This window comes from Maniola jurtina, chromosome 4 (genome assembly GCF_905333055.1).
Source record: "Maniola jurtina chromosome 4, ilManJurt1.1, whole genome shotgun sequence".
Taxonomy (NCBI): Eukaryota; Metazoa; Arthropoda; class Insecta; order Lepidoptera; family Nymphalidae; genus Maniola; species Maniola jurtina.
In genome coordinates this window covers 3761226-3905404 of record NC_060032.1, presented here as the reverse complement: position 1 = coordinate 3905404, position 144179 = coordinate 3761226, and the positions used below count along the sequence as shown (strand labels likewise).

The window sequence follows — 144179 nt, the reverse complement described above, 5'->3', positions numbered from 1 at the left end:
TCATAATGATCTCAAAGGTGTGTGAAGTCTGCCAATTCACACTTGGTCAGCGTGGTTGCCTAACCAAACCGTTCTTATTTTGCGAGGAGACCCGTGCTCGGTAGTGAGCCGGCGATGTTTTGATGATGATGATGACGAGCAGTAATAGCTTATATCAAGCTTTTTGCAGACTGCTCGATTAACGACACGTAATAAGTAACGGTTGCCTTCATTTCCAGTTCTGTCATCGCTCAGTGGGAACTTGTTTGGAAGGGCAACTCTTGTTGAGCCGATAAGCAACTGATTTGGAAGAACTTTTTAGAATTTATTTTGCACCTTCTCAGTTTTGAAAAATGATCATTTCTGTACACAGACACACAACACGCTTTCGCATTTATAAATAGGTATAATTTTATTTATACGTTAGTTCAAAACGTAGTGACTTATTTATCATGCTCCGATCGTGCATTGGTTGCACTCTCTTGCGATTTTTGGTGTCCTGGTAGGCCAGGACACCAGAAATCGCAAGGATTACGAAAACTTTATTTTAATCCCGATCATACAATATCGATATTCCAAAGAGGGTGCATGATGAAGCGTGGGGTTGATACGTAAAAAAAATCTTTTTCAGTCATCTGAGTAAGTCCATAAGTAAAACCGGTAAGTTCACTGTTCACTCGTGAAATAGTTGGTCTTGGCATCGATTGGACAACTTTACCGGTGATAAGACATGTCTTACTGATTAACGGAACAGCCGTTATCTGTTAGTGTCCGAACAACTAATTAACGGCTCAATGCGTCCTTTCCTACATCGCTTATTCATGATAGGTCAAATCCGCATTGATGACTATCCAATTGCAACATGTCGTTAGATCAAGATTCTAGTCTGTAAGAATGTATTTTTATGCCATCAGTCATGTTAGTTTCAAACTCGACAAAAAATATTCCCTCGACTTTTGGGATTTCAGTCCTTTGATAACTTGACCTATTGATTATTTTAGAGAATGCAATCTAATCTTCAAAAGTTACCTGATGTTTTCCCAAAATCTTAAAAGTTTCCACACACTTTGGTTCTCATTCTAAACTTTTAGCGCTTTTGGTATGTTGACGAATGACGATTATTTATCTACATATATCTACTAAACAAGTTTTAGTAGATACAATGTAGTGAAATCGATTTTTCAAATGAGGATCAATGCTCTAGTTATCAGCTTGTGTCACATTCACTATTAATATCAATCTGTCAATTTATATATTCAATAGGTCAGTCTTTCTTCTCTTATCAGATTATGAATACAGGTTTCTAAACTACTAACCTACATATTTATTAACTTATCTGTAATTTATAGCATTACTACTACTTAATTATTTTTTGTATTGTATTTAAAAAAATATATTAACTAAATATATTAAAAATAAAAACTCCCCTTTCCCCTCCAATTAACTTGGCTTATAAAGCAAAACTGTTTTGTTAGCATAATTAAATCATTTAATATTTGATGTCGAACAACTAGTAGGTACCTACTACCTACCTCTTTATGCTACAACTTTCATTCGAAGCAAAGTTCGGAAAGCTCCGAAAGCATATTCTAGTGAGCTTGCAAGAAAATTAGCAGTTGCTAATTTCAGCTATTTATTTGGCGTAAGAATTTTATTTATACAGTTATCATCAAGTTCTGGCGTTCTCGCCAATAAAGCACTGTAAATGAGATATTAAAATGTTCTTTTGTTTATTGCTTAGTAAATTTTTGTTACGACTTGATTGCTTACATTTCCATGCAATCAACGGTATTTTTTTAAAAATATTTGCATCTTTTATACACCGCAAAATGGCCGTGTAATTCCAAACTAGCGGAAGCCTTTTTTATACTCATACCTACAGAACTAATCTGAGAATGAGTTGGTACCGTTATTTTTATCGCCAAACAAAAGCTTAGACCGTGTCTACGAACATCAACGAAGATTGATGGGAAGAAAGATTTTTTATTGTACCTACCAATCTATAGAAAGGTTCATATTAAGTACCTTAATAAGATTACGGTTCATGAGATACATGAAGAATATACAGACGGACAGACAGATGGACAGCCGGGGCTTAGTAATATGGTTCCGTTGGCACCCTTCGGGTACAGACTACGGAACCCTGAAAACAGAAGTCTGATATTACATCAAATAACTAGCTTGAACGTTTCATCACCATTACGTAGGTGCAGCAACTTACAGTAACAACGCCACAATACAATTGGTCTATCATTACGATGTACGCAGGTGTAAGATAATGATGTATAAGGTTGATGTTCCAGTTTTGCGTTTAGCGCCAGTGTTTGATGGTTTCATGGCACCCAACGGCCTGTAATGGTGGCACCGCTTCTTTAGTAAGATAAAGCAAAGTAGAGTATAAATAGAATACAAAGTAGAAGAGCAAAAAAACTGAAACAAATCTGTTAATTTTCTGTAGTTATGAGGGCTCTCTACGTCACTCGTTTCATACAATTGTAGTTCCAATTTCATTTGAATATTAACCAACCAAAGGCCATGAAAGTTTGCAGACATACTCTAGAAACTAATATCTATGTCTGTGGTTTTCCAGATTTCTGTTAAAATATTCGGTTTCAAAGTTACGCGGTCTTAAAAAATTTCATACAAATTTTTGAGCCCCTGTAATTTTAAAACTACATATTTTTAGAAAAATCTAAAACACCACAGACACACGATTGTATGAAACGAGTGACGGAGAGGCCCTGTTATGCCATTTTGATCGAAATCACGAACTTTGGACTCAATTTTGAGCCACATTCATCTAGGTATTAACATCATAAAACTTGGTATAAACACTTCAACGTAATTCAAGATCGATGGTACGTACCTACTACCTATGGACAGTAACTATAACTGCAGAGTAAATAAAAGTACAGCCAGCATAATTCCAAACTATTGAGTAATATGCCTAAAGGGCAAGCGGTGAGCGTAGATTGTCTAGCGGTAAAGCCTATGTTATCTCCGTATTCAAGCCTTCTCGTGCTTTATAGGTTGATTGAAAGGAAAGGCCCATGGCATTTCCAATGAATTCTCTTTAGAGAGTTCATGTTTAGAGGCTAATAGATTCAATTAAAGATATCCTTGAATCATCTTATACTTATTAATATTATAATATTCCCTAGAGATGTAGAGTATTCATAAAAATTCTCACAACGAATTTATTTTAATGCTTTTATCACAACTCATCGCCAGCCCACTACTTAGTACATACGGATCTCCTCTCAAGGTCATTGTTCACCATGCTGCCCAAATACAGATTGCCAGACTACACACACCTTTGAGAATATTATGGAGAACTCTCGGGCATGCAAGTCTCACGATGTTTTCTTTACTGTCAATTAGGTACTTAAAACACACATTCCGCAAGCTCCGAAGAATTGGAGTTGCGTAGCAGGGGATCGAACCCTGAACCCACAAACTTGGAGGTTATCACGGCTTTTTATGGGTTACATAGTAGACATAGGTATATGTAGTTGCAACTTTATTGATTTTAAGTTTTGATAATAATAATAAATAATAATAATAAATTCTTTATTTGGATAATGTAGCCAAAAGTCTTGAAGTTCAAATACTCTATTGATTTTTTGCTTTCTTTTGTGCATTTAAATTTTAATAAACCTTCATTTTGTGAAGGTCCAGCATCGGTAATTGGTTTTACGTTCTATTCTCGTGTATCAACAGTTTACACGGTCTTTGAGTGTATAATCACAGGTTGTTACGTATTTTGTTCCCTCGCGATATTTTTCACAGCACACATCGTCATATTCAATTTACCGTAAAGTTATTACAAATAACAGTTAACTACAATGTCGTCAATCACAGTGTTAGAGAACGGGAGCTTTGTTAGATGTAGTTTTTAATAACTGCTTATACCTACATACTTGAGAAGGTTGTTTACTTTTAACGGTTAAAGCAAAAAACACGTCTATGATGAATCAATCAACTGTGACTTTCCCATGAAATACATGTTTCAATTATATATATTATGGTAAAAGCCAGCAGGTGGTTGAATATTTGAGAGTTTCTTTGCCTACCATGAACCATCCCTCTAGGTACCTTCATCATCAAGCACTTGTAATCGTGTTTTTTGGAAATCACTCATAACACAGCAAATGAGTCGAATTCGATGGTCATATTATGCCATCATACAGTTCTAAATCTAATAGCCATCTCACACCTATAGCATCAAAGACGCTCAATGATAATATCAGGTTCTGGTAATTGTATAATCATCTACTGTTTGACAGTAGCGTAGTAAGTTATTTAGGTACTATATAGATTCCTCAAGGATTCCTCTATCATGCGTGAGTAATGATCATGCTACCTTCGCAACATATAAATAAATAAATCTAATAAAAAAAGCTTTTAAATTTGACGTCAAACTTTTCAAGCATAAAAAAAGTGTTAAAATTAAACGGTACGCAAATAAAACTTTAGGGAATCCTATTAACGGTTAACGTTTTGCATTTCGAGAAACGTAAAAAGTGACCGAGATTCTTCAATTCAAATAATTAAAGCAGATAAGAACTCACTCGATTTTAAATCAAATTTACATAGCGACAGTTACCAAATAAAAAGTGAGGAAAATGAGAAAAGTAAGTAAATATCAACAATAGGATTTGTACTTTCGTTTGCAGATCTCACGTCCCAATCGTAGAAACGGAAAACACCAGCGAGCACAAATAAACGGTAAAAAGAAGCCGGCCTTAAAGAATTCCTTCGAAATTGCCTCCTCTCTAAAGAATCTGCGGCTATTATAAACGGGGAATCTCAATCGCTGTGTACACACAGACACCGTTCGTTCTTGTAAAGAGTGTACAAAAAAGTAATGCTAGAGCTTTACAGGCTGGCTGTCAATGAATTTATTGAATGAGGACAATAGAAAAGAAGAATGGGCACAAGTCTTAATTGACGTAGGTAGTAGGTACATCCATGTGTGTTTATAAGTTTATTAAAAATCCCGGGGGAGCTTTTTGATTTTCCGCCAATAAAAGTATCGTTATGTACTTTAGTCTGCAGACTACAAGCTATTCATCAAGATTCAATCCGCCTTTGAGCCGTGAAAAAGGAACACACAGACAGATATATTTTTGAATTTATAGTATTTAACAAGCTCTTTTGTATTAGGTATTTCATAATAATTATATTCTCACAAAGGTGTCCGTTGAAGTCAAGTTAGGTATCTGTCAATTTTTAACCGACTTCCAAAAAAGGAGGAGGTTCTCAATTCGTCGGAATCTTTTTTTTTATTTTTTTTATTTTTATTTTTTATGTATGTTCCCCGATTACTCAAAGACCCCTGGACCGATTTGGAAAATTTTTTTTTTGTTTGAAAGAGTATACTGTGCAGTTGGTCCCATATAAATTTGGTGAAGATCTGATGAATATCTTCGGAGATGGAGAACAGAACTCCTCAATAGATAGGAGCAAATTGCTCGCGATCAGTGTAATAGCTTAGTAAACAGTAGGGTTTTAACTGGGCATAGCATATTATAGTACAGTGGGCCACTAAAAATTGTGAAATAAAAAATTTTCAAAAGAAAAATAAAACCGACTTCAAAAACCACAAACACTAAAAAGTAAAAAATAACTTTTATTTAGCTACACGTGTAATGTACCTAGGTATGAAGTCGGGCGAGCTTCACTCTTGGATTTCTAATTTTGTTTTAATATGCTCGCTCGACTTCATACCTAGGTACATTACACGTGTAGCTAAATAAAAGTTATTTTTTACTTTTTAGTGTTTGTGGTTTTTGAAGTCGGTTTTATTTTTCTTTTGAAAATTTTTATTCTCAAAGGTGCGTAGTCGCCAATCCGTACTTGGCTAGCATGGTACGCTATGACCAAACCCTTCTCATTCTAAGAGGAGACCCGTGCTCAGTAGTGAGCCAGCGAAGGATTGATCATGATGATGATGATAAAGTGTATGTAAATGATAAATGGAATGTAAGTGAATGTGAAAGGACTTTAAGTTCTTATTGGACTGTCTTAACAAAAAAAAATTAATGGAAACCCTAGAAGCTTGAAGTGACATCCGTAAATGGAAAAAGTCGTAGCCCGTAAGCACCATTTGTAAAGCATTACGTTTTTACGATATTAGACTAATGATTAAAACAAAATGCGTAGGTATCTAATTACTGATATTATGCCTACCTAGTACCTACATATAATAATCTGGATTCTGAAAGCCACAGATATACCTAAACATATTTGTCTTAGAATCGATTTCTTTCATCAATCGGAGTCCAGGGTTCGATCCCGGGCACCACTAACTTTTAGGAGTTGTATGCGACTTATCACTTGCTTTAAAGATAAAGGAAGGAACATCTTAAGGAAACCTGTAGATATGCTTGAGAGCTGTTCTCCATAGCGTTCTCAAAGGTGTGTGAAGTTTGCTAACCTGCACTTGGCCAGCGTGGTTGACTCAGTAAACCGAGAATAGGCTGTGATGATGATGATTTAAGTATATTTTCTTTCAGGGAGGCTGTACTCAGCGACACACGAAAAACAAAACTTAGTCTATTTATGGCGTATAGGGCAAGACACTCTATACCAGTTAATGTTTACGTTACGATGGAAACACATCAAAGTAAACCTTAAGGTATACCCACATCGTTTCCAGACATCTGTCAAGGCATCATTAATGGCATAACAGGTTACTTAAGGAGGTTACCCACGGCGACTTATTGTAGCGATACAGTCGCAGAAAGGCAGTGGTACAGTCGCGGTAAATAGGCTGCCGCTGGTTAATCAATCAATCATTTATTTGCTGTTAATACAGGTTTACAAAGATCTTAAAATTAATTACAAAGTATCAGCACATTTGCCATGCGTTGGCCAGTGGCGTTGCAAATATATTTTACCCAATACTATAAATAGTAGATACAAACAAAAATGTAATGTATCTACTATAAATAGTAGATACATTACATTGTCGACAACACTACTACCAATAATCATATTATTTCAATGTTGAATCGTTAATATCTATACTGACATACATAATATATTATTAAAGTTTTAATTTAAAGTCTAAAATTACTCAATTTTAGGTCAAAAAATCCTTAAGGTCATAAAAATTGTGCCTATGCCTTCGTCCACGTAACAATTATTTTGTATCGATACATAGTCGTGCGATGTAGTAGGTAGTACAATTGCAAGATGGAGTTTATTGCGTTATCTTTGTTGCTGCTTTAACAGAAGCAGCCACAGCGTAGGCAACGTAGGCAACGATATAGTCTCGGTAGATAGTCGGTTTCATCGATACAGCATCAATGCTGAATCGATACTATGTGATTGTATCACTACTGAATCCGACGCGTTGCATAAGCGACTAACGGCCAGAAGTAGCGATGCAGAATAGATGCGTTAACAAAACGCGCTACCAAATCGCTGCAAAAAGGCGCCGTGGGCGACCTTCCTGAGGTTTATAAGGAAATCTAAGACGGACGGGTATCTATCAACATGCCTATCCTATTGGATCTTAAGTCACTGCGTCGTAAGAGTCAAGTCCTAATGCATGAGTGGAAATACGGCAGACCAAACAAGTTCAGAATTTTTTTTAATGACAGTCTTATGTACATCGTTTTAAGGTTTAGAATACTATCATTATTTTGTGGCGAGGTGTACCATGTGTGTAATTACGAACAGGTTTCCTACTGGATCTTCTTTGAGCTATGTCGTGGTCAACATACCTACTAGGTAAGTGCATTATAAGGTATGGAGCTTTCCGTATGAATGGTTTTACTGTGGTCACGATAAAGTATCTATCTATGGTTTAGGTATCATGATAGGAAGCTACTTGTTGTATGGTGTGTGGTTTTATGAAATTCAGTAACAGTAGATTTTAAACTAACACCATCACCATCTTTGCATTAATCATAATATCATTGAATAGGTATTGTAGGTAAGTACCTATATTTAAGAGAAGTGGTAGCCTAGTGGTTAAAACGTCCGTCTCCTTTCGGACGATTAGGGGTTGGATCCCGGGCACGCACCTCTAACTTTTCGAAGCTACTTAATTATGTGCGACAACAATGAATTACTTGCTTTAAAGGCGAAGGAAAACATCGCGAGGAAATCTGCACGCTTGACACAGCTTGAGATTTCTCCATAGTAGATATTCTCAAAAGTGTGTGAGGTCTGCTAATCCGGACTTGGCCAGCGTGGTGAATTATTTCCGAGCCTCTCTCATTCTGCGAGGATAGCTTTGCTCAGTAGTGAGCCAGCAATGGGTTGATGATAATCGTGTTAATAATCTAATGTTGAAGTTACGGTAAAATAATCTCGGTTACATTACACTGAGGCAGAATTATTATTAGTGCAATGGTTACATAGAGCTTTCCACGGAAGCGGAGAACTTTAAAAAAAACAAATAAATTCAGTAATCAAGTCAACGATAAATGACATATTATCGATTCTACAGATAGGCTAATATCTACAATATGAGTTTTACAAAAAATATGTAAGTAATTGAATCTCATGAGATTTAACTAATTATTCCATTTCAGATATCAATTTAAAGTTAAAACTATAAATGTTTAGAAACCTCGACGAAAGTTAAAAAAAACTTTTAATGGTTTTTGCGAATTCCAACTTTACAAAGTAAACAAATACCTACCATTAGTAACTTATACAAAAGCTCACAAAAGTTTATGTCTGCAGAATACAATAAAATTATAATAATTACATAATAATATATCGGTCTAATCGGTCTTAATTAATCAATTACTACTAATTACTATGGCAAAACGCAAATCATCTTCCAGTAAAAAGTCACAAACCTATCTAGATTATTCTAAATTATTTTCATCTCCGATAAATGTAGGCACATACTTCACATGTTACATAAAAATGGACTCACCGTCAAAGCTGCCGGGTGTAAGGGATACGAAAGCACACGATGCACAGAGCAATGACTCTCGCACTTGACCTTGCACGAACGAGTACCGCGAAACAGCCTCCTCACTCGTTTTATACCCGCTTACTGAGCTATACACGCGGGCCTGCAGAGAGGCGAACACGAGCTTTTACGTCGAGCTTCATTTTTTACCCAACTGCGGCAAAGCCAAAAGGAACGGTTATGATTTTATTTTATTTTTGACGTGCAACCTGTGACCACCGCGGCGCGTGCTGCATCGTTACGTAATTATCTGTAGAGTATGGTACAACCTAATAACTGCGGTTAAAGGCAGTTGTTTGAAGCTACCAGTGTGTGGATATGAATAAACCACGATGCACAAAGCATGAATGACTCTCGCACTTGACCTTGCTCGAATGAGTACCGCGAAACAGCCTCCTCACTCGTTTTATACCCGCTTACTGAGCTACACACGCGGGCCTGAAGAGAGGCGAACACGAGCTTTTATGTCGAGCTTCATTTTTTACCCGACTCCGGCAAAGCCAAAAGGAAGGGTTATGATTTTATTTTATTTTTGACGTGAAACCTGTGACCACCGCGGCGCGTGCGGCGTCTTTACGTAATTATTGGTAGAGTATGGTACAACCTAATAACTGCGGTTAAAGGCAGTTGTTTGAAGCTACCAGTGTGTGGATATGAAAAACACACGATGCACATAGCATAAATGACTCTCGCACTTGACCTTTTAAGTCGAGCTTCATTTTGTTTCATTTGTGATAGGTTTACAACATGGTGTCTACTGCTCCTATTTCGTCGTACGATGCAACGCAAGATCAGCATCATTTTGGAGCACCAAGTTATGGCTTTGGTTTGATGTGATAAGTGATTGGTAGAGTATGGTAGAACCTAATAACCGCGGTTAAAGGCAGATGTTTGAAGCTACCAGTGTGTGGATATGAAAAACACACGATGCACAAAGCATAAATGACTCTCGCACTTGACCTTGCACGAACGAGTACCGCGAAACAGCCTTCTCACTCGTTTTATACCCGCTTGCTGAGCTATACACGCGGCCTGAAGAGAGGCGAACCCGAGCTTTTATGTTGAACTTCAATTTGTTTCATTCGTGACAGGTTTCCAACACGACGTGTACTGCTCCGTGCAAAATGTTGACAGACATACCCGAGTACGGAACCCTCAGTGCGCGAGTCTGACTCGCACTTGGCCGGTTTTTTGTATAACATGACGTTGAAGTTCGTTTATTTATTCGATCAATTGAGCGACTGTGTGTAGATACGGCAAATATAAACTTTATGATGTTAGATCTTGTTATGTTGTAAATAACTAGTAAAAAGTTCTGAAAAATTGCTACTGTAGAAATAGTGCTGTAGTTAGTACCTTCATAAGTCTAGTCTAAGATCTAGATACTAGAAATAAAGCAGCTTGATGAAGTCAAGTGACCTCTTTCGTCCCTTTAGATGTATGAAACGCTGAAAAGGAAATATAGTAGTGTATATGAACCTAAGGTCAGCATTATGTGGAACTTGGTACGCAAGTGACAACCAACTATAATAGTTTTATTTTCAGTACTTAGCCGGCCTCTTTGTAGATAAAGCATCGGCAGTAAAATATCCATTTCCTATGATTTAATAGTTTGTTAAGCACATCTTTTAATACTAAGTAGGAGTTAAGTTTTCCTATTCTTTTCAAATCACCACGCTGATCGTAAATGTACTGTTACTTGATGCAATACGTAGGTACTTACATAGAAAAGTTCATTAACTATGGCAGGTGGTTACAGCGTTTCTTGTTTAATGATTATGACTTTTGTGAATGAGCGTCTTTTCTGAAGATGAAAAGATTCCGACGAATTGAGAATCTCCTCCTTTATTGAAGTCGGTTAAAAAGGTAGTAAATATAAATATAAATAGGAGGCTATGAGTAGTCTAGCGAGATCTATAGAGCGCACTTTTACTTTGCTCAGACTTAAGTCACTGTTAAAACGAGATAGCGTTATACCGCTGGCATAAATCTGTCTCGTTTTAACTGAATCTTAAGTCTAAGCAAAGTCAAAGTGCACTCTATGATTTCAACATAACTTAACGAAGTTATGTGCCTCTCTAAGCATTTAAATATAACTTGCTTTAATGGTGAAGGAAAAGGTCGTGAGGAAACCTGCATGCCTGATAGTTTCCCTTTAATGATCCTAATGATGGGTGAAGTCTGCCAATCCGCACTGTGCCAGCGTGGTGGACTATGACCATTATTATAAACGGCGATAGAGCAGTGGAGACTAGGGGTGGATCTACCCTTCAGATTAGGGTATGGTCACTAATGGTATGGTATCTATTTCCCATGAACTGTTAGAGTTGAAATTTTGACAGATTGTGTATTACCATTGCCACTATAACAACAAATAGCAGAAAAAAATGGCCACCAGGTAAATTAAAAGCGAGTCAAACTTGCAACGGTTTTTTTTATCTAAACAGAATACTTGTATAGTAATATGTCTGGAATGTGGAACTCGGTGACGACTAGAAAGACGTTGAGTGACCAAATTCGGACTTTCAAAGATCGATGACCGATAAAGCTAAATCGACTTGGGTCAGAGGTGCAAGCTGCAACGGCATAAAGCCGAGAGAGAATGCACGCGACTTCGTCCGCGTGGATTTAGGTTTTTAAGAGGGCTCTCTCCGTCACTCGTTTCATACCATTTCATACAATCGTAGTTCCAATTTCATTTGAATACTAAGCAACCAAAGTCCATGAAATTTTGCAGACACATTCTAGAAACTAATATCTATGTCTGTGGTTTTCCAGATTTCTGTTAAAATATTCGGTTTCAAAGTTACGCGGTCTTAAAAATTTCATACAAATCTTTGAGCCCCTGTAATTTTAAAACTACATATTTTTAGAAAAATCTAAAACACCACAGACACAGATATTAGTTTCTAGAATATGTCTGCAAAATTTCATGGACTTTGGTTGCTTAATATTCAAATGAAATTGGAACTACGATTGTATGAAATGGTATGAAACGAGTGACGGAGAGAGCCCTGTTAAAGATCCCGCAAACGTAGAGAGTCGATCCCGGCGCCGCTGCAAGACTGCGACGTGTACTTAGAATTAATAGGGATGATGACTATAACTAACTAGTCAAATCAGTGACTTTTTATCAAACGTCAAAACGCTTACTTAGTAAGAGAGCTTGTATGAAACTCACAAAAGTGACGCCAAAGACATTTAACATAATTTGACGTACCTACTTTTTTTGTTAAATCGATAATTTAAAAAGGTTAGCAAACTTAAAACTAACAGCGGACATGGATTTTACGAATTTTGGAAGACCCTCTATTTAATAATCCCTAAGAAATAATTCATTTTTGACATAGGCATCATCCCAAGTGCAAGAGATCTAAGTCCAGTAGTGGACGGGACGTCTGTTGGTTGACGACAACGATAATGTTTCAACTTTCACTAGACACGGCGACATACTCAAGCGTCTTCACAGTTACACTTCTATATCCATTCTAAATTCTGTGGCTCCAGCGTTTGCTGCCTCATCATTAACCATCAAGACCGCAGCCATGCGTAGGAACAGACATTGATAAAAAACGCTCGCAACCGGGATAATCAAGTTTCCAGCGGAAAATAACTCAGAATGCGATTCCTGTTGCAGGAGTATGTGCTCGTTAGCTATCAATTACAAGATTCTAGAGGCAATGTACGATAATTAAGTGATTATAATGTTAGTTTGCATCAGTTTATTTTTCCTATCCTTCAGTTCCGCGAAGACTTATTCGCTTCTTCCTTTAGGGTGCAATGGTCCTAAAAATAAATTACATTTGAGAGCTGAATAAAATAAATACCTAACTACTTTATTTTTAAATTTTTTCACGAATAACAATGGTAAGCTGTTGTAATTGGTTAAAAACCAGGTAGGTAACCTATCTAACCAATTTATATCATTTTCTGTTGGCCTCACAAATTCAAAAGTTAAGTAACTAAGTGCTTACCTAAGTTCAACAAACTCCTTACAATATTAGTAGGTAAGTAAACCTAACTATGTATTTTAATAATTGAGGTAGGTTATACCTATTATCTAGAGCTAGGTGCGGGTAGGTAATAAATAGGTACAATCTTGAAATTTTCATACCAATTAAACGCAATCAGTATAAGCATCAATTAGATATTCCTCGTTTGTGTGGTGAACGATAAATCTTGAGCCTTGAGTACAACTCAATAATATTTAATTAATGATAAATCTTGAAGCTTGAATACTACCGTATAGATAATTAGCGGCAGATCTGCCATGATCTAGTGCGATAGCGCAAATTGACATTAGATAGTAAATCGAGGATGAACGGTGGGAATCCGAACCGATAAGGCGGAAATCATTTTCATACTAAATTAGCCATGAAACAGGCCCGTATTTGATTAATGATATGTACCTAGGTATCTTTTTTATCGTAGCCCTTATGAAAAATATTGTAAAGTTTAGTGCGTAAGTTTGCAATAAGAATAATTTATCTCTGCGCGAGCTGATCTATCTAACATTATAGTATTTACACATGATAGCCAAACTTATACTAAAAAAAAATTAGATATAGTTAACTATTTGTAGATTATTTTGGGATCCATTATAATGCTATTTTTTAGATTAAACCAAAAGCCTTGCATCCAAAGTAAAAATACCATAGAGACCAAAGATGTAAGTCACATTGACATTGACAGTGACAACTGACAGCGTCTCGAAACTCGTATTTTGGAGTGGAGGTTAAGATTTACAAAACAAACAATCTGGTGATGAACTACTTATTATTTTAGTTATTTTATGTGTTATTATTAGTGTTATATTAATAACTGCGATGACTAGTAAACCTAATTCAAAACGTACAATATACGTAGGCGGCTTGGCCGAAGAGGTAGACGAGAAAGTTTTGAATGCTGCATTCGTTCCTTTCGGAGATCTCGTAGATGTTCAAATACCGCTTGATTATGAGACTGAGAAGCACAGGGGGTTCGCGTTTATTGAGTTTGAGAACGCTGAAGATGCTGCAGCAGCCATTGATAATATGGTAAGAGTTTAAACTCCTAAATCATCATCATCACCCTACTAGCCGGAATTATCTCAAATCGTGAGACTCTTTTAATGTTTAGAGGCATAGAGATCAATTTAGAAGCTTTATGAAATCATATTTTGATTGCTAAAATGATCTTATGATCAAGTCTTACGTTTTATACCAGTCCACAGTTCTCAACTTATGAATTTAGTTGCCACTTTATTCTAAACTTAACTTGGTGACGCCAGTGACTTTGTCTGCGTGCATTTAGGTTTTTGAAAAGTAGCCTACCTTCCTGTACTGCAGGACACAACATTGCAATCTGTACTTACTAAACAGATGGTACCTGTTACGTTGTACATTTGGAGTTAAATTTTTAAAAATCCTGTGTGGATTCTGTTTTCTGTAAGTTATATTGATGATGCCAGTTACTATTCATATGTGTGGATGTACGTTTCTAAAATTCCCTTAAGAACTCTGATTTTCTGAGGAAATAGTAGCCTTATAAATATCTAGAGTATTCTTGAAATTAACTCTCATCAAAATATTACCTTAATTTTCCAGAATGATTCAGAACTTTTTGGTCGGACGATAAGAGTGAACATAGCAGCACCACAGAGGATCAAAGAAGGTTCCACTCGGCCGGTCTGGTCAGAAGACAGCTGGTTACAGAAACATGCGGGAGAGACTTTAAATATTAACAAAGAGGGCGAGCAAAATGGTGCAAAAGAGAAAACAGACACAGAAAGTGTAAGTAATTAAAATATTAGTACAATACAGTACTTAAAGCTTAGGATTTACCTAGACTTAATGGTAAAAGTTCAAACTCTTCTGAACCAGGATGGTAAATCTTAGGTTTTACCTGCAAAATCCTATCCAAGCAGATTGTTTAAGATGTCAAGGGAATCCTTAACTGAATTTTCATAGTTAAAGTTAAATTTGTGATGGTCTGCCATATTTTTTAAATACAGAGGCACTCATCATGATCAACTCAGCCCCAATCTACTACTGAGCGATTGGTGCGCGAGTCTGACTCGCACTTCGCCGGTTTTTGTGTATACCTCTGTTTTATACTTATTAACAACTAGCTGTGCCCGCGACTTTGTTCGCGTGGAATAGTGACTTTTCGGGCAGCATATTTTGAATTACATATACCGTCGTTTGCGCGAGGCGTGTAGTACATACTCTGTACGTTAAAAATGTTCGCCGTGATTCTTTAAATTGACATAACTTTTTTATTTATGAACCGATTGACATGAAATAAACACTAAATGTTAAGTGAAGCTTACTTCAATATATCAGTGAAAACCGTATCTAAATCGAATAAGCCGTTTCTGATATTAGCGTGCACAAACACACAGACAAACAGACAAACTGACAAAAAAAAAATTAATTACAATTTCGGGTTCGGCATCGATATAATAACAACCCCTGCTACTTTTTTTATATATTTCCATTGTACAGACACCACTTTTCTACAATTTTATTATATGTATAGATTTCACATGTTAAAATTTCAGGAGACAACAACAAAACCCACAGAAAAGCGTAATCCGCAAGTTTATTTCGACATCAGTGTGGGCAAACAGGAGATTGGCCGGATCATCATGATGCTGAGAGCAGACATAGTTCCCAAGACTGCGGAAAACTTCAGAGCTCTGTGTACACATGAGAAGGGGTTCGGTTACCAGGGCAGCTGCTTTCACAGGATTATACCAGACTTTGTATCCTTTGACAGTTTTGAATTTTTAATAATAACTGAGTCAGCCAGATTTGCAGGAAACTTGGTGTGAACTGTGATCTACAGGATGTTTATTTTGAGAATAATCAGTGAGGCGAAAACTTAACTTAATTATAGACACTAGATGATACCCGCGCCTTCATCCGCGTGGATTCAGGTCTTTTAAGAATCCCGTGGAAACTCTTTGATTTTCCGGGATAAAAAGTAGCCTCTACACCGGGATGTAAGCTAGCTCTGTACCAAATTTCATCAAAATGGCTTAGACTGTAAAAGGTAGCAGACAGACAGACAGACACACTTTCGCATTTATAATATTAGTATGGATTATAGTGACCACTAGCGGCTTTATATTATCACTAAAGAAGATTTATATTTTCGCTATGCGTAAAGTGATTTGAAAATATAAATATTCTTTGTTCCTTATCCTGTGGAAATTCCGAAAAATAGAAATAAAATCATTTTTTATTAAAATCCAGTCCTTGTCTAGATTATAATAAGGGCAAAATCTAACAAGGACACTGGCCACCACTGGTGTCCTAGTGAGCTCTGTACTTCTGCAATAAATTGGGCTACCAACAAAATGTATACAGCTGTATGGAGGGTGTAAACCTGTTGTCCTCTTGGTTACACCACCAATTTGGTGGCAGCGGCCGGGACCCCTGTTAGTGGCCCAACTACTTATATGTATTATCTGGAAAGTAATCACGACCCTCAGTAATTAGAAATACAACTCAATATAGAGAGAGAGAATTCCTTAGCAATTCCCAGATGTGTCAAGGTGGTGACTTCACAAACCACAACGGGACAGGGGGCAAGTCAATATATGGAAGAAAGTTTGAAGACGAGAACTTTACACTCAAACACACAGGACCTGGTATTCTCAGTATGGCCAATTCGGGACCCAACACAAATGGATCACAGTTCTTCTTGTGTACTGCTAAGTAAGTATATAAGTTCTTTTTCTCTTAGATTTTTTATCTGTCCTAGATCCCAGGACGATGTTACTTATTTTCTGAGAAACAAAATGTATGTACCACATTTTGTTTCTAGTAAAGTAAGGTTTGGCGGTCCTGGCATCTGGTTCTACATATAAGAAACAACTTCATTTTACATTAAAAAACCACCTAAGTGCGGGGCCCACTCACCAAAGCCCAAGGGTTCTTTCTGTACCTTGGAAGGATACATGTAATTATGAAGTTGCTTTTCTCAAGTGAAAAACATAACTCCAGAATGTCTAAAACAAATGTCGTTGATTGTGTTTCTTTGAGGTTTCTGTGATTTGTCCCTAACAAATGGAAACTCAAAAGGAAAAACAGAACCCTTAGAGGATCACTTTGTTGTCTGTCTGTTCGTCTATCCCTCTGTTGTGTCTGTCAAAAAAAATCCGAAAACCGTGAATTTGTGTTTACATCACAAAAATAATAATTAAAATATGTTCATGAACAAATAATAAATAATTAGTATTTTCAATTCTCAAAATTCAAGTGGGATATAATATGAAAGGGCTTTACTTGAATATTCTTAAACAGGTTGTTATTTATTTTTATGCATAATAGTTTTTGATTTATCATGCAAAATGTCGGGAAAATACCCGAATACGGAACCCTCGGTGCGTGAGTCTGAGTCGCACTTGGCCGGTTTTTTGTCTTGTTAGTCAGCTGAGGAAAAGTAAAGTATAGTAAAATTGTTTCTATTTCTGTTTACTGCAAGTACAGCCTCGCAGAATTACATAACTGTATTCAATGTTCAATCACGTACGCAGCTGCGCCCTTTGCGGATTAAATAAAAATAAAAAAGTTATTTGTTACCATTTGGATCTATGCCAGATCCTTGTTTTGCTATCGAATATTTTCGGTTGGTTATGCAAATGGTTTTATTATAATTTTATTTGCAACTAGAGGATGCCCGCGGCTTCATCCGCGTGGATTTCGGTTTTTTTTTAAATCCCATAAGAACTCTTCAATTTTTCGGGATAAAAAGTAGCCTATGTCCTTCCCCGTGATGTATCCCTAGTCTGTACCAAATTTCATTAGAATCAGTTCAGTGGTTGGACCGTGAAAACGTAGCAGACAGACAGACAGACAGACAGACACACTTTCGCATTTATAATATTAGTATGGATGGATATTGCTAATGTTGTACCTCTACCCTCTACCTCTACAATGATATGAGGTTTCGGTAATCTTTATAATTAGTTTTTTGCGAAAGATAATATTATGGCCTGTGTGACTTCTGGATAAAGCAGCTTTCTTATGGTGAAAGAATATTCAAATCGATTCAGTAGTTTCAGAGTTTATCGATTAACCGCCCCAGAGTCCCCCCGACTCATACCGCGATTGCCGTGCCGACCTGCCGCAAATCATGAAGGTCAGGTTCCAATGTCTTGTACCACAAGTAAAGCAATCTGGAAATCTTGAGTTGGTGGTTACATCACAAAAAAAGTGTTAAGTATTTAAATAAATAAATTGTTTATTGCAGCCTATTATAAAATTTACAAAAGTTACAACTTATTCTAGACAAAATTACAAATAAAACAACTAAAATATAATTCAAAAATAATAATTTAGCATAACCTAATAAAACTGACAAAACTAGCACAAATTATATTGTTGATCCACTGTCCCTAAACTCGGTAGAACCTGTATCTTATACGATTCTACTACGGAACTCTTTGTGTGCGAGTCCGACTCGTGCTTGACCGATTGTTTAAAATGGTGTTGTCCTGTTGTTCTCAGGACGGACTGGCTAGACGGCAAGCACGTGGTGTTCGGCCACGTGATATCCGGCCTCGACGTCGTCAAGAAGGTGGAGCGGTACGGCAGCAAGAGCGGGGCGACTTCCGCCAAAGTAGTTATAAGTAACTGTGGAGAATTACAATGATGATTGCCTAACTAAAGAGTTTTATTTATATTCTTTTTTTATAGTCATATCCCTTCATTGCTGAGGGTCGTGACTCCTTTCCATTAATCGCATAATGGCAGGAGTTCTCTTGGGATAATAATGCGGTGGGTTCCCAGATCCTTCTGCATACAACTCACTAAGAGAACGAAATTTCGGTTTTTAGAGTTATTATCAGATGTTAGTGATAAAAACCGGGACCGACGGCCTAACGTGCTCTCCGAACCACGGAGGAAACGAAAACGCCAAATACAATACCTCCAATGTTGGTCATCCATCCAGTTACCGACTTGGGTCAACGTTGCTTAACTTAATTCGCATAATATATCATTTAACGCATATCATTCTACCTTTTGCGCTCATCTTCATCACAGCCTCGTGTACCAACTCATTTGACGTGATGATATTATGAAGAGTGGGCAGTGAAATGGCGCTCCAAGCCGTGACCGCGATCGTGGTGTGTGTTTGTGGGGGCTAGAGCCGCGGCCCGCGGTAGGCCGCCACCGTAGGCCGTGTCTGGGTGTGACAGGCCTTAGAGTTCATTATTGTGTGCCAACATGACCGCAAAATCTGACTAGCTGCAGACTAGGGCTGCAATCAGACCTAGCAAGTGATGATACAGCCTAAGATGGAGCGCGCTTGTCTAGTAGTTGCCTATAAGTAATAATTAAAATCAATTATTTATAGGCATTGTATATATTATGTACATCATAGAGTTAGTACCAAATATGTATTAGTGAAATATTTTTATTTTTTATTTATTTATTTTATTTTACATCTAATTGAACGGCAGTGCCTGAATTAATAGAGTATGTGCTCCGAATTTTAGAAGCAACGTTTCCAAAAGGTTTATAATGTAAATCAAATTCCGTAGAGTCGCCTCTACGGCATTTTCTCATAAAAGCCATTAATCAAAGTTCCCGTGGAATGTCGTGTCGGCAACTCAGTCGTGTAGTGTAAAGCATTCGTCAGCAGCCGTCCATTAATTACCTAATGTTGGGTGTTGATGCGTGTAGTGACATCATAATATTACTATCGGAATTGAAATGTCTGCACTCTGCATTAATTTAATCCGAGTAAATTATGATTTCGTAACTAACGGTGATTGATAGCCCACTGAAACGCTTATAGACTAGTGGTTAAGGTTAAAATCTATAGTGTACACTTTGACTTTGCTCTCACTTAAGTTCCAGTAAAACGAGATGTATGCCAGTGGTATAACGCTGTCTCGTTTTAACAGTGTCTTAAGTCTGAGCAAAGTCAAAGTGCACTCCATAGATCTCAGCCTAAGACGTCATTCGGACGTTCTAACCACTATAGGCTATCAGGGCTACTCTACAATACGAAGTCTAAAATCTAAATGTATTACTATCTCTTCTATAGTGCTTATAGCGGAAAAGGTAAGCACTAGATTCAGATTCAGACCTGTTAATTTAGATATTGTGTACAATAGAAGTACAATTTCTTCTCAACCTATATTATTATTATATATATATATATTAATTATTATTATTATTATTATTATATTATATATTATTATTAGGTAAGTCGGTGAAAATCCATCTGCCTGGTTTCCTTAGATTTACATAATATGTACTTATCTATCTATACCTACATATAATAAAATTGTAGAAAAGTGGTGTCTGTACAATGGAAATATATAAAAAAAAGTAGCAGGGGTTGTTATTATATCGATGCCGAACCCGAAATTGTAATTATTTTTTTTGTCTGTTTGTCTGTTTGTCTGTGTGTTTGTGCACGCTAATATCAGAAACGGCTTATTCGATTTAGATACGATTTTCACTAATATATTGTAGTAAGCTTCACTTAACATTTAGTGTTTATTTCATGTCAATCGGTTCATAAATAAAAAAGTTATGTCAATTTAAAGAATCACGGCGAACATTTTAAACGTACAGAGTACGTACCTACTACACGCCTCGCGCCCCGAAAAGTCACTATTCCACGCGAACGAAGTCGCGGGCACAGCTAGTTTATTATTATATAATAAAATTGTAGAAAAGTGGTGTCTGTACAATGGAAATATATAAAAAAAAAGTAGCAGGGGTTGTTATTATACCGATGCCGAACCCGAAATTGTAATTAATTTTTTTTGTCTGTTTCTCTGTTTGTCTGTGTGTTTGTGCACGCTAATATCAGAAACGGCTTATTCGATTTAGATACGGTTTTCACTAATATGTTGTAGTAAGCTTCACTTAACATTTAGTGTTTATTTCATGTCAATCGGTTCATAAATAAAAAAGTTATGTCAATTTAAAGAATCACGGCGAACATTTTTAACGTACAGAGTACGTACTACACGCCTCGCGCCTGAGCGTCCGTGGCTATATAAAGCGCGCTGAGAGCCGCGCCGCTGCCATCTATTCCACGCGAACGAAGTCGCGGGCACAGCTAGTCTGATAATATTTACGCAATCCGTGCGAAGCCGGGGCGGCTAATTAGTAAGTAAAGTATAAGGTTGCGTCTATAAATCTTAGCTGAACGGATTTCAATCATGTTTAGCACGATAGATTGAGTGTCTCTTTGATGAGGTTTCTGCGAGTATCTATTTACATATTAATATATTCCTTTAGCTTACTCATTTACACAGTAAGGATCTAGAAACGGAGCTACTCAAACCCAAGAACCGATGAATAAACAATGTACCTAACCAGTTCAAAGATACAAAATATTCGAATTCAATTTTATTCTTTGATGTCTAGTGCGCTTAGCAATCTTTCCGCTCTTTGCTTGAGATTCTATAAATTTTCAGAAGCTACTCAAGTGTAGGTATATTTTAAAAGTCTCGTTTTGTAATGGTTCGCGATAAATTCAAAAGAAAAGGAAAAACAAAAGGAATCGTTTCAAAGCAATCGTGTTATAACATCATTGTTTCGTAGCATCTAAGTAACATGAATCTGTGAGATGTTACATCACTAGAGCGTGCAATGTCCTGCTAAATTGACTAACGTTAGCTAAACATCTAAGTACTTATATATAGTCCGGGAGCCACCAATCCTAAAAGCTCCGTGATACGGATTCTAATATTTTTAATAAAAAATAAAAGTTAACTTTTAGACGAACAAGATTAGCTTGGTCGGCGTGGATTTGATTGGCCGGAAATATTTATATTAAATTATTTATTATTAAATTTCCATAATTTTTTTCCGTCATCACGGATTTTGATCAATCGTATATAGAATTGTGTAAAATATTATGTTCAACAAGAAAAAATCCGGCCGACCAATGATTTTTAGCCGGAAAGGTCACGCATACCTGTTTGAATGGTGTGATAAGGGGTAAAATTTATCCATTATTACGGAAATCTTTTTTTTTTAATACACGCGTTTTAATGTCACATTTATTATTTCATTTGTAAATCTTTGGACTAAATCTGTCTTTTCTTTATCATTTATGCCTTCCGGATTTGTCAAATGCTCGAACATGTTCTGATATTCTTCATTTTCTAACAGGAGGTTGTTGGCTTTAATTTTTCCTTTACGAACAAAAGCCGCTGTATAATCACAACCTGGAAAAGCATGGAAGCCCGGTAGAGCTCGACAGACTGATGAACCTAGCTTTTCTGCGAATTGTGTACAATTTACGTAATTTATTTCGAAATTGGGTTTGGTTGTGATCCGTACTTCTTGCTCTTTTAATTTATGTATGTTTCCGAGACAAATAATTAACACGTCAGTATCTAATGATTTTATGAGGATTTTTTGTTGAGGCGAACATTTGTTTAAGTGGAAAAAAAATCTTTTATCAGCTTCTTCATGGTAGCATTTATAATTTTCATCTAGTATTCGAGTTATTATTTCATTATTATGAGTGTACACAAAACACTTGTCTTCAACTGTTAAAAAAACTTTTTTGTCTTTAATAATTGAGCTACATGTAGTGTCCATCCAAAAATCTGCCTCACTCACTCTTTACAGAAATATAGAAACCGTTAAAAAGCGAAGAGTTAAAATTTGGTATGCGCGATACTTTTGGCAGTTTGTAAGCACGCATACCAAGATAATTATAAATGTGACATTAAAACGCGTGTATTAAAAAAAAAAAGATTTCCGTAATAATGGATAAATTTTACCCCTTATCACACCATTCAAACAGGTATGCGTGACCTTTCCGGCTAAAAATCATTGGTCGGCCGGATTTTTTCTTGTTGAACATAATATTTCACACGATTCTATATAAGATTGATCAAAATCCGTGATGACGGAAAAAATTATGGAAATTTAATAATAAATAATTTAATTAAAATATTTCCGGCCAATCAAATCCACGCCGACCAAGCAAATCTTGTTCGTCTAAACGTTAACTTTTATTTTTTACTAAAAATATTATAATCCGTGATCATGGAGCTTTTAGGATTGGTGGCTCCCCGCCTAATATGAGTTCTAACTAAATATATGAAAAGAAAAGTCCTGACTCGTTCACTAATTCATCAAAATCCAGCCTAAAGTCTTGTTGCCCAGCTTAAAGTTGAACCTAGAAAGCTGAAATTTTGTAGAGCTTCCCTTTACAATAGATAACTAATAAAGCTGGAATTTTTGGAATACCCACGAGACAGGGAATAAAGAGGGTTTATATTTTCAGTGAGCGAATCCTTGTCATGCCGTGGCGCTTTTACGCGGCGGGCGCTACGGAACCACGAAACGGGGACGAAAATCGGCTTTCCCCCGGAAAAGGTTTTTGAGAAAAGTTGGTTTGTTACCGTGTCAGTTCGGCAAAATTTTAGTTGTCTCTTTAGGTGGTGCTTTTACTCCATATTATCATTATCCATACTAATATTATAAATGCGAAAGTGTGTCTGTCTGTCCGTCTGGCTGTCTGTCTGTCTGCCTGCTACCATTTCACGGCCCAACAGTTCAACCGATTCTGATGAAATTTGGTACAGGGTCAGCATAATATATCCCGGGGACGGACATAGGCAACTTTTTATCCCGGAAAATCAAACAGTTCCCACGGGATCTTTAAAAACCTAAATCCACGCGGACGAAGTCGTGGGCATGCTCTAGTTTTATGATAAAACAAGAGTAAAAAGAGATATTATGTCAGCTCAGATCTTTGAAATCATTCGGTGGGGCTGCCTTTGTCTTTTGAAATATATGAAGATCGCTCCTCCATAGATATCACCTCACAGTCACAAAATGCAAAATAGTTACTTAATATGCAGATATTTTATTGTCTTAAGAAAAAATAAAAGGAACAAAAGAATCGTTTGAATAAGAGAAGATCATTTTCCGAATGTAACGCGTTCTGATTTCTCGCAAATGGCTAGGATTTGCGATTTCCTTTCAGTAGATACTTATACCTACAATAGCGGCTCAACCGATAGAATGCACCGTCGCGTGCTTATGGCAGCTGCCATACCCCATATTTGCCACATTCATGCTGAAAGCGATGACAGTCAGAGTGAATTATAGTGAGAGAACTCTCGGTTTGATTCTGAATCGACGATAATGTCAAATATTAGGCTATGGTGATGTAAAATCATAGAATAATAGATAAGGCTACAGTAACCTACTCCTATGTAGGTACTTACCTAGTAAGTTCCTACATAGGTCCCTTAAGCTACAAAAGATTGATGAATTGTAAATGATTTGATTCATACTTCTACCTCAATATTGATATAATTTTGAATAATCGAACAGAGATCTATCTCTTGATCAATTTGCCTAGTAGAAATGAGGCTGGTATGGTACGATTTAATAGAACGATCCATGAACGATAGCATCTGTCTTCGAAGATTTCAAATGTCGACTGTCGCCGCTTATCAATTTTGGACAGATTAAAAACTTGCATTCTCTGAGAGAAAGAGATTTTCGTTGAATTTGTGCACCGCAATTCTCTATAGACCAAGTTTTAAAACTTTGTGATGACAAAGATAAAGAGAGCTTAAATCAAACTTTAAAGTTTATTTATCTTTGTTATTATTTGAGTGCAAACATTATCTCAGCACATTATTAAATATCACTAAAAAGTCTATTCACTGGTGAGCAGTGAAGTTAGGTCACCCTTAAAAATTTAAGTTAAAGTAAATAAACTGTGGTTTTTACGCAGTTTTGAGTGTGCCGCTACTTAAAAGAATGTGCGAAATTCAAATTTTATTTGGTTTTTCGCAATTTGTAAACTAATACAACAAAGTAGGCTTATGGCATTCTACTAGATGCGACAATGGCAGTATCATTTCCACGTATATTAATATAAAAATCTCTACTTGATAAGGTCCAGTTCAAGAAATTAGCTCTAGTATCGACTAATTTGTGAGTTACAGTAGATACTAGAGCTAATTTCTTAAACTGAACCCTTTCAAGTAAAGATTTTTGTATATTAGTAAAGTATAGTAGTAAAGTAAAGATTTTTTTATATAAGATATTTAATATAATTTATCTGAAATGGTCAGTTTTGGAGGTCGATCAGTTTATATCTGAGGAAGTAGGTATGTGCTGGACTCTTTCTAAGATTTAACATCAGATGTACCTACACATGGATGTACAACATTATGCAAAGAAAGAATTGTATTGTATTGTAGGAATATAACTATAGAAGTATGCTTACTTTGAACTTCGAAGCACTGTATTATCTAAAGCTATCTACTTTGTCATATACTTACCTATAATCAATCAATCAAATCAAAATATTTTTTACTAACCCCCGACCCAAAAAGAGGGGTGTTTTATGTTTGACGTGTGTATCTGTGTATCTGTCTGTGGTATCGTAGCTCCTAAACTGATGAACCGATTTTAATTTTGTTTCTTTTTGTTTTAAAGGTGGCTTGATCGAGAGTGTTCTTAGCTATAATCAAAGAAAATCGGTTCAGCCGTTTGAAAGTTATCAGCTCTTTTCTAGTTACTGTAACCTTCACTTGTCAGGGGTATTATAAATTTTTAATTTACACTTGTTCAAATTAATTTTTAAAGTGATGTGCGGGGCGTCCCCACCGCGATACCATCTCGGCCTGTCGCCTACTATCCAGCAAATGTATAGGTCGCGTAGGTACTATACCTATACATTTGCCGGATTTATCACTGAAGAATACCTATTCTGGACCTTAATACTGCAATTTGAGTAAAATTATTTGACATCTATGTAACACCAACCGATCGATTTGGCAACACTGAGAAACGTTTATTTCACTCAAAAATAAATTTCTAAATTGGCTGGCTCCACAAAGATATAAAACCGCGGTATCATCAAAGCATCTCGACGACCGTCGTAGAGTGGGCCAACAAATCTTCTAATTTGTCATACTCGTAACTTAAATTGAAATCGTTTTGCCAAGTAACGTTGGTATTGCTCCAAATGGAAATGTCCATACTCAAATAAATATTAAAAATCAGTCAATTGCGAGTTGGACTCACACACGAAGGGTTCCGTACCTACCATCATTTGCAGACGGAATCCTTTTTAAATTCCGTAAAGGTGCCCACGCACAACAACTGCACTGTAGCGGAACTGCGCGTCTCGTCAGCGCGACGCGCAGTTCCGCTGCAGTGCAGTTGTGGTGCGTGGGCACCCTAATAAGGTATATAGTAATAGGGTGCGAACGGGAGCCTATTACTAACCCTCCACTGCCAGTCCGTCCGTCTGTCTGTCTCTCAGCGGGTTGAATCTCGTGAACCGTAATAGGTAGAGAGTTGAAATTTTCAGAGTTTATACCGCTATTACCGCTCTAACAACCAATAATAAAAAAATAAATGGCCGCTATGAAAGTTATAAATTAAATAAAAGTGCAATTTCTTGTACCTACGATGGTATGGACTATGGATCCCTTTGTGTGATAGTTTGACTATCACTTGATTAATTTTTAACCCCCGACCCAATAAGAGGGGTGTTATAAGTTTGACGTGTGTATCTGTGTATCTGTCTGTGGCATCGTAGCTCCTAAACTAATGAACCGTTTTTCATTCAGTTTTTTTTTGGTTGAAAGGTGGCTTGATCGAGAGTGTTCTTAGCTACTCCTATAATCCAAGAAAATCGGTTCAGCCGTTTGAAAGTTATCAGCACTTTTCTAGTTACTGTAACCTTCACTTGTCGGGGGTGTTATATACATTTTTAATTTACACTTGTTTAACAAATTCTCTTTTGCTGACAATTCATCAACATAGAAATGGAATTCAGTTCACCATTACTGACGAGTTGACAACCGATGATTCTCAATGATACCTACTCGACGAGTTTGCCAATGGATCACTTCATTAGACTAGTTTTAATTGAAACCTTTTTGCTCGAAATACGCTCAAAACGATCAGTAGGTATTTCAATTACTTTTTTTCAAATAGATGATGCCCTCTCGTCCACGAATATTTAGTTTTTTTTTAAAAATCATATTCAAATTAATTTTCTAAAATAAAAAGTATTAAGTAGGTAGGTACCTATAATTAAGTATAAGTCAAGAGTGAATAGGCATCTGATAGGCAAGGGCGCATCTTAGGCTGCACCATCATTTGCTGGGGTCTGATTGCAGCGAAGCGTTAGTCTGTAAATTAAAAAAAAGTTCATTTCTCAAGATGCAAGCTACCTGTCTGACCAATTTTTTTAAAATTGGTTCAGCAGTTGAGAGAAAAGATAACGTTAAACTCGTATTACTCGTACCTACCAACATTACTTGCTAAGCGATATCAATTTAAGTTACAGTACCCGGCATGAAATATTGCACATCGAACTTTAGAAAGAGATTTCGGCTTCGTAGAGCGTTGTCTCAGTCACTTATACCTATGTGACGTTTCGTCGGTTTCAACGACAGAGACAACGCTTTACGAAATCGTTATCTCTTTCTAAAGTTCGATGTGCAATATTTCCTGCCGGGTATTGTACAAGTATGAGACCCCTACTGCTGTAGGGGTCTCATACTTGTGCCTTTCAAGTCTCATATTGACAAGGGATTTCTCTGCGAGTGAGAAGGGTTTAAGTTCATAGAAGGTACATCACGCAGACCAAGTGTGGATTGGTAGACTTCACACATCTTTGACAACACTCAGACATGCAGGTTAGCTCACAATGTTTTTCTTTACAGTTAAAGCAAGTGATACTTATTTAATTGCTTAAAACGCCCATAGGTAGCTTACCCACCACGAATTCTTGAGCTAGCCGAAGTTTTAATAACTTAACCATCACCGCTTCATTGGGCCAGGTTTCCATCTTGCCAAGCGGAGAGATGTATACGATCGACCAATCAGATTCGTGATAGATTTTGAAAATCTTATTAGTCTATTGAACACATTTCCTCTCTGCTCCGCTTAGGTGGAAACCGAACCTTAGGCTAGTTTCCATTAAACTATCATTAAATAGCATTTCCTCAAGTTGCCTTACTAATTTATTGTGTCTACGTGAAGATGACATTAAGCCATACGTGATTTAACAACGGTAATGATTTGATACATTATGATATCGGGTAAGTTATTGAGGAAGAACTAAGGTCTAATGCAGACAGCCGTTTTTTGTGTGAGACCGATTTTTATCGGTAGGTACCGGTAGTTATCGGTAAGTATCGCTGCGTTTTCATCGATACAGCAACAGCAGAACAGTATACTACCTATTTGACGGCCCGTGGTCGTGGAATGCCTGTCATCCGCGTTTTTCTTTGCATGTTCTTTCCTTTTATCCGATAAAAATCGGTCATACTCGATTTTTGTGGGACCGTTTTTGGAGGGACCACGACGTTCAAGATGTAGTTGTCTTGTTTTCTATTTTCTCCAACTTTTCAGTTGTCTCCGATGGCTATAAAGGCATAAAATAATTGATGCGTTGTCATATAATATGAATTATGTTAAAATATCATTTTATAATAATTAGGAATTCCTTAATATAGGACATAGGTTAATATGTATCTGATGATATAAATTGACAATTATTACGAATACATAAAAGAGCTTTATTACGCGTAGTTGAACATACCTACAATATGCAAATAATCCTTGATTTCACACGTTTCCATACGACTATAATTGAACGATGCAAAAAGGATTTAACTTTACTTCAAAAACTTCTAAATGGAAACCCAAAGTGTAAGAGTAGAGATTTTTATTCATAAAAATGCTTCTGGTTTTTCACGATCGGCATAGCACTAAGAAAACAAAAATAAAGAATTTTCACATCAAACGCTACGCTATCGCTATCTGATGAAAAAAAGGAACAAAAGGTAACAAAATTAAAAATGCTGACGAAATCCACGAGATTCATTGACCGCTCCACGCCTCCCGAATTCCGTCGGATTCCCGCCCATATTAAGAGATTTTCCCGCCAGTTTCCTGCGAACTTGCGAATGTTGAGGACGCTGTTCGTATGTCACTCGCGAACTCCGAGTTTTCCGAGCGGGGTTTCGAATGCGTTCGAATTTCAAATGATCTGTCATCATCATCACAGATATAGTGAGATAGTGAGATTTTTTTGCGTGACTTGTAATTTTTTTTTAGTATACTTAATTATTTTAATGGACTATTAAAATATTAGTGTTTATCTTTAATTAAATACAATATAAGTAGGTAAGTAAAATTGAATCAAAACTCACTAAAAATAGTTATCTATTGAACGTATCGTGTGAAATCGATGAATTTTGTGGCACTAGAAAGCTGTACCCGTACATAATAACGGTGAAAATTGCCGATTCCGTAAAAGGGATAAAGTGAATGAACAATAAAGCAAAACTTTTTAAGTTTGATCATGGGTGAGTAATTTTTTAAATTACTAATATAGGTACATAAAGTTAAATTTGGAGAGTAAAATTATATAATCATACATATGAAAATTATATAATCATATATTTAAAGTGTACATTACCGCTACTAATAAAAAAATATTTTATGTAAGCCGTCTTACGGCTACTCTAGCATTTGATGGTAAGTGATGATTGAGTTCATAAAAGAGATGGTGCACTTTTAACGCAGCATCGTACCTACTCGAACGTAAAATCGCTTGGGGACACGTCCCTGGTGGTGTAACGCAAGCGAAGCGAGCGCAATTTTTTTGATATATTTACAAAAACAACAATAGGTAAATTCAAGAACTAGTAGTAGGTATTTAAAAATAAAGCCTCGACGTTTTGTTAGAAGTTTCGAACTGTCGTGTCTCATTCATCAAAATTGAATGAGTAGTTTGGTAACTATAAGGGAATCAATGGACCGATAACCACGTAACTGTTAAAATCTATACCTGTTTTTAGCCGTGTAAAAATAAAACGATAGAAACAGGTGAAAAAATGCAAACCATTTTATTTTTTAAGCTTGTACAATACTTTTAATTTGAAACGCGGGTGCTATAGCGACAAGCGGCTCGAATTCAGTTTGGGTTTAAAATAAATCCCGTGCGAATTTAAAATTGCACGTCGAACATGTAATATATCTAGGTAGGTACCTGTCAACAAAAATAGTAGTATTTTTGCAAAGATAATATTAAAAAACTTTAAGTAGGCAAAGTTTATACTGAGGACCTGACGCAGTGGACTGTGGAGAGTCTGTAAGTGTGGTCTTGTAAGCGGGAGGTCCCAGGTTCGATTCCTGGCAAGGGCAGTTTCGGAATTTATAATTTATAGAATTGTCACTGGTCTGGTCTGGTGGTAGGCTATGGCCGTGGCTAGTTACCATCCTTCTGGCAAAGCCGTACCGCCAAGCGATTAAGCGTTCTGATAAGATGCCGTTTAGACACCGATATGGGATATGGGATTAATAAAACTGCCATACCCCTTCCAAGTTAGCCCTACCACCTTAGACTGCATGCTCGCTTACCATCAGGTGAGTCAAGGGTTAACTTGTAATTATTATTTTTTGTTTGAAAGGTGGCTTGATCGAGAGTGTTCTTAGCTATAATCCAAGAAAATCAGTTTAGCCGTTTGCAAGTTATCAGCTCTTTTCTAGTTACTGTAACCTTCACTTGTCGGGTGTGTTATAAAATTTTTAATTTACACTTGTTATTTAAAATCCTTTATAATGAGTTATTATTGATATTTTGCTACTTCTGTTTAAACAATAATGAAAACGTTATAATATGTTGTTATTAATAATAGATAATAATAATTAGTTGTATAATAAATAGTACATATAGTAAATTAAACTGAAAGATGACATAATATTATATATAAATCGCACGAATTAAATAATAGAATAAGGTCATATTTTTTGTTAGATATAATTTGCCCGTTTTTTTTGACTATATTTATTGTTTTGACATACTATTTGTTTTTAATATTTTGTTGGATAATAATGAAATTATTTAAGAATGATGTAATATATAAATAGTAACATATACATAATATAATATAATTATAACATATTATAGATAACATAATTATAAAACTAGTCTGTAAAATAATGTAAAAAAAAGCACCTATACTTAGAAAATAATTGTAATGATTTGGGAAATAAATGGCTTATTATTATTATTATTATTCATATAACTTACTCTCACGCCCGGTTACAAAATAGATATATATAAAAGCCAAAGGGAATATAATATACTTACATACATAAAAATAAATAAACCTACATACACATTTACATAAATACATATTTGTACCGGGCGGAGGATTACGCCCCGGCAGGGGAGACCAAACGGCCGGGGGTCAGGGCGACAGGCTGAGAAAGCGGCGGACTATCCTAGCCGAGTCTAGCAAGACCGCTTTTTGCATCCTGGCTGCAAGCGAGCTGCCACGGAACCCCAGTCGCCTCAGATGGTGAGCGAGGCTGACTGGGATCAACCCGTTTGCAGATATGACGATTGGGATGATTTCGGTGGACTCCACATGCCACATGTCGGAAACCTCGTGAGCCAGATCAAGATACTTGCGTTTTTTCTCCGTCTCAGCTCTCACGAGGTTCTCGTCATATGGAATGGTAATGTTATTATTATTATTATTATTTAAAATCGGTTCATTAGTTTAGGAGCTACGATGCTTCAGACAGATACACAGATACACACGTCAAACTTATAACACCCCTCTTTTTGGGTCGGGGGTTAAAAAGTAATACAATTAATTGTATTTTAACTCGCTTACTTGTTTCTAATTTTTGGGTCAACTCGTTTCTCGCTAATCACCGGCGGTCGGACCTGAAGTGTCTAATAGCCGAAACTAATACATACAATCAATCAATCTGTAATCTGTCGATTAGTTACTTAGCAACGTTGTTTTTAGTCACAAATTGTCGTCTCTGCGCATGAAAATTTCGCTATGTGGAAAATCACAAAATTTCAGGAGACTCTTTTAAACATACCTAATTTAATTTACATTTAGATCAAAATCACATAGCTAAAAAGATTATCTCTTGAATTAGCACACGTGCTAAAAAACGGGGTTCTACAAGCACAACCGCCTTTTAAAACCAAACAAAATGACATTAAAAATGAAAATCCTAAAAAAGTACATAGCGGATTTTGCATGCGCAGCGACGTTGTACCGTCTTTTACGACAATATAATTAGCAACGTCACTAAGTAACTTATCGACGGCTTACTACGGACGGACGGACGGATGGATAGATGAATATTATTGATTTCGGCCGTAAGTCCAACTGTGGCAAGTCTATGAAATAGGTAACCCACCTGTCCAAAGTCGAGTCAATTTAGCTAGCAAGCATCTAGCTAAATGAATGACGAACACGGCCACTTTGCCAACAGCGTATCAAAGCTGAACATAAATCAGCATAATGCATTACAAAATAAGCTGTTATCAAATCTCGTTACTCGTATCTCTACGTTTGCCAACATTATGTACATCATTAATGCCGGTTGATTGATTTCTTTGGTAAAGTTACAATTTACACTTGTAGAAATGGATATAGTCTAAGATAAAAGTTACTTCACTGATAAAGCAAGTGATACCTAATATTTTTTTTAATGTTATCTTCCTATCTATACTAATATTATAAAGAGGAAACTTTTGTATTTTTGTATGTTTGTATTGAATAGGCTCAAAAACTACTGGACCGATTTCAAAATTTCTTTTACCATTACTTAGAGGGATTCTTCCGAATCCGTATAGGCTATATTTTATCCCGGAAAATAGATAGGATTTTTCGTGGTAGTGTCCACCCGTGCGAAGCCGGGGCGGGTCGCTAGTATTCTATACTGTCACGCCCGTGTATACAAAATAAATAAATATAAAAATCCAAAAGGAATATAATACGCTTACATACATTATAAGAATACATAAACCTACATACACGTTACATAAATACATATTTGTACCGGGCGGAGGATTACACTCCGGCAGGGGAAACCAAACGGCCGGGAGTCAGGAATCGACGGACTATCCTAGCCGAGTCCAGCAACGCCGCTTTTTGCATCCTGGTTATTGTTATTATTATTAAATTATAATAATTATTATCATCATTCAAATTGATTTAATAATTTTAATAAAGAAATAATATTATTCTACATAAATCCGGTTACGGATATGGATCTCCATAACCTCCCTAAACATCCATGCGATACCTACCATCGGTTTCCACCTACGTGACATTTCGCAATAAACGTGAAATTGCTGGGAACACAGTTTTTATCAATATATGTTTAACAGGGCTCTCTCCGTCACTCGTTTCCACTCGTTTCATACAATCGTAGTTCCAATTTCATTTGAATATTAAGCAACCAAAGTCCATTAAATTTTGCAGCCATATTCTAGAAACTAATATCTGTGTCTGTGGTGTTTTAGATTTTTCTAAAAATATGTAGTTTTAAAATTACAGGGGCTCCAAGATTTGTATGAAAATTTTAAGACCGCGTAACTTTGAAACCGAATATTTTAACAGAAATCTGGAAAACCACAGACATAGATATTAGTTTCTAGAATATGTCTGCAAAATTTCATGGACTTAGGTTGCTTAATATTCAAATGAAATTGGAACTACGATTGTATGAAACGAGTGGAAACGAGTGACGGAGAGAGCCCTCTTAAATTATTGGATCCGTTAAAAGTCCGATTGCATAAATATTTATACACGCAAAATGTACTCGTGGAATTTATTATTAACATGATAAACTAAAGATATCTTTTTATTCAGCGAGTCAAAAATATCTAAGAATAACATTTTGATTAGCAGACCAGATGTTCTAGTGTTTACCTGCTATAATAAATTTTATTTAGTACTTTCTGTCTACGTAGTAATGTGTAAAGATAAATAGGTATTGCTATGCGAATGTTCGTAGTCTTCGAGTAATTAGCCAGTGGCAGACTGTATTATTATTTTGAGAAGATGTATGTACGTAACATATATGTATCTTCTAATAATAATATTAATATGAAAGCCCAGATAACAAGACAATAAAAACCCTGAAGCCAGTTATAAAGTATTCCTCATAAATTTTGGTAGTTAGGTTCTCAAGAGATGTAAATTCCAAAAAAAATCAGGTTCAACTTTAGACAAATGACTTTTCAGGTACAAATATCACGTGTATTGCAAAATGCAATACTGCAAAAATGAAAATAAAATTACACTGCAAAATAAAATTCCAATTTCGAAAACGACCTGTGATCATGAAAAAATCTATAACAAAATGGCCGAGATTAATAAATAATAATAATAAGCAATTCTATCTGTTATCTCATAATGTTGTAAAAATTGTATGGTTTTTTAAGTTTTTTTTGGAAAATAACAACAATGTGATTAGTTATACATATTTATTATGTATATGTATAGTTATAGATTTTGCCCTTAAATGGCTTTCTAGTGTTACGTTAGGACTTTAATTGTGTTTAATTACGGTACCCTTTAACGTAACACGAAAGCGGAAAACAGAGAGATCCAAAATAAATATCCAACTTCATCATATTATCCTAAATCCCAGTTCACGATAAGACAGCGATTTGCGATAAAATAAATAGCCGTTCTGAATACCCCTTTATAACAATGGATTAGGTGGGAGCTTCCACGATGGCCGCGATTCAATTATTTGATTCGGCGAACTATCGCGCACCCCTATAAATATTCCATCATACTGTTTGATATGTTATATAATATGATTATGATGATACGGTCAGGGAGCCGCTCGATTCAGGCGGCGCAAGACCGTGCAGGAGCGAATTTCCCTATAGGGCAAGTAGGCTCGGGCCTAGGGCGGCAAAATTTAGAGGCCGACAAAGGTGCGATTTTTTTCAGTAGTCGCGTCCTCTGTGAACCCACACGTCAACGTTTAAAAACTAAAAAATGCGCCCTTATCATCCCGAAAAAAGAATTTATACGCATGGAGGTTATGTTTATTAAAAGTTTGGATCATCCAACTGGATGATCCACCCCTGCCGGGAAGGCAGGGGTTTGGAATTTTATAATTTCTAAATTTCTGGTCTGGCCTGGCGGGAGGTCTTCGGCCGTGACTAGTTACCACCCTACCGGCAAAGCCGTGCCGCCAAGCGATTTAGGGTTCCAGTACGATACCGTGCAGAAACCAAAGGAGCCAGGTTAGCCTGCTTCCTGTTAGACTGCATCATCACTTACCACCAGGTGATATTGCAGTCAAGGGCTAACTTGTATTTAAATAAAAATAAATCTAACTAACTAATCTTAACCATTAGATTATTATCACCGCTACTTATCACACGTTTCACATTTAACACTCAAAAAATAAACCTACCCAACAAAATTGTAGCTTTATTTCATACTAGCTGATGCCCGCAGCTTCGCCCGCGTGGATTGGTCAGATCCCCTGCAGCATCAGGATTGAGGAGTTGGAATCCAAATTTTTTATGAAACAATGTCGCAAAGTTCCTCTATCGATTAAAAAAGAAATAACGCAAATCGGTTCAGAAATCTCGGAGATTTCGGTGTACATAGGTAGAAAAACACAACTCCCTTCTTGAAAGTCGGTAAAAAAAGTAGAATAGAATAGAATAGAATAGAATAGAATTAACTTTATTCATTGGATCAACATACAGGTAATACAAAACACACTTAAAATATAAAACTTAAAAAATAAATAAAACTTAAAATATAAAATATAAAACTTAAAAACTAACTTAACTTAAACATGGTGTTGAGTACCTGCTATATGTTGTGCCAACGAAAAGGCCCGACTCAGCTTAATGTTGTGGATACACAATGTACCCACAACGCTGGTATTCTGTTCGGGCCCAAACGAGGGAAGTTCTGGAAGTTCTTGTAATTCTGTAAACTGTTAATTCAAAATAAAACTAAAATAAAACATGATTAAAAATAAAAAAATTACTTATGATTAAAAATAATAATTTCTCTAACGTAATATTATCTAAAAGTTCTATGCGAATAAATGTCTTTCAGGTGTATATCGTTCAGACTGCCACAAACTAGCTGACTGACTTTTGAATTTTTAGTAAATGGGCACGATATAATTTTTTGAAAGTAAATTTGGAGCCGACGTTACGACAAGGTGGGGGGATGTCATTCCAGCATTTCGTGGCAAGATATTTAAAACTGCCACGAAACGCTGCAGACCTAGTAAGTAGCCTATGTTACACCCTGGTCAATCCTCTACTTGTATGTGAAAATCCCGTTAAAATCGGTTCAGTCGTTCCGAAGATTAGCCTTTTCAAACAGACAGACAGACAGACAGACAGAAAGACAAACAGACAGACAGACAAAATTTTTAAAAACGTGTGATTCAGTTATGGTATCGTTCAAATAACCATATGACCTTAATATGTGGTAGTTATTTCGAAATTACAGACAGACACTCCAATTTTATTTATTAGTATAGATAAGTTTTCATTTATTATTATTTCATATAAGTTTTCATCTAGAATGATGAAATAGAAATCTGTCTGGTAAGTTATGAAAAAGATGACTAGGTAGATACTGTTCAGGATTACCCTGATGTTATAACGACTTAGTTGGGTAGAAAGATTTCAGCTGGGAGGGATTTGGCTTGCTTTTATTGAAAACCTGAAGGATTTCATGGTATTATGGGACACAATTTTATTACTAGCTGAGTGCTGACGTCTGCGAACTACTTACCTATATTTCGGTACCAATTTTTTACACATTAGCTAGTGTTAATATACAGGGACGGTTACCGTTATGAAAGGAAAATATCACAACAACCGAAAAACGGGGTTTGGCCAAGGTACGTCATTTTTAGGGTCCGTACCCGAAGAGTGCCAACGACAGGACCCTATGACTAAGCCTCCGCTGTCCGTCTGTTGGTCTACCAGTGGGCTATATCTTGTGAACCGTAATAGGTAGAGAGATTAAATTTTTGCAGAATGTGCCGCTATAACAACAAATAATAAAAATTTCAAAATAATCGCAATGAAAATGAAAAGTGTTATTTCTTGTATGTTGATACGGAACCCTTCGTGCGTGAGTCCGACTCACACTTGGCCGGTTGTTTGAAATCCGTCATTATGGCGAAATTCAATTATTTTTCTGTTTGTAAAATAGCGGCAATAGAAAAACTTTCAAATCTACTGATTCATGTAATACAGCCGCTGACAACAGTAATAAGTAAATAAGTAAATAAGTAATAAGTAAATAAGTAATAATTAGTAAATAGTAAATAACTTAGTAATAAGGTCACGTTGCCACTATTCAAACTAAAAGATTTTTAAGAGCGCTTTTTATTAATTAATTGTTTATAGCTTTAATAGAAAGTACCTAATAGCTTTGATAGCTAACATTACACAACAAAAATTGTTCGGGAACAAGATAAAATAATCGAAGCCTGCGGAATACGATAGGCCTCAATATTTGATATCAAGTCGTAAAAAAATACTTTAGGTTCACAAAATGCACGATTTAATTAGAAAAAATGTTCTACTTTACTTCGACTTTAATACTTCTTCTTTAGTGATCAAATTCCGATAGTGATGATCCAGACTGTAATGTAAGAACTTGTGGAAAAACCAAGCAGGTATTTTAAAATATTATTATTTGCCTGTCAACTTCCAAACCGACTTCAAAAAAGGAAGTTATGTATTCGACCAATGCATCGATTTCGGATATATTGTTATTCACTTTCGTCATTTAGGTACATACATTCAGGAAGGTTTGAGTAGGTATATAATTCTAAAATATTATTGGGCTACTTAGATTTAAAATACCTATTGTTATTTTCATTTGTAACCTATTTTTTTAATATAATACTAGCTGATACCCGCGACTTCATCGGTATGGATTTAGGTTTTTAAAATCCCGTGGGAACTTTTTAATTTTCCGGGATAAAAGTAGCCTATGTTTCATCTAGTTCTAGGGTATAATATAATCTTGTTCCAGATTCCGTCCGGTAGTTTTTGCGTGAAAGAGTAACAAACATACACACCCACACGAGGATAAAGCCACGATGGTTTTTGTCAATAACAATTATTTTGTGATTAATTTAAAAATAGTAGGTATAACTATAATCCAGTAATAGGTACAACAGTTTGTTCGTAAGCCTCAATCTTTCCGCGTACTCTTAGATTACAATTGTACGTAAAGAACAAGGTCAACGGTGACTTTTCAACGAAATTACTTTTCCGTAAGAATGGATGCGGCATGTTAATGGTATTAACTGACAGTTTATCACTATACAGGCTGTTTTTAAGCGAAAAATTTGAGATTTGAAGTTTTTCTAATATAATGAACAATATACCTAAAATTTATTTTAATGAAACAGATAGGTATCTTTATTTAAAAATTGTGATTCTTTGCGACTTTGTACGCTTGGATTTAAGATTGTTAAGGATCCTAACGTGGATTAGAATTTTACAAAATTCTTTCTTAGTATGGATCTACGTTATAGAAAGAATCTAAGTGCATGCAAAATTTTAAATAGGTATAGCTAGGCACACCAGTTTATGCTGTGCGTAGTCTCTCAGGCAAGGTATTGTTTTATTTTCAAAAAGTCTCTTTTTCTAAAACAAATTGAAAAAAATCTTTGTTAGAAATACACTTTTAGTGGCGAAAACTAGTCTCTAAATAAAACAAAAAGAAAGTGCTGCATTTTCAATTTTCTTTCCAAGTAAGTCTTCTAACTATTCCCTAAATACGCTAACTTGGCACATTTTCAGACGTCTCACTTTTTTAAAAAACATTTTAGGTATGCAATTTTCTTTGTCTAAAACCAGCGACGATCGCGATTCCTTAGACTAGACTAGATAATGCTTCAAACTAAATTGCTCTATCAGCTCTGATCGGTTAAATTTTTATCAAAATATTAAATATTATACACCCTGTATCTATTCTTGTTGGTAAGTAGGTACAACAAAATCTTTTGTTTTGCATTTATTGGTTCTTAACAAAAGAATGATAATATTTTCAGTAGATATTGTTTATACAGGGTTAAAACATAATTGAAAATTATTGTTTTAAAAGAGGCCCGAGGTTATCGGTTGTTAATTTTTACTATCGCCATTTTCCAGAATCGGTAATTGGAGGCTCTTTCTTCATCTACTCGATTTACTAATTAATTACTCAGCGGATAACTATGCAGAGTTTTAAACGTTAATTAATTTTAAAATAGATACTTAGTTGTTAACTATTCGATAGGTATCCTACAGCATCAGTTAATTTATTACTGGGTACGTATACATCAAAATATACCTACGTTTCTGAAATAAAGATCATTCATTGATTTGTTGTGATGAACCGCGATAGCCTAATGGTTGAGACGTCGGCCTCCTATTCGGGAAATCGGGGGTTCGATCCCGGGCTTGCACCTCAATCTCTTCAGAGTAATATAATGCGTTCTAAGCAATTAAATATCACGTGCTTTAACGGTGAAGGAACTGCAACTAACCAAACCCCCAAAAAAAAGAGATGAAAAAAAAGACCTGCAACTGCTGTGTGCCTCAGAGTTCTCCATAATCTTCTCAAAGATGTGTGAAATCTGCCAATCCACGCTTGGCCGGCGTGATGAATTTTGGCCGAAACCTTTCTAATACTGTTAAGAGACCCGTGCTCAGTAGTGAGCCGGCGATGGGTTGATGATAATGATGATGACGATAGACTCGTTCATTCGTTGTGGTATAACTCTTGCTGCTTAAAGAGGTTTGAGTCTTATAAACTTCCATAACTATTATGAACCCGTCCAGTTAGCCCACTGCTATACAAAATATTTGTATGAATTGTTTTGTCACAACCATTCACTAAAACCCCTCATTTGGAGTTCCGATCGTGTAAATTCTGCAAAACGTGAGGGAAAGTTTCCTCAAAGAGAACCTCTTCGATTGTCATTCAAAATGGGTCTACAACCTCAGCATTCTTCAGCTACGCACGTTTGTCCATTTGTATTGAGAGGTTTTAATATCGAGTATTTATATCGAATATACAGGAGAAGGGTCCATGCGTATATCAGCTAACGTTAGCAATATAAACACTTTCGTTCCTCTTATCTGAAGTCTATTCCTCTCGTTTTAACCCCCGACCCAAAAAGAGGGGTGTTATAAGTCTGTGGCATCGTAGCTCCTAAACTAATGAACTGATTTTAATTTAGTTTTTTTTGTTTGAAAGGTTTGATCTAGAGTGTTCTTAGCTATACTCCAAGAAAATCGATTCAGCCGTTTGAAAGTTATTTTTACTTTTTAGAGAGTTATGTGTCGAGGGTTTTTAAATTTTGAATTTATGTTATTTTATTTTTATTATAATATATACATAATATATTATGTGTATTTAAAATTATATAATTAGTACGCCTCTTCCGCTTTCTTTAGTCTTTATTATATCTTCTACCCTAAGGTTACCTGAAAGAGATCGCTATTTTAGCGATAAGGCCAATGTACAAACTTCTATTTTGTTATAATTCTTTTTGTAAATTTGGTGTACATTAAACAATATTTTTTTAATTTAGTTTTGCTTAAGTGAAGTGTATCTAGCGAACTACTAGCGCTTTCCATACCAACGTAGTTATCGTACGTACCTACGTACGTCTCATAATATGAATAATTAATTAATCAAACTTAACGAAATTTTGTAGGCACGTCCTAGAAAATAATATTCTGTGTCTGTGGTTTCCAGATTTCTGTAAAATTGTATAGTTTTAAAGCCAAACGGGCTTAAAGGTATTTACATATAAAATCTTTCACTCAACATAAAAAAGTGTTTGATTGGCCAATATTCAAACGAGAATCAAACTAGTTTGCTCCTATGAATAAAGCCCATTTTTTGAGTAAAAGTTAATTTACTCAAAGCATTGTTTTGTATAACAACCGAATATTTATTTCGTTCCCGAATAAAATTAATTGGAAACGGAAGCTGGCTATATAAAAGCTTTGGTTTATCATAAAAAAATTGATGCCAACAAGTAAGTCTGGGTTAGTGTGGAGTTTTTAAATTAAAAACGTGATGTGAGCGTTTGGGCGAATGTGTCGTTTAGTATGGAAGAGCAATCTTTGTGATTTGACATTAATTCGCCACAAAGTCAGATTAACACAAGTCTAAATTAAAAATTTATAACACCCCCGACAAGTGAACGTTACAGTAACTAGAAAAGAGCTGATAATTTTCAAACGGCTGAACCGATTTTCTTGGATTATAGCTAAGAACACTCTCGATCAAGTCACCTTTCAGACAAAAACAACTAAATTAAAATTGGTTCATTAGTTTAGGAACTACGATGCCACGGACAGATACATAGATACACACGTCAAAACTATAACACCGCTCTTTTTGGGTCAGGGGTTAAAAAGGCTGGGTCTGTGGCGCATCCGACGTATCTCATTATGAAGACAGCCTTACAACGGAGAAGCTGGCGAATAAAATGGTGTATTTACACTTCTGATCAAAGTACTTTTTTTGGCTCCTTGAAAACAAATAACGCATTTTCAAGGAAAATGGCCTAAACTGTACTGAAATTGAGTTCAAAGGATATGATCTCGATTTAACTGATTACAAATTTGAATTTGAACTCATTTCCAAGCAAAACGGCCTGAAACTGTGCTAAAAATTCAGTCCAAATCTATTATTTCGCGATTTAGATCAAAAGGGTATATTTGCAAATAATTTTCAACAGCTTTCATTCAGTTATTGTCCCCTGTTTTAAAATTTTCTTCGCTAGTTCCTCAATTAGAACGAGGCGATGGAAGTTCAAATCACAATTTTACGAACTTGAAGACTTAAAATATCTCTTCAGAAAGAAAGAAACAGTGCAAGTAATCAGGTCAGTTCTATTTATTCAAAAACACTCATGTACAAAACCCATTTTCTTTAAGGTTTGTTGTGAGGGATCGAATTGTAAGGAATCTCATTTGCACTCACGGAAAAACAAATTTGTATGCAATTTTATTTTTTTGCATACGTTGATGCTTGCGGAAAATGGTTTTTGTCAAGGTCCTAGGACCTTTGATCTGCTAAGTAAATTTTAAAGGTGGCTTTACCTACTGCAAGCATAAGGTTGCCTTTCCACTAGAGATGTAGTACGTTGATGTGTGTCAAACCCACCAACAGGATCGCTTGATTTACATAGCATAGCTTAGCTCTAGCGGAAAGGGGCTAAATGATGCTAAGTTTTACTTACTAGTTGCAAGTGAGGATTGATGCGAACTAAGGGATACGCGAGTGGTGTTGCTATAGAAACTATGGTTCATAGTGAATAACGCGTCGTGCATCTTCACAGCACATCTTAGTTACTCTCTCAAAGCACCGCATTCTTGTCGTGACCAAGACTCATTCAACTGGGTCAAAATATCGATAATTCAAAATAAGTATAGTAACCCCCGATTTACATTGTAATAGCAGATAAGTGTAGTAGTAAACAAAATCCAAGAAAACATATACGTATCTATGTACATTTTTAGGGTTCCGTACCTCAAAAGGAAAACGGAACCCTTGTAGGACCTCTTTGTTGTCTGCCTGTCTGTCTGTCTGTCTGTCGGTCCGTCCGTCGTGTCTGTCAAGAAAATTTATAGGGTACTTCCCTTTAACCTAGAATAATGAAATTTGACAGGTAGCTAAGTCTTATGGCACAAGTAAAGGAATAAATCCGAAAACCGTTCTGTTTCCGTTGTGGTTCTATCATTAAAAAAAAAATGTGTTTAAATCAAAGTAAGATAACTATACTACCAAGTGGGGCATCATATGAAAGGGCTTTACTTATCTGTACATTCTAAAACAGATTTTTATTTATTTTTAAGCAAAATGTCAAAAAAAAAGCCCGAGTACGGAACCCTCAGTGCGCGAGTTCGACTCACACTTGGCCGGTTTTTTCCAAACGTTTTTCTTAATCTGAATTCTGAATAGATACTTCATTCGTTACGCTTACTTGATAGTTTAGAATTTAAATGGCATGTATTTGAAAGAGGTCTTTTGAAATAAATCCGTTCCATAGGTTGTACAAAAGCCTTATTTGCGTCTTATACTGAAGTAAATACACCTTTGATGTAAGTAGATGCTTTTCCTACTTAAATCCTTTTATTAAGTTTGAATGTTTACTCGTGGACTTTTAATTTTCCCTTTAAGGATTTTCCTGGTCTAGTGGTTGTTTTGACTTTAAGTTTAAACCTAAGAGAAACAGCTTAACACGTTGACAGCCCACGTGCCCCACATGCCCAATATGGGGTCAAACCATTATTCGCTAAGTCAGTGTCTAACACTGAATGATATTGAGCTCATTTGACATTGTTTGGTTCTACATTGCTGCTTCACTGAGCGATATTAAAATTATTTTTCATAGAAAACCTTCAATGGATTAAAAATCAATGTCAAGATAAATGAGCTTGGTGTCTATCATTCAGTGTTAGGCACTGAGGTAGCGAATATCTATGCAAAAAAATACGTTGCTCCGTTGCGGCGAGAATGTAGGGAAAAACCAATGAATCAACAAACATAATATAGCCAGGTATATGAATTCACTATCAACACTATTTCGGATATGTGAGCTTATGCGACTGTCTATGGGAATAATGTTAATTTATGATACATTTTACATTTATTACCATGCATGTAGGTGTTCCACAAATTTATTTTTTAATTACATTAAGAGATCACGCAAGTTTTAAATTTATATTCATGAAATTTTATAAAAGAGAAGAGTCAGGTCTGTAATTTATTTCGCCGCACGTTTTTAACACATTAAGGTTTAATGAATGATCTAGGCCAGAGAGTACTTTTACTGAAGCACATTGTGTCATTAGGCTGATAGAGTTTTACTTAAGAGGAGTTCATTCGTAGCGCGCTCCAAACAAATGTAGTTTGGTTTTCTTTTGTGTAATCACTAAATGTTCTAGAAATTAATACCCACCAAAAACATAAATTTGAAAAAGGAGCCAAGTTCTATATCAAGAAAGTGAGGGATTGTAAGCTTCGCCGTAAGAAACTAATACCCATCAAAAACATAAATTAGAAAAAGGAGCCAAGTTCTATTACAAGCAAGTGAGGAGCAAGAATCAAGTAAGCTTCGCCAAAATATCCAGATGGTAGCTAAGTTCTATAAGGGGATAATTTCTGAAATCGACAATCGCCTACCTAAGTAGGCACCTAGGTAGGTACCTAACCTAAGTAGGTAGGTAGACAAATAAAACAGTTTAAGTCGGTATTGTCAATGGTCGCATCATCAACTCATCAATCATCATTAAACTTAGTCATTATACAAAAAGATGTTATTCCTCTATGGTTTTTCCATGGAAAAAGTTTTAGTTATTTTTTAACAAAATTGTTATTGTACCTACTTGTGTATTCATTCGCAAGAAAGCAAACAGGCTGTCGTTGAGGGCTAGTGGGCTGGAAAATTGTTAATACGATGTCAGGCGCCGAGCTGAACTGACATGATCTTTATATTTTGTGAAATAAATCCTAGTAGGGTTTTGGACTGCAGTAATAAAATGATGTGATGTTTTGTATAGCGGTAGTTCATAGGGCTAGAATTCATTATTAAACAGCAGAATAATAAAAAAAATATGATTTTTATTTATTTTTAACATAATTAAGAGGGGGCTCTCCGTCACTCGCTCCATACAAACGTAGTTCCAATTTCATTTGAATATCCAGCAACCAAAGTCCATGAAATTTTGCAGACATATTCTAGAAACTAATATCTATGCCTGTGGTTTTCCAGTTTTCTGTTAAAATATTCGGTTTCAAAGTTACGCAGTCTTAAAAATTCACATACAAATCTTTCGGCCCCTGTAATTTTAAAACTAGATATTTTTAGAAAAATCTAAAACACCACAGGCACAGATATTAGTTTCTAGAATATGTCTGCAAAATTTCATGGACTTTGGTTGCTTAATATTCAAATGAAATTGGAACTACGATTGTATGGAGTAAGTGACGGAGAGAGCCCTGTTAATTATTAACGTCACGCTGTACGGAAGGAGATCAATGATGTCACAAGGTTATAAACGACAAATATTTTTCTATTTTTAACATAAAAACATTTTTTCGCAGAAATCACTCTATATTTAATTCAAAGTACCCTATAGGTTTCTTGACAAACAGGCAGACAGACAGACAGACACACGAAGTGTTCCAATAAGGGTTCCCTTTTTCCTTTTGAGATACGGAACTCTAAAAACCATGTTAAAACGTATATTACACTCCACTCGTGTTTGTCGTCCTAAATAAATAACAGAGTGAAGATTACTTTCAAACAGGAAAATCCTTCGATGTGGTACAGTGTCAAGTTGATAGTATTATATTTGTCAAGGTTTGCAATCTAAAAAAGTTATAAGAGAAAAAATTAGATTTCATCATCATTTTAACCCATCGCCGGCCCACTACTGAGCATGGGTTTCGTCTCAGAACGAGAAGGTGACCACCACGGTGACCAAGTGTGGATTGGCTGACTTCACACACATTTGAAACTATTATAAAGAGGTCTTAGGCAAGTACATAGAAAGATAGATAGATAGAAAACTTTATAACACACAAAACATGAAATGGCCAAGACAAAACAAAGAAACTAAAAACTAAAAACAATTGTAATTGTATTGCAACAATTGCAATTGCAAATGTGATATACACAGATTTCCTGCTAAGGGGACCAGTCCGAACTCCAACGTAATGCGAACATGCCCTTACTCCAAACTTCATTCAACTTTTCACTTCTACCGCACCACAAAACGAGCAAAACTTTATAAGTTAACTCGTCTCGACTCATCCAATGCTGACATTCGAGAACTGTCTGAGAATATACGAGTATCTGACGCAATATCAACTCATCACTCCTTGATTGCTCTTCAGGGTCTAATTACGTAATCTCACGCATTCCTGCAATTCATTAATTCGGCAGGAATCTGTGAGAAATCAGAAATCTTGATTACCGTTTCGCTGGGAGAAAATAAAGTGCCTATTTACGCGTGAGTTTTATGATTCCTTTATGAACTTGAGGGATGTTTCAGTGCTTTGAACTGGGGATTTACGGGCTTATACAGAAGTGACGAGTTGAACAGACGTGACATGCACATATATTATTCTTCTTAGATTATTAAAATATTCTAGTACAAGATCCCGAATAACATCGACCTTCAACCAAATGAAAAGTATTAAATTATTTACTATCAATCTCACAATATATGGGTACGACAGTAGGTAGAGACATTTAAGTAGATACTAAAATGACCATGCCTCAAATGGGCTATTTAGTAAAAACAGGATTGTCAACTTTATTTAAATTACAGTAGATTAGATTAGGTCTTTACTCATTTGCTAACCATACGATTTAAATAGGTACTAATCGAGAGCAGGAAGTAGGTACATAATAAAATTGTCTTGAATAATATAAGCTACATTTTGTTCATAAAGAAGATTAGTTAAAAAATGTTCAAAGATATATTACAACAATTTGTCTTGTCCTTGAATTTTACTGAATACCGATTTGAATTAAAATTGGGGTTACACATACATCCACGCTTTACGCAAGCGGTGTGCCATGTTTCATACAGTTCCATACATTACAATTTACAACGCAATGATATGCGCTACGTCTACGCTTACGCAACGCTTACGCAGCCCGTGTGAACGAGGTATTAAAGTTAAAACCGATTACCAACTCTGTTAAAATCAATTCAGAAGTAGTTCTGCGAAGTGACATTTGTTCAATGATTGGGCAGCCGGTCATTCGAGCTTAAACAAGGATTTTCAAATCAAATTAGCTGGCCATTCTACGCCATGGCACCTGTATACCCTTAGTACGAGTTTTCAGAATTTTCAAAACCAAATTCGTAAACAGTTTACTTTATATACCTACATACGTGACGTCTACCGCCATTCATTATACGGCAATTATTATGCTTTCTATAGTTTCTGATTCGCGCACCGTGGTATATAGAATGCTCTTCCGGTTTTCGTTTTTCCTATCAGCTACAATATTCTACGAAAGTGCCATTTATCTAAAGTCCCATTAAAATCATAATCACGGACTATAATAATTATTTTATAACCATATTCATTTAAGGTTTAAGATTCATTCAGGGATAAAAAGCAGCCTATGTTACTCTCCGTCCTTTCAACTACCTCTATGCCAAAAATCAAGTCGATTGGTTGCTTAGTGAGGACGTGAAGGAAGGAATACAAACAAACAAACATACTTTCACATATATAATGTTTGGTATATAAAACAAATAAATAAAATTCCTTTAATTCAGGCCTTGACCCATATGGTGTTAGTAACAAAAATTTACTTAGAGACTTTGTTAGTATAACTTAAATTAAAGATAACTAAAAAATAAAGTATAGATATAGATTTTATACCATAGCTGAATAATATTTTTCGACACGCAAAGATTCTGAAATACAAATATCAGGGGGTTTTCTAATTAAAATAAAAAAAACCTTTGAATTATTAGTTCTAGTGTAATAGGTTCATTTTAATGTACCTTTATGATATTAAACTCACGAAAACCATCAAAGTTTTCGAGATGCGTAAACACGAATTAGGGCTAGGTACTGTAAATCTGATTAGCAGAACTAATTCAAAACGTACTCGAACAGAAGCACCGGTTTTACATCAAAGGATTATAAAGAGCCCTTGACCAAATCTAAGCCCTTTGTGCGCCTCCACACAGCTGTTCATCTGCTTTATAGTTTAGTATCTAATCGTAAAGTTGGGAAACGTCTTTGATCAGACGACTACTATCGCTACATCCATAATTTACACTTACTACCTACTATTGAATGAATACATATTTAAACACATTTTAATTTTTTTTAATGATGTAACTAAAAATTCACGGTTTTCGGATTTATTCCTTTACTTGTGCTATAAGAGCTACCTACCTGCCGAATTTTATGATTCTAGGTCAACGGGAAGTACCCTACAGGTTTCTTGGCAGACAGACAGACAACAAAGTGATCCGTTTTTCCTTTCGAGGTACGGAACCCTAAAATTGAACAGATACCTAAAGCACTAAGTTGGCAACATTCCCGATTTATCACCAGTGCAGGTAGGTATAGTTAACTGCTCGTGTTGCATATAGGTTTTCCCTCTGTCGGGCGATAGCGATATCAAAGTGAGCTTTTCGCTCTTTGAATTCAGAGCAGGTAAATGGTATCGCACCGCAGTCACCGTGTACCACTTTAAAACTGCAATGCCCTTTGTGCATATCAGAACAGTACCTAAAGTTAAAAAATATTTGATACTTGCAGTGTTGTGATTTTGTATACTTTTTGGTAGGAAGGGCAATCCGAACCGATGCGATGATTTAAAAATATTTGTAAAAGTTTATTTGAATTTTAAAAAATCTTTTTATTCCTATTTTTTGTGTTATCTAGCCACATACTTTTTTAATATTGCTTAACAATTAGGTATTATTTACTTGATGATACCCGCAGCTTCACCCGCGTAGATTGGTCAGATCCCATGCAGCATCAGGATTGAGGAGTTGGAATCCAAATTTTTTATGGACCAATGTCGCAAAGTTCCTCTATCGATTAAAAAAAAAATTACACAAAGCATAAAGAAATCGTGGAGATATCAGTGCATAGGTAGAAAGCACATCTCCTCCATTTTGTAAAGTCGGTTAAGAAAAGTAGCCTATGTTACTCCTTGGTTAATCCTCTACTTGTCTGTGAAAGTCCCGTCAAAATAGGTTCAGCCATTCCGAAAATTAGCCCGTTCAAACAGACAGACTCTTAAATTTTATTCATTAGTGGTAAGTATATGGATTTATATCAATGAATTGTAAATTAAAGCTATTTATTTTAAAACTTTATTTATTAGTACAGAAAATAAAGATTCAAATGCATTAATTTAAATCTAAAACCTCATCGAGACTACCGCAGATAGTACCTAAGATGCTGGCAGCATTGCAACTTGGGAAACTTAATTATTCTTTGGCAAAGGTAGCTGCTAGCTCTTAGGTCCCCGGTCGATTTGATAACCCTTTTGAAATTTCCTCAAGAAGAACTTGAGCTCCCGGGCCCCACGAGCCCAAGTTCTCTACGCCAAAAGGCACAGTTATGAAGCTCCCATCGAGGTTTTCATTTTTGAACCTTTTTTTTTAAAATTCAGATACAAGTTAGCCCTTGACTGCAATCTAACCTGGTGGTAATTGATGATGCAGTCTAAGATAGAAGCGGGCTAACCTGAAAGGGGTGAGGCAGTTTTCATTAAGCCCTTACTCCTTTGGTGTTTACACGGCATCGTACCGGAACGCTAAATAATTGCTTGGCGGCACGGTTTGGCCAGTAGGGTGGTAACTAGTGTTAACAACTACCTCAAGATGCTGCCTTATATCATGAGTCATAGACATCTAGATCTATATCAGATTAATTATTATTATTTATAAATAATTGGCTGGAATGGATTATAAATCACATTTAGTTATTAACTATTTAGATCAATACATATTGTGTCGTATTTTACATTTAGCTGATATAATTGTTACGTTAATTGTCTATTACATCACCATGGTTTACCTCTGTGGTAATTTGTCAAATAGCTTCCCGAAAACTAGTACCTACCTACCTTAAAAAATATATCTGTCAAACTGATATGAATAGCGAAGGAATCGAATAAAGACGGGTATTGAGAAATAATAATTGTAAGCGAAAACTATTCTCAAAAATACAGTGAAGTGAAATTGGAAAGTGTCTATTATTCAAACCTGTCCCTATACTTCTGCAACACTAGCCACGGCCGAAGCCTCCCTCCAGACAAAACCAAACCAGACCTCTTGGCATGCTCGGCGCTGGTGGTCGCTGCATACGTCATAGAATTTCGGTTGACACTAGTTTTCTGTTGAGCCTAATACAGATAATGTAGTACACAGTACTGTTCGGAATTGCATTTCAGTGTCCGCACTGACGAGATTATGCTATTAATTAATTATAGCTAGCCGACCGCAACATGACGTGTTATCATCAGGGATTAGATTCTGAGTACCCTAATAGAGTGAGAGCCCGCGAGGGTCAGGCCTTCGTTATTTTATAAAAGACTAGCTGATGCCCGCGACTTCGTTCGCGTGGATGTAGGTTTTTTAAAATTCCCGTGGGAACTCTTTGATGTTCCGGGATAAAAGTAGCCTATGTGCTAATCCAGGGTATAATCTATCTCCATTCTAAATTTCAGCCCAATCCGTCCAGTAGTTTTTGTGTGAAGGAGTAACAAGCATACACACACACACACACACACACACATACAAACTTTCTCCTTTATAATATTAGTGTGGTGAAAGTTTCTCTGCGTATTGTCCCTAACACAGGGAGGAGCGACCAGCGACTATGGGGTTTGGATCATGGTGGCTTTAGGAGATAACACGCAACAAAGATGTAAAAAATCTCACGTTAAAAAAGTCTATTTTTTGTATTTTATTCGGAATAGTATTAGAAATCACGTCATGAATTGCCAGACATATAGTATCGTGGCAACCCTTGCAAGGCGTCTGGCAGGATGTTGCCCACAAGCACGAGTCTCCTATAGAATGAGAACGGTTTAGGCCATAGTCTACCACGCTGGCTTGTGCGGATTGGCAGACATCACACACCGTTGAGAAAATTATAGAGAACTCGGGTGTGCTTCATAAGTGCAAGTGATATTAGCTCAGAAAAGATATGCGGGCCCGGGATTGAACCCCTGACTTACCGAAAAGAAGGTCTACTCCTAACCACTAGGCTATCGCTTTTTAATCGTAATGATGTTTTTTAATGAACATAAATCTTATATAACTATTTACATAATATATTCTTATGTAAAACTGCTCCACAAAGAGTAACTGCAGTATGGAATAAGCATACCTAAGACCTGTTTCAGCAGACAAAGGGAATACTAGAATACATTGAAATTAAGATTATTGTAATCCACATTAACAGAGCTCTCTCCGTCACTTACTCCATACAATCGTAGTTCCCATTTCATTTGAATATTAAGCAACCAAAGTCCATGAAATTTTGCAGACATATTCTAGAAACTAATATCTGTGCCTGTGGTGTTTTAGATTTTTCTAAAAATATCCAGTTTTAAAATTACAGGGGCCGAAAGATTTGTATGTGAATTTTAAGACTGCGTAACTTTGAAACCGAATATTTTAACAGAAAACTGGAAAACCACAGGCATAGATATTAGTTTCTAGAATATGTCTGCAAAATTTCATGGACTTTGGTTGCTGGATATTCAAATGAAATTGGAACTACGTTTGTATAGAGCGAGTGACGGAGAGACCCCTCTTGCTTATCATTGTCACAGCTCAGCGCTGAATTATTATAGAATACATAATTCTGCTTGCATTGTTCAGTTCATACTTCATAATGGAGCATATTTATAACTCGACTAAAGCAATTTTGGCTCTTATAAACTAAACAATACAGAATATTTTCCAATAAATTCATATGCCTACTTTATTACGTAAATAAAACGCATGTAAATTTATTCCACCGATACTATTGTAAGTAATTTACAAATATTATATTATGGTTTAGGAGGTACACAACTAAAATAAATTAAGTAAATATTACTGGCTTTAACAGTGAAGGAAAACATCGTGAGGAAATCTGTAAGTAGGTATACTTGAGAGTTCTTCACTTAATTATATCAAAGGTGTTTGAAGTCTGCTTCTATTCTAGAAGAATACATAAATCTTTGTAGTACTTATTCTTCTCCCTTTACAACATTTCCCACGGTCAAGAGTCTTTGGTTGATATCTCTTATAAAAATAATAGCTTATCCGCAATACTTTATCCACGCGGATGAAGTGCTGCACAAATTTTAAACCCCTATTTTACCTCTTTAAGGGTTGTATTTTCAAGAATCCTTTCTTCCCTATACCTTTCAACCCGATCCATCCAGTAGTTTGAGCTCTCTAGTAATTAATATAGTAGATAATCTATGGTTTGAGCTGTGGGTTGATAGATCAATCAGTCAGTCAGTCATCTTTTCCTTTTATATATTATTTTAAGAAGTGCTCCCTCATCCACTTTTTATCTTTCTTCTGTTTAGTAATTAATAAAAAAAATACTTACCTACTTTAAAAAGAATTTGAAAAAACAATGCACTGGATCCAATCTTCATGCTCTATTTTCCACGCAAAGTGAATAAACACGGTCTAAAAACCAATCGCACAGTCACACAACGTTGCATCCACACAAATTGTTTCCTTCCCGGTGGATTTTATCCATACTAATATTATAAATGCGAAAGTAAAGTGTGTCTGTCTGTATGTCTGTCTTTCTGTCTGTAGGTCTGTCTGCTACGTTTTTACGGCCTAACCACTGAGCCGATTTCAATGAAATTTAGTACAGACTTGGGATACATCCCGGGGAAGGACATAGGCTACTTTTTGTCCCGGATAATTGAAGAGTTCCTACGGGATTAAAAAAACCGAAATCCACGCGGGCGAAGCCGCGGGCATCCTCTATATTAAATAGAGTTTAAAATCCTATCCCAGCATTCCTAGAAAATGGTTTAATGCGAAATGATACGGAGTAACTAAGTATATACGGAGTATAAACCTTGAAAACTGAGTATATTCATTACCAGAAAGTAATTGAAAGAAATGTGTTTCAATTGCTCTAAAAATCAGTGTTGAGGCACCTGGAAACTTACATGGCTTTGCCTATGCGCTGCATTGCTATTTGCTACTAGATGATGCCCGCGACTTCGTCCGCGTGGATTTAAGTTTTTTGAAATCCCGTGGGAACTCTTTGATTTTCCGGGATAAAAAGTAGCCTATGTGCTAATCCTGGATATTATCTATCTCCATTCCAAATTTCAGCCAAATCCGTCCAGTAGTTTTTGCGTGAAGGAGTAACAAACATACACATACACACACACACACACATACAAACTTTCACCTTTATAATATTAGTGTGATAGTGTGATACGTGGAGTTTCTTTACGTGATCAAATCTGGAGTGAAGAATTCTGTAAAAGAACTGAAGTTTTTACTTCAGTTCTTATTAGCTTTTGCTAAACAGGTTGCGAAGCTAAATTAGCGTATTTTTATTTCATGTTTAAGGGCGCGTTTGCACTCGTACGGAGCCTAGTGGAGTCGTTAAATGTTTTCAATCAATCTGATTCACACAAAATCATCACGTCATCTTACAACAAGAGTAAATTAAAAATTTATGACACCCCAACAAGTGAAGGTTACAGTAACTAGAAAAGAGCTGATAACTTTCAAACGACTGAACCGATTTTCTTGGATTATAGCTAAGAACACTCTCGATCAAGCCACCTTTTAAACAAAAAAACTAAATTAAAATCGGTTCATTAGTTTAGGAGCTACGATGCCACAGACAAATACACAGATACACACGTCAAACTTATAACAACCCTCTTTTTGGGTCGGGGGTTTGGGTTCGGGGGACCAAGTCGGGGGTTAAAAAACCGATTGGTCACCGCACTTCAATGGAAATGCACACTAAGTTTCAATCCTTTATAGCACATTAATAAAATTACTTTAAAATTTTTATTTACGTGATTAATGCGCTAGTCATAAAAGCCTATTCTTTTTAGTTTCTTAAAACTATACCTAATTTATTTGGTTTATTAAGTTCACAATACCGCAAAATGCGTTTACAACGGTCCAGCAGGGTCACCATTAGACGCGCCAATCAATGTCCAAAACAGACACGACGACAACTGAGTACGCAATTAATTGCCTGAAGGCTGAAGCCCTTTACCTATCCGTAGTTGAGAGCGGCTGTAGTTCTAATACCTCACGAAGCTATGCTTATGTTTTGCTGTTGTATATTAATATTGGACATCATTTTCCTACTTTATCTTGAAGTCGATTGTTTACTTAACATTTACGACCTAGGTTAACGGCTTAGATAGGTAAAGTATAGAAAGACGCTTTTATAAAAAGATACGTAGTCCCATACATCTAATTGGAAAGGTTTAGGTTTCATCTTTGGTTTGTTTAGAGAAACAATTAATTTAAAGCTTTGCTTTGTGAAACTAAGATAATCTTAAAACTTAAAATAGAGAGCATAAAATATATCCAAACCCAGTTGAGCTGATGTTTTTATGGACACAAGTTTTTGACGTCCTTAGGTCATCCTGTAATTATTCATAAGTGGTGGTGTTGTAGGTACCTATGTTGTTAACACAAGACGACCCAAAAGAGGCACTCGAGCCACAAAATCGTGTTTTTTAGTTCTGAAAATACGTCAGCTTAGAGTGTGATGAAAAAATCCATGAACTGAGTTCATATCAGCGCCGAAATCTGCTGACAAAGAACAAAACTGTTTCTAACACGAAGGTAATGCAAACCGCAGAGGGTGACAGCGGTTTAGAAGCCCTTTATCTATAGTTCTATTAGATAACGAATCTAAAGCTAAGTAAGTACACTACGTCTGTCACTTGAATGCGATAATTAAGAAAAGTGGAATCATAGGTAGGTACATAGGCTAGGAGACGGGCCAAAAAAATCGCTAAGCAGATGTCAAATATTAAATATCTAAAGGAAGACTTTGGAAATTCTGCAGGTTGCGTAACTACCAATGAAAGTCGATATAAATCTGAATTCTGTTTAATATGAAGGTATTTGTGTTCTTTATTGACCAATGAAAATGATGCCCCTTTTGACGGCAATGACATAATGTTTTCCAGTCACCACAAAAAAAAAATAGCCGATAAAAATAGAAGAAGAAATAGGTGCCGAGCATTTAAAACTATCTGGTTTTATAATAAAATTGCTGTTCCCTAAAACCCCTTTTTAAAATGTACAGTTTTTTACTCTAACAAGCATTAAATACAAAACAATGAAACTCTGTAATTAATTGTTGCAAAAAATGTAGGAAGCTTTAAACCACAAAAGGCCACCCGTTTACTTTCCAAAAGCCAACTTGGAAGCGAAAAAAAAAGAAAATCCGTCCAAATGAGAAAGTTTGCGAACTTTTCACTTTGCTCGGTTAAAATTATTGTTATACAAGTCTGTGCCAAAAAAACTTGGATTTATTTAATTTGTATTGTATTTCGTTTTAGAAAAATTCTGAAAGCTGGGCCTTCCCACTTTTTATCGACAAATTAAATATTTATTAGATGACTAAGTGCGATGCATACGCAATGTGGTTTTTTCTCGTCCCGAACGGAACGGAACGATTTCTTGACACCGTTGCATATGAAATAGGTATAGCGACAAAGTATACGGGACTATTCGTCCCGATTTCCGTCCGTTTTCTAGTCATCCAACAGTACCTAGTTCAAGAAATCCTCTGGTTCATCCAGCACGAGAAAAAACACGTAACGTATGCTGTGATCTTCAGGCGCAACGCTCATCATCATCAAATCAGACTGTAGAGTGTAGACGTCCATGGTTGACCATAGAATTTCCCTAGTAGGCGCCACCACACCCTGTCTTCAGTCTTTCAGTGACACTGGTAATTCTTTTTGAAAAAAAAAAACATTATGCCAACTGTATGAAACCATTTTCAAATGTAATTTTTTTACATTTTAGTTCGTTGTTTTAGTAAGACAATCGTGTTTTTAATTAAGAAAGATTTATTTACCACTCGTATATCTAAAGTTAACTATGAATGTCAGGAGGGTTGGTAAATTTTACATTTTTCTCTATCATTCCATAAATTAGCTTAAATCAACAAGTACTAACACTTAATAGTCCTTCAGGTTCAAAATGTTGAATTCCTGAAATGTTAAATCTCAATTATATTATATTCTTTATTTATTATGTAAATAATATATATTTTATATATTGTTTATTATATTATGTTCTTAACATTAAACATTGTTTAGTCGAAGTAATGTAAGTAGGTAGGTACTTTGTTAAATTGTTTACTTAAATAATTTTGTTTGAGTAACCTTTGCACTGAGGTATATTTACAGCACACGACTATCAATTTCGCTGCATTGCCTTTCCGTATATTTTTTTGTACATTTATTTTACTGTTAGATTTAAAATTACTGCGTCTGATGTCAAGAAAAGGCGAGTATGCCCGTCTTCTGCAAATTATAGTTGATACAAGTCTAGTTGTAAATGGTTAGCTAACAAAACGCCAGTGTAATAGAGACGGTAGAATTGAGAATTATATAATAAAAACCTTTAAAAATTAACTATTCTTAAACTTTTTACATGATTGTCTAAAAAGGAGTGTAATGTTTTCAGGGTTCATGTATGTAAGTTTCTTTATTCCACCATAACTTCTAAATGCGTGTGCAGATTTTGATGCATTTGGTATCATCGCATCATCCCGAGTCACACAAACTACAAATGTTTTGCAAAAAATTCGACATGGCGGCTGTATGTGAAAACTTTTCAAGTGAACGTTAACTATGCGTAACATAAGATGATTGTATGGACACGAGGTTTCACCGTAAGTTTCCTGTCCATACTAAATTACAGATTTATTTTGTATCAGTCAATGTTATAGCGAAAATTTACTCATAGGTTTAAAATAATCGTATCGTAAACGTAACGTCAACACTTAAGAGAACCACTTTATGCAGTTCTGCGCACACGGAACCTGTTCTAAGTGCACTAAGCAAGCACTAGGCCTTTTAAAGAGGCTTGGGTTACCTACACCTCTATTGTGCTGATGTGTGGGGAGTTATTGAGAACGGGTCATTATTCAAGTTACCTAATAACGGATAGAGGTCAAACTGTTAGGGCGAGAACTTTATGAGCTCGTTATCCATGTACATAGATAGATAGATAAATAGATAGAAAACAAAGTGATCCTATAAGGGTTCTTTTCTCCTTTTGAGGTAAAGAACCTTAAAAATCAAAACCAAAACCTCGTCATCCGTAGTCGAATATGCTAACCACTAGACCAACGAAGCAGTTATCCATATCCATACTAATATGATAAATGCGAAAGTGTGTCTGTCTGTCTGTCTGCTACCCTTTCACGGCCCAACAGATTAACCGATTCTGACGAAATTTGGTACAGGGTTAGCTTATATCCCGGGGACGGACATAAGCTACTTCTTATCCCGGAAAATCAAACAGTTCCCACGGGATCTTTAAAAACCTAAATCCACGCGGACGAAGTCGCGGGCATCCTCTAGTATCTTATATAATAACTTATGCCGTATCTCTAAATGCCTAGATACATACAATTCCTGGTACGAGATCACACTATGTGAATATCAAATACCCAGACGAGTAAGCTACGTACATTAAAGAGGACATGAATGTAATATGGCCTAAAGGCTTCTGTCGCCGAGGGTTCAACAGGTTTAATAAGATGCTGTCATCTCCATTATACGCGGCGGGAACATTGTGAAATCCACTGTGACTTTAAGGCTGTTATCCACGAGCGAGTGTATCACAAAGAGCCTTATTTTCGTAAGTGAAATCCGTCATGGCTACCACCGGCCACGGGGGAGCAAGTGCACTTACGGGGGTATAAACCGGCCAAGTGCGAGTCAGACTTGCGCACTGAGGGTTCCGTACTTTTTGCAACATTTTGCACGATAAATCAAAAACATAAAAATAAATAAAAATCTGTTTTAGGATGTACAGGTAAAGCCCTTTCATATTATGATACCCTACTTGGTATAGATATCTTATTTTGAAAATTGAAACACATTTTAATTTTTTTTTAAATGATGTGACCACAAATTCGCGGTTTTCAGATGGACGGATGGACGGATGGACGGACGGACAGACAGACAGACAACAAAGTGATCCTATAAGGGTTCCGTTTTTCCTTTTGAGGTACGGAACCCTAAAAACCTCTCGAAGTTCCATCCCATCGCTGAAGACAGAGCACAAGGGACCAACAACGGTCCGCCAAAGCAGACCCACCATGAGTTATGAAAATGCATATCAAACAAAGCAATTATTAAACAACGTTGACCCAAGTCGATAACTGGACGGGTGACCGACTTTGAAGGTCCCAATTTGGCCTTTTCGTTTCCTCCATGCCTCGGAAAGCATGTTAAGTTATCAGCCCCTAACATCCCTAAGAGTCGAAATCTCGTTCTCTTAGTCGAGTTGTATACAAAAGGATCTGGATCTGGGAAAGGATCTGGGAACCCATCGTATTGTTATCCTAAGAGAGCTCCTACCATTATGGGATCAATGGAAAGGGATCACGACCCTCAGCAATGAGGAATACGACTATAAAGAAGAGTCACTCGTCGCATCGTCGCGATAGTAAGTATTGCCCATAATATGGAGAGACGTTCATAGTATTCATATTGCACGACGATATATGAAATATCGTTGCGATACATCCCTCCCTGGTGGAGGAACAGCCTTAGTAAGATCTATTCTTCAAGAATTGTTTTATCTAAGTGCATTCTAGAGAATAACTTCGGCAGCTGGAATTCCGGATTCGTTTTTGGGAATCTAGGTCTAAAGGATTGAAAGAGTAAATTGTAGATTTAAAGTCATATCACATTATTCGTTTAGTGTCTAAAATAAGATAAGTCTCAATGTTTAAAAATAATATACTGCCGATTTTCGGTCAAAAACTTATTTATAGAATAAAACTATTATAGGTTCTCCATGCCTTTACTCTCGAAAGTTAAACAATCTTAGACATATTATTATTGGCAAAATATCAAGTAGAGTAGATTTTGAAAACCTACTCGAGGTTTATGGGAATGGCTTTAATATAAATTTCCATGCCCTTTCCAAGTTAGCTCGCTTTCGTCTTAGAATGAATTTTAATCATTTACCACTAGGTTAGATTGTAGGCAAGGGCTAAGGGTAACTTTACCTGAATAAAAAAAACTAATAGGGAGGTATAGCGCTCTAGAATAACGCGCAAATAAAGGTCTTTTGCGGGGCCACGACCTTGTCATACTCGTATGAATGGCAGCTTCCGTGTTTAGAAATGTTTAGGAAATTATGCTCTGCCAAATAGAAGTAGAATTCCCATAGGTTTAGTACGAGATTTTACATCCCGTCATCGTTGATTAAATTGGAACTTAAAACAATCAATTCAAAATAAAAAGGGTCCACGTTGTAAAGTTATCATCATCATCATGATTAATCCATCGCCAGTCCACTACTGGGCACAGATCTCCTCTCAGAATGAGAATAGTTTAGGCTATAGTCTGCCTCAATGGCCCAGTGTAAATTCAGGCAGCCTCACACACTTCAGGTTTCTTTAAGATGTTTTCCTTCCTTCTTTCCTTTGTTCCTTGCTTTTACGTTATAAAGTAATGCATTCATATTTTATTTCGCAAGAGTTTCCTTCGAACCTATAGCTATATAGATGTACAGATAAAGTTGAGCTTTAAAAACAAGACAGTTACTGGTCCATTTCACTTTGATGTTAAAGCATTTCGACACTCGAATTCTATCAACGTTGACGAGAATTAAAATCTCATACTAACCCTACTGACTTTCCTACGTAACTATGAATCTCATTTTGTCCCCAGCTCTATACAAATGCAAAATACGTCATTAGGGAAGAGCATGGCTCGAACAGCGCTTTCTAATGTCGTCATTCTAATTTCATCTGTCGAGCAAAACTGGAAAATAATCCAGTCTGGAATCCAGTTCTAAAAAATTTTGCTCCCAGCCCTCGTTGTAAAGTACCTACCCACCTACTATCAGCTTTAGCAATCAAAATATGGCTTAGGCTTTGATATTTCATCGCGTAGCAATTAATTTGAGTGCAAATTCCCAGTTCGCACGAACTCGGCCAATGAAACAATTACAATATCGCTCAGTTCAAACGTCACTCTCGCAATAAATCATTTCGTGTTGTAGGCCCTAATTCGCACGGGCGTTATAAAAGCGCTGCGTTAAAACCCGGCGTCGCGCTGAAAATACAAAGTGCGCATTAAAAAAGCGTCGACGTGTGAACAGATACTTGGGAATGCATTTGTTCTATTTGAACGCTTTTTTAACGAACGTTTAAAAAGCTCTCGTGCGAATGAGGCCTTAGAGTGTTTTTGTTCGATCTACCGCAGTCCACACGGCACGATTTGCGGTCACGATAAACAACACACGACACACAGCACGACTAAAGGATAAAATTTTGTAATGGTGGTTACCATTACAAAAATTTTTTGTAATGGTAACCACCACATAGGCATAGATATTAGTTTCTAGAATATGTCAGCAAAATTTCATGGACCTTGGTTGCTTAATATTCAAATGAAATTGGAACTACGTTTGTATGGAGCGAGTGACGAACAGACCCCTCTTAAAGTTGTTGGATAATAAATACAAGCAGGTTATTTAGTTGAAAGTAAAACCATCCCTACGACAAGGGTATGTGAAGTGTGTCTATCTGTACTTGGCCAGCGTGCTGGACTATGGCCTACGGGGCCTAAGTCTTAAACCTTATTTTGAGAAGAGACCCGTTTTTAACCCCCGACCCAAAAAGAGGGGTGTTATAAGTGTGACGTGTGTATCTGTGTATCTGTCTGTGGCATCGTAGCTCCTAAACTAATGAACCGATTTTAGTTTAGTTTTTTTGTTTGAAAGGTGTCTTGATCGAGAGTGTTCTTAGCTATAATCGAAGAAAATCGGTTCAGCCGTTTGAAAGTTATCAGCTCTTTTCTAGTTACTGTAACCTTCACTTGTCGGGGGTGTTATAAATTTTTAATTTACACTTGTCAATAGTGGGCACCACTTCTGACAACAAGTCTGACAATCGGTTGATGATGACACACTCTAGAAGTCTAGATCACAATTTGTTATGAGTAACTAGGTAATTTATTAAAGTATCTTGAGGTTGAAGTTTCAAGTATCATGGTGTATTGTTTCACACTAAATTCCATGTCTCAAGTCATTAGGTATGTGGTGCGTTTTATAACGAAGTTGTCAGTTTTACTTCGTAGGTAGCATGGATTTTAGCAAGTAATAAATAATTATTTTAGTACTTAGAAATTCTTTGGTGCCTAAAATATTATAGGTCGTTGATATAAATTATTGTTAGTACGAAAGGTAGGTATCAGAATAAGTATAAAGGCGACAGAGGGATGCTTGGAGTTTTTCTACGTGATCTAATCAGAAATGAGGAGATTTGTAGGAGAACTAGAGTAACCGACATAGCTCAATGGGTTAGGAAGCAAAAGTGGCAATGGGCAGGGACATACTTAGATAGAAAAACCGATAGACGTTGAGGTCCGAAGTTACTAGAATGGCGACCTCGCGTTGGAATACCCCCACTAGCTGGACGGACGACATCAAGCGAGTTGCAGGGAACCACTGGATTCAGGAGGCGCAAGAGCGTGGCATGTAGAAGTCCTAATAAGAGACCTGTATCCAGCAGTGGACATCTATTGGTTGAAAATGAAGATGATGATGATGACAGAAGTGTTGAAGAAGCGCAAGATTTTCTCCGCATTGGTAGGCCGTGACCCATCACTGTACGCTATTGTAAAAGTACACACAGCTCAAACTACTAGAGAATATGGCTGCTTGCCATGCAGATATCTGCTATTATGATGTAAACATTCGCCAAAAAAGGATTTTTGAAAATTCAACCTCTAAGGAGGTGAAATAGGGGTTTGGATATAGTGTAGTGCACGCGGACGAAGTCGGAGGAATACGCTAAGTTCTCTACATAAAAATCGATGTCTTTATGTATACTCTTGTATCCATACTAATAGAACCACGAATAATATTATATAATCCCGACCTATATAAATGCAGAAAGTATGTTTGTTTGTTGGTGAAACTCTACCACTAGTTCGGAAAGAAAATTCTACTGAGAAGAGCCGGCAATAAAAAGTCAGAAAAATATAATATTTTAGCTCTTTTGGTATATTATGTAGGATCTACTCTACAAACAGTGAATTTATTCACAGCCTAAAGGCATGATGAATTTCGTTCAGGCTTGTTCTCGTGGATATTTTGTTTGTCTCGACAACAATGAAAATATTTAAGCTGAAAAAATAGAGAGCGCTCGCGGAAAGGGGATTCAATCTAGGCTGTGTCACTCCGAGTTATGTCGGATCGGGAGAACATGGGTAGGACTGGGCATCCAACGGGAAAAATGTCTTGAATGAAAAACTTTATTTTTAACCGACTTCCAAAAAAGGAGGAGGTTCTCAATTCGTCGGAATCTTTTTTTTTTTTATTTATTTTTTTAATTTTTTATGTATGTTCCCCGATTACTCAAAGACCCCTGGACCGATTTGGAAATTTTTTTTTTTGTTTGAAAGGGTATACTGTGCAGGTGGTCCCATATAAATTTGGTGAAGATCTGATGAATATCTTCGGAGATGGAGAACAGAACTCCTCAATAGATAGGAGCAAATTGCTCGCGATCAGTGCAATAGCTTAGTAAACAGTAGGGTTTTAACTGGGCATAGCATATTATAGTACAGTGAGGCCACTAAAAATTGTGAAATAAAAAATTTTCAAAAGAAAAATAAAACCGACTTCAAAAACCACAAACACTAAAAAGTAAAAAATAACTTTTATTTAGCTACACATGTAATGTACCTAGGTATGAAGTCGGGCGAGCTTCACTCTTGGATTTCTAATTTTGTTTTAATATGCTCGCTCGACTTCATACCTAGGTACATTACATGTGTAGCTAAATAAAAGTTATTTTTTACTTTTTAGTGTTTGTGGTTTTTGAAGTCGGTTTTATTTTTCTTTTGAAAATTTTTAAGGTGCATGTTTCTGGGGAATTCCCTAAAATTCTAATCCTAAATTATTATAATCCTAATATAGCTACTGTAAGTATGAAAATATTTGTTTGACTGAATGACTGATATCTATCAAGGCACAGCCTAAAACCCTGAACAAGTGTAAATTAAAAATTTATAACACCCCCGACAAGTGAAGGTTACAGTAACTAGAAAAAAGCTGATAATTTTCAAACGGCTGAACCGATTTTCTTAGATGATAGCTAAAAACACTCTCGATCAAGTGACCTTTCAAACAAAAAAAAACTAAATTAAAATCGGTTCGTTCGTTTAGGCGCTACGATGCCACAGACAGATACACAGATACACACGTCACACTTAGAACACCCCTGTTTTTGGGTCGGGGGTTAAAAACTAGAAATTTTGACAGTAGATATCTTTTATGATTCAAGCACTCATGAAAATGATTTTTGGAAATTCCCCTTATTCTAATAGGGATAAGTGATGAAAGTTTGTATCTAAATACGTCATTTTGCAAGCTTTATCTATGAATTTGGATTTTTGGTATTTGAGCTTTTGGTGCTTTTGGTTAAAAATTGAAGAAAAGGTAGGGTACGTTCCTCCGAAACGAATCCCGGACTCCCCAATTAGGAAGCCAAAGTGTTAACCACTAGGCTAGATCACTGCTTCAGTGAAACTAATATCGAAATATTCAAGTAACCCATTGCATCATAGTCCCACACGACAGTTCATAATCAATAAGGCTGCTTTTACACTAGAGATGTATGATGTAACAAAGCGGTAAGCGAAGTTAAAAGCTTACCTACTAAACTATTTACTGTCACTCAAGCTGTGATGTAGCGAGACTAGTTGCTCATGTCCGTAATTAGTAGCTCATATCCCTTGCTTCAACTGATATGTATTAAACTTAGCTTCAATGAACCTCTTTCCACCAAATCTAAGCTAAAGCTATGCTATGAAAATCAAGCGATTCTAGTCGTGGGTTTGAAACATTCGCAGCTTCATAACATACGTACCTACTTGTAACATAGCATATCTTTCTCTGGTGGGAAGGCAGCCTAACCCTCACCCTTTGTCTGTCATATCGCGGCTTAGGATCTGTCTTCATGGATTAAATATTAATCACAAACTACGATGCGTATGGAAATTGGATGTAGACATCAATTATTTGAAAATCCAATTTCGGCGGAGTATTAGAGATGAAGTACTCGTATGTAACAATACTGCCATAGCTGCAGCATTTATTTACTATGCTTTTTTTTTTTTTTTATTCACTATAGGTAAGCGCTCGACCACAATCACACCTGATGGAAAGTGATGATGTGGTCTAAGATGGGACGCGTTTACCTAGAAGGTGCCTATTCACTCTTGTTTTTGCTATAGCATTTATACAATAACTTAGACAATAGCTCACAATTCACATGCATATAGAATTATTAAGTAAGTACTAAAAGGTCTTCATTCATACGTCACATGTACTTGCTTCACAATAGTTCCGCTGGTCAATTGCAGAAAACCTGCACCAATCAACATTACAACATTACAATCGCAATTGTTGTGATTGGCTGAATTTGTGGTAATCTTGTTGCAACAATGCATTGTAGCCAATAGTGAGTGAGCGTTAACCAATCAGAGGTGATTGCAATCATGACATTGTAGCTGTAATTGTCCGACTGACAATGTCTAGCCTCCTAGAATTTCTAAGTTAAAGTGCGCGTTGTTTTGTTACGTCTAGAGTCCAGACCCAGTTCCACAAAGTCCAGTGTTTCATAACCACTGTTGGTCTGAAGTACCTAGTAATTTTTATAGAAGTATACTTTGTAATTTCTACCCAACTGCGGCAAAGCCCAAAGGAGGGTTCTGTGTTTGATCTGCATGTATGTCTGTCCGTTGTACAAGGTATTTTGATAAATCATACGTCATTAGATTTGTCTTGATGGCTCGAGTGTCGTTGATACTCAAAAATTAAAATGGCGGATTTTATGATTAATGATACGTTAGATTTTTTCACCTTTGTTACCTGTTCTCTCCCAAACTCACCATGATCCAAACTTCATAGTCACTGATCACTCTTCCCTGTGTTGGGGACAACACGCCGAGAAACTTTCAGCTTTTATAAAATGACGAAAGTCTAGCTCTCGCAGGCTCTCTGTCTCTATATGAATATGTTAAATATTTTAAAAGGGCTCTCTCCGTCACTTATTCCATACAATCGTAGTTCCAATTTCATTTGAATATTAAACAACTAAAGTACATGAAGTTTTGCAGACATTCTAGAAACTAATATCTATGCCTGTGGTTTTCCAGATTTCTGTTAAAATATTCGGTTTCAAAGTTACGCGGTCTTAAAAATTCACATACGAATCTTTGAGCCCCTGTAATTTTAAAACTGCATATTTTTAGAAAAATCTAAAACACCACAAGCACAGATATTAGTTTCTAGAATATGTCTGCAAGATTTCATGGACTTTGGTTGTTTAATATTCAAGTGAAATTGGAACTACAATTGTATGGAGCAAGTGACGGAGAGAGCCCTGTTAATTCGGAAAACTACTGGGAAAAGCCAGCTAGAAACTAAGCAGTTCCTCTCTTTGTTTTAAACACAACGTTACATGTAACTATTACACTATCTTGTTGAATGCAAATCTTATCATTAAGATATTTATAACCGAAAAAAACAAAGGCTGGTTTTTTTTTCAGAGGTCACAAAACTGGAGACTAAGAGACCTGTTAAATATTTTAAGAGGCCTTCCACACTAGCGTTTCTCCGGCGTAGGTGTTTGACAACGCAAAACACGTATCGCGTTGACACTTAGACGCTACGCTAAATGCGTAGCTTTCAGCGTGGGCGTCCACAATTATTATGAGTTCATAACAGAGATATTAAAATGCAAAGTCTAGTTTATTGTCTTTCATACTTTTCAAATGGGACAATAAACTTTTCATCGTTTATATTCATCCTTTTTGATTTCAGACTCATATTTCATTAATAAAATTAATTGCCGAGGAGATATTAAATCGCGTTAAATCTTTTATTAAACAAAGTACGAAGAAAATGGCCGTTAAGTGAATTTAACGAACAAAAGCCGTACCACGTAGTTCGGAGCTTTATTACTTCCTACTTTCCTGCTCTTATACATCTCTGTGTACGATGAATATGAATTTAACTTTACAAAAGCTGCTTTGTTACATCAATGAAAAGTCACAATGTTTCAAGAAATTTAAAATATCGAAATGGGTTTTGTAACAAGTGTAAATTAAAAATTTATAAAACCCCCGACAAGTGAAGGTTACAGTAACTAGAAAAGAGCTCATAACTGTCAACCGGCTGAACCGACTTTCTTGGATTATAGTTAAGAACACTCTCGATCAAGCCACCTTTCAGACAAAAAAAAAACTAAATTAAAATCGGCTCATTAGTTTAGAAGCTACGATGCCACAGACAGATACACAGATACACACGTCGAACTTATAACACCCCTCTTTTTGGGTCGGGGGTTAAAAAGTTGGAATAAAGCAAGGCGACCACCTAGTTTGTTCTTGGTTTTTCTCAACAGGAATATTCATCCCCGGGATAAAATCCTTCGTGTGCGAGTCCGACTCACACTTAACCTGTTTTTTGTTATTATTTTATACTCTTGTACTCGAAATGATATATAACTTTTTTATGTTACCTTTTGTTGCCACCATAAAATATTACATGACAGTTTCCTAGAAAGAGCGTATCTTTATTAAGTTTTGTACTGATATGAGACGACAAAACCCGCATACAAACTGAAGGAAATTATTTATTGCGTTCGCCCTCTGATCGTTTTTCATAGAGAAACGTTGCCGGCGTGTAGAGCACTGTTATTAGTGTGAAAAAGTAGGCTTTTAGTTCTTTCGGGCTGAGAAACATAGCTCTGTCGGCCCTTCCTATTATATCTACAGGTCACGTTCAAGTAAGACACCTTTGGTTATTCTTCGCCAAATTTTGAGTATTTGAATAGTAGCAAGTAACGCGTCACCTTCTTCAGGTCATCGGTCCAGCGAGCTGGAGGTCGTCCCACACTGCGCTTACCGGTACACGGTCTTCACTCCAGAATACGTCTGACCCATTGGCCGTCGGTTCCACGACAGACATGACCATGACCATTGCCAGTTCAGCCTGCTAATTCCTTGGTGGCGGGGAGCGGGTGGATGAGGAAGGCGGAGGACCGTGTTTGGTGGCGCGTTTTTGGAAAGGCCTATGTCCAGCAGTGGACGCTTACTGATAGAATGGAATGGGATGGACAAAAGTAACCCGAACACAAACTCCGCGACTCAATATCTCGGGAATTTTAAAACTTACATAACGAATTAAATGCTGTTAAATAAATAAATAAAGCACTTAGCGCTGAATTCACATTTTTTTTACAAATTGGCAATTTTTTACAATTTTTTCTGACGCATAGGCCTCCTCGTGTTTCTAAATGAGTCTGTTTTGTGCTTCTCTTGTTCATAGTGACCCAGCCATCTGCGTTATGACGTCAATAATGCTGTTATTAGACTACGTACCTATTTAAACAAATTTCTTTATTAAGAATAGGTTGTATATAAATAACTTTTTGATTATTTTTTTGTAAAGTAACTACAAACTCACGATTTTTGGATTTCTCCTTTACCTGTGCTTTAAAACATTGCTACCTGCTAAATTTCGTGAGATTATGAAGTATATTTCGGTTTGGTTTGGGGATAATGACATCTGCACATTGCTGCTTTCTTAATCAAATTATGGATAGTGAGAAAGACTTATTTTGTTAGATTAAGAATTTTGTTGTATTGTTGTATTTAATTAGATTATAATAGGGCTGACATGTACTTTAATGTATCAAAGCCCTTAAATAAATAAAGAAAAAAAAAAAAAATTTCGTGATTCTAGGTAAACGAGAAGCACCCTATAGGTTTTGATCACCCGGATCGGTCTTGTCAGACAAGACATACAGACAGGCAGGCAGACAGACAGACAGACAACACAACTCACAGGAAGTGATCCTAAACCCCTGTAGGATCACTTCGACTGACTGACTGATCTATCAACGCACAGCTTAAACTACTGGATGGATCTGGATGAAAGGCATGCATATAGCTTTTATGAAGCAGATATTCGCTTAGAAAAGATTTTTGAAAATTCAACCACTAAGGGGTTAAAATAGGGTTTCGAAATTTGTGTAGTCCACGTACAAATCGCGAGCATACACTATCACACTAATATTATAAAGGCGAAAGTTTGTGTGTATGTGTGTGTGTGTTTGTGTGTATGTTTGTTACTCCTTCACGCAAAAACTACTGGACGGATTGGACTGTTTAGAATGGAGATGATTATACCCTGGATTAGCATATAGGCTACTTTTTATCCCGGAAAATCAATGAATTAATACGGGATTTTAGAAAAAACTACATCTAAGCGAACGAAGTCGCGGGCATCAGCTAGTCAGACATATTTTTAAGATCGTCTATAACCAGCTTTATCTGAAAAATAAACAGAGGTGTTTCACTGATAACAAAGTGTGCAGTAGAGACGAGTTGAGAACTAGGTTACGTTTGTCTTCATCTTTATAAAGGCTTATCTGTTACAAGACTGGTGGCATTAGGTTTAATTAGTGCCCTTAGTTTTCAGCCATCCCTAGAGCGTTCCCTTGTAGGTACTAGCATTAAAAGATGAGGTTTGTATACCTGACATTATCTCGTTTAAACACTAAAGTCTAAGCAAAGTTACAGTACTGTGAAATATTAAACTTGTTGGTTGGGATAGTGATGGAGACAGCGTTGTAGTACGTCTTTATTCGGTGCAGGTTTATGATCGACTCTTCTTATGTACTAACATTAATAGAATAGAATAGAATAGAATAGAATAGAATAGATTTTTATTCAAATAAACTTTTACAAGTGCTTTTGAATCGTCAAATAAATCGTAATTATATCGAAATCTTACATGCTATTGTTTACAATAATTATTTCTTAATCTAGCTTACATAATTTTGCATCACCTTTTTTCTAATTCAATTCGTAAGCAACCTACATGATCACAACAGCTGATATTTGATTTTACGGGACATAAAGTAATCTATGCCTTGCCCCGAGGTGCAACCTAGCTCTATCCAAAATGAATTAAAGTAAAACGGATGGATCGTGAAAAACTAGCAGACATACACATATACTTTCTCTGTTATAATAATTACCAGTGTAGATGCATATATTAAATTAAATTAATGTACACTTCGCTTGTTTAAATAGACTTTGAGCAGCCTTTTCAATAATCAAGGGTCTGCCCCCGTGGCCTGACCTTTGATAATGAAGGCATATCGCTCCGGGACTTACACCGGACGTGACGATATCAAATTGTGGACAATATCCGGTATCCGCTTATATTTTATGGAAAGGCTATCTCGGGTAGGCAACTGTATCAGGCCGTTACATATATAGCGATCTATTTTAAAATGGTATTCCTATGCTTGTTCGGACTGACAGCACAATTGGCATACAATTCTAGAAAAAACCCGGCCAAGTGCGAGGCAGACTCGCGCACCGAGGGTTCCGTACATGGTTTTTTTTTATTTTGCATTATAAATCAAAAACCTATTATGCATAAAGATAAATTAAAATCTGTTTTAGTAAGTACACGAAAAGCCCTTTCATATGATATCCCACTCGGTATAGTTATCTTGCTTTGAAAATTGAAAAACTAATTATATTATTTGTTCATGAACAATTGTAATTTTTTTTGTGATGTAACCACAAATTTACATGGCATATTATTGTAAATTGTACATTTGAAAAGAGCAACCGCCGAGTTTCTTGCTGGTTCTTCTCGGTAGGAACAGCATTCCGAAGCAGTGGTAGATTATTTTGACGATTCAAAAGCACTTGTAAAAGTTTAATTGAATAAAAATAATTTGAATTTGAATTTGAATTCACGGTTTTCGGATTTTTTCCTTTACTAGTGTTATACCACCTACTTACTTGCCAAATTTCATGATTCTAGGTCAACGGGAAGTGCCCCCTAGGTTTTATAGGATCTGTCTTCAGGGATTAAAGTAAACTTAAAACGAAACAGAACTAGCTGGGTCTCTGACACAAATCTGTCTCGATCTAACTCTGTTTTTAACCGCTTCACTCTTGGATTTCTAATATTGTATTGTTTTAATATGCTCGCTCGACTTCATACCTAGGCACATTACAAGTTAAACAAAACAAAACAAAACAAAAAAAGAAAAAAAAGCTAAACAAAAGTTATTTTTTAATTTTTAGTGTTTGTGGATTTGAAATCAGTTTTATTTTTCTTTTGAATTTTTTTTAAATCTGCATAAATAAGCATACTAGGTAACCTATATTACAAAAGGCCGCTGGGATTTGCTGGTGCAAAACGAAAGCAGTTGTTGTTCGCACAAAGCAAAGCCGGGCCGGTAATGAGGTGATTAGGAACCTAATATCCCCCGCCGCGCGCTACTGCAGCTTGCTTACCTGCTTCACTTTGCCAACCTTACAAACTGAATACAAACTCTACAAAAGATAGAATACTACACAGCTTTTTTGCAATTTCCAATAATTGAACTCCAAATACGAATTTTTATCACACTTCACACTTAATATTATAAAGGCAAAACTTTGTGTGTGTGTGTGTTTGTGTGTGTGTGTGTGTGTGTGTGTGTGTGTGTGTGTGTGTGTGTGTGTGTATGTTTGTAACTCCTTCACGAAAAAACCATTGTACGGATTTGGCTGAAATTCAGATTGGAGATGGATTCAGATTGGATTGGAATTAGCACACAGGCTACTTTTTATCCAGGAAAATCAAAGAGTTCCCACGGGATTTCGAGAAACCTAAATCCACGCGGATGAAGTCGCGGTCGTCAGCTGGTAATAATATAACTTGAATAAAGACCGGTCAAATGCTAGTCAGGCCTCGCTCTTTTAGGGTTCCGTAGATAAGAATTATGATCATCATATTTTGGGTGTATGAAATTAAAAAAATTGAGCTAGAACATCGCAGTAAACCGTGATAGAAAAACCCAAAAAGTGTTCGTTTGCTTTGATCACAGCTTACAAACTATTTTATAAATCGTTGTTTTTAGGGTCCCGTACTCAAAGGGTAAAAATGGAACCCTATTTATGTCACTCTACTGTCTGTCCATCTGTCGGTCTGTTCGTCTGTCTGTCCGCGTGCACAGTCAGTCTGTCAGTCGGGATAAAATTTTTCATGTATTTATAAATTAGCCCTTAAAATAAATACCTATCTCAGATTACTTAAATAACGTCTATCTTTGAGCTCCCATTCTCAAATAATGTAACAGAGAAAGATAAAAGCATTATACATACTTACAGTAAGGTCAGCACGAGTTTGCACGTCTCAACAATCTTAATGGATTTCGAATATCGAAAATTCGAAACACTTATAATGTCAAACTAAAATGAGCCTAAACTAAATAGTTTTCTATGTTTTAAATTCGTTCATACACGTTTATATCTGCAGCCAGCGCGTCATGAAATGGATGGAATCTTTCCAAATAAAAAATTGTTAGGTCTGAATGTACAAGACTTTAAAACAAGGGATTAACAGTCTACTTTATTCTGATGCTTTTTTGTTTTGATGTTCGAAATCTACCAATGTTTTCAAGATTTGCAAAATCATACTAAGACTTCTGGAGAGCGAGTGGAACAAATTATGCAATTTCCATCAACGTTTTATTTCCCCATTAATGTAAAGGCTTCCGTCATTTCCTTTACATCCTTTATTGTAACTGGGTGCGGCCGCAACGCTCGCGGGTATTTCATTTTATTTTTCGTTTTTAGGGTTCCGTACACGAAGTGATCTATTACTAAGCCTTCACTGTACCTCCGTCCGTCAGTCTGTCTGTCAGCGGGCTGTACCTCGAGAACCGTAATATGTAGGGAGTTGAAAATTTAACAGATTATATGGAAATTTCAAATCTCTACCTATTACGGTTCACGAGATACAGCCCGCTGACAGACAGACGAATGGACGGACGGACGGTGGGATGGATGGATGGACGAATGGACGGACGGACGGAGGGATGGATGGATGGACAGAGGGACGGATGGATGGATAGACGGACGGACGGATGGATGGATGGACGGACAGTAGAGAGTTAGTAATAGAGTCCCATTGGCACACTTCGGGTTTATAGATCGCCATTGCTCCGTACATGGCGTGTAATATTCGTAGCATGCGTAACAACTGTTTTTGTTACGCATGCTACGAAAGTAGGGTACAAATTTTCGTAGCACAACTGTTGTACTACGAAAATTTGTATCTTGCATGTTAGGTATATTACAGCAAAGTGTACGGTGACTTACGGTATTATGTGCATGTTACCAGTGTATAAATGGAATAAGATACAAGTTACCTAAATATTATTATTTTCTTAGGTCATTATTACCTGGAACAAATAAATATCCAGCACCAGATATTTCCGCTAGAAATGTGACCGTAAGAGGTCTACGTCACCGCATAGTAATATCTGCGACCTTAGGCATGATCTTGAAATTCACGGTCATATCGTACATTTCATAATACTTCAAGAAAGGAGAGCACTAAACGTCGGCATTTCGACGAACATTGAAAATTTTATTACATGCATTTTTAATTTAATAGTCGCCGACATAGTTCTATAGTAGATCTTGATTGTTTATTTCTTCGTTTTCATGGCCGCTATGATTAGATTATATCAATACATATTATAAATACAAGTTTCAAGTGTAAATTAAAAATTTATAACACCCCCGACAATTGAAGGTTACAGTAACTAGAAAAGAGCTGATAACTTTCAAACGGCTGAACTGATTTTCTTGAATTATAGCTAAGAACAAACAAAAAAAAACTAAATTCAAATCGGTTCATTAGTTTAGGAGCTACGATGCCACAGACAGATACACAGGTAAACAGATACACAGATACACAGGTAAACAGATACACACGTCAAACTTCTAACACCCCTCTTCTTGGGTCGGGGGATAAGAATGAAAAGTTCTGACTCGATCGCTGACTGGCTCAACACCCAGCCTAAACACTACGACTTATACAGATGAAATTTTGGACAAATGTTTCTTTTTAGAGTTCCGTATCCAAAGGGTTCCAACGGGACCCTATTATAAGAACTTCGCTGTCCGTCCGTCTGTCTGTCCTTCTGTCAGCGGGCTGTATCTTGTGAACCACAATAGGTAGAGAGTTGAAATTTTCACAGAATGTGCATTTCTGTTGCCGCTATAGCAACAAATAAATATTTCAAAATGACCGCTATGAAAATTAAAAAAAAATTAAAAGTATTATTTCTTGTATGATACTACGGAACCCTTTGTGTGCGAGTTCGACTCGCATTTGATAGTTTTTGCTAGTTATATAGTTTAGTTTTGATAGTTATACAGACAAGGATTAAGACTGGATTTTCCGAATTTTTTACGGGATGGATACTAAAGAGGATTTATATGTTTGCCGTGCAAAGTTGCAGCGCGACGGTTATTAGTGGTAAATAAGCACTCTAAACTTTACTTTTAAAAGCAGAGCTTCAAATTTGACCTGCTAAGAAAACGTACATAAGTATCACGTCGTTAGAAAATTTCTGCTATACCTACCTGCGCTGGCTACAAAGTATTGACACGTTGGTGAGGTTCTCATTGGATTAGAGATGGTTAATATATTCTTCTTATAATAATAGGTATAATGTACCTATACACCTAAATTTTTAACTCTGAATGTAATATAGATGTAGATTTGGATGGGACGTTATTAGATTTTGGTGCTTAAATTAAGAAAATTTTGTATTCCTCAGGTTTAGCTACCTTGTTTTCCTGAGGTATTATTGTATACCTTCTGCAATAATACAGGTCTTTCCTAGTGCAGAGGGTAGTAAACTCGTTCTTGTATTTAAGTTCAATAAATTATTATTGAATTATTATTACCTATTCTTTCGATAGTAATTCTCTCTATGACGGACGTGCCAGAGCACATATCATAATATAACGATTTGCGTCGTAAGCCTCATGCATCATTAGTCATAACCGCTCAGAGCGGGTTCAACCAGGTCGACGAATGTATGGATTTCCTTGAAGAAATTACGCTTTTACATGTCACGATATAAGCAGAATATAAGCACGATAAGAGACACGATAAAGATACAACTGATGAATTGCTTGATGACAGAATCGCATGGAAGCAACGATGAGGTCGTAGTGCATAATGCATTGTTACTTATTGTACGAGTAACATTCTATGATTTGAAAAGAGCAACTGCTGAGTATCAGGACAGCAGAGTCACATACGTAGTATAAATATACTAATTGTATATAATCCTACATTAAATAAATAAATTCTAATTTTGATACTTTGATAATTTTTAAGAAAACTGTATTCTCTCACGAAACAAAGTTCATGGGGTCATCATGTAGAGGCTTCATGGAGAAATTAACGATAGATAGATACAGCAACGGAATCTTATCCTTCAGTACGTCAACAATTTGCACTGAATTTTTGGTGGATGCACGACTATTTCAAGTAAATAGCTCAGATAATTATACATATGCTATAATATACCAAGATATATATGCTATATATATCCCAGAAAATCAAAGAGTTCGCACTTAATTTTGACAAATCTTAATCCACATGGCCGATATCGCAAGCAGCAACTAAAAAAATATTAAGTGTTTATTAACGGATCGTCCAATGTAAATGGATTTGCACGAAATTCATACATCAGCACTTTGAGTGGATAGGCTTAGAGAGGTTTCAAAGGAAACGCTTTGAGACCTGACAGCGGGTACGTTAGCTGAAACCATAGACATACGAATTTTCGCTTCGCTATGGCTGAAACTACAGGCGAGTGAAAACACCCTTTGTAATGAACGATTACAAAGGGCATGAGTACTTACACTAGCCAGCGTGTGTCAGCGAATTTTTGCATCTTTTAGAAATAACTATGGGATCGCCCCGATATCATGAAAACTTTTATTTTTTAAGCGTAGGTAATAGTCTCTATATTACAAAGGACGACATTTTTTATAGAATACTACAGGATATCCGCGACTTCATCCGCGTGGATTCAGGGTTTTAAAGATTCCGTGGGAACTGTTTGATTTTCCGGGATAAAATGTCTGCATCAATTACAGAGACGCAAGCTACCTCGGTACCAAATTTCATACAAATCGGTTAAGCGGATGGATTTTCAGAAAGCCCGTGGGAACTCTTTGATTTTCCGGGATAAAAAAATAGCCTATCTCCGTCCCCGGTATATAAGCTAACCAAATTTCGTCAGAATCGGTTACACTGTTGGGCCGTGAAAAGGTAGCAGACAGATAGACAGACAGTCAAACAGACAGACACACTTTCGCATTTATAATATTAGTATGGATTAGATACAGATGCTCGAGACTATTCCTCCGCGTGGATTTAAGTTTTCCCGTGGAAACTCGTTAATTGTAGGGGTAAAATGCATCCTATATCTATCCCCGGGGTATAAGCTAACTCTGTACCAAAGTACCATAGTAGCATTAGTAGTAGTGTAGTTGGCTCGGCAGACAGCGGGTACGTTAGCTGAAACTACAGGAGAGTGAAAACACCCTTTGTCATGAACGATTACAAAGGGCGTGAGTACCTACTTTACACTAGCTAGGTAGCATATGTGTCAGCAAAATCGGATCTTTTAGAAATACTCGTAGCTATTGGATCGCTCCGAAATCAGAAAAACTTTTACTTAAGCGTTATTTTTCCTAACAAAAGACGACTTTTTATAGAATACTAGATGATGCTGCAACTACTTCCGCTTGGATTCAGGTTTTTGAAAATCCCGTGAGAACTCCATGATTTTAGGAATAAAAACCATACTATGTCCATCCCGGGATGCAGGCTATTTCAAATAGGTTTATAAATATTAAGAATTTCTTTGAAATTAGTAAAAATCATTTTTCAACGAAGCCTGGAAATTAAAATAAATACCCGTATTCGCTAGATTATTTATTATTGCTATTTATTCGTAATTTCTCAACAACCCCTATATATAATTATTATTAAAGTTTATAGTGAGTTGTATTTATATGCGGAACAAAACAAGAACATATTAATATTATAATATAATATTTATGTATTATAAATGCGAAAGTGTACTCGTATCTGTCTGTCTGTCTGCTACCTTTTCACGGCCCAACAGTTTAACCGATTTTGACGAAATTTGGTATAGAGTTAGCTTATATCCTGGGGATGGACATAGGCTACTTTTTATCCCGGAAAATTAAAGAGTTCCCAAGGGATCTTTAAAATCCGAAATCCACGCGGACGATGTCGCGGGCATCTTCTAGTATTTATTAAAACTTTAAATTGTTTTAAATTCAAAACGTCGTTGTAACGAATTTTTAAAAACCAGTATCAAGTGTCCACGTTATAAAAACGCTTTTAGCAATATGAAGTCTACATGATATAAAATCTCTACCAAAATTTTATTATATTGGTTGAATTTTTTTATAAATTCCGAGTATTTTTCAAACACTGCAGAATTCCTCGAAAAGAATTATGTTTAAAAACACTTTGTCGAGTTTGAGCTCCAATTTAATTTATTTATGAATAAATGAATATATTTACGTGAAATACCTAGTAAATAAAATATTTACAAGAAAAACTTGTACAGAAATTAACTTTGAATTGCCAGACTTAGCCGTAGGCCTGAATAAGCATCAAGCAGAATGATGTACCCACACTTATTATTTGGTTAAAAATTTTTTTTTTAAAAGTACTTAGGTACTAGTTTTTGTGTCACGTGGATTCACTTATTAGGATTTTTGTTTTTAATATACGACGACTTCGTCGTTTATAAAAACTTTTTAAAAATCCCGTGGGAACTCTTTGGTTTTGCGGGATAGAGTGTAGTAGAATCCATCTCCAGGATGCAAGCTATCATTAAACCTAGTAGATGATGCCCGCAACTTCAGCCATGTGTATTGAGGTTTTTAAAAATCTCCCAGGAACTTTTTGATTTTCCGAAAACAAAGCGCTTTGCTGCAATCAGACCTGCTAGCAAGTGATGATGCAGCATAAGATGGAGCCTAAGATGGAATAGAATATGCAAAGAAATTTTTTCTGGGGCTTAAGCTACATTGAAGTAGGTTAAAAGTGTTAAAAACAGTGATTTGACGAAATGCAAAAGAGCCCCAGTCAACTGCCCTTCCCTTTCAACGACAAAAGGAAAGCGGATTATCATCCGCAGAAGTGCTTTGTAATTCCCACTTTGTTTTCTGCTTACCTTTTCACTTCGTTTGGGCAAAGGGCTCCCTTCATTACTTTAAAAAGAAAAAAGGTGTTGTTTAATCTGTGCCTTTCTTATTTAGCAGGTTGTACGGTTTAAGGTTCATTTTGTTCGATAACTCAATCACAAATATACAGCATGAATTTGCAAAGTCCAGCAAGTAATGCAGAAATATCGCAAACACTGAGTACAGGTCTCCTCTTGGAATGAGAATGGTTTAGTGATGGTGAAGTCCGCCACACTAGGTTGGCAGACTTCACCTTTGAGAACATTATAGATAACTCCCCCGCATGCAGGTTTCCTAAAGATATTTTAGATACAAGCTATTAGTGCTAATTAATTGCTAACCCACATAAATCCAAAAAGTTAGTGGTGCCGTGATTGAATCCCCAATCTCCCGAAAAGGAGGCAAAGGAGGAGGACTCGTAACCACTAGGCTATTACGGCTATGTTTAAATTATGACGACGATAATTTAATCAACTCACTTACTTACCATCCTAATATACAATTTTCTATTTGTTCCAGATTGCAAAAGCAAATCGCAGAGCAACCGGCAGTTCACAACAATGCATCGACAGAGAGTTACCTAATACCCTGAAAATGGAATGAACCAGCCGGATATGACGAATTTCACTTATCTACTAGACCCCACGCTAGAAGATTTGAAATGCCAATTGATCTCTGGCACCAGTTGTGCAAACGAAACTATTGTCAACGGTCTTGAATGTGTTCCGAAGAGCTACGGGAGTTCTATAGAATATAGCTGTGAATTGAATTTGGATATTCAAAATGAGACCTCCTACACCTGCCTCAAGTGCACGAATAATTCCTTGGATCTGTTCGGCAACAACACTCTATGCAACTCTCGACTCAAGCTGAATATGCTAGGAACGCTATACGAGAGTGCCATAAAGAACTTGTGGTTGAAGATACCTGATTTAAACATTTGTGACTGGAACACGTTGTCATGTTTCAATGACTCAAACAGAACACTATACAGTGATGCTTTAAATAGTTTTAATAGTAATTCTTTCAATGAAACTTTTCAGTGTAAGTGGGACATGAGGAATGAGACGGATAATTTTATAAGTGTGGAGTATGATTGGAGTTTTTTGTTCGTGATATTGTTCATAGTGGCCGGTGGTGTTGGCAATATATTGGTGTGTCTGGCCGTGTGCTTGGATAAAAGATTGCAGAATGTGACGAATTACTTCCTGCTGTCGTTGGCGATCGCCGACTTGCTCGTCAGCTTGTTCGTGATGCCAATGGGAGCTATTCCAGGATTCTTAGGTAAGAACGTCGATTAATTCTTGCGTTGGTTGCATGCCTTGCCAAATTTCGGAGATTACATTGTAACATTACCTGATAGATTAAAAAGTACTTATATATCTACTATGTGGCATCCACTTCGCAAGATTAGCAGATTTTTTTTAAATCATAAACGATTGCATTTATGCATATTTCAACAAATCATTTAAAACAATCTCATATCTAGAAAGTACCTATCTCTACTATCTTATAGTTTTCTTATATTTCTTTTTCAATTATTTACTCTGCAGCAATTCTTTCATACTTATCTATACTTACTAGGTAATTGTAATGTAATTTATTTCTCAGAAATATCGTACCTTATTATTTGGATCAAATTTTGTATCCCGTGAGAACAATTTAAAAGACGCCGCCACAGGTATTTTTTTTTACAAAAAACGAAAAAAGATATTTTATAACAAACTTCATTTTAGGTATATTAAAAGCATGAAAACATTTTCTTGTAATTTAAAAGTGTACCGATACTTCTAGACATCTAACTATGATAAATTGATCAAAATGTACATCTTCATATTCGTAACATGAAAACTAACACAGCTGATGCATGTTCGATTACATTATGTATATTATCCTCTTAGGTTATTGAAAATGTTTCGGTATAAGATGGGTATACCTATAAAATAATATAAAATAAAATGTGTCTCAATTTTCAAAGTAAGAAAACTTTACCAAGTGGGATATCATATTATAAAAGGGCTTTACCTGTACGTTCAAGAGATTTTTATTTATTTTTACATACAATCTTTCGCATGTAATACATGTCTACTAATAAGTAGGATTCTATTATTTGTGTCAGGAGATGCAATAAGACAGAATAATATGCTTATTTTTATTCCGGAAAACGGACAATAAGGGCTCATACGGAATAGTTTAAATGCACAAAGACATAGGTAAAGCACTTTTTAAAAATTTATTTGGTATAAAATCTATTTGTTTAACTGCCCGGAAAGTAAGGGTTTATACAGAGTATTTAACAAAAACCCACAGAGTTGCAGGCGAAAGCGAGTCCGGTATGTTTCAGAATGAAATTGAATTCTACTGTCGATATCATGTGTCGTTCATGTGTGACACACTTAAATTAAATTTTCCATACAATTTCCCTTATTTCCGAGTGAAATGCAATATTTGCGACTCAATAAGTGGGTACTGCATGGCCAATTTAAGCGTGAAATACTGAAATATTTGAGAATATTGCATAATTTAGTGCTGGAGTTGTATAATAATGCCTTATACTTTACCTTTACGTGGTCACATATTATTGTAGTTACCTGGTTAGGTATTTTGAGGGCACAGACGGAAAGGCTAACTCTCAAACTTGGTTTTTCCGTTTTGAATAAGGAGATATGAATGTTGAAATTATAATACATATTATGAAAACTGCCATACCCCTTCCAGGTTAGCCTGCTTCCATCTTAGACTCAAAATCATCACTTAGTACATTAGTATCATCACTTACCGCCAGGTGAGATTGCAGTCAAGAGCTAACTTGTATCTGAGTTAAAAAAGAGCGGACATGGAGTCATTCAAGGGGCGGACCAACAAATTTCTGAAAAGCCAGCAATGAATTGGCGGTTCCTCTGCTACTGCAAATATTTATGGGCGGCGGTAATCACTTAACATCAGATGATCCACCAGCTTTTTTCTCCCTTGAACCAACCTCCGACTACCAGTACACCAGTAGAATCTTTATTGCTATACAGGTGACAATCGGAAATAAGATTGTATATTCTAGAGTGTTCGAGAACTGTTAACCTATATACTGTAAGTAGAAGTAGCGTGTGGAATTAATTAGCACCAAAAATATATTATGTTTAAGCATTCTTTGCTATCAATTTATGTGGCGCAGCCTGAATACCTGCATGTGGTATCAGAAAGCATGATTCAGATAATGAAGGAAATACGAAACTGCACCACGCTTTTCTTACTTGTCTATATTTGCCTGAAGCGAAGTACTTATCTATTAGCGAAAAAACTTACTTCTGCAAGTTTTATTTCTAGTGTACATTAGGCTTAAGGTTAAGACGTTGACTCTATAAATTATCTCATATTGTACAGTTTTTTGCAAAGAAAATATTCAACACGCCTCGCAAACAAGATGTAAATAAGTCTGTTATCTACAAGATAAGTAAACGCAAAGTTATTCGTCGTAAGTATTTTGTATACAAAATAAGTCAAATTCAGGACACAAGGGAACGAGCTGGCATGCCACTCCAACCAGATGTTGCAAAATATTTAAATAAATTTAAAAGTTGTGGCAGGGTAATTGAATAAAGAAAATTTTTGTGTTTAAGTTTATAGCAAACAGGCTATTATAAACTCAGTACATTAGACGAGAAAAATGGAATTATAATATTTTCCACTCGTTCGAAACTCTCCCGCGGGTAAAGTTCTGATGCATTATACATTATTGTAATTTCAGCGGTCAGTATAAGTTTAAAATCATGTACATAAATGATTTACATTGTTTTGAAACAGGAAATATAATGTTTAACTTTTTTTCAAATGTTAAAAAGGGCTGCGATCCTAACAAAGCACGACAGCAACTGTATAACTGGAAGTATTATTGACCGCGCCTGTGCATTTAAACTTTGATATGCAAGAAAATCTAATGCCATACTGCAAAGTGAGATGATAATAACAACATCTACGTGCAAAATCAATCAAAAAATCAAAATCATTTATTCAAAGTAGGTACTTTGCTAGGTTTGTTAGTTTTGAAAGATGATAATATAGTGATGATAATTAATTACGTAAACCTAAAACTAAAGCTACGAGGGTTCCAAACGCACCCAAGACTGAGAAGAGCATGTTGAGCAACCTTGCGCCAGGCGTTCTTTGTGTTGAATTAAGAGTCATTAGGATGATAATAGAGTGAGTCTATTATGTACCTACCTAGATTAACGTGGATGAGCTGACCTACCTGGCAGAGTGATGAGCGTTGTGGTTCTTATAAGTCCCAGGTTCCCTATATACTGCCACCTCGTTGGCCATATGCCCGTTTAACGCAGATAGCGAAAATTCCTCCCGTTGTCCATGGATGTGCAGTTTTTTGAACGGCTCCGCCAGAAAACTTGTTCTGTCGTCCCTTCATTCAGCTTTTGTTTTTGCTAGCGTTCTGGTTACATCCTGTATGTATTATAATAACTAGTAGCCAATATGCGACCGGCCCTAATGCAAATATTGCATGTAGTTTACACTGTAAACTTCACTCTTCACTTCGTTTCATGAAAAATTCTTCTATCGAATACTTTACAACTATTACCTAATATAGTACTTTTCCACATATAAATAAAGCCCATTTTCCATTGCCGTTCACGTTATGGGTATTTCGATACTATATGATTGATATTAAATGAAATTGGATCTTGTGTTAAAAGCTATAAGGTTTAATATCCTCTGTTGTGCAGGTTATTGGGAATTGTTATTCGGTACACAAAATTCATTTTTTATCAAATGAAACTGAATCTTGTAATGAAAGCAATAAGGTTTAATATCGTCTGTTGTGCAGGTTATTGGCCGCTGGGCGTAGTGTGGTGCAACGTGTACGTGACATGTGATGTGCTCGCGTGCTCGGCGAGCATTATGCACATGTGCTTCATCAGTATCGGCAGGTTGGTGTTGTTTACTTGTTTCATTGGGGATTTTCTTTCAATTACCCCCTCTTTGTAGGATTTATTACGTGGCTATGACGGAAAATGCATAACCAAATAATTATACTTATAACTATATATTCTACTTCATATTATTTTTAATTTATTTATTTGTATCACACTAATATGATAAAGGCGAAAGTTTGTGTGTATGTGTGTGCGTATGTTTGTTACTCTTTCACGCAAAAACTATTGGACGGATTAGGCTGAAATTTTAAACGGAGATAGATTATACCCTAAATTAAAACATAAGCTACTTTTTATCCCGGAAAATCAAAGAGTTCCTTCGGGGTTTTGAAAAAACCTAAATCCACGCGAATGAAGTCGCGGACATTAGCTCCTAATAATAAAACTGTAAGTGGACGGTTTCTGTTAAATCTATTGTGGAAATTTAAGGTATGGGCCTTATTAGAATTCTCAGGGTACCTTAGCGGACGATGGAGAGAGCTTGGAGTTCCTCTACGTGATCAAGTCAGAATAGAAGTCAGTAAGCGACATAGCACAACGGATTGCGAAGCTGAAGTGGCAACGCGGGGCGCATATTTCGAAAAACAAACCAATAGACGTTGGGGTCCCAAGGTGCTTGAATGGCGACCTCGCACTGAAAAGCGCAGCGAGCGATGGAAAAATCCTCAGTATAGGTGGACAGACGACATCAAATGAGTCGCAGGGAGCCGCTGGATTCAGGCGGCGCAAGACCGACGACCGTAGCGTGTTAAATTCCCCACAAGAGACCAGCCCAGCATGCCCAGCAGTGGACGCCTATTGGTAGATAATGGTGGTGATGATGACTTTCAGAAAACTTAACGCCTATCATATCTCTGTCATCCAAAGCAATCTGAATTAAACTATAACGCTAGATATTAAGCAAGTTCGATTTGATTACGAAACGAATTGGTTTGCATCGAGTGTTAATTGAGTCACTATCCTTTATTAAACAAAGGAAAAGCTGTTAAAAGCTCATTGCATGTTTCACACGCACCTGATGCGCAATAAGTACCTACATTAGCACACGAGCCACGATAACCTAGTGGTTAACATGTCGTCTTCGGGAGGTCGGAGGTTCGATCCTGGGCACCCACCGCTAACTTTTTAGAGTTATTCATCATCATCATCATCAGCCTGTGGATGTCCACTGTTGGACATAGGCTTTCCCTACAGAGCACTACCATACCCGATCCTCAGCCTTCCTCATCCAGCCACTTCCAGCCAGCCGCTTTATATCGTCGGTCCATCGTGCTGGAGGGCGTCCCACACTACGCTTGCTAGAGTTACTTTTTGCTTGTGAGTGTAAGTATCACTTGCTTTAGCGGTGAAGGAAAACATTGCGAGAAAACTTGCTTGCTTGAGAGTCCTTCATAATGTTAGACTCAAAGGTGTGTGAGTCTGCTAATCCATACTTGGCCAGCATGGCGGACTGTGGCTTTAAGCCTTTCTCATTCCGAGAAGATACCTCTGCTCACTGTGGTGAGATCTAGTGATTCACGCGTTTGAACCACTACCAGAACATTATCACGACGCTCAGAATATCAGAATAATCTACTTCAAAAGCGTTACCAAATACCACAAATACCCACTAATCCTCATTACCATTTACAATGTAGCTTTCAGGCGCCATTAAAATAATAACCACTACGGCGCAATTGAGCCGAGAAGAAAATCATTTACATACAAATCTCCATAACATAGCCGTTAGCGAGGCGTTTTAACAATTTCAAGACTAAAGTTTGGACTGCACTAGCGACTTTTTGTTTTAAAATTAAAGATAATAACGGAAACTCAAAGCATTTAATCAAATTGGATACCATTGCACACTGTTCGATTGTCAATTGTGGAATTTGTAAGATAATGATGTAATGGTGATAATTAATTAGGTAAACTTAAAACTAAAGCTTACGAACGAACTAAAGAAAGATAATGTGCCATGCTTCTGTCTTAATTCAGTATTTTGCAAAGCTTATGACTCTTTGAAAAGTGCTTTCCATGACAAACGGTTGCAAGTAAGTTCTTAAAAGGAATTAAATCAATAACACTTGCATTGCTTTAATAGGTCTTTGTTCTAACTGTAAAGCCGAACATCTCCAAATAACCTGCTTGCCTACTCCATAAACGTTACCATATACCAGTAACCTCCATTAACATGTACACAGCAATATTCATTAAAATAAACCACTATGATGCGATCGAGCCGAGAAGAAAATCATTTACATACAAATATCCATAACATAGCCGTTAGCGAGATGTCATAACAATTTCAAAATTTAGGGTAGAGCTTCACCAGCGACATTTTACCACTGACAGCGTTATGGTAACTGAGGCATGCAGGTTGCCTCACAATGTTTGCCTTCACCGTTAAAGCAAATGGTATTTAATTTTTTAAAATGCATGTTGGAAGTGGAATGGAGGAACTCTCGGCCTCTCAAAGAGGAGGTTCTTAGGCTCTCAGACGGGCAAGTCAACCACAAGGCTGCTCACATGTCGTTCGTTCAGTTCGGTCTAAAACTTTTATGAGCACGACAAAAACCGATAAAATACGAGTACGGCTTGGTGAAAGACTCACGGTGGAGAGAGCTATAACTGAATATTTTATCTCTTGTTGTAAGAGGATATTTGTAAAATATGAGAAGCTTTTTGGCTTTTACAATAAGAAAACTGTGCGTCGTCGGTGATATAATTTAGTTTATCCATCCAAAATAGGGAAAAGCGACTTTTTGTTGAACGACATATCGCAAGTGGAGCCAAGACCCTGAGGAACTCAATGATAGCAATGAAAGTGATTATCCGGGGCGTAGTGTCATTTGGGTAAACAAAATGGGTATTTATACAAATGGAAGGGGTGAAAGCATATTGTGAAATATAATGAACGGGGTGGGAACATATTGTGCTATTTAAACAACTATCTAAGCATACAGATGCTTTTAAAATCTGTACACAGACATTCTCTACTTACCTAATAGGAATCTTTTTTTTTTCGATTGCGTCTTGAATTTTATAAAACCCTGTTTGACCAGCTGAGCAATGGCAATTATATCATCGAAAAGTAAAGTAAAGTAAGGGGGGTTAAAAATTCTTGCACTAAATGGTTAAAGAGGGTATGATACGAAAACGGCTACTTTCTAGTTTCATACTGAGGCGTTTCCATCTTTTGAAAACATAACATGGTCAGCAATACAATTTTTTTTAATGAAAATTAGCGAGCAACGAGAAGGCGAGTCACCTGATGTTAAGTGATTACCGCCGTCCATGAAAATTTGCTGCACCGGAGGTACCGCCGTGCGTTGCCGGTCTTTCAGGAATTTGTTGGTCCGCCCCTTGAATAACTCCATGTTGTAATCTAGTGGGAACACCGCCGAAGGGACATTTTTTTCCTGCTTTCATTCTAATTTCTAACCAACAGAGGGAATTTCATGAACCGAGTTAATTCAAAATGAAATAAGAGAGACTACAGTATAGTGTAGCCTTGTAGAGCTACAATGAAGCTTTGAATTAAGCGAACACGATCGTCGAGGAAGCAGATGGGAAGTAGTTCGGAGCGAATTTGTCTTTCAGGACGGATTTCATTAAATACACATTTAGTTCTGCAGTTGATGTAGTGCTTCTATAACGAGCGCTAGGTATCTCGGCTAAATTATAATTCTAGTTTCTAGCGAAGACTCTCTGTCAGTTACAAACATGTTACAAATCGATTTAGTTTAAAAATAAACTACTAAGTATAAGGCCTCATTCGCACGAGAGCTTTTTTAATGTCCGTTAAAAAGGATTCAAATATAACAAATGCATTCCCAAGTAGGTATCTATTCACACGTCAACACTTTTTTAACGCGCACTTTGTATTTTCAGCGCAACACCGGGTTTTAACGCAACGCTTTTTTAACGCTCGTGCGAATTAGGGTTTAAGCTTCAGCCACACTTTGTACTTAACAATACTTTTAGCATGACAGAAAGGATCTATTCCTTAAATATGTCCAAATATAAAACTTTAAGCTCACATTAAATCCATACTAATATTATAAATGCGAAAGTGTGTCTGTCTGTCTGTCTATCTGTCTGTCTGTCTGTCTGCTACCTTTTCAAGGCCCAACAGTTTAACCGATTAGCTTACCGATTAGGTTAGCTTATATCCCGGGGGCGGACATAGGCTACTTTTTATCCTGGAAATCCAAAGAGTTCCCACGGGATTTCCAAAAACCCATCCGGTTAACCGATTTGTATGAAAGGTGCCGAGGTTGTTGCGTTCCTGTAATTGACATAGGCAACTTTTTATCCCGAAAAATCCAACAGTTCCCACGGGATCTTTAAAAACCTAAATCTACGCGGATGAAGTCGCGGGCATCCTCTAGTATTGCTATAAAACATAGTCATGCGAAATGCCCGAAACGTTCACACAAAATTTAAGCTTTAATAAATGTTTAGGTAAATCACCCGCCCATAAAATATATACCGCGACATGATAAAACATCATATTCCGTGTTATTGCGGATTTAGTCTGCGCTGAGCCGTAAATGTTTGAAGACGGTCGTCTCTAGAATATTAGAGATGAGCTAAATGTGGCTATGTTCTAGTCACAAAGAAATTTCCCATGTATACCCAGCGATATGATTATTATCTACTAATTCTATACCTACCTACCTATCCTACCTATGTCTATACCTAATAATACAAATAATTGAAATTCAAGGCTCTTCATGTGCTAGATCTCCTATCATGTTCAGTATGTTCATTGTTCACCTAATGGGATCCCATTAGGTGAACAATGAATTCCATTAGGTGGACGGCCTAAGAAACCTCAAAACTATTTTAAAATACTTATAAAACAAACAACAAAAAAATATTGATGTACCTTCTTGAATATTACCACTATATAGAAGGTAAATAATAATAGGCTAACTTTTTTGACTGAATGCTTTTCATGGCAGGAAGTACCTACACTTAAATATTTTTTCTTTACAATATATATCTGTATATAAATAATACATTTCGATAATTGGTCTAAATTTCAATCATCAACCCTTTAAAGTTTATTTTTAAAATGGTTGAGACACACAGTCAGACGCACAGACGGTCTGGACGAAACTATAAAAGTTCGGTTTCTTTTTTTACTGGGGAACTCTAAAAGTTATGTATCGTTAGGTATACCAGTCTAATCCCGGATATTCCAAAACCACGAATTTCTCACACAAAAGGGATATTTTGAGTAGGCATATTATCTTTGCCCCATCCTTTAGCGAAAATCCGCCCAAAGTACTTTCTATGTTCTATTAGCTTTAGTTTCAAGAGTCACCTTCTACCGGATGTCTCGAGGACAAAAGACGTTCCCTCATATATTTATTCAAAGCTTTTGTCACCTCCTTACAGTGAAGACGCTTAATAATACATCGTTCAATTCAAAAGGTAACCCGCTTTTCCACTTAACCTATAAAAAAATGACTTCTCATCGAAGGTAAATTTTGAACAAAATGAAAATTGTATTATACTCACCCCTAAAGAATTTAACCTTTATAGGCTTTTAGGCGTCATATACACCACACGAGTTGTTGGGCTGAGGAACTAAGTGTGCGAATTCATTTCTACTTACTATGTTTTATGTAAAAGGCCATTATAATATCGCTCAGTATTCAAACATAGTATGAAACGATAAAAAAAGGTAAGTGATAATAATGTTAAATGGATTTTCTGTTGGCTGGAAAAAAGTAGCCCAATTTAAGTGAAGTCTTTTTGCTATGCTGTCATATTTTTTAATACTTGAGCCACACAAGCAGATATCCATTCTGTGCTTGGGCTTCGGCTTCGGCTTAGAAAGAAAGGAGTATATAAGATTTCACTAAACTACTAGATTTAGTATGTTTTCGCAGGTGCACTTAGTTTTACAGATTTGTAGCTAAAACGGTAGGTACTAAAGAGCTAGGCTTATAACCTTGATATTATTATAATCTTCCGAATTACGCGGCTATAAAACGCTCCCGAACATTTTGCCAACAAATGATATAAGAGGCGAAAGTAAATGAAGCTAATTTGTTCCAGCTTGCTCGTAAAGTTACTGTCGTAGTCATTCGAGTTTTACAATCCTAATAACAGATTTCTTGTTAAACTTACTACGCAACAAAACCAACCAAATCATTACAACTTTGTATGTTTTGATCACCATCTAGGTAAGTATATTATATTTAATAACTCAAAAAAAAAACCCCGACAGAAAAACCTCTAAGTATAAGAAAACTAGAAAAGAGCTGATAACTTTCAAACGGCTGAACCGATTTTCTTCGATTATAGCTAAGAACACTGTCGATTAAGCCACCTTTCAAACAAAAAATACTAAATTAAAATCGGTTCATTTGTTTAGAAGCTACGATGCCACAGACAGATATACAGATACACACGTCAAACTTATAACACCCCTCTTTTTGGGTCGGGGGTTAAAAAGAGAAGTAGGAATCGGTGAAGCTGAATGAAAGGGAGACAAAGTGATCCTTCTGGCGTATCCCATTTAAAAACACTAGGGGAAGAACGGATAAGACTTCCTGGAGCCGGGAGACTGAGGTTAAAAATCATTTTTAAAAGCTCTAGCTCAGCTTTATTAACTAATATTTTTATTTAAAACTACTTTTAACAGTCTGTATAATATCAAAAGTAGGTACATAATTTTTTTTGTCTGTTTTTAGCAGTTAAAAGTAGTATTGACCAGACAAGTATTTTGACTATAACATATTATTATAATACATATATTATGTAGGATGGATTAACACAGCCTAGCCTGAAAATCTGGCAATAAAATATAAGCGGTCCATCTCGTGCACTTTGAATTGTGGTGAGGGACCCGTCAGTTCGTAATGTGGTTTTGCATGATGTGCATTGTTTGTGTATGACACACAATAATTATTCTGATAAACAAAATGTTTGTCAGAAATTATTATAGTATTTTTAACCCCCGACCCAAGAAGAGGTGTGTTATAAGTTTGACGTGTGTATCTATGTATCTATCTGTGGCATCGTAGCTTCTAAACTAATGAACCGATTTTAATTTAGTTTTTTTTCTTTGAAAGGTGGCTTGATCGAGAGTGTTCTTAGCTATAATCCAAGATAATTGATTCAGCCGTTTGAAAGTTATCAGCTCTTTTCTAGTTACTGTAACCTTCACTTGTCGGGGGTGTTATAAATTTTTAATTTACACTTGTAATTAATATTATTTCAGTGCAGACATGTGGGCGGTTTTACACAAACTAAGTGTGGCTACTTTTCGATTGTTCGTGTTGTGAAATGATTAATTTACACTTGTTAAATAGCAGAGATTACAGTGACGAAGAAATTCGTAGGAGATCGTAGCTCTAAGTATTAGCTAACTGAAGTTGCAGCGCGGTTTGTTCCATAATTATTGAGTGGTAACTTTTTTGGAGTGAAGACTGCGTGGAATTGTGTACCGAGAATCGCAGTGTAGGATACCTACTTTGAGTGTAGGATATATTTTTAACCTTCGCTGCATTGATAACCTCAAAAAAGTGGCTGAAAGTGGGCGTATAAGAAAGACGGACGACCGTGTTTGGTGACGCGCTTGTAAAAAGGCCTATGTTCAGCAGTATATGCATGTAGTCTAATGTATTCATTTTGGATACAAGTGTAAATTAAAAATTTATAACACCCCCGACGATTCAAAGTATTTGAGTTTTCCAAAACATCATTTTCAAATAAATAATTATGTATTTAGGCAACGTCCATCTTGACAGCTTGACATTTGTCTATTGACATAATATTATGAACCTAACGGTTATCTAACCTTCTTTTCTACAAGAAAACTACAAAAGAGCTCATAACTCTTAAACGGCTGAACCAATTTTTTTGGATTATAGCTAAGAACACTCTCGATCAAGCCACCTTACAAACAAAAAAAACTAATTTAAAATCGGTTCATTCGTTTAGGCGCTACGATGCCACAGACAGATACACAGATACACAGATACACAGACACACAGATACACACGTCAATCTTATAACACCCCTCTTTTTGGGTCGGGGGTTAAAAAAATATTGTCTTTGGCATGTCAATATTTTTTTTCTACACTACAGTTCTGCGCCACTTGTGTTTGACTTCGGAATTTATAGAACTATTAGAGGATGCCCGCGACTTCGTCCGCGTGGATTTAGGTTTTTAAGATCCCGTGGGAACTGTTTGATTTTCCGGGATAAAAAGTTGCCTATATCAATTACAGGGACGCAAGCTGCCTCGGTAGCAAATTTAATACAAATCGGTTAAGCGGATGGGTTTTTTCGGAATCCCGTGGGAAGTCTTTGATTTTCCGGGATTAAAAGTAGCTTATGTCCGTCCCCGGGTCTTCCTCTCTCTTTCCTTGGCACGTGCTAACAAGTAATTAAGTTTATGGAGCATTCCGAAATTATTAAGGAGTAGATGCAGACGTTTCCATAATACCCTCTTAAATTAGGAGACTAGCTATAAATTTCCATTTGACGGCGCATGCAGGTTTATGGATACTGTATGCTGTATGGATGCTGCGGTATGTGACCGTAAATTTATACTATCACTGTCTACGAGATAATAGAATTTGATGTTTGCTACGCTACTTAAAAGAGCAGTTACTTTTGATGGCTCTACTTAGAAAATCTATACATATAATAAAATTGTAGAAAAGTGGTGTCTATACAATGGAAATATATAAAAAAAAGTAGCAGGGGTTGTTATTATATCGATGCCGAACCCGAAATTGTAATTAATTTTTTTTTGTCTGTTTGTCTGTGTGTTTGTGCACGCTAATATCAGAAACGGCTTATTCGATTTAGATACAATTTTCATTAATATATTGTAGTAAGCTTCACTTAACATTTAGTGTTTATTTCATGTCAATCGGTTCATAAATGAAAAAGTTATGTCAATTTAAAGAATCACGGCGATATATAATATCCCACCAAAAACATTTCATGTAAAAAGTTAGCCAAGACTCACAAGTTCATAATGTTTTCACTGTTAAAAAGTTATGAGATCTCTAGTAGAGCCAAGCCCCTAGCTGATCTTAGATTTGTGCTGGCCATGGGACCTATCCCAAGTCCAAAGTAATATAGCTCTTAAATGTTCTTGACTATATCACATTTATAACAATAAATAACAAATCACTCTACTTACAAGCTCTGATTCTACAAACCCTATATCTTGGTAAAAAAAGACGGCTTGGCCGTTTAATAACTTTTAACGTTTAATATGTTATGTCATGTAATAGTTTTACGAACATTAAACGGCCAAGCCGTACTTTTTTTACCAAGATATAGGGTTTGTAGAATCAGAGCTTGTAAGTAGAGTGATTTGTTATTTATTGTTATAAATGTGATATAGTCAAGAACATTTAAGAGCTATATTACTTTGGACTTGGGATAGGTCCCATGGCCAGCACAAATCTAAGATCAGCTAGGGGCTTGGCTCTACTAGAGATCTCATAACTTTTTAACAGTGAAAACATTATGAACTTGTGAGTCTTGGCTAACTTTTTACATGAAATGTTTTTGGTGGGATTTCATTTCTTTTTGGCAGGTGCCCTAAATTTTTTTTGGATCTATTTCTTGTAGGTACATCATTTTCATGGCCCACTCTCTATCGTTACCTCTTTTTTTAAAAGCTTTTATTCAACTTGCAATGTACTCGTATGTAAGTATGTTTGTTCGGATGGAATCTTGCAACTCAATTTTGAAGCAGATATACCAAATTTCAGTCTTTTAGGACTTCAGGAAACACAGATACTTGGTACGTTTGATAAATCTGCCACGGACATCTTATCATGTAAACTTTAGTATTCGAGCAACAGATTTTACAGATATGCATCTCATATACGAGGGGATGAAGGGGGACCCGATTTCTTAATTTATCTGTTGTTCATAATTCTTGAAATTCCTACTTAATGCCAAATTTCAGTCTTCTAGGACTTCAGAAAGTACCCTAGAATTTGTGACTAGAGGTTTTGAATGTCGATAAATCTGAAACTATAAAAGCTAAACAATTGATACTCAGTACGTTTAATGAATCTGCCAAGGACATCTTATCCTGAAAATATCAGCATTCTAGCAACAGAATTTACAGATTTGCTTTTCTCGTAAGAGGCGTAGAGGGGGGGAAATTCCAATTTCTCAATTTTCCTGTAGTTTGTATGCAATTTCTAGTCTACACACCAAATTTCAGCCTTCTAGGACTTCGGGAAGTACCCTAGAATTACAGACTAGAAGTTTTGACTGTCAATAAATCTGAAACTATAAAAGCTAGACAATTGATACTCAATGCGTTTAATCAATCTGCCAAAGACATCTTATCCTGAAAATATCAGCATTCTAGCGACAGAATTTACAGATTTGCTTTTCTCATAAGAGGCGTAGAGCGGGGGCATTGCCAATTTCTTAATTTTCCTGTAGTTTGTATGCAATTTCTAGTCTACATACCAAATTTCAGCCTTCTAGGACTTCGGGAAGTACCCTAGAATTACAGACTAGAAGTTTTGACTGTCAATAAATCTGAAACTATAAAAGCTAGACAATTGATACTCAATGCGTTTAATCAATCTGCCAAAGACATCTTATCCTGAAAATATCAGCATTCTAGCGACAGAATTTACAGATTTGCTTTTCTCATAAGAGGCGTAGAGGGGGGGCATTGCCAATTTCTTAATTTTCCTGTAGTTTGTATGCAATTTCTAGTCTACATACCAAATTTCAGCTTTCTAGGACTTCGGGAAGTACCCTAGAATTACAGACTAGAAGTTTTGACTGTCAATAAATCTGAAACTATAAAAGCTAGACAATTGATACTCAATACGTTTAATCAATCTGCCAAGGACATCTTATCCTGAAAATATCAGCATTCTAGCGACAGAATTTACAGATTTGCTTTTCTCATAAGAGGCGTAGAGGGGGGACATTGCCAATTTCTTAATTTTTCTGTAGTTTGTATGCAATTTCTAGTCTACATACCAAATTTCAGCCTTCTAGGACTTCGGAAAGTACCCTAGAATTACAGACTAGAAGTTTTGACTGTCAATAAATCTGAAACTATAAAAGCTAGACAATTGATACTCAATACGTTTAATCAATCTGCCAAAGACATCTTATCCTGAAAATATCAGCATTCTAGCGACAGAATTTACAGATTTGCTTTTCTCATAAGAGGCGTAGAGGGGGGGCATTGCCAATTTCTTAATTTTCCTGTAGTTCGTATGCAATTTCTAGTCTACATACCAAATTTCAGCTTTCTAGGACTTCGGGAAGTACCCTAGAATTACAGACTAGAAGTTTTGACTGTCAATAAATCTGAAACTATAAAAGCTAGACAATTGATACTCAATGCGTTTAATCAATCTGCCAAAGACATCTTATCCTGAAAATATCAGCATTCTAGCGACAGAATTTACAGATTTGCTTTTCTCATAAGAGGCGTAGAGGGGGGCATTGCCAATTTCTTAATTTTCCTGTAGTTTGTATGCAATTTCTAGTCTACATACCAAATTTCAGCTTTCTAGGACTTCGGGAAGTACCCTAGAATTACAGACTAGAAGTTTTGACTTTCAATAAATCTGAAACTATAAAAGCTAGACAATTGATACTCAATGCGTTTAATCAATCTGCCAAGGACATCTTATCCTGAAAATATCAGCATTCTAGCGACAGAATTTACAGATTTGCTTTTCTCATAAGAGGCGTAGAGGGGGGGCATTGCCAATTTCTTAATTTTCCTGTAGTTTGTACTCAAATTCTAGTCTACATACCAAATTTCAGCCTTCTAGGACTTCTGGAAGTACCCTAGAATTACAGACTATGAATTGTGATGATCATCAGTGAGGGACGAAAACGGCGTATTTTAGGTACCAATAAATCTGTAACCATAAAAGCTAGATATTTGATACTTAGTATATTTAGTAAGTTTGCTGAGGACACCTTATACTGAAAATTTCAGCTTTCTAGCGTCATCCAGACCGAAGTTATGACGGGTCGAAAATACGGCGAAACACTTCGAGAAAAAGGTACTACGTAGCGCCCCGGCCGCCGTTTGGCTCGTCTTGGCGGGGGCACTGCCGTGCCCCCTGATATAATATTTTTAACGTACAGAGTATATGCTGCCCGAAAAGACACTATTCCACGCGAACGAAGTCGCGGGCACAGCTAGTAATGAAATAATAATCAATTTTGGTGAAAATTAGAAAATACATTTTATAGCGGTAATTTGAAACGAATTTAGTAAATAATTTGCTGCTAAGTCCACTAAATACTAAACACTAATTAATTAATCTACGTAATGTTTTGTATATTATTAATGAAAAACTTTGTTTTGCCGTTTATTTTATTTTTAGGGTTCTGTAATCCGTACGTCATAGTGGAAAAACGGAACTCTCCGGATTAAAAATGACGGTCAAGTGCGAGTCGGACTCGCATACGAAGGGTTCTGTACCATCGTACAAGAAATAACGCGTTGTTATTTTTTTAAGTTTCATGGTGACCATTTCATTTGAATATTAAGCAACCAAAGTCCATGTAATTTTGCAGACATATTCTAGAAACTAATATCTGTGCCTGTGGTGTTTTAGATTTTTCTAAAAATAGGTAGTTTTAAAATTACATTGGCTCAAAGATTTGTATGTGAATTTTTAAGACCGCGTAACTTTGAAATTGAATATTTTAACGGAAATCTGGTAAACCACAGGCATAGATATTAGTTCCCGGAACGTTTCTATAAATTCCATTGAGTATGATTGGTTAGTATTCCAATGAGAGACGAATTACCTTTGTATGGAGCGAGTGACGGAGAGACCCCTCTTAAGTACACGGTTTCGGTTTCGTTCGCCAGCTCCTCCTTATTATTATGATTCAATTAGATAGTACAAGGGCCTTGGAACGGTAATGGCTCGTTAAACTTTTCTGAAAACAAATTTATTTCTGTAATCTTAACGAAATTTGGCGGTTGGTTCGCGAACTATTATGGCTCTCTTTAAGTTTGCTCATTTAGAAGGTTCGCTCCAAAATAAAAGGCATTTTTGAAGAAAGATAAATTAAGAAATAATGCTCTAATTTAAGATCCTTTGAACTCCAGGTATCTAAGGTTGAAATCGAGGAGCACACTTTAACTTTGCTTAGACTTAAGTTTTAGTTTAAACGAGACAGATTTATGCCAGCGGTATAACGCTGTCTCGTTTTAACAGTACCTTAACTATGAGCAAAGTCAAAGTTAGTTTGTTTGGTTGATTTCAAATTATTATTACTCATCATAACAATAAATTAAGATAACAAGAATAAATAATTGATAACAAAATTTAATCACATTACATTTAAGCTTAATTTAGCGGTCATTATTTTCTGAAACTGTAGTTTTTTTTTCAAAAATTGTCTAAGCAACTTCACAATGGTTTTAAAATTCCTGTTTAGCAAAGTAAACAATTTTTTTCGACTCACGCTTTTCATGTTTAAGGTTTAAGAAGATGAAGATGTCTATTCACTCTTGACTTGAAGATGCCTTGAAAAAATATTTTTTTCAAAATTTAACATACACTCTATGTGGTAATAGGTCTCTAATTTTCTATAACTTTACTAAATATCAACCTCACAGCACTTAGACTCTCGAAATAAATTACAGTCAAATAATAGATAGTGATTAAATTCCGTAATTCGTAGCAAAAGAGAATTTGGGGCCTACAAAACTTAATCCGGTAGGCACGGCCTCTCACGTAGATCGGTTAACCAGTCTTAAGTGGACGTGATTTGCGGCGAGGCAGTAATGGGTGGTAATGGTCACTCGATTTAACTGGTGGTTGTCTGGGTATTAATTTTAGGCATTTTAGGTGTAGATAGATAGATGATAGAGGAAATCTTTATTGCACACAAACAACGACGTAACCACAAATTCACGGTTTTCGGATTTATTCGTTTACTTGTGCTATAAGACCTACTTACCTGCCAAATTTCATGATTCTAGGTCAACGGGTACCCTCTAGGGTTTCTTGACAGATACGAAGGACGTACAGACAGACAGACAGACAACAAAGTGATCCTACAAGGGTTCCGTTTTTCCTTTTGAGGTACGGAACTCTAAAATATTGATATAGAATTGTTTCATTCGTAAGAATGATACCTAGCCGTATTATATACGTAAATACTAAAACCTTCCTGAAACAAGACGAAAATTACGATAGTGAATAAATTATCTGGTGAAACTTGATTTTCTTGTAAATCTTGAATTTCCAATTATTTCTCTCATTATCGGTTGTGCTTTTTAATCAGCACAATCCCTGAATTCGGCGAAAGAACATTCATTATAATATCATGGATCGATAACCAATAAAGCCAAAAATTTCGAACCTCTGTGAAAAGATAAGACCGATAAAATCAGATCTTTGAAATAAGTTTAAAACAAAAAGCTTAGAATCCTTGCAGACAGAAAAAACGGCCAAGTGCGAGTCAGACTCGCAGACAAAGGGTTCCGTACCATCGTACAATATACCTAACTCTTTTTTGTAGAACCCGCAAGTTAATGACGATCTGCGCCATCCCTATGCGATTTAGTAAGTTAATTTTTTCAAGAACACATTTTTTTTTTGTAATGTAAACACAAATTCACGGTTTTCGGATTTTTACTTTACCACAAGTAAAGTAAGTATAAGACCTACCTTCCTGCCAAATTTCATGATTGTAGATCGGGTACTTGATCTACAATCATGAAAAGCGTTATTTTTTGTGTGATGATACGGAACTCTTCATGTGCGAGTTCGACTCGCGCTTGACTGATTTTGTGTAGTCATTTAATTTTATTAATCTTTTTCATCACATTTCACACTAATATTATAAAGGCGAAAGTTTGTATGTGTGTGTGTGTGTGTGTGTGTGTATGTTTGTTACTCCTTCCCGTAAAAACTACGGGATGGATTTGGCTGAAATTTGGAATGGAGATAGATAATATCCTGGATTAGCACATAGGCTACTTTTTATCCCGGAAAATCAAAGAGTTCCCACGGGATTTCGAAAAACCTAAATCCACGCGGGCGAAGTCGCGGGCATCGGCTAGTGTTCAATAATTTATGCCATTTTCTTTTTCAACAGGTACCTGGGTATCAGAAACCCTTTGAAGAGCCGCCATCATTCCACAAAACGGGTTGTCGTCATCAAGATAGCTCTGGTTTGGTTACTGAGCATGTTCGTGTCCAGTTCTATCACAGTTCTAGGTAAGCAAAAAAATATCATGTGTTGAAAAAAGACCGGCCAAGTACGACTCAGACTCGCGGACCGAGGGTTCCGTACCTACTCGGGTATTTTTCAAACATTTTGCACGATAAATCAAAAACTATTATGCATAAAAATAAATCAAACCCTGTTTTAGAATGTACAGGTAAAGCACTTTGATATGATACCCTAATTGGTATTTAAATTGAAAATACTAATTAATTATTATTCGTTCATGAACACATTTTTTTTGTGACGTAGCAACAAATTCACGGTTTTCGGATATTCCCTTTACTTGTGCTAAGACCTTTACCTACCTGCCAAATTTTATGATTCTAGGTCAACAAGTACCCTATAGGTTTCTTGACAGACACGATAGACAGACAGGCAACAAAGTGATCCTATAAGGGTTCCTTTTTTTTTGAGATACGGAACCCTAAAAATATCTAGGGATGCCTGACAGAAGCGAAGCTTCTATGCATTTTTCGGTAATAGCGTAGTGGTTAAAATGTCAGCCTCCTAATTGGGGGTTTGGGATTTGATCTCGGGCATGCATTTCTAACTATTCGGAGTATAGAGAAATCTGCCAGCCATTCTTGGTCAGCATGGTGGAACATGGCCTAAACCCAACTCTTTAATTTGATTTGATCATGTAGAGAAGCTCCGAGCAGAGCTTTATCCATCGCTCGTTTAGTGACTCTGAACTTTCTTATGACTCATCTTTTTTTATGTAGGCAAATCTGCATGATTATCTCTGGGAATGTCTGGCATTCGAAAATAACACGAGCGTTATGTACATCATAATTTATTCTATAATTAGAATTTCAATTCTCAGTGCTGATACAATTACGTTATCATGTGCATTAGACTCGAGATGAAAGAACGTATGAAAACCATAAACAATTAATACTTCATCATCTTCAACCTGCTTGAGATCGTGTTAGATCAAAGAATTCCTTTTTTAACTCTACCTACTCGGAAATAATTGCAAAACTTTCGAGCTGTGCAATAAACGGGTATAATTTAATTTAGTTTATATGATTTGGTTTTAAATTAATTTTTAGAGTAAAGAACTCACATACATACATACTATATGAATCCTGAAAATGTAACACTCCTATTTTTGGACACTAGCATAATAACCAAGGAATTCAGTGCATAAAATTAGACCTTTTTTGATTCAATGTTGCTATCGTCCTCTCGTATCCTACCCCATGAGCCGTCTCAGTCAAACGGTACACCTATGAGGTTATAACATGGCTATAACTAACTAATGAGACGTAAAGATCGACGCAGTAGGTAAAGTTGACGAATTCCCACTCTCTAAGGCCTTTTTTTTCTTTTTCAAGTCTAATTGGAAGTTCGGGCCTTTTGAAACAGTGATTTTAAGCGTAAATAGCTTTTCTTTGTACCCATTTATTCACAGAACAAAAAGCTTTTGATTTAAAAGGTTGTAAATTTAAATAGGTATTTTAATCAAATACATACAAAGAAGCGCCGAATTTAAATTCGTTTCAGGGCTGATTTTTAACGCCAAATGTTTTACTGACGAATAAATAAGATTTTTGAAAAAATCAGTCGAAATGACAAAGTTATTCGTCCGTTTATTTGACGATTGAAAAATTGCTGCTCAGGGACTGAATTCCTAATTCTTTCTAGCAAAGCTTAGCAAAAAACTTTAAAATGCAAAAAAAAAACAAACCAGGACTGACTTATAATAATTTCTTTCTCATTAAATCTACGAAATCTTGCGAGAACTTTTAATACAACACAGTGGTGTGGAAGTCCACAAAAACAAAACCTAGGTCAAGTACCATTCTAGAACACTTTAAGTCTTAGTTCAGATGGATAAGCAATAATTCTAGTGCAACATTATTTCAAGAACTAAGTATTTTGTTATCTGTCTACAAAAGCATTCGAGCTAGAACCAGAGTCGGGCTCCGTTCTTATGAGTGATTTCACGCGTAAATATCTTCATTATTTCCTTTGATTTACTACGAGGAGCTTTGGACGCTGCGAAGAACTGGTTCGTTTGATAAGGAGTATATTTCTAACTGAGTGTCATTTTAGGTGTGCTCTTGCGGAAAGTATAATTATTATCTTCTAGAGAAAATGGCGACTATCTCCCTGAGGCAATCATGGTAAATATGGAAAGGTCTTGGAATGGATTTCCGGCTAGGTTAATTCAACCAACCTCAATTTTGGGAAATGCGAGTCGAAAGCCAAAACACGAACAGCTGCTACAAAACTTGGTATTCTGAACAAGAATGCCTTACTCTTTTACCAAGCTCAGGTTTGGTTTGGCATGGAGTACTGCTGCCACCTTTAGGATGGGTCTGCCAAGTACTATCTCAATGCATTAGACTTGATAGATTGCCGCGCTCATAGAATTATTGGCGATCAATGGATTACGCAGGCGAAATTGTTCAACTTACAGCACAGTCGCAAAGCCGCCTGTTTATCAGTCTTTTATCGGATATACTTTTGAGAGTATGCTCAGGTACTTCAGAACTTTGTTCCTCCTTCACAGTTCTACTGCTGACCAGCAAGGAACCGCTAACCGTAGCACCCTTATGTGGTCGACATCCGATCTACTCATAGGTACATATACCTACATATTATTATATTAAACTGGATAACCGCTAAGTAATAACCTTGCGTGACATAAATTTCTTATTTTCCTCGTGGAAAAACTGCAGATATATCTCGTTCATTTCCCAAACGAGATCCAAACCTACCGGCGACACCTGAGCACATTTATTCAACGTCATGTACCTGCGTGATAATTTATTTGAGAATATAAAATGTAAACATTAAACAAACAAGGTTAGACGGGGCTTGGATGAGGGTTTAGGTATTGGATAGCCTTACTTAATTACTTGTTTTGAAATTGGTACATTTTTGCGTTTGAGGAATATTTAAATTCATACTATATGCTATCCAGGGATGATGGGTATTATTGTATTTATTGTATGGAACCTGGCCTGATAACCAATAGAGTTCTAATGTGTGTTAGTTTGTTGCTTATATACAGTAAAGTTACTCGATTTCTTCCGACGCGACGTCGGACTAATATTGCAAGATGGCGGGCTTTTTAACCGATTTCCAAAAAAGGAGGAGGTTCTCAATTCGTCGGGATCTTTTTTTTTTTTTTTTTTTGAACAGAACTCCTCAATGGATAAGAGCAAATTGCTCGCGATCACTGTAATAGCTTAGTAAACAGTAGGGTTTTAACTGGGCATAGCATATTATAGTACAGTGGGGCCACTAAAAATTGTGAAATAAAAAATTTTCAAAAGAAAAATAAAACCGACTTCAAAAGCCAAAAACACTAAAAAGTAGAAAATAATTTTTGTTTAGCTACACATGTAATGTACCTAGGTATGAAGTCGGGCGAGCTTCACTCTTGGATTTCTAATTTTGTTTTAATATGCTCGCTCGACGTCATACCTAGGTACATTACATGTGTAGCTAAACAAAAATTATTTTCTACTTTTTAGTGTTTTTGGTTTTTGAAGTCGGTTTTATTTTTCTTTTGAAATTTTTTTTTACTAGCGCATGCCATTTGAATTAGATATTTTCTCTAAAATTCGCCTTCTTAGGCGGTTTCATTGCTGAACTATGTACTTCTTTACAAAGAATTCTAGTAAAAATTGCACCTTTTTGTGGAACGTGCAGGGGTGATCTCTCTTTTCTCCGGTAGTTTACTGCGTTCTGCCCGTAATAACAATTGAAGCTTATGTTACAATCTTTCATTTCATGGGAAAGAGGTTTTTATTGGATATGCCGGCTCTCATTCTGCATTGCCTGCAGGCTGCATTCTCTCAACTTAATCGGTCCAGTGGGAGTGTAGCGGTTGCCACATTAGCAAGAAGATGTCGCTTCTAAACTCAATCAATCAACAACGCTCGAAACACTAGATGGCAGCACGGGTAGACTAATTGAAAACTCAAAATAGAACACGCAACTTTCAATCGCAATGACAGAGCGTTTACCAAATTGGACTATATATAGAAGTTTCAACGCATAACCGTCGGCCCAGCTGGCGCTACCGAGCACAACACCGCTCGGTTGGGAAATTTCCCTATTGCTACGGTCGAGCATACAGACACAGCTCCCGTACAGGAGTAACTTGGCTGTGACAGACGAACAGACAGACACTAAGAAGATCTTATAAGGGTTCAATTTTTCATTCGGGCGTACGGTACCTTAAAAACATGTCGTTTAGCTAAAAATTAAGTAAACATGGCATTCCGCTAGTAACATTAGCTTTTTATGAGGGCTTTTTCAAATTACATGAGAAACAGTAAGAATAAAGTGGACGTGACAAAAATAAGGGCCGGGTCAAAGACAATAAATTATACCTAATCTCCCTTCTGTAGACATTATGCCAACGTGACCGATTTCAATCTTGTGCCTTTAAGACGTTGATTAAACATTTTAATTCCCTCAATTGTATTAACCTTAGCAGTCTTGGGTTCTATTCCCGGCAAGAATTTCTAATTTTCTCTAGTCGGGTCTAGAGGGAGAATTTGTGGTTAGTTGTCAAAGCAAATGGACTGTAACAGACGGACAAGTAGACAGACACACGAGTGATCTTACAAGGGTTCTATTTTTCATTCAGACAGAAGGAACCCTAAAAACATGGCGGCTAGCTAAAAATTAAGTAAACATGGCAAGCTTCAGCTACATTAGCTTTTTATGAGGGCTTTTCCAAATTACATGATCTAAACGGTAAGGATAAAGTGAACGTGACAAAAATAAGGGCTGGGTCAAACAGTAAATTATACCCCAATCTCCCTTCTGTAGACATTATGCCCACGTGACCGATCTCAATCTTGTACCTTTGAGACGTTGATTAAAAATTTAAGTCCTCAACTGGATAAATACTTACTACTTAGTAATTAATCAAGTTACGGTAGGTACGTTTCGGTTAACGGTACGGTACATACGAGTAGCTTTTGATATCGGTTTTTGGCTGAGTTTTCCCTCAAATGGTGGCGAGAAATGGGATAGTGAGGAACGTGGAGGGCCCATGTATGGCGGAACACGCTCCAAAATATCTATATGCCCAGCACGGGACTCAAACATCGCTGGACTTGGATCTTTCCAAACCTTACAGCTCATGAATAGGTGAATAAATCGGAACTTACATTGATATTTTTTTTTGCATGATTACTTACTAAAATATTATTGACTAAAATCATGCTTAATCTAACTTTCAAACGGCTGAACCGATTTTCTTGGATTATAGCTAAGAACACTCTCGATCAAGTCACCTTTCAAACAAAAAAACTAAATTAAAATCGGTTCATTAGTTTAGGAGCTACGATGCCACAGATAGATACACAGATACACACGTCAAACTTATAACACCCCTCTTTTTGGATCGTGGGTTAATAAAGCTTGCTTGAGATAAATTGCTTATACTAAAGGAAGATTTATCTACTTATTTTTAACATGCAAGCAGAAAACTGCTTGTTTAGTTCATATTATGTGGGATATCTTACACACTTGTAATTCCTCCTGAAACAAATGCAGCAGACAAAATTTGACCCTATACGTTAGACAGTAAAGTCCATTTTAAAAGTTTGAATAATTATTATGATGTAAGGAGATGAAAATTCACCAGGCATATTTAAGCAAGCATTGAAACGTATGAAATATTTGACGAGAATTTAGAGTGAAGTTGAATGCTCGATTCGAGATTTTAATATTGTATACTTGGAGGGAAATTTTAAAACAGAGATTTTGCGGTGAAATATTAATAGTTATAAGTTGATGCAGATACGCTCTGTATTCGGAGCACGCTGCATACTTAATATTTTGGCGCGATTTAGAGTTGCACGGACATACAAATCTTTGAGCTCGTGTAAAGTCTGTGCACCAGTGTAACATATTTTTAACCCCCGACCCAAAAAGTGGGGTGTTATAAGTTTGACGTGTGTATCTGTGTATTTGCTTGTGGCATCGTAGCTCCTAAACTAATGAACCGATTTTAATTTAGTTTTTTTTTTGTTTGAAAGGTGGTGATCGAGAGTTTTGTTTGTTTGAAAAATGTCTTTATTATCAAATATTAAATATATATGTCACAGCCAAAGTAATAAATCCTGATATTATGTATATTATCTAGTCATTATTTATAATGTCTACCCAATTTAGATAAACTGATAATTGACACAGAATTAATCACATTAACTAGCAATTTTATATAATTTCTTCGAAGACTTGGATGATGTAATAAAACAAGTAGGTACTTACAGGTAAATATTATAAAATTATATTTCAATTTGCCTTATGCATACCTAACTATATGTGTAGCAATATTATACTGTTTTGAGACTTATTTCGTGGTTTAATGACATAATTATGTATTATAACGGGTACATAGGTTAGGTTAGGTTAGGTTAGGTTAGGTTAGGTTAGGTTAGGTTAGGTTAGGTTAGGTTAGGTTAGGTTAGGTTAGGTTAGGTTAGGTTAGGTTAGGTTAGGTTAGGTAAGGTTAGGTTAGGTTAGGTTAGGTTAGGTTAGGTTAGGTTAGGTTAGGTTAGGTTCAAAGTTAGACCGTATTTATTACTTTGGCTAACTTTGAACCGCTATTATGAATAATATCCGGATAAAGTGATTAATTTATTACATTGTCTAGTCAATTTTGATATTATACATAATGACCAGTCATTATGTATAATAGCTATTTAATCACTATGACTGTAACATATACACAGTTTATGTCCATATAATGTCTCCTGATCGAGAGTGTTCTTAGTTATAATCCAAGAAAATAGGTTTAGCCGTTTGAAAGTTATCAGCTCTTTTCTAGTTATTACTGTAACCTTCACTTGTCGGGGTGTTATAAATTTTTAATTTATATTTGTATTATGATAATATTTATATCAGCAGTTGATAGTAATAGTACCTACTTTATTGTTAGGTTGTTGGATAGTAAACACTATAAAATAAAAAAAAGCCAAGCGCGAGTCAGACACGCGCACCGAGGCCTCGTGAGAGTTCCGTACTCGGTTATTTTTTTCGTCAATTTTGCACGATAAAACAAAAACTATTATGCATAAAAGATCAGTTTGAGAATGTGCATTGCGTAGGTAAAGCCCTTTTATATGATACCCCACTTGGTATAGCTTCGAAAATTGAAAATAGTAATCATTTGTACATGAACACTTTTTTTTTGTGATGTAACCACAAATTCATGGTTTTCGGATTTTTTCCTTTACTTGTGCTATAAGACCTACCTACCTGCCAAATTTCATGATTCTAGGTCAACCTGAAGTACCCTATAGGTTTTCTTGACAGACACGACAAACGGACAGACAGACAGATAGACAAACAACAAAGTATCCACTAGATACTGGCGAGGCACGATTGACACCTTTGGATAAAACCTTTACCTGTACATTCTAAAACAGATTTTTATTTATTTTTATGAATAACAGTTTTTGATTTATCGTGCAAAATGTCAGAAGAAATACCCGAGTACGGAGCCCTCCGTGCGCGAGTCTGACTCGCACTTGTCCGGTTTTTTCAAAATGAATGTACGGCGCTTTGCCTATCTGGAGTATGTCATTGGGAGTATTAGAATACAATTACCCGACCCAAAAAGAGGGATGTTATAAGTTTGACGTGTGTATCTGGGAATCTGTGTATCTGTTTGTGGCATCGTAGCTCCTAAACTAATGAACCGATTTTAATTTAGTTTTTTTGTTTGAAAGGTAGCTTAATCGAGAGTGTTCTTAGCTATAATCCAAGAAAATCGGTTCACCTGTTTGAAAGTTATCAGCTCTTTTCTAGTTACTGTAACCTTCACTTGTCGAGGGTGATATTTTTTAATTTACACTTGTGTAACAAAACCTTTTATTTTCGTAGGTCTCATCAACAGAACCAACATAATGCCGACACCAGAGCTGTGCGTGATCAACAACCGCCTGTTCTGGGTGTTCGGCTCTCTGGTCGCGTTCTACATTCCTATGCTCATGATGGTGGTGTCGTTCGCGTTGACTGTGCAGCTGCTGAAGAGCCAGGCGAGGTTGGCCGCCACTCCAGTGCCCGGAGGGTCGCACAGGAGGTGAGAATTTAGGCATGTATGTTTTATGTTCGTTTTCTTTTATTTATATCATCATCATCAGCCTGTGGAAGTCCACTGTTGGACATAGGCCTTTCCAAGAGCGCGCCACCAAACACGGTCCTCTGCCTTCCTCATCCAGCCACTTCCCACCAGCCGCTTTATATCGTCGTTCCATCATGCATGGAGGGCGTCCCACACTACGCTTGATAGTTACTTCCTACTACGAGATTACTTCCTACGAACAAACTTATAACTTTACCTCTTTATTATCCTACTAATATTATAAATGCGAAAGTATGTATGTATGTATGAATGCTTGTTAGGTACTCTATCACGCTAATACTACTGGACGAATTCGGCTGAAATTTGGGCTACTTTTTACCCCGGAAATTCGGATTTTAAAAACCTATATCCATGGGAACGAAGTCACGGGCATCAGCTAGTTGATCAAGACAAACAAACTTACAAACATGACTCGTGCCTATGAATATAGTTTGAATAATAACTGAACACGTCTAATGTTTATGCACGCACCTATGCATGCATTTTTATTCGAGCATCATGTAGCGATAATGCGAAACAAAGGCATGCAAACTTTTCACTGGCTTTTAGCGTAACAGCTTCTCGAGTTGAAATAGCGCGGTTCATGGTTTAGAAATGCAAATCTGAATGCGTTTTTCGTGTCACTGCTTTGCTAGCGACGTACCTACCTGCATTATAGTTTGATAAAAAGGTTTTTTTTTTCATTTTTAATAACCTCCACGGTCTTATGTTGAGTAGGTCAACTTTAAAAATCGATTTCGAAACTTTTTTTAGACCTTAATTTTTCGTGATGTAAAAGTAGGTGGCCTAACTTATTCTCCAGGTTTTAACTACGAGTATATCCAAGCAATAAATCAGGTCGATCCGTTGCTCAGTTGCAGCGTAATTGAAGGACAAACCATCAAACCAACAAACTAACATACAATCACACTTTCGCATTTATGGCATGTAATTTTTACCAAAAGTAAACTATTTTATTGCTCGTCTATAATTCCTCCAAGAGCTTTTATTATGAAGACTTACTTAACTTTAAAAAATTTAATATTTGCTTCGGTTATTTCATTTATGAATTGCTAAAAGTTTAAATCTTAAATCTTTTTATCATACCGCACGAAATATTGAGAAAAATAACATTTGGTAGACCGAGAAATGTAAGGATCTTGAACCCGAATATATTCATGGTCGGCGAACGACAAATAAAACATAATCCCTAGCATAACTTCCTTGGCAATTGACAGGGGATTAAACAGTTTGCTTGCTTTCGGTATTTGGGAACCTGCCAGAATATATTAGACACTTAGCCGCGATCAGCTGAAATGGAAACCAAAATGAGTATTATGCAACAAATCATAGCATTATAAGAGACAATTTGAGATTTGAAACATCGATAAACGCAACCACGAAAATGCGCTAGTTAAATTATTAGTCTCATATGAAATGCGTTCCATTTCTTTATTATTTGCGAACTTTACCTACTAGTTTCAAGGTACTAAAATATCCCTAGGTATAACAGCACTCATTCGTATTTTCAACACACTGTTCGTATATTATATACGAGTTCGTATAGAAATAATAATCAGTGTATAATTATTATTTATATTCCAGAATTTTAGGTTTTCTTATTCATCCATTCATACACCTAATAAAAATATTTTGTGCTTAGGTATGAATAAACCATGTTAGTAAGAATTTCGAAAGAAAATAGAAAAATTAAAGCAGCAACTCGCCACGGTATTTTAAAAGACCACTTATACACACAACAATAAAGAAAAATTCTTTGTAGGAATAATATTATTCAAAACAAACCTGCTCCCATTATTCATAGGTCAGGGGACAACGATAGATATTTATTATTTATTGCTAGAGACAAATGCTGAAAGTGTGGCATATTTAGCCGTATTATTTTCAACGCTGTATTCGTCGTTGAGTTTTCCATCGAAACAAAATTATGATTTACATACAGTCAGAAAAATAGACAATACAATGTCAGTTTTTACTTCGAAACAATAATTGATTGCTTCGGCGCATACTGTTCTCGTCAGTTACTGACGCAACTTAAAATGTGCACATTAAAATTTGTCCACAAAAATGAGCACGTCGAAGGTTTTATTCATCATCATCCTGAACATGAGTCTTCTCTTAGGAGAAGGGTTTGGCTAAAGGCTAGAATCTATTAACACCTGATTGAAGACGAAGTAATATATAAAATTGCATCGACGTACTCAATTAAATTCGTCGCTGCATCAGCGTTGCAATGCGTTTAAATAATACCACCTTTTCTAACCGATTTATTGGCACGGATTTTGACACGCATAAAGAATGTCATAATAAGTTACAAGTTTTGATAAATTTATTGCATTTCAGTGCAAAGTTGCCGCAACTAAAGTTTTCACTTGTTTACTGTAACTCGAAAAGATTTTAGAAACGTATAGGTAAGTATCAAAACATGTTACGTGTGCTATACATTTTTCAAGAAGTTGACAAAAATTGTTTGTTGGAATTTTGTCCGTATTTACTCTATACCGCTGCCATTCTACAGAAATACTGTTTACTTAGTTCTACAAATAGAAAACTGACGAAGTCGAATTTAAAGGAATAAAGAAGGATTGTTTGTATAGACTATAGAGCATGAAATGAAATAAGTAGTTATTATGTAAATATAATAGCTGTAAAATGTGGTGAGAGACAAAATTTTGCTTATTTGTATTACGTCGCTTAACTATTAGTAACTAATACCAAATGAAATAATTACCTTCCTGAGTTTATTTTTTAAGTCCCGTGGGAACTGTTTGATTTTCCGGGATAAAAAGTAGCCTATGTCACTCTCTGGTCTTTAACTATACCCATGGAAAAAATCTGCACTCTTGCACTTTTCCGGGATAAAAGTAGCCTATCTCCGTCCCCGGGATATAAGCTAACCCTGTATCGAATTTCGTCAGAATCAGTTAAACTGTTCGGTCGTGAAAAGGTAGCTGACAGACAAAAAGAATACTTTCGCATTAATAATATTAAAAGTATGAATTACTTAGTTAAGTATGGATTTTTCTATTGACAATGTAATTAACATTGATCACATTCATCAGGCAATGCGGCGGGTTCGACAACGGGCAGCAGTGCGTGAGAAGGCTGGGAGCGAGGAGTTCTCCCGACCTTTCACCAAGCACTACCGTGTCCAGACAGCTGACATGGCGGGTCACCTCCACATCCAGGTGAGCATTTACTAGACCACAGCTGGGCACAGTTGTTCACTCTCAGCGGTGCGTGCGCAGGTGGCGAGCGAAGATTGCCTACGTTTTGTCACCTAGTTTCGACAACTGACTTAATTAGTCATGTCTAGGTGCGCATTTACTAGCCCACATGTGGGCAAATTTTCACTTTCAGCAGTGTGTGGGCGAAGGTTGAGAACGAGAACTTCCCTTACCAGTCGCCTAGCAACGGGTCTAGATGACTGACATGGTGGGTAACCTACACATGCAGGTGAGCATTTACTTGCCCACTGCTGGGCACAATTTCTCACTTTTAACAGTGCATGCGGAGGTGGGGAGTGAGGATTTCCCACGGTCCATCACCTAGCAACGTGTCTTGACTCAATAACTGACTTGGCAGATCAGATCTATATCCAGGTAAGCATTTCATCAGCTCACAGCTGGGCTAAGTTGTTGACTCTTAGCAGTGCGTCGTCAAAATATGTCCTATCCCATTGCTTCGAGTACTTCCGAGTGAAACCCATACAACCGTATTAGGAATATATTTTCTGTCATTTTATTTTCGTTATAAATACTAATATCAAGATTATAATAAGAACTTTTTAATAACTGAATGCCTCGAATACACCACAACAATGTAGTAGGCATTTTGCAAAAATTGAATAGGTAGGTAACTAGCCGCGGCAGCATATAACATGGGATTCTTTCTTTTTGAGTGAACGCTGAACATAATACGAACAAATGGTTGAAAAGTATACAGCGCCATCTATGTACAGCTAATATTACTACGTTTATCTAATTTTTATAACAATAATTAATTACTTTCATTATTATTATCAATCGGAATAATGTTTTAAATAATTATTACAAGGATGCCCTGTAATTTTAGATTTATCTAATATCATCATACGAATTTTTTTTTAACTTAAGTCACCACTTTTAACTTTGCGTAGATAAACCATATCCTTTGTGTAATACTAAAAATTGTACAACCTACTGTTAAGTACTGAGAGATGAATATTTACAATTCATCATCTCAACCTATCGCGGGCCCACTAAGAACTGAGTCTTCTTAGATTGAGAAGAATTTAGGCCATTAGTAGTGACATTGGCAGACTTCCTACATCTTTGAGACGTTATAGAGAACTCTTTAGGCGTGCAGGTTTCCTGATCATGTTTTTTCCACCTTTGGTCTTGTGAGTTTAGAAAAGTTTTTAAAATTCTGCCATCGCGGCGGGCGCTAGTGAAACCCGCTCCGTGAGTTCTTAGCCTAAAGCAGATAATATTAAATTGATGAAAAGTTGAAGGTGCTTGCCCGGAATGGAACCCGGTATCCCCAAATAGGAGGCCGAAATTTAACCACTAGGCTATCAGTTATCACCACTTATTATTAGGTACTTTTTATATTACTAGGTAAGTAATGCCCGCGACTTCGTCCACGTGAATTTAAATCTTTAAAAATCCCGTTAGAACGCTTTGATTTTCCGGGGGAAAAAATGGCCTATGTCACTTTCTGTAGCAAAAGTAGCCTATCAAAATCGGTTAAACTATTGGGCCGTGAAAAGCTAGGAGACAGACAGAGACACACTTTCGCATTTATAATATTAGTATGGATAGTATGGATTATTATCCACAGTCATCATCATTTAAAATTGGTAGAATAATTTTTGAAATATCTCCGAAAATATTGAAGGTAGCGTCATTTAGCAGTATGATCAGCTCATACTCGGCTCACTACTGAGAACGGCGCTGCTTTTAGAATGAGAATAGTTTGGTCACAGTTTTACGAGTGGTTTAGCCGTAGTCCGTCCCGCTGGCCAAGTGCGGGCATAGGCTTTTGAGAACTTTACACACCTTTGAGAACATTATGGAGAACTCTCAAGCATGAAGTTTCCTCATGATGCTTTCCTTCACCGTCAAAGCAAACTCAACTCCGAAAAGTTAGAGGTCCGTACCTGGGATCGAACCCCCAACCTTCCGAAAAGGAGGCGGACGACTCATCCACTAGGCTATCACGGCGTATTAATTTTAATCAAGATGTCACTCTACCATAACTCTCCCGGTTAATCGATGTTTTAATAATGGTTTACTTAATTAAACAATTCATTCGCTAACGGTGTTGTTTACGCAACGGAGACTCGCTTTCGGTGCCAGCGGGTTATTATACATAATAAAGCAGTCGCAAATTAAACTGAAAATAATAAGGAAATGTTTTATTATAAACTATCTTTTGCCAGTTACCTTTTCCTCGTAGTTCAGAAATAGTGAGATTACCTTTTAAACTAATGTTACGTGAAAGCAATTTATTATTAAAAAGTTATTAAATTACGATTTAGCACACCTTGCAATTATTTAAAAAAAATATCTGGCCTTAGACATTGTACAGTCTGTATTGGTACCTATACAAACAAAGGACCTAACTATATTGTTATAATAACACTCAGTCAATAAATAATTGAAAAAATCGATGAATTATTGTCAGGAAATTAGAAAAAAATTGTAAAAATAGGATTAACTTAGAAATCATAGTTTCCAATTTTTTATAACTCCATACTGTGGAATTTGGCATTTGATCATATTGGACCATAACAAGTATTGAAACTATAGTAATGAACATTTACCTATGCAATAAAAATTAAAAACTTATTTCTCCACAGGCCGCAGCGCAATAAAATCGGCATGAGCGTCTCCCATCCACAACTAAGCTACATGAATGGTTGCGGCAACGGAACTGGCTCGGTTTGTGCCAGACGTGGCCGCGATGTGGCCACTCAAACGCCACCCAGCATAGCCGCTGAGACACGGAGAGCGAGGCTCAAGCCATTGAAACTATCACTGGCAGCTCCAAATGCTTTGTCTTTGAGGTAAGTAAACAGTGCAAGGATCCAGCCTGTTTCAGACATGGTCATTCAAACCCCATCCAGCATAGCAACTAAGACACGGCGAGCGAGGCTTAAACCATTGAAACCCTCTGGCATCGCTAAATGCATTACCTTTGAGGATAGTAATAATAACCTCCTGACCATATTATGTCGGTCACGGGAGTCAATCAATGAAGACTGACCAATTAAGCAAGATATATTATTATACTTAGGACAGAAGTGCAAGTGAATGGTATTCCGAACCAGTGGTAGATGCATTTGCCGATTCAAAAGTACCTACTTGTAAGAGTTTAATTGAATAAAAATATTTTGAATTTTGTTTTTTTTTTTTTATTCAAGCGCAGGGCCGCGCCGGCACCTTTGTAAAATTTCATTATTTCATTCTATTCATTTATCATACTATCACACTAATATTATAAAGGCGAAAGTTTGTGTGTATGTGTGTGTGTGTGTGTGTGTATGTTTGTTACTCCTTCACGCAGAAACTACTGAACGGATTGGGCTGAAATTAAGAATGGAGATAGATTATACTCTGGATTAGCACATAAGCTACTTTTTATCCCGGAAAATCAAAGAATTCCCACGGGACTTTTAAAAAACCTACGTCCACGCGAACGAAGTCGCGGGTCTCAGCTAGTCAATCATATTTATTCATTTAAAATTTGTGAATCGGACGAGGACACGAGCCGAAAGTTTTACAAAAAATGTAAAGGTCCTGTTACAAATGTCGCTGTCAACATCAAAATGTTCTTATTCCATCAAGAAAGGAACAAGGATTGCGCAAAGGGACGCATGTAGAAGGTCAGCTTTAATAGAATAAAGCAAAAAAAGACATTTAGGCGTGCGACAAGAATAAGCAAAAAACATGACTGGCCGAGATTGCGTTATCTAAAATTACTTTTCCTAAACAGAGCGTTTTGCCTTTATTTTGCTTCATTAGATATGGTGAGGTCGTTACCAAAGCCTAATTACCGAAAGTAACGAAAAATGATTGCTTTCGTATTTCTATGAACGATTCTATTACGTCTTAGAAAATCTGTGGTAGTGTTGCTCGCTTTTTCTAAGGCTGAATTATATGGAGCGCAGACTTCGCTCAGATTTAGGCCTCATTCGCACGAGAGCTTTTTTAACGTCCGTTAAAAAAGCGTGCAAATAGAACAAATGCATTTCCAAGTATCTGTTCACACTTCAGCGCTTTTTTAACGCGCACTTTGTATTGTCAGCGCAACGCCGGATTTTAACCGACTTCCAAAAAAGGAGGAGGTTCTCGATTCGTCGGGATCTTTTAACGCGACGCTTTTTTAACGCTCGTGCGAATTAGGGCACAACAGTTAAAACGAGACGGTGTTATATATCTATCTCCTTAAATCTATCTCGTTTTAACTCCGTCTTCAGTCTGAGATAAATAATTCAAAATAAGCTCTAAAGATTTCAGCTTAGTTTTTATTTATGGCAGGGTGGGGGACTCGTGAAGTACGGCATGTTATACCATACAAATTTTCTGATGAAGAAATGAGGAGAAATTTGACAAAAGCTTTTTTTTAAAAAAAAAGAATATTAGCTATGCTAATCATGACTAATACTCCCCTTTCCCCTCCAATTAAGCGTAGCTTGTGCCAGGAGTGGGTACGACAATAGTGCAACGGGTGGGATTTGAACCGCCGACTTCTCGGAAGTCAGTCCGCTACTCAACCGTTGAGCTATCGAGGCTCTGAGGTTTATATCCCGTAGACGGAAATAAAAAAATGATTTTTATCAAAGAGTTCCTACGGGCTTAAAAAGAACGCTAAGTCTACGTGGGTAAAGTCGTTCTAGTTTATTTGTAAAGTTTTTTGTAATAATATTAGGTGCCTATCATTGAATTCTCTAAAACACTGAATTTTAACGACCGACGACGAAGTTTTAATTTAAGCTCTTGTTAATGTTTTCATAGTGCTTTATTCAAAAATTTGTACTAAAAACTAGCAACTAACAAGTTGCCATTTCTAATTAAGCGAAATGAATGGCCAGACAGCCTAATTCCGTGGTTCCGTATGCAAACTATTCGAGAGGAACAGTTGTATAATTTTCGCAATAATATTCATGAGAGGTTTATGTCATAGTTCCTTAGTTACTTCCTAATTAGTTGAATATAAAATATTGTATCCTCAATAATTTCAACAGTGATGTATGTATGTCGGTACTTATTTTATTTCATTTTTATTTATTTTACATCTAATTGGAACGGCATTGCCACTTACACTAACTAGATGATTAATGATAAATTATTAAACGCAAAAGAGACAAAATACGTAAAGATATAAAACAAATCCATACTAATACTAATATTATAAATGCGAAAGTGTGTCTGTCTGTCTGTCTGTCTTCTTTTCACGGCCCAACAGTTTGACCGATTCTGACGAAATTTGGTACAGGGTTAGCTTATATCCCGGGAATGGACATAGACTATTTTTTATCCCGGAAAATCAAAGAGTTCCCACGGGATTCCCAAAAAACCATCGACTTAACCGATTTGTATGAAATTTGGTACCGAGGTAGTTTGCGTCCCTGTAATTGACATAGGCAACTTTTTATCCTGGAAAATCAAACAGTTCCCACGGGATCTTTAGAAACCTAAATCCACGCGGATGAAGTCGCAGGCATCCTCTAGTGGCACATAATTAATGTTTTTATTATGTATGTTTTTATCGACATCTTTTAAAAAAGGAAGTGCTTTATTCGACTGTATGTAAATGTAAATATTATGTCCGTGATTTTCACGCTTCTGGTTTGACTGATTTGATTGCGGTCTTATTAATCAAATCCAGAATAATTTGCATTTATTGTGAACTGCATTCCATTTCATCGTCAAAGGACACTAGATGGCTCTTATCTAGTCTGGGAGCCCGTCGTATTCTTAACACGTTAAACGCCATGGGGGTCACCGGTGACCTCACCCTTCCTCTATCATAGCGCCATGGGGGTCACCGGTGACCTCAACGTATAGTCATATTCAAACTACTTTTTCTCGCCGCCGGCCATACTGACTGTTACTTTATTCGTACTCCGTGACCGGCACGGCGCTGTAGAACTATACTGCGCAGTGGGACAAACATACCTTGTAAGGAATTGAAAAAAAAAATGAAAGATAGCGAAAAAAGTAACCAAAATAAAAATTCAGGATATATAATTCAAATTAGTCTTTATTATTTAAACGAAAATTAGCAGTCTTTATTTTTTAATGAAATATAAACATAAAAATCAGTTTTACTGAAAAATAAAATGGCCGGCGGGGTGGCCGGCGCGGCGCCGGGTACCGGAAAATATATTTTCTGTATTTGTGCGCCATGGGGTGCACCGGTGACCTCAGCTATGTATTTGACTGTAACTATGTAACCCATGTACAGAATTGAATAAAACTTATTTTCTATACGTATCGTAACATAATAAACAAATTACGACCAAAAGTATTTTTACGATTTTTATTTTTTTCTATCGGCGTTTAACGTGTTAATTGCTTTTAAAAATATAATCATGGCCTTGTTTATTTATATAGGTACGTAATAGTAGGGGGTTTCTGGGTATAATAAGGCTTCTGGGAGGGGATATTGTAAAATGCAGCAATGGTGGGTTTTTCCTGTCCATCATTGACAAGAAGGGACATCTAGTTTATGACTAGATTTTGTCATCAATCGTTAGACGTCTACAGCTCTACGGTCATGCGCCACGCCGCGCCGCCTGTATCTAGTGATCCCCTGTGACTCATTTGATGTCATGTGTCCATGTAGTTAGTGGGCGGTCTGCCAACTCTGCGCTTTCAAGTGCGAGGTCGCAATGGGGATGATGCCTGGGTCAAAAATAAATCCTTTCTTAGTAATTATAATATAATATATAGTAATTATAATATAAATATAAATAGAAGGCTTTCCAAAATTCGTAAAATCCACACACGCTGCTCGTTTTAAGTTTGCTTATCATTTTAAATTATTGATTTAACAAAAAAATACGTCAAATTACTTCAAATGTGTATGACGTCACGTCTGTGTTCATACAAGCTCCCATATTAAGCGAGCGTTTTGAAGTTTGATAAAAAATAGCTGATTTGACTAGTAGTCAACATCCCTTTTCCAGCTGTTTTGTTTTAACTCTAGTTATACATAATCCTACTAATATTATAAACGCGAAAGTTTGTATGTATGGATGGATGGATGTATGTTACTCTTTTAAGTAAAAACTACTAGACGGATTTGGCTGAAAGTGGAGATAGATTATACCCTGGATTAACACATACGCTAATTTTTTTCCCGAAAAACCAATGAGTTCCCAAGGGATTTAAAAAAAAATATATCCACGGGAACAAAATCACCACCTACATACCATACGCTACCACCTACCATACCTACCATACCTGCCATAGCATACGCTAGCACCTAGTTTTTAAAAAAATCATTTAAATCAACAGTTGAGTACATTAATGATTTTATACCCTCTACAGTTAACCCGTTCATTTGTACGTAGGTACAACTAACGAACCAATTAGATATTTAAGTCATTCTACGTAGCGCAGCGTTCACGGCATTCCTTCAAGGTATAAAATACAGCTGTTAATTAATTTAAGATTTACCCTAAAGGTAGATTGGTACCTACAGCTTTTACGGGCTAGAGCACTCAGTATTTTCCTTGAAAATAGAAAGTTAACAAGATGTTTTTCGCAAAAGTTCAAAAGATTTTTTTTCTAAGCTGGAGGAACCTAGACCTTGAGTTCCGGACTAGGCGGTACCTATAAGATTAGGTACCTAATTAAAATCAAAAGGAGCGAAAACTAATTAGAATTTTTCAAAATTCAATCCCCAAGGGGGTAAAATAGGTGTTTGTTTGTATAGACCACGAGGACGAAATAAAACGTCAATTTCATGTAAGGTCTGTTATTTATAAAATCCTCCAAAAATGCGGTAACATTTTGTGAACTAAACTGCCGTTCAGGGTATTACCCCTTTAAAACAATTACTGGGGTGAAACACATTTTACTGGTCTCTTGGTGAACATAACAGAGACCCAAGATGTTATCGCTATGGTTATATCTACTGTAACTCGACAAGGAACAGTTGTGATTATTAGACTCCTGAACTTATGTTGAGTCCTTGATAAGAGATTGTTGACTTCCCTGGCACAGTGGTCTTTGTAATTAGGAGGTCCAGGGTTCGATATCTGTCGTCGCTGTCAACCGATAGATATCCACTGCTTGACATGGATATCTTATAGGAATGATGCTTGTGATCAAAGCCGGCAATGCATCGGCGGTTCCTCTGATGCTGCTAATGTTCATGGGCGGCGGTAATCACTTAATATCAGGTGATCCGTCTGCTCGTTTTATTTCATTTCATTTATTTACATTTATGAAACAAAATGCTAGTTGGTTGTGACCGCAATGAATTTGGCTTAGCCTTTTTTAACCCCCGACGCAAAAAGAGAGGTGTTATAAGTTTGACGTGTGTATCTGTGTATCTGTCTGTGGCACCGTAGCTCCTTAACTAATGAACCAATTTTAATTTAGTTTTTATTGTTTGAAAGGTGGCTTGATCGAGAGTGTTCTTAGCTATTTATAATCCAAGAAAATGGGGTTAGTCGTTTGAAAGTTATCAGCTCTTTTCTAGTTACTGTAACCTTCACTTGTTGGGGGTGTTTTAAATTTTTAATTTACACTTATTAATTTCTATGATTTTGTTACAGATTTCTAGCCAACCGCAAGAAGGACAGGTCAATGTCTGCTAACGCGGTGGCAAATGAGCAGAAAGCCACTAAAGTCCTCGGTCTGGTCTTCTTCACCTTCGTGCTATGCTGGGCGCCATTCTTCCTCCTCAATATACTGTTTGCTTCATGCCCTGCTTGTATAGTGCCAGGTAAGATCTTTGTGTCATAGTGATTTTCTATTGCACTTAAGGTGACGCTCAACACTACCAAAATTGCCGGCGCACGTGGGTAATCTGTTTGCTATTTCACCTAATATTGTGTGAGAAAGAGATCCCCGGTATAAAGATGCGCCGACTGGTCCTTCACCTTAACAGGGCTATCTCCGTCGCTTACTCCATACAATCGTAGTCCCAATTTCATTTGAATATTAAGCAACCAAAGTCCATGAAATTTTGCAGACGTATTCTAGAAACTAATATCTGTGCCTGTGGCGTTTTAGATTTTTCTAAAAATATGTAGGTAGTTTTAAAATCACAGATTGGTATGTAAATTTTTAGAAGCGCGTAACTTTGAAAACGAATATTTTAACGGAAATCTGGAAAACCAAAGGCATAGATATTAGTTCCCGGAACGTTTCTACATCATTGAGTAGGATTGGTTCTAGTATTCCAATGAGAGACGAACTACGTTTGTATGGAGCGAGTGACGGGGAGACCCCTCTTAAGCGTCCATCACTGCTGTTTTACGCCAACAACAACGTGCGACAACAAAGCTTGTTACAAATACAAATCATCATCATGATCAACCCATCGCCAGCTCACTACAGAGTACGCGACTGTCGATGATTATTTTATACCTTGTGGCTCTGTGGTATGTCTGATGCCTGGTGGTGCGGTGATGGCCGTGGCGTAAACGAAGCTTTTCAGTTTCAAAATGTTATAATTTCCTTGATTAATACTTTTTGAAAGCACTTTGGCATAATTATCAAAGTTAAGGAACGACGCTTTTCAGGGCAATCAGAACCAACAAAATTCAATTTGGACTGAAACATTAAAAAAGAAAAATTGTAATACGAGTAAGAACATCAGTTAATCTGATATCTCTACCTACCAGAAAACGAATCAAAGTTGTTTAATTTTGTTTCAGCATAATCTTTCTTTTGGATTTCTTCGCCCGTCCAAAATGATAATTTAACTGTAGTATACAGAGATGGACCATTTCACAGGTAGCATGTGAAAAATCATGTGAAAACCTTTTTCATAATATGAAGCACTTTCTACTTACCTAATTCTACCTTACATAAAGTAGACTGTGAAAAATCGCTAAGCGATATCTCACAAGGTTTGAAAATTAATTTTAACCCCACTTTATTTTTTAATGACAACGCGTGCGCATAGTCGCGTCGCCAACTTTTGATTTAAGATGTTAAATTAGTGTGTGCGAGTAAGAATACTTGCATCGCTGCGTGCTAGACAGAGAAAAACATCTAGTTATAATTATGTCGCAAACGATTACAAGTGCGAAAATTCACGTTCTGTAAAAACCACCTGTGAAATATCAGCGCTATTATAATTGATCTTGATCATAGTTCCTAGTTAGTGTAGCAAAACAGTTTTTAGTGTGAAAACTGAAAAATCACTTACCGTGAAAATCACATGTGAAATCATTGGGAAGAAAAATACTAATTTCACCAAATGAAAATGATTTACAAGTAGGTAGCACCAATCTCTACTTGTATTACAAGTTTTAATGCCTTCGTAAACCCCAAAGTCTTCGTCGAATTTTCCGCAAACTTTGGAATTTATTTGGCAAAGCTATGAATCTGATATTGTTTTGACAATGTTTTCGTGAAGGTGCCGATTTTGCAGGCTGTCGTAAAATGATTATATTATTATTACATCAATTTCGTTAGCGTGGCGTTTTGTTTTTGTTGTTTCCTATAATTTTATTATAACTTGCGTATAGATTGAATTCAAAGTCTAATTTAGTATTATCTTGTTCGTTTTATCAAAATATTATTATCACGAAAACTAGCTCGATTGCCCTGGCTTTGCATGAGTGATTTTATATGATTCTTTCTATAAACCTACCAAAATACGGCAAGTGCAAGTTGTCTTGTGCTTCCAAAAGTCACAAAATTTAGCATATGGACCGTTAAACATTGTTTAAATTGACCTTTTTAAACAGAATTAGGTGCGTAATGAGAATGTAGTGAACTCATGGCTTCTTGGACCAGCACCAAGGCGCAGCATATACGCTATGTCCTGTAGTGATGAGTATAACTCTCGATATCATCATTAGAAGCGAGAATCCAATTCAGATCGTGTTTTTATTCAGCCTTAATTGGTTTGGAAAGAGTCCAAACTCCAAAGTCGTTAACAGAATGATCGTTCAGCTAAACAATATGACCCCATTAAGGTTTTGACAGTACTTAGAGACCAAGGATAATGAGCTCAAGGACAAGAATCGCAAAAATATCTTTGTATATTGTAGGTAGGTAATTGTAGTACCGAATCTAAATATATACAAGTGTAAATTAAAAATTTATAACACCCCCGACAAGCGAAGGTTACAATAACTAGAAAAGAGCTGATTACTTTCAAACGGCTGAATCGATTTTCTTGGATAGCTAAGAACACTCTCGATCAAGCCACCTTTCAAACAAAAAAAAACTAAATTAAAATCGGTTCATTCGTTTAGGCGCTACGATGCCACAGACAGATACACAGATACATACGTCAAACTTATAACACCCCTTTTTGGGTCGGGGGTTAAAAATCTCATACTAAGCACATACTTGATTAAAATGAAGGTAATTGTCGTATTTCAAAGACAAGTGACATCTTATGAAGCTTCGTGTCACGATACAAGAACTAAAGATAAGGGTCTGTTCAGACGGATCTCATGACAATGTAAAAAGTTTTTTGTGATAAAACTTCTTTAGGCGCGACTAACTTAGATCTTTTTTTGGATGGAAATAACGCCAAAACAAAGAGCTTTTTGATACCGCCATCTTTATTCGAAGAGGTATAAAGCAGTTAGCGCCATCTTATAAACTCGTTTATTTCAGAACACGTGGTGGACATTTGTCTCTGGCTGGGCTACGTGTCGTCCACCATCAACCCGATCATCTACACAATCTTCAACAGAACATTCAGAGCAGCGTTCCTCAGACTCTTGAGATGTCATTGCAGCAGGTAGACCATTTAATTTTAAAGCATTCTACTCAAGACACTGCGGCCGGGCCGATTTAGAATGGATTTATCTTTAGAATGGATTGGAAAATGTCATTAAGTATTTAGTCCGCTTTCTAACCGGCTGTGCTGTTGAGGGCATTTGTTTAGGTCCAACGTATTTGCTTGTTTACCTTCAATTTGAACTTTGTTATTGACCACACACCAAATTACTCTCAAAGGGTCAAACACCGTTGCTTGCCAGACGGTTGTCTAATTCCAACTTTACGTACAACTGGGATTAAATTTGTTAATGCTTACATTTAGAAGGGTCAGTACTAAATAAATACCGTGTAACCACACTATAAATACTGACTCTAGGTACAAGGAGTATTTTGCGAAGATGAATTTTGAAATAATATCTTCTACAGTGTTGTTTTTAAAGTGTTAAAAATTATGCAAATAACACAATTTTACAATAGGAACATAAAAAAGGTAATTTGAAAAGGATTCCCGAGGAACAAGTTCGTTAATTAAAAAAATAGTTATTAATACATTTTTCATCGCAATAGACATGTTATTAAAAAATTAACAAGCTTTATTGCATTGTAAACTTGCATGAAAAGTGTAAAATATTAGCTTCAGCGGTTTTCTTTTGGCTAGATAGGTAGGTAGGTACTTTGTATAGAATTAGACCTACGATCACCTATGCCTACCTATTCATGCGACAGTTTTGTATTTACCTTGTAATTTTACAGGATAATTTCTTCTTATCCTTCTCAAATATAGGTATAATCTGTTAAAAGTATAAAAATAAAGTCCCAATATACCTGCTTAATATTTCGTATCTATTTGTAATGATTATCATACTTTCGTTCGCACAGTATGTAGATTGTAGGTACAATATGTTTTTCAAAACAAAACCTGTAGTCAAAATCCAGGTTAACAAGCCTTTGGTTACGTAGTCTCTCGATCGAAGATGTATTATTCATCACGAACCACGAATTCGTTAATTTAAATTCATTCATAGGCAAAGAAAATTTAAATTCAGAAAGAAAAAATCTATCATCAAAAACAAAGGTTTTAGACAGCGTACCTTTGCTTATAGGAATTTTTATGAGACATTTTCTAAAGACAGTCTCGTCCACGCTGTGAAAACATACAAACCACTGTTAGGTTATTTTTAAAAAATTGATTCGTGTTGTCAAAAGTAATATATAATTATTAATTTATCTGATGAAGGTAGTTTGATAAAATCGATATTTGGCTCATTCGATGTCATACAATCTGTTGCTAGGCGGCCAACAAGATTGAACTTGCATAAATACGGGTGTTTCGAAGGTTTTAGTTTAGTCTCCTTCCGAGATTCGGGGCGATATCGCATATTTTCGGTATTTGGATTGTGAACTGGATAATTAGATGAGCGTGATTGCTATCAGCAATCACGCTCTAATTAAATTATTTATTTTGGCATTAGTTTGTTTAGATTAAAACTCTCGGATAACCTCTACACATTGAACCTGGTGTTTTTTGTGTTGGTTTTGAGAGGACATTCCAATTATTCGATAAAAATATTTAAATAATACCTGCTTTTCTGAGTGACGCCAATACCACATATTCAGTAGTGAAAAATTGTGTTGATCGAAAATAATTATTCTCTCGAATCGTTATTGTGAACATCTTTATCAAAACAAGGTCTTTGCGGCGAAACTTATTTAATAAAGTTTAATACAATAATTATTTATGTACGTTCTACACAAAACGATTTTTATTGATGTGGACGCGGCTTAAAGATTAAAATATAGACTTTCATATTTTCAAATTGAGCATTTTCCCCCCAAATTTTATCTTCTTTCTAAATAATAGTTTTGCACTTCTAACTTGAAAAGTTCACTATAAAACTAGATTATGTAATAGGTAAGGTTAGGTATTAGAAGTTTAGGTAGTTTATCGAATTAGCGCTTTTGCACAATTCAATAAAACTTTGAAAAATACTGCCCAGTGCCAATTGAAATAGAATTTCAAACTTCCTATGTTTGATATTAGATAACTCTTCGTGACTTCAATACGTTTGAGAAGTAGTCAATTCTAGAACTCGTGTTTCGAATACTTGTCTACTTGTAAAGGGCAGAATACAGTTTAAAAATAAGTAGATAGGTATAGTTTTTAAAGTTTACATACATTGAATCAAGGAACTCTAATAGTTTTATCTAGTTTAAATAGTACTAAGCGGTAAAAGTCTAATGGTCAAGACTTCAACATCCTGTTGAGGGGGTATTCCAAATTCTTCTGGCTGGGTGTGTTAGAAACGAGGAAGCGAATCGTTTTGTATAACTCCGAGGAATTTCTGACGGAGAAGGATTTGACCATAGTCCACCCTGGCCAAATGCTGATTAGGAGACTTCTCACAATCTTGAGAACTTTATGGAGAACTCTCAGGCATGCAGGTTTCTTCACCATTTTCCTTCACCGTTAAAATAAGTGAATTGCTTAAAACGCACTTAACTCCAAAAAATTGGAAGTGCGTGCGAACCCCGATCTACCAAACAGGAGGACACTTAACCTCTAAGGTATCACCGCTAAATTAATTGCTATTCCATAATAATAGCTTAGAACAATGTATGGCTATCAAAGCAGAACTAAGTTAGCCTAAGCTTATATTGTATTTGGCTGTGGAGAGCCCAAGTTCTAATATATTCAAAACTCGGTAACTTAAGTTCTAAGTGACGAGGACTTTGTTGTGTCAGGAACAGCACGAGCGGTCGTTATGTAAGCGAGGTTATATTTAAGGCACTTGTTCCACCGCCGACGCTTAGCGATAAACGACTCGAGCTAAAACTAGAAACGAGTTGGCGAGCAACGAGGAGCGAACGTGTAGTTGGGATAGTTTTGTGGCTAGGCTATGAGCGAGTGTGGGAGTGTGACGGCGCGACTAATTTCCCCATAAACATCAATTACTCACTAAGCAAACTGTGCGAGTGTTTTGGGCACCAAGAGAGTGTTGCTGTGTTTGTCTTTGATAGTTCTTGTCGCTGCAGCAGTGGAGAGATATAATGTACAAAATATTGCTCTCTTCCATTGACCTGGAATCATACATCGTTTGTACATTTCTTGAGCGAGAAAATAGCCCATAGCTAATAGCTTCCTCATCGGCAGTGGGACAAGTGCCTAAACGAGATGTTTGAATTTTGCATTCATATTCCCTATTCCCAATGTACCTATTCCCATATCCGCTAGTTTCACATTCAGTTTCGACGATCTAACCGGTGCAGTGAGCGATAGCCTAGTTATTAAGTTACTCAATGACGGGTGGATATCGTTGGTTCGGGAGTTACTAAGGTACTAAGAGAACATTGAATAAACAAGGCCATTCAGTGCTAGATCAGCGTACATTCAAAATCCTTTATTGTGTCATTTGTTTTATCTTTTCGTATTTTGTCTCTTTTATGTTTGTATATTAATTTATCATTATTCATCTGGTGGCACTGCCGTTCCAATTAGATATAAAATATAAAAATCAGCCTCATATTCGGGGGTCCAAGATTCCATCCCGAACACGTTCTAAATTATCTGCGCTATGTACGTTATGCAATAAATAATATCACATGCAAAGAAAAACATCGTGAATAACCCGAATGAATCGGAGCTCCCTATCTATAATGTTCTCAAGGCTGTGTGAATTCCGCCAATTCAAAAAAAAAAAATCGAAATTCAAAATATTTTTATTCAGTTAGACTTTTACAAGTAATACTTTTGAATCGTCAAGAGCATCTACCACTGGTTCGGAATGCCTTTCCTACCGAGGCCACAGGTAATCCACACTAGGCCAGCGTCATTCTAGTATGGATGGGCGATAATTTCTCATGATGATTTTTTTTTAAATTTAGATACAAATTAGCCCTTAACTGCAATCTCACCTGGCGGTAAGTGATGTTGCAGTCTAAAATGGAAGCTGGCTAACCTGGAAGGGGTATGGCAGTTTTTATTAAACCTATACCCCTTTGGTTTCTACACGGCATCGTACCGGAGCACTAAATCGCTTGGCGGCACCGCTTTGCCGTTAGGGTAGTAACTACCACGGTCGTAGTCTCCCACCAGACCAGACCAGACCAGAAATTTAGAAATTATAAAATTCCAAACCCCTGCCCTGAATCGAGCCCGGGACCTCCCACTAATAAGACCACAGCGCTTACCACTGAGCCATGGGGGTTTTCAAAGTGATGAGATGATTAGATAAAGAAATGTTTCTATTTCAGAAGGGGTCGTTGCACTCGCTATAGATCAGTCGGCTCGACTCGCGGCGCCTCCCAGCTTTGCGCGCGATCTGCGTTGCCCCTCGCGATATCCTTGCGGCCTTCCGCTATGCCCACCACTTCGCCGCTGGTGCAGGAAACTACAGAGACTGTGCTCATGGAACCACAGTTGGGTGATTTTAAATTGCGCTATTAAGAGGAGATTCTTCGTAGCGCGCTTCATACTAACGTAGTTTGGTTCTCATATGAATTTTTTCGACACATTCTCGAAATTAATATCTGTATTTGTTATTTTCCTGATTTATATAACGCCGCTGCGCATGCAAAATCCGCTATGTATTTTTTTAAATTTTAGTTTTTTTTTAGGATTTTGTTCAATTTCAAAAGGCACGTGTGAAGGAAAAAACCGGGTTTTAAGCGAATGTGCTAGTTATGGAGATAACCTTTTTAGCTATGTGATTTTAATCTAAAAGTAAAGAAATTTTTTTCAAAAAAAAAAAAAAATTCCACGTAGAGGGATTTTCATGCACAGCGACGATAACAAAAATCAGACAAGTTAGAGTCGGACTCGCATACGAAGGTTTCCGTATAGATAGAGAACCCGTGAGAGCCAAACCTTCGTTATTTTATAAAAGCTGAATTTCTCTACGCATTGTCCCCAATACAGGGAGGAACGATAAGCGACTATGAAGTTTGGTCATCGTGGCTTTGGCAGATAATTAATAGATGACAAAGGTGTACTTTGTCAAATTTTACACTTTGATGAAAATTTTTATAAGTACTTCTTTGTTACCTTTATCTGCCAAAGCCACGACGATCCAAACTTCACAGTCGCTGATCGTTTGTACCTGTGTTGCTGATAAAGCGCATAGAAACTTTCAGCTTTTATTAAATAACGAAGGTCTAGCCCTCACGGGCTATTAGTCCAGTACCATCGCATAAAGTTAAACAATATGTTTTTTTAAATTAACTATGTAAATATTTTGTAATATAAAGAATATGATTATGATTTAGGTTTTCAAGCTCATTTATATGTACCTAACTAATGTTAATTGTTGATGTGCAATAAAAATACAAGACGAATTATTAAAATAAACTACCTAACTAACATTTAAATTAGCAAATAGGTGTGATAAATGACGAAGATACAATCTTCAAAGACATAACCTGGGTATCAAGTATCAAGTATCAGTTCGCAAACTGATATCGCTTTAAGTTGCTTCCTAAAGAATACTTTCTGCATTTCAAGAAAGAGGAAAATAATTCATACCTAGTGTTTCTCAATAGATTTCGGGATTTTAAGTTTAAAATGTGTGGTTTACAAGCTACTTCTCCTAGTTTATAGATTTTACAGATGATGATGACAATCCTACTTCTGTACTTCTGTTGAACTATCGTTATAAACATTTAAGTAGAGGACGCAAGCGTCTCAAGTTCTCAGTAAATAGTAGACCCAAAAATAGTACAGCAATAATACTATGTAGATATACATATAAACGTGTCTGTATATTATGTTAAACAAATAGACCAAATAATCCGGGCTAGTCTCAACAGTTTTTATTTCAATGATTGACTCGGGTTCTTTACTTTTGAGTTTAGTTTCCTTTTATAGGAGGTAAGATCTTCTTTCAAAAGTTTTGGTATGTTATTTTTTACAATGTGCTTTATTAAATACCAAAAGTTTAGTGCCAAATACGTTGTAGATATATGTAAGAATTGCATAATATACTTAAATACTACAAATAGTTTAATTATCTATTTTGTAAATACTTTTAGAATTATTGATAATTGCATAAGAAAGTAATACGTCTAAGGTGAAACTCGCTCGTCTAAAGACAGATATAATATGTAAATATAATAAACCTTTTAGATCATTTTTATTAGAATAATACGCGTTAATGTGTAGATATTTGGTGGAAGACTATCAATTAGTATCTCAATATTTTAGGTATCCTATTTGACTGTATGTAGAATAAAAGTTATTTTCAAAGTAAATGTCTTTTCTTTCACTTTTTGGCTAATACTCTGGCGTATTTTTATTCTATAAGATCCTGGGTTCGTCGATGAGTGTTCACCATTGTAATTAACATTCCAGTATGTCATGCTACGAAAAAACGTAGCATCATCGTAGCACGTTGTATGACATGCTACTCATGCTACGAAAAAACGTAGCATTATCGTAGCACTTTGTTTTATGACTTGAATAAAACATTACTAAGAATAGTTGCTGAGGTAAGAGGATGGTAAGCCTTTAAATGTCTGCGCATATAAAAATAAAAAAAATAACACAGTAACTATAAACTTACAAACTATGGCAGCGGTGATGCCTTCGAGTTCGTCCTCATGGATTTAGAACTGAAAATTCCATGGGAATGCTTTAATTTTCTGGCATAAAAAGTAACTTATTTCACTATGAAGGTAAAGGCCGCAATTGAGCCTGTAATTTATAAGAACAATTACGTAAGTAGCATACGTAATTAATTTACAACTTACTATTGTAAATGTGCGTTGATATGAGTGTTTGCGTTAGTTTTATCGTAAGTTAATGACGTAAGCTACCGCGTGCGTGAGTATAACTTACAGATGTCACACAGCCATAATCCATGCAAAAAAATCACGGCGAAATTGCACCGTTGCGGTGTGATTGAAATTCAATTGACTTTTCGAAGTTTTATGTTAAAGTCCCGGAAATGACTTACAAGGAAAATAATATCTCAATTTTCCTCTCCAATAATCTTGATTTAATTTTATATAAATTCGACCCGTCGAGTAGCAAGGATGGGGAAGACAAATTGAATAATTTCCTACGTGAGTTACTGAAGGTTTGGATTTATTACAATAATTGGTTATAGGAAATCTTTTTGACTACCTGTCTTAGTGAGGGAAATAAATCGGCACTGTTGCATCGATGCACTGTTGTGTATAGAATAATAATATCTTTTATTATTTGGATACAACTTAGCTCTTGACTGCTCTAAATCTTGACCTGTGAGTCTATCATGGTAAAATGACAGCTGCAAAGTGACAATCGCAATCCTTTCTGAGTTCTGATTGGCCAACACCGCTGACACTATCTCGCTATTGGTTAAATTGCATTGTAGCTAAAATACTACACGATTGCAATTGATGGAGCCTTTCCGTAATTGACCAACTTAGTAAGCGATGATGCAGACTAAAACGGTTTACCAAAACGAATTTATAGAAAACGAGGTTTTATTTCGCGGTGAACTAAGTACTATACCTAAATTAGAAGAGAAGCGCAAAATTAGATACTTATAAAAAGGAAAATTTTGCCTGTATTTTATACTTATGTATAAAGTAAAGGTAAAGTTTTTTTGTTCAATGAAATCTTAAAATGCCCACTAAACGAAGACAATTAGCCCAAAATAAAGTGATTCAAAAATAAGTCTCATTTTATTTCAAACGAAATATTTTCTGAGAAGTCTTAGAACTCGCGCAATGAAGTAAAAAGTGTGAATAATTGGATCTTTTACGTCACTTGTTTTTCTACTTGCTGACAAAAATGTTTTCTATCGATGATTTGTTTTAAAACCAATTGGGATTTGATTGTATCAAAAATGTCTCAACTCAATTACATTCATTTTCGGTTTGTATCTTCACTTCTAAGCATAACTTCACTTCTCGAAATGGAATGACTTATGCTCTAAGTATAATCCATACTTACTATACTATTATTATAAATGCGAAAATGTGCCTGTCTGTTTGTCTGTCTGTCTGTCTGCTACCTTATCACGGCCCAACAGTTAAACTGTTTTTGATGAAATTTGGTAATCAAAGAGTTCTCACGGTATTCTTAAAAGCCCATCGGTGTAACCGATTTGTATGAAATTTGGTACCGAGGTAGCTTGCGTCCATGTAATTGACAAAGGCAACTTTTTATCCCAGAAAATTAAACAGTTCCCACGGGATCTTTAAAACCTAAATCCACGCGGACGAAGTCGCGTTCATCCTCTAGTACCTACATTAATAAAACAAACTGAAAAATGGCATGTTTATATTGAGTTCATCATGAAAATCTATCATAGTATAACTGTATAACTTAAGCTACAAGATGCACAAATGCGCCCCGGTATGAGAAGAAGCACACAAAAAACATTAAAATATGCTAAATTTTTTGTACTAATTAATACATTTATGTGGCATTCTTCTATTAGGATCAAAGTTATGTTCAATAGAAGCAATTGGCGCAACTACCAATTGTACAACAGCTATAAGAAATCTTAAACAATAAGATACCTATCATCTATTTGAAAATTGTATGTACCTACTCGAATCCTACGAAATCCTTCTATTGCCTTTGGATCTATAACTATTATAACTTAGTAATAAGTTGCCAAATAATTCTAATAATAACAATTTGCGCACCTAATGACTACTAGTATCAATGTTCATGAATAAATTTCTATCAAAGTTTCATATTGTATTTGTGTTACAATATACCTTCTGTGTTCAGGTATTATAAAGAGTATCTAGGGAGTCTATGATAAAATAGTTTAATGGAAATATACGTGTATAGCAATATTATACTGGTTACACATAATAATCACGTATTAGGTTTAGCTATTACAAGCCTTTCAATAACTTTATTCAGATATTTATTAGAAACACTACATCATTTCGAACAAGTATTACTCACATAATAATAGATTTTCAAGGTATTTCCATAAATATTGGTATTCGCGCTTTCAGTTAAAAACGAAGCAATACGTGTTTTAGGATTTTTGGCAATTAAACCCCATAGAAGATTAAATAGGGGATGAAAATTTATATGAAAATCCGTCATTTTTCAAATCATACGTGTTTCGAGATTTTTGAAACTTACACTTACCTGAGCGAAACCGCGGCGGGTCTGCTAGTTTATCTATTTTAGTAAGCTAGCGTAGTGTTGCAGGTTTCCCATTTAAAAGGTTTGCTGATAAATTATTGCTGGTTGGCGGGAAGTGGCTGGATGAGGAAGGCTGAGGACCGGGTGTAGTGGCACTCTATAGGATAGGCCTATGTCCACCAGTGGACTTCCATAGGCTGATGACGATGATTATAAATTATAATTTTGTATAATTAATCATCGTATCTACAAGAGGGAAGAAGAAGTAAGTATTTAAGGAATGCCTTGACTATATTAAGGAAAGTTTCGGCTGAACCTTAAATTTTAAATAGCCATAAATTCATTTAACGAGCCAACTTTTGCTTGAAATTTGCCCGTGTCACAAAATATATAGTCACCAAATTTGTCGCAGTTCAAGTGATATTATGATACCTAATAAAAAAAAAATTAGCCGAATTTCGTCTTTGAAGCGCGGGGCGAAGCTAAGGTGGGTTTTTCGCCGACGGTGGCCGAAGCCGATGGTTCAGTTGGCCTGGCAACTTGCTTAGTGTAAACAGAGTAATAATCTACCATTCATCATATCTATTCGAAAAACGAACATTGGCACTAGAGGATAGCGGGAACAAAATTCTATTTTGTTCTTATGGGACTTTGAACTGTGTCTCTTTTGATTGGCGCGCATTCGTGTTTTTGTATGTGTTTTGTTTTTTCTCACTTGTTGTCACTCGGACCAAAATATTGTTCTCGGGCAGTATTTGAATAACTTGCTACGCTCAGGATTCAAAATAACACCTTCAAAGAACAAAATATCGCTTTGGCCTCTTGTAATACAAATAACTATTCACATTATGACTCAAATCATTATGAATTTTGTACCTCTACCATCCAGAAGAAACGCAAAGTCACGCAATTTGTCTAAAATTGGGTGTCATTAGGAAATCGTAAAGTATAAGCTCGGCGTTCACTTAGCGTAAAACCAAAAGACATTTTGAGGAATGAAACGAGATTCGAGGTGCGGACGGACGTGTACAAGTATGATAGTTTAAAGAAGGAGAGTTTGGATGAAAACGTATTTTATATCCTAGCTATTATGTTCCTGGTTTATGACCAGTGGTAAAACGATTTTAACCGATTTTAAGAATTTAAAACTCTTTTTTATAAGCCGAGCTCTTTGATGTTATCAAATAAGATTTCAAAAACTATTTTCTAGTTGACTCTTCCCAGCTTAGCTCGCGTGAAATTTATGCAAATCCTTTCATAATGAAGGTATCTGGTAAAGAAAATCTACATGTAGAATTTCAAGTTTTTAGACGTAGTGGTTTTCAGTCACTCAGTTTCTTTTAGATTTTATACTTCAAGCTATACTAATATTATAAAGAGGTATAAAGTTTATAACTTTGTTTGTAGGAAGCAATTTCTGGAACTAATGAAGTGGTTTTGAAAATTCTTTCACCAATAGAAAGCTACTATACACTCTTTTTGATTGACATACTTAGGCTATATTTTATTTTAAATATACGTGCAAAATCGGGGTGGGTTGCTAGTGTTTTATATACTAGGTGGTAGAAGCATCAGGGTGGCATACATTAATTTGAAGGCACAACTTGTTAGTAAAAGTTTTCTCTTTTCTTTTGTATTCTTTATATATTAAGTAAAGCTAATAATGCCCGGTATGCGTTGCTGTACGACTAGCGATTTGCGCGTTGAAATTCAATGCTTTAGCACTGAGCTGTTGACAGAAATTAGGTAGGTAAGTTCAGGTTCTAATAGGTTATTGCTCGATGCTCACAACTCAAATATGATTATATGCTTAAACATGGCAATAATTATATTCGTCAGTAATTATAGAATCAATATAGAGTAATTATAGAGTCAGGGTATGGCAGTAATTATAGAGTCAAGAGGAAGGCGATTATCTCATTGATAGCATCTAAGTTTCGTAATAGTACAAGGTCAGGATCGGGTCAGTAACTTGTAATTGGCTAATTTCGGAGGATAGAACTTTTTGGATAAAATTGGAATAAGGTTAGGATAGACTTGTTATATAACTTTTCTGTTACGAACTTGAATGGGGTTAATACTATCAGCATCCTGAGGGTCGAGGTTACTCCATAATACGTACACAATTTGTTGATAATACATCACCTAAATAGCTACATCTACTTTACTTTTTTTAGTTTAATTAAAAGGTAAATAGTAGCTTCTCGCTGAAATATAAGAGGCGCACTATACACGGGCCATACGATCTTGTTACTGCCTGAGTGAAAAACCTAACTCCAAAAGGTCTAAAGCGTCAGATCACGTCACTTCCCGTTTCTCCGAAGTTTCTGCCAAATGGGGATAGCTAAAGTATAGGTATTAGGTGTAAAAAAAACGTTCCGTACCCAAAGGTTGCCAACGGGAGTCTATTATCCGTCCAACCGTCGATCCGTCCGTCCGTTCGTCCGTATGTCTGTCAACGTACTGTATCTCGTGAACCTAGAGTAGTGGTAGGTATTTCTACTGCTGCTACATAAACAAAAAATACAAAAAATGTAAAAATTGCCGCCATGAAAATTAAGAAACGCTAGTTAGTAATTATACTTACATAAAAGCTATTCACAATAAAATAATAAGTACCTAAAGGAACGTTTATTGAACAAAATAACGCAGAAGTAAAATACAAAGGAACTTTTTAAACTTTGAAATACATATACAATGAGCTTTGAATTCAGTTCTCAATGTTCTGGAGTTTTTGTTTGAGTTGGATAATTCCGGTACTTTTGGTTCCGAAAGAAAGGAATAAACTTTATTTAGTGCTTAGATAGGATCTAGTTGAAGGCTGAAGCTTCATCGGTACTATGTAAAGGGTCCAGTTCCCCAACCTCTGAAGCCCTCGACCACCTGTATGGTCCCATCGGCTTCTTGAGTGAGCTTGGATGGCTGGAGTGAAGACTTCGGCGGAGAGGAGCCATGCACGCACAACAGACGAAAACATTTAAGTGCGGAAACCAGTCCAGAGAAGAAAGCAAGAAGGCTCCAGTACTTCCAGCACACACTAGCCTAACGCGTTCGCCACACTGTTTTACAAGTGTAAATTAAAAATTTATAACACCTCCGACAAGTGAAGGTTACAGTAACTAGAAAAGAGCTGATAACTTTCAAACGGCTGAAACGATTTTCTTGGATTATAGCTAAGAACACTCTCGATCAAGCCACCTTTCAAACAAAAAAAAAAACTAAATTAAAATCGGTTCATTAGTTTAGGAGCTACGATGCCACAGACAGATACACAGATACACACGTCAAACTTATAACACCCCTCTTTTTGGGTCGGGGGCTAAAAATACGGCCAAGATCCTTTGACGATTGTATGAAACCCCACAAAAGTCCACAAACTGAACAGAATCACAGATCGGTAAATGAACACCAAAGGGAACTATACATTTACCAGATACAGGGGCGTTATATCAATATTTGTATAATACGTTGGGTCAATATTTGCCAGGCTTTTCGGGCGAGTAAATCTGCTCAGTTTATGTGCAAATACTGCATGCATTGCGCAAGTGAGCGTATTCGTAACAAATACGCACAAACAGCTTCCTTCATGCGAGAACCATCACCTTAACCCAACACCCCACTACTGAGCATGGCTTTCCTCTCAGAATGAGAAAGTGTTAGGTCCACCACGATGGTCAAGTGTGGGTTGGCAGACCTTACATACCTCTGAGAACAGTAAGGAGAACTTTAAAGCATACGGGTTTCCTCACCATTAAATGAAAGCGCGAAAGAAAATTAAAAAAAAAATGCGCAGCAGAGATTTTAAACTTATGTAACTGTTGCTTTTTAACAGAAAACAAAACATCTTTTAAATGTATTCAGATAAAGAAAAATTATTCACGGTTGTTTTTAAAACTTTCTCTGTGATAAAACACCTGCTCTTTGTGAAAAATTTTATTTTATGAAGGGCGACCCTGTCATTGCTTTTGATACAAAGATATAGAGAGACAGAAAATTATTTAAGTTACTAGTATGTACGTGTACCTACCTATTTACCTATTTATTTTATCTCTTCTAAAAATTTCAATTTGCAAAAGATGATGCTTAAATTACTTAGGTACATATTTTGTTCCTCCGTTGTTTACCTTTTATTAATATTTGTCTTAGCGGCTTACGGTTAAGTGTTTTATAAAAAAAAATTCAAACAGTTTTGTTCAATACTTTTTCATTTATTTTACGTTCATTCAAAAAAAATAAACTTATGAACTGTTACAATAATAAATGTTATATGCAACCACTGGAATAAGTTTCTTTAAGTAGCTTTTATTACTAAAAATGAATGATATGAGAACCTGTAGTAAATATTTAGGAGGTGCTTTAAAAGCTAATAATTGGAATAGTAGTCGACTACAATGGCAAACTTCTTTGGAGTCTTCTTTTTATTAACTGACTTTCAAAAAATAGAAAGTTCTAAATTAGGTGCATATTTTCAATATTTAAATTTAAGGACCCTAAAATATGAATTTGGTGTTCGTTAAAAAACTTACTAGTCTATCAGGGATCGACTGGCTGTCGATCAAGTTGGGAGAGTAGATGAAACCCAGAAGAATCGACTTAGAAATATTTTTACCTAGCACCTCTACAAAATCACCTACGGGCTCGGGGACTATAATTTATTTCCTCTATAAAATACGCCAGGTAAGGAAGCGAAATTAGATAATGTTCAACAATAAACCTACAAAGTAACCTGAGTGCTCCCAACTTGATAAAGGATTAAATTCTACTAAGTTGCATCGAGGAGGAAATTGTGTAGCGCGATTCACCGTGCTTGCTGATAACAAAGGGGTTTATATCGTGAAATATTGTAACGTGATATCACTGATCGACGCAACTGTGCTATTAGTAACTGAACTGCAGCCATGCCATTCTACTTAGGAGGTAGGATCCAGTGATCAATTTGTATATATGTACGAATTCGTCAAAGTGATTCAGCATTTACTTTTGTGTGTCTGTGAGTCAGCGTGAAAACTTAAATTTTTTGTTATGAAACATGCGACATAGCCCAACGAGCTGCAAAGGTGAAGCGGCAATGGGCAGAGCCTATAGTTAAAAAATGGATAGACGTATTGGGGTCCCAAAGTGCTGGAATATCAACCTCACACCGAAAAGCGTAGTGTTGGTGTCTACCAACACTGCACTTTCTTACGCAGTCTTCAGTCAGTCAAAGGGCATCAAATGAGTCGCAAAGGGCATGTGGAAGCCTTTAGAAGAGATATAGATATGAGACTCGATAGCTCAACGGTTGCGGAGCGGACTGAATTCCGAAAGGTCGGCGGTTCAAAACCCCACCCGTTGCACTATTGTAGTACCCACTTCTGGCACAAGCTTTACGCTTAGTTGGAGGGCAAAAGGGAAGGAAATGTTAGTCATGATTTAAATGGCTAATATTCTTATTTTTTTTAATCTCGATAGGACTTGGTGGGACCAAACAATAACTGTCATTTTGTATGGCACGCCGTGCCTTTTTTTAGTATGGCTAATATTCTTTGAAAAAAAAAAATGTCCAGCTGTGGACGTCTAGACGACGAAGTACGCTTTAGACTGGATACAAGCATCAGAGACTAAGTAGCGTGGAAGTCCCTACAAGAGACCTATCTTCAGCAGTAGGTATAGTACCAAAAACAAAATAAAATCAACATAAGTGTCAATTTTATGCCCAAAAATTTCTAAAATGTAAGTGTAAATGTAATGTAAATGTCTAAAAATATCTACTTACTATATAATTTTTCATAAAACTTGTCATAATAGATCCATCTAAATAGATAAGATTCGGATCGTCCATTTTTTCATAAATCTCGGGGCTTAAGTGAGTCCCTAGTTAATCCCCTGGATTTTAGTATCTTTGACCCCGCCACCGGCCATCTTGATATTATACCCAATAGGTAGTTATTATAGACTCAAAAGTTCAATTAAGCTGTCTAAAAGTATTGCCACGTATTTTCGTCGCCCATTTTGAATTTTTTTTCACGTCTTCCAGTTTCTCCTGAAATAATCCAGATGGTTAAAAGTTTTGTGATAAGACAATGATAATGACAATTACTAGCAATACGGATTTTTTATATTATTTTTATCACTTTTTGCAACATTTTCATTTATAATAGGAATCTATCTGGGAAAACTGAAATATGACGTCATTACCATTACATAATTAATTTTAATTTTTGGTCAAAAATTAAAAATCGGCCAAATGCGAGTCAGACTCGCGCACTGAGGGTTTCGTACTCGGGTATTTTTTCCGACATTTTGCACGATAAATCAAAAAGTATTATGCATAAAAATAAATAAAAATCCGTTTTAGAATATACAGGTGAAGCCCTTTCATATGATACCCCATTTGGTATGGTTATCTTACTTTGAAAATTGAAACATATTTTAATTTTTTTTTAATGATGTGACCACAAATTCGCGGTTTTCAGATTTATTCATATGATACCCCAAGGTACCAGTAGCACATAGCAGTAGCAGATAGGGATGTGAAAAATATTTTCACAGCCCCATCGCCTTATCCACTTTGACGAATTGGCTGTTTGGAATAGAAATAGCTCGAATTATCTATCAGAAAGGTTAAGTTTTAATCCGGAAAGTCAAAAAGTTTCCACAGGATTAAAAAAAAAGCCTAACATCCATGCGGACGAAATCGCCGGCATGACCTAGCACCTAATAAATCAAATCATATTTCACCAACATTAAACTATAGTGTTGTCCATGTCAATTTGATTTGTGTTTATTTAATGAAGTAAACCAAATATTGACCTTTGAGTCGATCAACAAAGTAATTTATCACTCGTGGTTGGGTATTTCTTTGAAGCTGACTGATGTTAGAGCAGGTAAAAATAATTCTTAACTTTGGGTAAGCTTTAATTTTACAAACAAATTATAGGAATGTTGTTAACAGAAGATTGGATAGGTATGCCAACTTTTTTATAACTTGGAACTTAGTTATTATTCATAACTTCGTAAGTTACTTTTCTCTTTTATGAGTGATTTAAGTACTTACGTCTTGAATGAAGTTAGACCGAAATAGAAGCATCCGTAGATTTGATTCTTTTGGGATAGATTTTTCTATTACTTATACTAAACTAGTTGTCTCTGTCACTTTTACCTATGTGACGTTTTGTCGGTCTCAACGACAGAGACAACGCTCTACAAAATCGTTATCTCTTTCTAAAGTTCGATGTACAATATTTTCTAGCGTATACTGTACTTGCGTGTAAGTAACTTGAAGTAGAATGCATGAATGCATTCATATGTATTCAAAGAATATGAATACGTTCATATAGTTACTTCTTCGTGTTACAGCTTGTAATATTAAATCGACAGGCAAATAAATAAATGTTAAAATGAGTGGTAAAGTAGTTGAAGGATTCTACGACAGCTTAAGGAAATCTTTCTTTGCCTTGAGACTATTTGGCTTTTTCCCTATAACTGGATTGTTGAATAGAAATAGCAAGCATTCTAGGTAAGTGGATATTTATATTATTATAGGGTAACTTTTAATCCACCTGCGATAATATAATTTAAGGGTTGGTTCAGAATCGATAACTTAACCGATCTATGAAAAAAAAAATCAAATGGAAAAAAGCCGTGTCTTTCTGCCACTAAAATACTGCATGGTCACTTTACATCTAGGTAGGTATATAACTTAGGGCCGGTATTTTGTATCTACTACTAAAATAGAGTCGAGCCGAGTTTTTAACCGACTTCAAAAAAAGGAGGAGGTTCTCAATTCGTCGGTTTTTTTTTTTTGATAATGGTTAAATATCTGAGGACTTTTTTACGTCAGAGCAATACGATGTTATTGAGGCATGCCACAGCGTTGTATGTTAATAATAATAATTAAAATGTCACAAGTATCGTCGGCAGATTTTATACCGCAATATTCCAAGTTTACTGTTCGAGTCGCCACGGTATAAAAAAATATCAGTTTTAAGGGTTATTATAAAAAAGGTAGGCTGCAAAATTAAGATTTCCATTTTCGGCACGCCCCGAATTATAACCTGTTTGTTTCTCCGGCGTAAAACAGCCTTAGCTATTTAATTTCACGTACAGCTACACAGTTTTAACTTTGCCCAATCGATTTTTAACCCCCGATCCAAAAAGGGGGGTGTTATAAGTTTGACGTGTGTATCTATGTATCTGTCTGTGGCATCGTAGCTCCTCAACTAATGAACTGATTTTAATTTAGTTTTTTTTGTTTGAAAGGTGCAGGTTTGGTTGAATGGAGAGTGTTCAGCCGTTTGAAAGTTACCAGCTCTTTTCTAGTTATTACTGTAACCTTCACTTGTCGGGGGTGTTATAAATTTTTAATTTACACTTGTGTTTTAGATGCTCTTGGATACACCCGTATACTCCGTACCACGTGATAACTATAACGACAATAACTGGATTCTTTTTTGTGCATTTGTGTGACATCATAACTTCTAATAAGCGATTTAAAGCGTACGGTTAGTTTAATATATCTTTTCAATGATGATATACTCGTTATAATTATTATAGTCAAAATTATAGGTACATTACTAGATGATGCCCACGACTTCGTCCGCGTGGATTTTAAAAATCCCGTAGGAACTATCTGATTGAATGGAATGAAACCTGCCTCTGTTTTAAGTTCAGGGTGCATAAGTTGTTTCCATTCCTCAGCCAAATCGGTTTAGTCATTGTGGTGTGAAAGAGTAACTCGCTCACGCTCAAAGACCGAAAACACACTGAACGAAAAAACAGCTCACAACGCTTTTAGGCTATCGCGGAAATTCGTGTTATGGCTCTTATGAAAACACTTACGACGCGTTGTGGCGCACAGAAAAGCACCATAGTGAAATTTGTGTCGTTGTTATTACGCTATACGACTGCAACGCGTTGTGGCAATGAAGAAAAACCACGACGCGTTGTGGCAATGAAGAAAAACTGCAACGTGTTGTGGCAGTTAAGAAAAGCCACGATGCGTTGTGGCAATGAAGAAAAACTGCAACGCGTTGTGGCAATGAAGAAAAGCCACGATGCGTTGTGGCAATGAAGAAAAACTGCAACGCGTTGTGGCAATGAAGAAAAGCCACGATGCGTTGTGGCAATGAAGAAAAACTGCAACGCGTTGTGGCAATGAAAAAAAACTGCAACGCGTTGTGGCAATTAAGAAAAGCCATGATGCGTTGTGGCAATGAAGAAAAACTGCAACGCGTTGTGGCAATGAAGAAAAGCCACGATGCGTTGTGGCAATGAAGAAAAACTGCAACGCGTTGTGGCAATGAAAAAAAACTGCAACGCGTTGTGGCAATTAAGAAAAGCCATGATGCGTTGTGGCAATGAAGAAAAACTGCAACGCGTTGTGGCAATGAAGAAAAGCCACGATGCGTTGTGGCAATGAAGAATAACTGCAACGCGTTGTGGCAATGAAGAAAAGCCACGATGCGTTGTGGCAGTGAAGAAAAGCCACGTCGCGTCCTAAGCACTAGTTGGTGTAACTGTCGCAGCCAACTAGTTTATTTAGACGTCATGACCAGCGGGGTGATTCACTAACTCTGTTTCTGACACTGAATGATAGCCACCGAGCTTTTTTTTAATCCATTGAAGGTTTTCTACGAAATAATATTTTATTAGTCCTAAGTGAAGCAGCATTGTAGAACCAACCAATATCCTTCAGTATTAGAAACTGGGTTAGTGAATCGCCCCTGGTGAGATCGCAGTTAAGAGCTAACTTTGTAATGGCATAACTCACTCACTCACTCAGGGAAATGTGAGTTCGCATACTATTGTGGGTTGAATTTAGCGCACTTGACATAAGTATGAAAAATGAATTTAGAAGCCATTGTCAAAGCTTAAAATTATCTCTTCCTTTAGAAAACCTACTAATTCATGGCCTTGTAATTTTGGCTTTAATGTTTATGGTGAGATTAAGTTTCAATTGGAAAAAAATGATGGTCAAAATCGATGGACTAGAAAAGCAGCTGCCTCCTTTCAAGAATGGTCAACTTGTCGTAAAAAACATCAACCGTGTAATGATCTATCTGGCTTTGTTTGCTCTGGGTAAGAAGGTATTTTATATAATAAATAATATGTAAGCTCTCATGAATTCCTTACGACCTAGGACGGCTAGGATTTGCACTAGAGGGCCTACAAGACAGTTTTTAGCTAGGACAGTAAGTACTAATATAGTTTTTAAGTTATGAGTATTATTAATACTAACACTTTCAACTAGGAGTTAGCACTAAATTGTTACTAGCTCATACGGATATAATATGATGATGTATGCTTAAATGTAATAAGCTGATAGTAATAGTAAAATATGATTCCTGGAAGTTTCATAATTAATTTCGCATTATTTGAGGTAGACGAATGCCATAAATCCACATACTAATCTATACTAATAAATAAAATTGGAGTGTCTGTCTGTAAATTCGAAATAACTACCACATAGTAAAGTCATATGGTTATTTGAACGATACCATAACTGAATCACACGTTTTTAAAATTTTTGTCTGTCTGTCTGTCTGTCTGTCTGTCTGTCTGTCTGTTTAAAAAGGCTAATCTTCGGAACGGCTGAACCGATTTTAACGGGATTTTCACATACAAGTAGAGGATTGACCAGGGTGTAACATAGGCTACTTTTTAACCGACTTTCAAGAAGGGAGTTGTGTTTTTGTACCTATGTACACCGAAATCTCCGAGATTTCTGAACCGATTTGCGTCATTTCTTTTTTAATCGATAGAGGAACTTTGCGACATTGTTTTATAAAAAATTTGGATTCCAACTCCTCAATCCTGATGCTGCAGGGGATCTGACCAATCCACGCGGGCGAAGCTGCGGGCATCAGCTAGTAATAAATAAAATTGACTTGTCTGTCTGTAATTTCGAAATAACTACCTCATATTAAGCTCATATAGTTATTTGAACGATACCATAACTTAATCACCCGGTTTTAAAATTTTTGTCTGTCTGTCTGTCTGTTTGTTTGAAAAGGCTAATCTTCGGAATGGCTGAACCGATTTTGACGGGATTTTCACAGACAAATAGAAGATTGACCAGGGAGTAACATAGGCTACTTTTTTAACCGACTTTCAAAAAGGGAGTTGTATTTTTCTACCTATGTACACCGAAATCTCGGAGATGTCTGAACCGATTGGCGTATTTTTTTTATCGATAGAGGAACTTTGTGACATTGTTTCATGAAAAAATTGGATTCCAACTCCTCAATCTCGGTGCTGCAGGGGATCTCACCATCAATACTGATGGGATTTAGAAACTGTCGGTTATGAATTGATTGATATTGAAGGTATCTATACCAAGTAAACACTTTGTCGTTGACCTCGAGGACCCAACTCCTCAACCCTGATGCTGTAAGGAATTGCATTCCTTAATCCTGGTGATCCTTCGGGACTTTTAAAGGATCATCCGTTCAAATGTTTTTCTTGGTACAGAAACACGTTGCATCCCGGGGACCGGCTATTATGGATAGGCTATTTTTGTCCTGAGAAATCAAAAGTTCCCACGGGATTTTTAGAAACCTAAATCCACGCGGGCAAAGCTGCGGGCATTAGCTAGTTTCTAATAGGTGAGAGGTTCTGGGTTCCCAGTTGGAGGGTAATTAACCATGTTCAAAAGCCACCAGACCGTGACCATGTATTATTCAATTTCGTGTGTATTTTCAGTGGATTATGTGCTTAGTATGGTGTATAATGTTGTTTTGCTTCAACTCTGTATTGCTCTCAAGATGCACAAAAAGCAAGAAATAACCCTTGAAAACTACTACATGTTTTACTACGAATGGTACATAAATGCAGTATCATACAGTTGGTTTACAGCCACATGGTTACAGGTATGATATTTTGACAAATATAAAATTTTTGCTACCCAATTTTTTATCCGACTGCGGCGAAGCCCCAAAGACGTGTTATAATATTTTACCTGCATGTATGTGCCTATGCATCTATGTCTGTTCCTATGTCCGCTTATAACTACACAACAGGTCAATCGATTTTGATAAATAAACAAATAAAAATATTTTTTATTCAATTAAACCATGACAAGTACTTTCGGAATGCCTTTTCTACCGAAAAGAATAAGCAAGAAACTCGGCGGTTGCTCTTTTCAACGGTTTGATATAAGTACAATATTATGCCATGTAGATATAGTAATTGAAGTCCCGCGCATTTTTGGATTGATTGCTGGAAATGATTTATAATGACGTAATCTAATGAGATTCGTCTTGATAGCGCGAGTGTCAATGGGTATAATAATATAAAATTTAAAAATAAATTCTTAAAAATCAAAATGGCGGATTTTATGCGCATGTATGCGGCCTGGGAAAAAAATTTTTCAAGACCTTCAACTGGGGTATCAAAATAAAGAGCTTTAAAAGCCGAGTTCAAAAAATTATACAGTCTATTGTGTTTGAAAACAGTTTGGAGTGACTAAACTTAGAAAATATCCGTTCCTATGTCTGCTTGTACTAATTAACAGGTCAACCGATTTTTAATGAATTGTACGTCATTAGATTCGCGTTGATAGCGCGAGTATTACTAGGTGTAATGCGTAAAAATAAAATCACACGCGCCATTTTAACTTTGTTATTATATGGCTCCAAAGTATGTTATTATAGAACAACATTAACTCTTGTATACATAATAATATATTCACTAATAAATTAAATTACTTTTTACTTTTTAGTGTTTGTGGTTTTTGAAGTCAGTTCTACTTGTTTTTGATTTTTTTTTTAAATTGTTACATTAAAAATCTTTTTAACCCCCGACCCAAAAAGAGGGGTGTTATAAGTTTGACGTGTGTATCTGTGTATCTGTGTGTCTGTGTATCTGTGTATCTGTGTATCTGTGTATCTGTGTATCTGTCTGTGGCATCGTAGCGCCTAAACGAATGAACCGATTTTAATTTAGTTTTTTTTGTTTGAAAGGTGGCTTGATCGAGAGTGTTCTTAGCTATAATCTAAAAAAATTGGTTCAGCCGTTTAAGAGTTATCAGCTCTTTTCTAGTTTTCTTGTAGAAAAGAAGGTTAGATAACCGTTAGGTTCATAATATTATGTCAATTGACAAATGTCAAGCTGTCAAGATGGACGTTGCCTAAATACATAATTATTTATTTGAAAATGATGTTTTGGAAAACTCAAATACTTTGGATCGTCGGGGGTGTTATAAATTTTTAATTTACACTTGTTTTAAATTTTAGATTACAATTATACAAGCAACGTTTATGTTTTGGTACATTGATGCTTTGGTGATTGTCGTCACGCTGTATTTAATATTCAGGTTCAGGAATTTTAATCGTCTAATGAGACAAAAAATGAAAAACGTAAGATACTACACAAGTTTCTTGTAAATAAGTATCTAATATATTATATCAAAATGTAAAGCTCATCCATACTATCCATACTAATATTATAAATGCGAAAGTTTGTCTGTCTGTCTGTCTGTTTTCACGGCCCAACAGTTTATCCGATTCCGACGAAATTTGGTATAGGGTTAGTTCCCGGGGACGGACATAGGCTACTTTTTATGCCGGAAATTCAACCAGTTCCCACGGGATCTTTAAAAACCTAAATCCATGCGAACGAAGTCGCGGGCATCCTCTACTTTCCAATAAAAGCCTAACAACAACTTTGCACAAATAACTACTTATTTGTGTAGGTATTAGTATAGGTACAAACAAACAAATCGGATAGAGAAAAATTGAATTAGCTGTACTTTGATTAATAAATATTTTTTATTTTCATTTTCATTTACATTCAACTCTCCATAATTTCAGAGCAATCAAAACACAAAATGGTGTGATATTCAGGCGCACTACACCCGTCTAACGAGATTGGTGAAAGTCATCGATGACGAAATCAACCCTTTCATTTTTCTGTCTTTTTTGGCCAATCTTATATTCACTTGCAAGATGATATACGATTTTATACAGTAAGTTTACATTCATTACTGGTTTTCAACGATATTCAAGCGACATACTCAATGAGTTGTGAAGCTGAAGTGGCAATGGGCAGGGCACATGCTCGTAGTTCGAAAAACCGATAGACGCGACGTTGGGATCCCAAGTTGTCGGAATGGATGTCACCATTCCAACATTCCATTTTGTACGAGATCAACCTCGCACAAAAAGCGCATGTTGGCAGACCCCTCACTAGGTGGATAGAATAGAATAGAATAGATTTTTATTCAAATATACTTACGACATACGATATACGATAAACGACATCAAACGAGTCGCGGGGAGCTAGCCGCTGGATTCATGCAGCGCAAGCGTGTCTTTAAAATTCACATTAAAATTACTTGTTATGTTATCCATACTAAATACATATTATAAATGCGAAAGTGTGTCTGTCTGTCTGTCTGCTACCTTTTCGCGGCCCAACAGTTTAACCGATTCTAACTGTAAGGTTATTTTTAAAATATTGATTTGAGTTGTCAAAAATAATATAAAATTATTAATTTACCTAATGCAGGTAGTTTGATAAAATCGATATTTGGCTCATTCGATGTCATACAATCTGTTGCTAGGAGGTCAACAAGATTGAACTTGCATAAATACGGGTGTTTCGAAGGTTTTAGTTTAGTCTCCTTCCGAGATTCGGGGCGATATCGCATATTTTCGGTTTTTGTATTGTGAACTGGATAATTAGATGTTGTGATAGCAATCACGCTCTAATTAAATTATTTATTTTGGCATTAGTTTTTTTTAGATTAAAACTCTCGGATAACCTCTACACATTGAACCTGATGTTTTTTGTGTTGGTTTGAGAGGACATTCCAATAATTCAATAAAAATATTTAAATAATACCTGCTTTTCTGAGTGACGCCAATAATTCAGAAGTGGGATGTGTCTCACGTTGTCTTAATTTCGCTTTGGTATCTTTTTGTAAACAACCCACATTTGATTAAAATTTTTATTGAGTTTGATTTGGTGATTAAAATTTTTAGTTTTTTTTTTAAAGAATTTAGTCTTTTGTGAAGTGGAAAGTAACTTGCAGTAAGTAATTCAGATTTCGTGTACATCGAATGAGAGGTTAGTCGTTTGGATTTATTATTGATTTGATATTAAAACTGATAGTTCGGCAGTTCATGGATAGGTTTTAATGATTTGACGGAGGGCAGGATAGCCCATGATTTGGATTTGACTTAGGGCAGGGAAGCCCGCGACTGACATGACAAGATTGATTAGAAACACGAGGA

At 36.3% G+C, this 144179-nt stretch overlaps 3 protein-coding genes and 1 long non-coding RNA gene across 4 annotated transcripts in view; 2 read left to right on the top strand and 2 right to left on the bottom strand.

Moving 5' to 3' along the window:
- The window catches only part of LOC123864655, a 17606-nt gene extending 8657 nt beyond the window's left edge, over positions 1–8949 (bottom strand). The window contains exon 1 of the mRNA XM_045905265.1: positions 8882–8949. The gene's annotated coding sequence lies outside the window, so the exon portion shown is untranslated. The remainder of the gene's footprint in view (positions 1–8881) is intronic.
- Positions 8950–13621: 4672 nt separating this feature from the next.
- Positions 13622–18573, top strand: LOC123864663 (peptidyl-prolyl cis-trans isomerase). Its single transcript, XM_045905278.1, has 5 exons — positions 13622–13956; positions 14506–14691; positions 15462–15665; positions 16451–16623; positions 18418–18573. Exons 1-5 carry the CDS (start codon positions 13747–13749, stop codon positions 18560–18562), a joined length of 918 nt encoding a protein of 305 aa, XP_045761234.1. The 5' UTR covers positions 13622–13746; the 3' UTR covers positions 18563–18573.
- Positions 18574–28856: 10283 nt separating this feature from the next.
- On the top strand, positions 28857–124497 carry LOC123864643 (D(2) dopamine receptor A). The gene is made up of 10 exons (XM_045905246.1): positions 28857–29255; positions 77179–77943; positions 81491–81593; positions 96696–96817; positions 104694–104892; positions 108018–108143; positions 110798–111004; positions 116732–116901; positions 119763–119889; positions 124122–124497. Exons 2-10 carry the CDS (start codon positions 77259–77261, stop codon positions 124312–124314), a joined length of 1932 nt encoding a protein of 643 aa, XP_045761202.1. The 5' UTR covers positions 28857–29255; positions 77179–77258; the 3' UTR covers positions 124315–124497.
- On the bottom strand, positions 113919–114511 carry LOC123864693. The gene is made up of 2 exons (XR_006795827.1): positions 113997–114511; positions 113919–113953 (listed from the first exon to the last, which is right to left on the bottom strand). It is a non-coding gene; the product is annotated as an uncharacterized LOC123864693 (long non-coding RNA).
- Positions 124498–144179: the final 19682 nt, after the last annotated feature.

What these genes read in the sequence shown, in the direction of transcription:
- LOC123864643 (XM_045905246.1), top strand. Translation starts at nt 77,259, where the DNA reads ATGAACCAGCCGGATATGACGAATTTCACTTATCTACTAGACCCCACG. An exon ending in CCAAATGCTTTGTCTTTGAG is followed by an intron (nt 111,005 to 116,731) that starts GTAAGTAAACAG and finishes ATTTTGTTACAG; the next exon opens with ATTTCTAGCCAACCGCAAGA. An exon ending in CCCTGCTTGTATAGTGCCAG is followed by an intron (nt 116,902 to 119,762) that starts GTAAGATCTTTG and finishes CGTTTATTTCAG; the next exon opens with AACACGTGGTGGACATTTGT.
- LOC123864663 (XM_045905278.1), top strand. Translation starts at nt 13,747, where the DNA reads ATGACTAGTAAACCTAATTCAAAACGTACAATATACGTAGGCGGCTTG. An exon ending in AGAAAACAGACACAGAAAGT is followed by an intron (nt 14,692 to 15,461) that starts GTAAGTAATTAA and finishes TTAAAATTTCAG; the next exon opens with GAGACAACAACAAAACCCAC. An exon ending in ACAGGATTATACCAGACTTT is followed by an intron (nt 15,666 to 16,450) that starts GTATCCTTTGAC and finishes AGCAATTCCCAG; the next exon opens with ATGTGTCAAGGTGGTGACTT.